The 133894-nt window shown below is 42.4% G+C and overlaps 3 protein-coding genes across 11 annotated transcripts; all 3 read right to left on the minus strand.

The window, feature by feature from the left end:
* Positions 1–5157: 5157 nt before the first annotated feature.
* On the minus strand, positions 5158–72673 carry arhgap12b (Rho GTPase activating protein 12b). Of its 9 annotated transcripts, none has more exons than XM_030398521.1 (19): positions 72508–72673; positions 65870–66628; positions 20821–21093; positions 19420–19560; positions 19165–19245; positions 18529–18651; positions 15653–15727; positions 15225–15286; positions 15046–15127; positions 14772–14894; positions 12476–12580; positions 12279–12377; positions 11937–12039; positions 10945–11064; positions 10738–10836; positions 8583–8660; positions 8229–8363; positions 7989–8094; positions 5158–6862 (listed from the first exon to the last, which is right to left on the minus strand). In XM_030398521.1, the coding sequence occupies exons 2-19, from the start codon at positions 66539–66541 to the stop codon at positions 6688–6690; spliced, it is 2652 nt and encodes an 883-aa protein (XP_030254381.1). In that variant the 5' UTR covers positions 66542–66628; positions 72508–72673; the 3' UTR covers positions 5158–6687. The 9 variants fall into 9 exon arrangements, with proteins under 9 accessions (XP_030254381.1, XP_030254382.1, XP_030254380.1 ...); XM_030398522.1 differs by having other exon boundaries at positions 12476–12577; positions 65870–66633; XM_030398520.1 differs by having other exon boundaries at positions 65870–66633.
* A 414-nt stretch (positions 72674–73087) lies between these two features.
* Positions 73088–93244, minus strand: LOC115569595 (kinesin-1 heavy chain-like). Its single transcript, XM_030397586.1, has 26 exons — positions 92968–93244; positions 89981–90068; positions 89804–89877; positions 89602–89706; positions 89472–89520; positions 89323–89378; positions 88764–88851; positions 87885–88009; positions 87368–87472; positions 86672–86817; positions 85701–85849; positions 84535–84734; positions 83557–83625; positions 83044–83250; positions 82806–82949; positions 80417–80605; positions 80100–80217; positions 79322–79377; positions 79129–79238; positions 78946–79047; positions 78801–78861; positions 77653–77724; positions 76976–77074; positions 76619–76832; positions 75607–75715; positions 73088–75466 (listed from the first exon to the last, which is right to left on the minus strand). The coding sequence occupies exons 1-26, from the start codon at positions 93091–93093 to the stop codon at positions 75460–75462; spliced, it is 2868 nt and encodes a 955-aa protein (XP_030253446.1). The 5' UTR covers positions 93094–93244; the 3' UTR covers positions 73088–75459.
* A 6238-nt stretch (positions 93245–99482) lies between these two features.
* Positions 99483–132913, minus strand: gfod1 (glucose-fructose oxidoreductase domain containing 1). Its single transcript, XM_030398443.1, has 3 exons — positions 132083–132913; positions 104653–104846; positions 99483–104362 (listed from the first exon to the last, which is right to left on the minus strand). The coding sequence occupies exons 1-3, from the start codon at positions 132333–132335 to the stop codon at positions 103622–103624; spliced, it is 1188 nt and encodes a 395-aa protein (XP_030254303.1). The 5' UTR covers positions 132336–132913; the 3' UTR covers positions 99483–103621.
* Positions 132914–133894: the final 981 nt, after the last annotated feature.

Raw genomic sequence — 133894 nt, forward strand, 5'->3', positions numbered from 1 at the left:
GGTATAAAAGCAACAAGGAAGAGATCTCATTCTGGCAAATAAAAGTTGAGGCCTTGAGCTGGCTGATGAAGGAGTGAGGGGAAGGTGGGAGGCAAGGTTTGCATGTTGGGAGGAGCAGCAGGGTGATGAAGAGGTGTGTGGGTGCCCTCCTGGCTCGCCTCAATTTACTCATCCGATCTGGGGGCAGCGACGAGAAAGAAAGAGAGAGCGGATGCTGAGACCCCTGGGGAGAGATTAGTGCTGACAGCACAACAAAGAAGAATTATGCCAGAGGCCCGCAGCTCTTCGACAAATTCAAATGTAATGTATGGCTTTAACTGCGCCAAGGAGGATCAACATAATATATGATCGACCCACTTTGCGGTGCGCTCTGTTGGCAGTGATGTAAAAGCGATTTATGCCCGTAAAAATGTGCAGGCTAATTAAGTAAGACGTTGGCACGGGAGCAAATCCAATGAGCTTATGAGAGAGCTGGCAAACTAGTGCGGCCTTCCCTCTGAAGGTCTACCTGCAGAGAGAGAGAGAGAGAGAGAGAGAGAGAGAGAGAGAGAGAGAGAGAGGAGAGGGAGAGGGAGAGGGAGAGAGAGAGAAAACTTCTACTTCAAATCAGAACTGCTCATGATGGAGAAGTCTCTGATCAGATGTGGGCGTCCACGCGTGAGGCTGTTGATCCTTTAATTAAATTCTTGTTTGTGATTTGTTTAGGGTCCCCCCGAACCCCCCCTCCCCCCGGCGGCGGCGGGGACCCGGGGCCTCTGTAATTACGCAGGGCCTTTTCTCCAATCAGACAGCTGTGTTGAAAAGGCTGTGGATGAAATGTCCTGATTACAGACTCGGTGGAGAAGGCTGCACTGGGGGAATACATGCGCTGTTAGCACATTCTGGAGCCAACAGTGTTAATGAGACAGAGAGGAAAAAAAAAAACAGACCACCACCCCCTTTTTTCACATTAATCAGAGCGCCTAGTTCTTCCTGTCTCACTGTCAGTTCTTATCATGACCAACCTCGGCCTCACATCTCCATCCTGGCTGGGAGATCATTTTCACTTGCTGTTCTTATTTCCCCCGAAACAGGAAAACCTCTGTTTTCGCAGTCCCATCCATCAGTGTTAATCAAAAGAAATACACGGAGAACTTTCTGACTGTAATCATCACCTCACGGCCCCCGAAAAACAAGAACACGCCACCAACACATAATCCAGGGTCTCTGAGGGGAAGAGTGTGTTGGTGCAGAGGGAGGAGGGGCAGTCAGCCGGCTCAGCCCATCTCTCTAATGAGCTGCTGAATAGGCTGTGTCACAGACCTACAGAGGCTAACTGCCTGCTCAGGCCCAGGGTACTCCACTTCATGGAGAAGGCAGACAGTATATTTGATGTTAATATTCCAGCGTGGAAGAAGATGTTAGAACCACCGGTTGACAGAGCTGAAGAAGACAAAGTGTTTTTCTCTCTGAGCAGCAGTAGGAGTGCTGCTGGGATGACTGAAGTCCCCCGTCCACCTCTGCATACCCGCAGCACGGCCCTATTGTCTTTGTGTTCTCACTCTCTATCTACAGTTAATTTCCCCAGACCCCCATAGCAGCCGCCGCAGGTAGACCTCAGAGAGGTGTAACATGGGGCCTCATCTCAATTCTCCTGCACGCCTTCCTTTTCTAACAGCCAGCCCGCTTCCATCCTCAATGTCAAATCTTTAGCAGGTGAAGAGAAGACTAGCCATCTCAGAATACAGAGGTGTGTGTCTGCTGAAACAGCCGCTGTAACCGTCCACGGGTAAATAAATAGATATTCTGTAGAAGGGCCATTATCTGTCATACAGTCTTGCCTTGTATTTATTGCGTACTTAATGGACTTGATTGCATTACTGAAGGTAAGGAGGGAAAAAAAAAAATCCATTGCCAGCGAGAAGGTGCTTTCAGCATCCTGCAATTACCTTATGTAAATCCTGGCCTGGAATGTTGATCCACTGCTATTTAAAATGCATTGAATTTCCATGGAAAATGATCCACTCCTGCCGCCTGCAGCTCGTTAATAACAACGATGAGCCGTCCTGACATTTGGAATACTTACACGCTTACTTAGCATTGCCATGCATGCGAGAACACAGCCGAGTCCACTGCACGCTGCAGCTATGACAGCACATTTGGAAAACGGATGGCTTTGAATTAAAGCGCGCCAGCAAATGAGTTATTTCTGCGACTGGAACCAGTTCTTCTTCTCTTGCATGATGTTTTGCTGTAAGTGCTCATGGAACCTTTGATCGTGCAGGCAGTGCAGGGCGCTGAAGCAGCCTCAGTCCCCTGATTATTACCATTATATTAACATGTACACAGTTCACTGTACCATTCATTTGCAGCGCTCAGTGTTTTGAAGAATTTAAAGGGCCACTCCACTCATTTTTGCAGGGCTATCTCAGATCAGGGCTTGGAGTTCTAATGAAAAGATGCTATAGATGCATTATGGGAATAGTAGGACTCTTTTTTTCAAATATAACTCCACAAATCTCGGTGCTACTTCACCCATTATGACTAATATTGTAATCTGTCTCTTATGAATCCGTAATTTCCACCGCTACGTCTCTTTGTCAAAGCAAAACACCTCTGCCTTGTGTTGTGTTATGTGGGCAGGGCAGGGCAGGGCAGGGCGGGGCAGGGAGGCAGAGCTGATGCCCTCTGGAGGAATCAATACTCTGACATACAACATATTCTGCTGCTGCTGGATGAACGGACCCTTTCTTAGATTGCTGAAATGTTTTGGTGGCTCTTGAAAATCCAGCATGTGATGGATCATGAGACACAGCACACACAGACAACACAGCGAGTCACAACAGCTCTGCTGAGCCACAAGGGTCTTCTGTAAATAAGGCTCCCGCACCGGCTTCCCAAAGGTTGATGGGACATCAGTCCTGATAAGTGAATGGGGAGCCAAGGCGGGGGCCCAGTTGCCATTGGAGACTGCAAACAGAAGGTCAGTCAGCTGTCACAACATCGCACTAAGAGTGGAAAAAAACTGGCGGCGGAAGTCAAAACTGCATTTGAATTGTGATACTTTCAAAGCGTCCTCTAAAATACTCTTTCTACACTTTAACGGTTTTATAATCACAAACATACGCAGCCGTTTGTTCCCTGCACTCGGGGTAAAAAGCAGCGGGTAGAGCGGAGGGGTGTTGACCCCAGAGTGGAGAAAACTCCCAACCACTTTGTTCCTCATGCAGCCACTTTGCCGACAGTCCACCTGCAAATGAAGCAGGGGGGGAGAACACTAAAGACCCATAAATCTTTTATGCTCCATAATGGCTTGTTCGCATTACCTGCCCACACCTCAGCCTCCGAGGAGAAGTCCAGGCCAGCAGTGAGCAGATCGGGCCTGAAAACCACTGCAAGCATATGGAGCACTTCAAACACTCAAAGCCTCCCCGGGCCTGAGCTGTGGTCGCACCCATGAATTATAGAAATGATCTAATTGTTTTCTCATTTGGAAATACTGGGACCCTCCTCTCTGCGTCTCCGTTTTAACGGCCTGCGGTTTCCAACGGGGGCACATGATTCAGTGCTACCTACCTCCGACACGTTTGTCCAATCCAAGGTGGTCCGCTCTGTCAAAACAGAGCCAGACCCGAGGTGTAAGTTAAACCTGTTGCAGTAAATTAACACGTAGGCAAGGACAGAGGGGAGAGGGTTCGATTTGGCGTCAAAGGAGGAATGGTGGTGATCTGAGGAGGGAGGAGGGCACATGTGGTGGTACATACGGATTAAAACAGATGAGGGGATTGGAAGAAAACATCTGTTCTAGTTCCTCAGAGAATCCACGGAAGCCCGTTGCTGTGAGGAAAAGTTTGGAATGACAGAAGGGAAATGTGAAGAGAATTCTTAGTTAATGTCTTGACTAACTCTGAATATCTTAAACTTTGTATGACTCATGTTTAACACTTGTGAGGTATCAAGCCAGAGAAAGAAGACAAATCAAACTGAGACAATAAATAAACATTTTGAAGAGATCTTGCAAGCAAAATGTGATCATGCAGAAGGGTAAAAGAAGTGTGCTGTATGTGCTATACTGGTAAGAGTTGTTTGAAAGTTTTGGCAAACACTGCCCGAGTCTTCGGTTTACCTTTTTTTTGACTGACGTATACCAACTTCTGCCACCTGGTGGTATACATAGGTATTTTCTCTAACACAGTTGCAGAAAGTACAAGCTAGTCGGCCTTCACATGTAGTCCTTGTGGTGCTTTCGGTGGCTGAGACACAGGTGACATGAGTCAACGCAGCAGTTGGGCTGGACGCTGCTCGTCCTTCGATGATGGCCTGCTGTATCTGGGCTGACAGCGACCCGGCACCAGGACAAAAAGTTAACAGGTAATGTTTCTGCACAGATGTGTTCAGTTTGTGAAGATGCAACGTAAAGACACACAGGTTGCTTAAAAAACAAAATGTTGATTTCCACTTAAATCGGGAACATTCTGACTATATTTCACAATCAGGAATTAGTATCTCATACATTTAACTGAACCAGTTATTTTTACCTGATGAAAAGAAGTTTACTTTTATCTTTCCTAACTTAAAATACATTTTTTCCCCCCTTTTTTTGGTAGAGATGGTCTTCTGTACATTTTAGCCACCACTGCACAAAAACCCCAACCTGCAGTAGAAACACAGGGAACGTGGAAGCTTTCGCTCAGTGGTGCCCGCAGCAAGCAGCTTTGCTTAGCACTCGGTCTTGCCGTGTGCCTCTTAATCAAAACTGGCACCATGGCAATTACCTAATTAGACATCAATTAATCCACACCCTTCAGGTCCGCAGCCAAGTTTGACCTGAGGAGTAACGACAAAAAATGCCTTCAAATAACGGGAGAAATCGGATTAATTGAAGCCAAGTGGCAGAGGTTGTGCTGCATTTGAGAAATCTGCGGAAATGTACTGCAGTTCATTTCATAATTAACAGGTAGGGATATAATTGATTGAGACATGAAAGCTTAATCACTGAATTCAATAACCAGGATATCAGCTGAGTAGATTAATTCAATTCTGTAATTAAAGCAGAGGGAAAGGTGAAGCATTATAGCTGATTGAAGGTTAAACAGCAGACTCACCTTTCTCCCTCCGTCATACGCTACGAATAATTAACTCCACCTTTCTGACAAAGAAGACACACTTTACAGCCTCAACTTTTAGTTTGTCTTTTTTATTAGACAGAGCAATTTCACAAACAGCAGTTAGCCTGAAAATTACATTCAAAATGTGCAGCTGACCATGCGCAAACACTCCAGATACACCTTCAAACAAAAGTCACAGTCCGTCATATGTCTGTTTTTCCACTAGCTTTGTATTTTCATGTTTTAATTCAAATTTACAAAATCCAAAAAAAATCAAAATCATCTTCACTAGTTCACCACCAAAGCATACATACCTGTCACTATTACACATTTTTAAACAACTAGTTTCGGTCACTGTACATATGCTCTGAAAGGTTTTAAAGGCTCTTCTTTGCATTCTAACACCAGGACGCTCCCACACATCAACCTCTGAAATGTACTCGGTACCGTTTCCCTTCTTTCTCTGGACACTTTTTAATATTAGCTTAGTTGAAGAGAAGGGTCATCAAGCCGACAGTCGGAGACAGTTCATGTAAAAATCAGTAACATTACAGTTCTTAGAAATCCACTTTGTTTTCCAGTAAAACCAGGACCTCGGTGGCATTTCCTGCCACTGAAGAAACCAACACTGAAGTCCACAGAGGAGCACAGACGATGACCCCCGGCAGCTTAATGCATACTTTACCAAAGCACGTAAGACTATACGACACACAGTTTGTACAAAGTGGCAAGACGAGGATGCTTCTGCTCAGGTTTTATTCCATTTAGGTTAATTCACACATGTGCACGCTCGCACACACACACACACGCACACACACACACACACAGGGTCAGTCCTCCATCATTCAAGTCACAAGACACTCTTGTCACAGGGTTAATGCTTAACACTGGTTGATAGGGGGAGGTGGGGATGGTGTGTGGGGGTTAGGGTAATGTTGATGGGGTTGGGGGATGTTACTAGGGGGAGGTTGGGGACACAATCTGTAACTCCAGTTCATCCAAGTGCCAAAAGACAGTCTGTTAACATAACACTGATTAGTTTTTTCCACCTTGTCCAACAACACACATGGCTGATACATCACACACGAAGCTCCAAGACACAGAGAAGGTATCCAGATCCAGTTTGGATTCAGCTCACTCCTTCAGAGAGGGGATGAGGCTGCTGGTTTGGCTTATAATGCCGCGCGGTTCCCCTCCGCGATCCGCCAAGGTTCGGTCGCCTTCCACCAGCTCCGCTTTGAAGTTTGAAATACTGGCCACAGGGATCCAGTGTATGTGAAAACACCTGAATACTCAAATCCACCAAACCACAAGGACGTCAGCACGTCATCACGGCACCACGGCACCACTCTTAAACACTGTCCATAGTCCGGCCTGCTTCTCGCAGCAGGAATGGCTGAAATGCGAGTGAAATCTTTACACCTTTTTTTTGAAATTCATATCCAAAACTTCTGTAAGTGCAACTGTTTTGTAAACTGTCCTGTCAATGAATGTCTTTTTTGTTCCTCCAACTGCTTGGTCCACAGCAATGTTCAGCTCAGTTAAAAGAAAAGAGGAGGAAAAGGAAAAGAAGCCAGCATCCTCTTCTGAGTGGGGGCCTCTACCTGCCGAAGATGCTTTCGTACTCGAGCAGTATGAGCTCCACTATCTGGTTCTGGTAGACCATGTGGACCGCGATGTTGCCCGTCTCGGTCTCGGGCCGCAGCAGCGTGGGTCCGAACACGATGGCCACGCTCTGGGTGGTCATGCGGTTGGCCTCTCCGTGTTCAATCACCCTGAAGGCGGAGAAAAGTAGAACACGAGGACATTTAAACATGGTGTGTGTCAGAAATGGCTTCAGGTAAGCGAGGATTTGTTTGACAACCTTTGGTTTTAGTGCAGCTTCAGGGTTTCATCTAGAAAAACAAAATTACGATCTTTACACACATCCTTAGGGCTCGAGACCAAGCGCTGAGGCGAGCCTCGCGACACACACTCCGTAGCAGTGCTGAACGCTCCAGGCTAGAGCATAATAGCCTTTTTAAATAGAATCTACATCCTTGCATGCAGATGCACAAAACAATAACATATTCATGGAAGGGAGAAAAAAAAAAAGAAGATTAAATCCGCCCGCTGATATACGTAGACCCATACACTGAATGTCACGCTATAAATTCCCTCAAGAAACACCACTTCATAGGTACTGAATTACAGCATACACAGCACCATATAAATGCAAATTGGAAACCTAGGCAAATGTCATTGTGAACATATGATATTGCCACAGGCTCCAGTGGGCTGAGGATACAAGGTAAACCTGGTAGCAGTTTGTGTTTGCCCACAGGTTGATCAGTGTGACGGAAGGTAAACAATCAGAGCCTGGAACTACTTGAGCCAATGCCGGGTTCAAGAGTTGTCTAGTCCATCTTAAGAAAGTTAACTATTTATGTAAATCGTCATTTTTCGAGTCGAAGTCGAAGTCAAACATTTGCTGGTTCCAGCCTCTTAAATATGAGGATTCACTACCTGTTCTCCTCATTTATGATAATAATCAAAGAGTTGTTGGGTTTTGATGTGTTTGCTGGACAAAATAATGCATGAATACGTTTTATCACTGGTTGTTCTAAATTTGGACACTAATGCTTTCTTGTTTATTGTAAATGTATGTCAGTTCAAAATATCGGTCTCTGTGATTACTAATAATCGTTATCAGTATCGACACTGAAAGATAATATTGGTAGATCCCAAAATGTAAATCCTGATGAAGGCCGGGACATCTCTGCAGCACTGCGCCACTCCACAGTACATATTTGACTTTAAACAAAAACATTGCACCTTCTTGTGATTTGGGATTTCACACTTTAATCTATAATCTGAATTAAATAAAAACTGGTGAGTGGGCTGTTTTTGGTCGTGGCTTACCTGCGCAGGTGTTTGAAGAGGACCTGCATTGTGTCGTGGTTGGGTTTTGGCAACTTCTTGATTAAGTCTTTGATTGAATTCAGGCGCTGCTTGTAGTCTGAACATTCTGAAGCAGAGACACAGATGGCCAGTCAGTAAATGCACTTGTGCACAGCACCATCTTGTGGCCAACAAGAGATAAAACAATGTTTTGTCAATGCCTAGTCATAGTGGATCTGAACAGTAGAGTGAGTTACTCACTGATTGCGTTTACAAAGTCATTGAAGGATCCGTATGTGAAGAGAGGCTCAGGAAGTTCCCTAAAGAACATCTTGAGGGCTCCGGTGGTGACGTGGATGTCCTCCCACTTACTGTCATCCAGCTCCACCTTCTCATCTGATGGGGGAGGATGGAGAGAGGCAGTGATGGAGACAAGGGATCACTACAGCACAATCAACATAATGCGTGTATGTGTGTGTTTGTGTAGAGAGTGTGTGTTCTGTGTGCTGAGAGCTCACTACATGTCCCACAAAATGTCCAACTGTACCATCCCATATAATGCACTAATGTTTCAGGCCTGTTAGTGGTCGGGCAGTGGAGCAGCAGGGGTCCTACCATGATTCACAGCAAAGCGGAGTTTCTGGATCACCGCCAGGTTCCCGCTCACTCTGTATAAGCCGTCCACATCGAGACCTGTAGCAGGAGGATGAGAGGAGGGAAAACTGTGGGTCTGACACGCCGAGCTCACCTCAGACTAACAGCACCAACAAAAGTTGTCTGATCAAACATTTGGCATGTTCTTGCACCACCTTGTGGTTTCTGTTAAAGAGATGCAGTTGAACACAGACACTACAGCTTACAGTCTTATTTTTTTTTTTTTAAATATGGATTGATATGATGTCTGAATATATTTTTAAAAAAGGGGGAGAGGTGGAAATTAAGAAGAAACCGTTCTAGTGAAATCACAGTATCATGGCCCGTGCTGGGCGACATTTCATAGACAACAAAACATGTTTGGAGCAAAACAAAGTTGCAGCATTCTCCTAAACCACTGCAGAAGCTGGGGACTTGTCTTAAAATGAAACGAAACAACTATAAAATTTAATAAGATAAAAAAATTAATAAAATGGGTCAATCCAGCTCATACAGCGTAATCCAAGTCTCCTTAAGACCCAAGAAAGCAATTTGACAAGACGTTATTTACACCTTTTATTAAGCAGAAAGTGTTAAGCACCCTGTCTGAGGTGGGTGCACAAGCTTGACCGCACGTTGAGGGTGTAAAAAATGTCAATTTGGGATGTAGGGACTTGATTAGGCTGGATGAACTGTACGGAGCAATTCTATTTACTTATTTTATTTTAGGTTGTTTTTGCATTTTAAAACAAGTCCCCATCTACTCCAGTTGTGTATGTGAATGCTGCAATGTTGTTTCCCTGTGAAGCTCCAGAACTGTTTTGTGGACTACGAAACTTCACCTGACTTTCCATCAGCATGAGGGGAGGACATAATGACTGAATTTCCATTATTAAGTGAACTTGCTCTTTAAAGAACAAAGAGCTTGCAAAGCTCGGCTAATACGAGGTTTCACTTCCTTTAAATTCTTCACGATAAAAGCACCCTGTTATTTTGCTATCCAAAACATTTTATTGCAAAGCAGCAGAATCAGGAAATGTTGGGTTTTCACCAGCAGTAACTCAACACCAGTCCTGAAACTGAACATGAAACTGTAAAATACAGCAGATGTCTGACAGGACATAAAGGGTAGCAGGAGAGAAACCACACTTCAAATTTTAGAGATGCAGTCAGAATTACTGAGCCAAACACACACAGCCTTTTACATACAGTATGTCTCCGTCTCTGGTCTCCTGCACAGTTGTGAGTTAAGTTTGTTATGAAAACAGGTCCACCTCTGCGTGGCTAAAAGTATCACTGAACAGGCTCCACTGTGATTCAATACAGGGCAGTCTACAGTTGGTGATGCCAGACGGATATATATCGTCATGGATACTGATTAACAGCCATCCACTGAGGGAACTGTAGTTTAAAGCTCTGGGAAAAGTTAGTGGTAAAAAAAGAGTATTTGTCTAACCTCAAAATTTGAAGTTCTGTTTTTGGACCTTTGATGTGAACAGATGTAAACTGAGCTGAAAATGATGCAACGAAATGGATTCCAAATGGATTCACTTGTGGCTTATGTCACAGAGAACAGATGTCTGAATGAATCGCTGCTTCTTTAAACTCAAGTGTTTTTACTGAATCATCATAAATCAGTAGTTTAGCGCCGAGGGTCTCCTCACTAGTGACTACACATGGCAGTGCAGACTCGGCTTTGTCACACAGCGCAGAACAGATTCAAACCTTATTGAAAAGAAAAACAGAAAAAATAGGATGTGATGAGCGTTGCAGCTGGGTGTCTGCTTATGAACACTGCTTCTACATCTGGATGTGTCGTAAGAAACAAACAACCAGCTACAAAGTGAGTGACTCACTCACAATGTTGTAAATGAGCTGATTAAAGAATATGGTCTAGATCTGCTCAAACTGAAAAGTGTCATGAGATAACTTTGGTTGTGAAATGGTGCTATACAAATAAAAATGGATTTGATCAGTTAATCGAGTGACAGGTTGATTGATTGATTGATTCACCATGATGTCTCCCGAGTCATGAGCTGTGATGCATCAAACAAAATGATTCAGCAAAGTGTCATTTCCCTCTCTAAGACAGACCCGGAGACGAGAGCAGATGAAATGATAGCTCTGGCGCTCGTACCTGTGTTCTCCACATGGTCGATGCACATTTTGACAAAGTTGGGGACTGATGTGTTCTCCCGCTGGCACAGACTGGTCAGACTGCAGCCAAACACCTGATCTGTGATCACAAACACACAAAAGGTTTCCAACTGTCTGCTATAACATTCAAAGAGTGGCAGATGATCCAAAATGTAGCGAGTTCCTGTTCTGTATTCTGTCTTTATACCTTTGATGTAGCCCTTGTCTCGGACAGCCTGATAGGTGGGTCGACGGATCAGAAACTTCTTGAGCTTCATCCTGGTTTTCTTCTGGTCTGATGAGTCCATACTCACAGAAGTCTTCATGGCTGAGGAAGACAGGCAGGGTATGAGTGTATTTCTTGGAGACACTGATACAGGTTTTACACCAAAATTAACATTATATGCAAGTGTTTTTAAACACGAGTTGTTAGATTTTCTCGTGTGTCGGGTTGGTCATCGCGAATTCGCCAGAAACCAGGGAACAGTAGAGAGCGAAAATCTGCACGTCCAACTGGTTGTTGTGTTTCCATCACAACCACACAGATCTGGAGCCAATAAACAGCTGGGACTACTGCAGAGGACATTGACCTGACAGTGAATGGCGACAGTGCTCATTCAAATGAAAGGCACAAGCCAGATGTTACTGTGAAAGGGGTATTCAAATAATACATAATAGTTTTATTACTGGAGCAAATGTGTAACAACACAGACGCAATGACGACAAAACATAAATGTAGATGGTGGGCAAATATGTAGACGATTAACAATTATAATTACTGTAACCAGTGATGATATGTGATGAAATGTGAGAATCCAGGAGTAGAGATTATTGAGATTAAAGGTAATTTATGCGCAGTTACAGTGTGTGTGAGGTTGTTTTTACATTTTTATGAGAGTCAGTGACATAATGGATGTGCAGTGATGGCATCCTGGTCATGCTGGTTTGGTAGGTGTGGGTATGGAGAGAGATGTACAGTACGAGTGGCAGAAAGAGGTAAGAGAAATTTAAATAAATAAATAAAAGGAGGGGGGTAATGTAAAAGTGATTTTAAATCACGTTACTCCTAAAAATGTAGAGATAATAGTATAATAATTCTATGATCATCGGTTTTCTCCCACAGCGACACAACCAAAATCCCAGCAGCCCTGCAGGCGGCCCGGTCAACACATGCGTGTGTTGTGCGTCTGTTTGTCTCACCTCTGTTTTTCTTGGAGTCCCTGTGTTCTTTCTCCTTGTCCTGTTTCTCAGCTCCAGGAGACTCAGGCATGTCTTCCTCAATGGCCTCGTCTGATTCCCAGGCCTGGAGAGGACACAGATACAGATCAGACTGAAGTTAGTTTAGGCTTATTTCACTCTTAAGACCAAATCTTTCCAACCAAGCTTGTGGGAAAAGCCTAGAATGGACCGCAGCCCGGCCCTATTCATCTATTTCTGCTCCTGAATAGAGTTTTCACTCTGGTTTGGATTGGACAAATGAAGCCGGGGGAAGATGAAGCTTTGGACATCTCATGATTTTGCTAATGAAAGATGCCTCCTCACATGTGTGTTGATGGTCTCTGTGAGGGCCCGGTACCAGTCGTTGATGACACTGTCGATCTCAGACTGGATCAGTAGCTCTGTGCCTTGACGAGTCTTCAGCTGAGGGAGGAAAGGTCCACATTACTTTTTACCAAAACACCATATTCAAAGTGACGAGGTAAAGTGAAAGCCGACAGCAGCTCTGCCGTATCTGATACCTCGATGACATGTTTCTTGCTCGACTTGTCCTTGGAGGCCCAGTCCACTGAGCCGCCTCGCAGATCAACAGTGAACTCGGGCTTTGACTGGTTGCTGCCAAACTTCTGAAATCAAGGAAACAGTATGAGACGCCACCTCTGACACAAAGATGATATAACAGGGACAGGCTGCGGGTTTAGGAGGATTTTCATGATCAAAAACAAGAAATGAGAATAAGTAATTAATGTCAAAATGTTAGAGAACTGCTCCGGATATGAAACCAAATCTACTTCACTGCTATTGTGAATCTTATTTTGCAGCTCTTTGTGTACACACACATCTTTAGTATGGTGTTACCAGAAAAGCAGAAACACTGTTAGTTGTTATTTATATCATGTGCATATTAATGAACACACAGTGCGTTTGGTTAGTCAAGAACCTAAAATTCAAGTCACTCAATAGCTTTCAAGCTCTTTTCACTTCTTTAACTTTGTGCTTTCGGGGTTGTAGCTGGATCGTTAACATTGCGATAAACATTGATAAATCTTTACAACCCTAAATAAAATTGTTGTGACGCTTCGGCTTGAACTTAAACCCCGCTATTATGAGTAAATGAACATCTAAGTGTAGTTGGGAGTTCTGTCTTTACACCAGTCTCCTGATATTCTTCCAGGTTATCACGCAGAGCAGCAGTATTTGTTGTATGTCCTTCCTTATCTATGCCTCTCCTGTCAGCCTGCTCTGCTTTTCTAATCTATTCTGATCTAGGCATAACACAACTCATATTTTACATGTTGTCTTGCTAAATCTAGAAAATAAATCCAACTGAAATTCTACTTTACAACCTGACTAAGGCTGAGCTGAATTTAATCTTTCCATCCAACTTAAAGCTGCATCAACTGATTCATTTGCTTATTACTGACATATATTATCACCTTATAAAGATTGTAATGATGAACATGTTAGTCAACTGTGTATCTATACATACAGCAGACAAAGAGAACATTAGAATTTTGTTAGACTCATGTTTGTGTCCACCAGGTTTCCGTGATGCGGTAATTAGCACCTCCACCAAGAAAGTTGTTTGTTTTTGCCTGTGACTCATTGGTGTTTCTTTGTCAGCAGGATTACACAAAAACTACTAATGGATGTCCATGAAACGTTGATGGCAGAGGTGTTTTTCTTTCCATCACTTCCTTTACCATTGTGAGATAGGGCTTTTTCCACATTTTATCAACATTTGTCAGTTTCTCTTTCTCGGGGAATAATAAATGCACCCTGATGAAAAATCTGGTGTATTTAGGTGGCTGGTATCCATGAGTAAGTAAAGTTTGATGTAGATCCTAGATCTGGTGATTGGCAGTTTTAAATGTAAGATTTAAGGTCATCGAGCTTGAAACTGAATTAGGCTTGATTGAATTAAATGAGGACTGTTGGGCCTCATGGAGATATACACTCTACCATGTGCCATTCCAGGTTTTACCTGGAAAAATCTGTTAGACTCCATATTTGAATCTGTTTGCTCATACTGTCCACTGAAAATAATGACCTTTGAGCAACATCTGAACAGTGGAGTGAGTGATTCTGGAAAAGATGTTGAATCTCATAGGTCGTCAAATACAGACACTTTGGGTTGGTAATGCACAGCACTGTGAACTGTTTTTAATCTCATTAAACAAGTTCATGTTAATTGAGCTTGTTCGTGTTCTCATTCGCATCATTATTTTGTATTGATCTTTTTAATTATCTGTGTTTACTATGACTGTAAGACTGATGTTAATACACACTGGCAACTCTGTATGACAGTATATGCAGTCATAGCATTAAAGCCAGTTGAACCTATTTTTCCACTAGCACTTTTGGCCGTGCCGAGTCAAACTGACAGTGCCCACCTGATAAATCCAGTCCAGCATTCTATCTCTTTCAGCTCTATATAGGCCTCAACCAGCTCATGAAAAAAATATCTGACTCTTAATCTTCAAAACGCTCCACTGTACTTGCTCGCTGGTGTAAAATGGGTTTATCAGAGCTCTTTTTGGCTGAAAGCAGCACAAGCCTGCTGCTGGTGCTGCGGCAAACAACACTGATGAGGGATGTGGTGGGACTGAACCATAGCAGTGACTTCTGGGACCGTAAACCAAAACGATGAGCCAAAAAATTCTAAACCACTTTGTACATCTGAAAGATACTGATTAGTGCAGATCAATCAAACTTCACACACACACATAAAAACACTCCCTGACAGCTAAAGCAGGAGTAAATGAAAGAATGCAGGACAGGCAGCAGCAACACATGCAGAGAGAAAGAGGGACATACAGCGGCAGCCTGCACAGGCCTACAGTTCACATAGGAGACAGCAGGACGGGGCTTGACTGAGTGCTTCCAGTTGCTAAGGAGAGTGAAGAGCAGCTCGGGGATGGAGCCACTGCGGTAGTAAGACTTCAGGAAGGAAAGGAGGGGAGGGGAGAGGAATGACAGGTAGCAATGAAGACAGGTGACTATGCAGAAATAAAGGAGAAAGAAATAACACGGAGATGAATGGAATGCTACAGAAAGAACACAAGCCTCCTGTACTTGATGGGATACGTACCCAGCTGGTGCTGCCACCCTGACCTTTTGCAAAGAGCAGGGAGGAGCCCTGCAGCACGGTCCATGAGGAGGTCCAGTTCTTCCTGTTGTCACAGTCAAACAAAGACATTATCGGTCTGGCGTCAAACAACTCTCTCAAAAGCTTATCAGTGTTTGAGCCATACTTGTTAAGATTCCTACCTGACTTTCTTTCCATTCTCTGTGATTTTGGTGACATTGAGGACTCCACATTTTTCTGAAGGCTGAGGAGGAAGGCACAGATAAGAACCTGCTCGGACACACCCACACACACACGCACACACTGAGGCTTGAGAAAGCAAATGGGACAATGCTGTAGGCTGGAAGTGGCTGTGCTTCTTGATGTTATGCTCGTATATCACCAGCAGGGGATGCCCTAACACTGCTGTTCTGCTGGTAGAAGAATGTTTAGTCCTGCTGTTAGATGTAATGCAGTTAGATGTAGGATCTGGCATGCAGCTGATGAGAGAAACCGAATGCAATGTACAGATGGGAGAGTTTAGAGGATGTTAAAAATGTTTGTATGTTGATGCAGTTAAAGCAGGATGATGGTAAGTGTGATGCGATGCCGTGCAAGCTGGGATACTAACTGTCGCGGGGTGCTTAGGAGATGAAGGGCAGGAGTCAGAGTCTGGGGAGCTCTGCTTGGGCACCGGAGCACACTCCTACCAACAAGAGGCACAACATGATGAGTCGATAAAAACTAACAGCAAAACTACAAGGACATGGAGAGAGTGAGTCTGAGGTTAGTGAGAAGAAGAAAGCAGATCAGCAACCTGAAGACGTTAAGTTTGTTGGATGTTAGTGTCAGTCATCAGAAAGTAAAGATGAAGTTATGATTTAGTTTGCAAACAACATGCTTCTGAGCCTCAAAGGAAAAGTGTTAATTCAACGCTAAGAAGACTCATTAAGATAATGTGCTTCCTCCCTGTTTATCCAATCCATGATAAGAACAAATCAGACACTTTGATTGACATGGCTTTGATCATCGTATTGCCACAGCTGGCTAATGAAAACACATAGACAGTGAATCAAACGGATCATGTTGATTGGAGAGGGGGCTGGAGAGGAGAGGCTCTGTGTGGTACCAACTTTATTACGGTAAAGAGGGAGACGAAATCTCCTCTTGGGCGAGTCGGAAGTGAAGCGCCAGAGTTTAAAAGAAAACTGCAACAAAACCACCACAGAGTTAGCCTGCAATGTATATTCCTCAGTCTCAAAATGTTTTTCAAATGCACTGCGTGTATCAATTTTACAGGTTCAATAGAAGATATTGATGAAATACAACGAAGAGTACCCACATCAAGTATGACAGTTAAGTTTGTATGGTGACATGTATTTGACGGATTTCTTAAATTAAATGTCAGGTTATCGACTGTTAGGCTGGAGATATACTTGCTTTTAATAATGCCTGTGCATGTAACTAACACCACAGAGCATTGAACACTATTTTGTCTTGCTCTAAGGATGGATGGAGAAAACACAGGCAAAATCTGAAGTGTACCCATGTGTTTAAATCCAAAATGTAAACCCAAGCATCCAGGCAGCTCATTCTGATTATCCCTGACCGGACCACCTCAGCCATGTGTTACTGTAGCAGAGATACAGGATAGTAGTGTTGCACAGTAAACCGATACTAGAAAGGTACAGCGGTACTTTTTCACGCTTTATTCGAATCGGTACTTTATGACCTTTGTGCGACAGCGGGGCAGCGTGTCTGTGTGCAGCTTCTCTCTGCTTCCTCACTGTCTGCAGACAGAGTGGGCGTGGTTTCACAGTGACAGACAGTCGCAGAGCAGAGCGAGACAGACGTGTTGGCTCTCTTGGTCATTATGGATTTAAAGCATCGTTTACAGACGGGTTTTGCGGTGTCCGTGGGCTTGCCCTCACTGTCAGCAAAGTGAGCGAAATATTTCCATATTTCGCTCCGTGCATCTGTAGTTTGCAGGCTAATAATCCAGGGTTTGAAATTCAGGTTATTTAATAATCTCTGAGAGCAAACAAGACAAATGACCAAAACAAGAAAACACTTGTCTTCTTGGATACAGAAGCTATAAAGCTCAGCAGCTTTTACAAAATATATTTTTTTATTTTGACTTTTGAAGTGTTTAAATTAATAAAAAGAAATAAATCATTTGAAGTGCCACATTCTGTCATTTGATATTTTATTCCATAACTTTTGATGGTGTTCTAGTTTTCCGCCGTGGTATCGTTTCAGTATCGGTATCGAGATATTTTAGGCAGGTATGGTACCGTAGTCATAATTTTGGTATCGTGACAGTGCTACAGGATAGTATGTCTACTGTGGTAAGTGAGGGAGGAGCACCAAGACTTTTGGTAGCTGTGTTTTGGTTGTTATGCGTTACAAAATCTTGAGTTCACTCCTTAATATTCGTAGCCTTATATCAACTGCAGTTGTTCTTGAACGCTTACTTTTATACACTGTTTTGCTACATTGGAGGATTTCAGTTAGACACATGTTTACCTCTGTGTAGATTAATGCTGTGCAACATAAGAAATGATGAAGTCTGGCCATGGATAATCTACTCTACACAAGATTCTTCAAATAAATGCAGTTATGTTTTCATTTTGAGCAAATACAAGATTCTGTTATTATCGTTTTACAACACGAGTTTGCATAACAAAAACTAAGTAGTTGCAGTCCCTATATGCTACTATTAAAACAGAAATGAAAAAATGTATCTAGTGACTGGGTCAGATAATCAATGATCATTTATTATTTGAGTGTGGAGGATGAATTGAGACATCTGTCATCTGAAATGACATATCACAGGGCGCAAACACATTAGGCTTGTTTGCATTATGGGAAATGTAGGATCCAGGGTTTACCTGAGCTTGGATCATGCTAGGGACCTGAAGTCCAAATATCTCGGCTTCTGTAGATTCAATTTTGACCATTCTGTTTATCTCCCATAAGTCCCACAACTTTATAGTGTGGGGGAGTGTAATACTAAACTAAAGCTTTTACTCCAGTATGACTTTTGGATACTAATTCCAACACCGATTCTAAAAAAACTAGAGCACTCTTTTAAAACAACACATCTACTGTAATGGATTACCCTGCACTGAAGAAGTTAGGCTACAGCCTGAATCTGATCAGAAACCAGCTGAACTCCATTCAAAACTAAAACTTTAAGTTGGTATTCACTGTCTGACATTTAAAACAGAGGTCATAAAACCCAGTTTTCACCTGAAAAACAAACCACCCTTTGCAAAGATTTCAAAATAAAAGAGACAGATTAAGCCGTCGTAAGCCTTTTCCTCTTTGGAGTTGAGAGCATCATTAGAACTGTGAGATTAAACTCACTGCCAATAAGACAAGTAAACGAAGGACCAAATAAAAAGCCTGCCAGAAAACCTGCAGCAGTAAGAGTGCATATGTCCAACCCAATCAGACCCACAGTCTGCGTAACCGTGAGTTTTTGCCGTCTTCGTTGCGTCTTACCTTGTCATTGAGGTCTAAGACGTAGGTGCTGTGTCTCCACTTGGTGAGGACGATAGGATCCTGCTGCTTCCTCTCCAGACTGCGACTCTTGGGAACTTCTCCTGACTGAGGGGAGATATTGTACTGCAGAGACAGACAGGAGAGTTGAAGCTTAGACATTGAAGAGTTATCTTAGCACAGTGTCTCCCCTCTCTTCTCCCCTACCTCTCCTTTTACCCTCCACAGCACCATTGGACAGAGGGACTTATCCTTACAGTCCAGCCATGGTCCTAAACAGTCCCCAGTAAAGTTAGCTGAATATGTCCATGTCCGTACGACTGTCTGTTCACCCTGAGAATGGACTGCTTGTGTCTGATCAGCTCTCCAGATTAAAAGGTAAGGAGCCAGTAATAGTCCGTCACCAAGGGTTCAACACAAACTTGGCTCCTGTGTGAGCCGTCACTTATCCACTTACATTGACAGGAACAGTCTTAAGTATACAACCAGGGGGAGGAGTAGTCACGCAGAAGTGTGTTACTGGGTGATGTAATGTGTAAAGATTTCTATTTTCAAGAGAAAGAGATTACTTTAAATGTGGTGCGACTGATGTAACAGAGAAAAGCACACACACAGCCAGTGTTTAGAGGATAATCTTACCCTGGGGAGCTCCCATTCTGACCTGGATCCATCAGCACTGTAGTAGTAGGGTCGGCCTTGTTCATCCACATGTTTTATCCACTGCGGACACAAAGACTAGTCAGCCTCCACGGAGCGGTAAAACAACAACATTTGATGTAGGTGTCAAGATAAAAGAAGACAACGAGCTTAAGCTCTTCCTCCAAATGGTCAAAGGCATGTCCCTGGACGACTGTGATCATTCTATAAGCTTCACGGTAAATCAATGGACTGCACCTTCTCCTGTGTGTATTCAGAGACGTAGAGTGTGTGTCCATGTTCATCCAGCTCCTCGGACCAGCCTCTCGGTGGTGACCCATACTGGCTGTCAGACTGACTCGAGTGGGTGCTGTGACAGTTGTCCTCTGAGGACAGCGGCTGTGGAGGACAGAAGAAGAGAAAGGGAGCTTAATAACACAAGTTTTATGAAGTCAATGGAGACATTTACCTTCTACTGTACTTGCGTTTTCATAACTTATGCTCCTTTAGAAGCTACTAGGCAGTTCAGCATGAATCAGTGACTTATAGCTGTCCCACCTGTTTTATTAAGGTTCTATGAACTCTGTAGTCTGCAGGTAATTCCATTATGCTGATCACTACAACTGAACTACCTCCTTCTTGCCCCACACTGACACACTGACTGGGGAGGAGAAGGAGGAGAGACATCCACGTGTTTTTGGCAGAATCTGATATCACACACCAGTGTTGTCCCTGGCATACATATTCAGTATTGCTACAGGACCATTTGGGAGAAGTGTATTCAAACACTGCTTATTCCTGTTAAATCACTGTAGATTTTTCTGAGATTAATGTGGCCAAAACAGTAGCCGACTAGGCATTAGAATTACGTCACTATATGTTCTAACTACCTACATCTGGATGGGCAGAAACTAAGATTTTGGAGACGATGAGGCAAGCCCCCATGGTCTTTGGAATGGAATTTGGAGTATTCCGATGAGTTTGTGTATTGAGTATTTTATCCATATTTAGAGAAAAAAGTTGCATTGATAATTTAGTGATGGAAAAGAAAGACAAAACAGCAGGTGACAATATCTTAATACAAGTAAAATTAACCAGGAGGACTTTGTGAAGAGCAGTCACGTTTCCCCACCTCTTTATAGTATTTTTCTGTAGCTAAGCAACCAGCCACAGTGTATACAATCTGCCTTCCATTCACACCGTCACACACTTTCCCGGTGTATGTGATATGGGTTTCAAGTGTGTTGGTATGGACAAAGATTATTTCTGAAATTGTGCCAAATTGAAATAACCAAACCACCACATGGGGGCAGTGTTGGATAGCATAAAGCAGAAATGCACAACCTGACTGGAAACCTTCACATTCCCCCATCACTGACCACCACAGCATTTTAAAAGTCCTTTGAGGTTCACCACATCGTCACCACGGACTGCTAGAGAGTCCATCACACTGTTAAGCTGACACTTTTCCTCACATACAAGTTAAATATCTGAGTCCTGCGTTTAGGCATGTGATCGCACCTGCTGTGGGGGTTTGTGGAGTGGAAAAGTCGCTTTTGTTGCAGTTGTATGTTTGTTTCGCTCACGTCTCCCACTTTTAAACAGTCACAGTCACGTACTGTCACAACTAGATCTTCAGCTGGCTTTAGCAGCCCTCACCTCACTCTCCGCTGTGCCCTGGCTGTCTCCTCGGATGCTGCTTGTGCTGCCACCCGCGTCCCTGGTGCGCGGTGGCTTCCAGGTGCGCTCTCCGGTGGCACGGTTGTAGTAGAAGTGCCTGCCGCTCAGATCTTTGTGGGTCTCCCAGTCGCCCAGGATGTGTAGAGGAGAGCCGGAGGGGACAGGCGGCAGGCTGGACTGAGAGATTTTCAGTTCCTGTAGGTTGGTGTAGACTGGCGAGTCGGACCGACCCTGACCTGTAGGGGATGTTGTCTGGAAGAAGAAAGAAGAAAACAGGAGAGGAGGTCACAACATGCACGATTCTGTATGATTTATCTATGACCTATACATTCTACTTTTTCTGAGATTTCCTAATGCCTTTTTCAAGGCTCCATAACCAGAAGGCACCCTGAGATGCCTCCAGAGTCTGCAGACATCTAAGTATCTGTAAGAATGTTGGTCCTGTCCAGTACAGAAACCAGCATCACATCCTGGATTGAAATGCAACAATCCCAACTGTTAAAAGTTAAACTCACAAACATGCACATTTAGCTGCAAAAAGGAGACCTTCGTTACATAAACCTGGCTTCTCTTTCTCAGGGCATGAAGGTGAGGCACCGAGTTCTGATGCTCCCTGACAGACCGCATGGCAGGATGCAGCTGCTGATAAAAATCAGATACACATGTGGCTCGCAGATACTTAAAAACCCTATCAGTTCAATTCTAATCAGGTCATTGAACCGGATGGACTCGGAACAGTTAAGTAATCATTTATCTGTCTACTCAGAGACAAATTCTATGAACATAAAGGGCTACTGGTATTAGCATGCACGCTTTACTTATGTAATACTTTTCAAAACAGAAGACCAAGAGAGTTACAGGAAATAGAAAAGAGAGAGAGGGAGACAGAAGAGACAGATAACTTAATACATGAAAGGCAATTAATTGTAGAACACTAAAAAGCTATAAACACAAGAGAAAGCTAAATACGAAAATAGAATTTGAGTCTCTTTGTGACTACTTTTAGATTTCAGCTTCGACCTTTGAAAAGATAGAAATCTGTTTTTATGAAATTAAGCTCCCTTCAAACGTCAGAGGCCAAAGAGAAACTAAACGTTTGGAGTATAGAATGGCTTGATCATGTTTTTCTAGTATGTCAAGAGGAGAGCTTTAAAATAAATCCTCAAGGTGAAAGGAACCAATGGAGAGAAGTTTCATTTGGATTTCAGAGTGATATATGCCGAGTCTTTTTCTCAAAACCTTCTGCAGAGCTGTGAACTTAGGATGTGCACAATGAGTCGACAAGAGGAACAAACATGTCTAAAACAGCTAGTTGGTGCCAGAAATAGAAGTTAGCTAAACCTGTTTGTTTATTAACATACACATACTAATTACTTATTGACGTAATGTGCACTGAAATGTTATATCTTTCTAGTCAAGTCAGCCCCATTTAAAAGGCAATTTGGTTTTGGAGAATGTAATTAGCAATTACAAATGGATCTTACATGCAACATTTTGAGGGACAATGTTTAAGTTCATTCATTAAATTGCGCAAAATTTGTGGTTTCTTTTTTCAACTTGTCAACTAGCGTAAGTTTTACATTTTGTTTAAACGTCAGGGAAATTGGTTGTTAGGAACATCCATATACTGGACCAGCTTAAGCTGAGCAACAGAACATTTAGGCAGATATTAAAGTGTTAGCAGAGATTCAAACTGAAAACAACCCAGCATCAACACAGCACGATGAACAGTGACACAATTAAATGTGGGAAGTAAGTTTAGGAGCAGAAGTGACATATAATGCATTCAAAGCCTCATCAGGTACCAAAACACTGCACAACAGTTCATTATATACACAGACAAGGTTTGACAACTTGTAACCATTTTATCTTTCATCACATCTACTGGGAGGTAAACGACAACAAAACATGGGTTCGCAGGATTTGGATTAGCCAATGCAGTAACTTACGGGAGGATGTTGTATTAAATCTAGGGCTGTCAAACGATTCATTTTTTTTAATCGCAATCGATCGCATTTTGTCCATAGTCAACTCGTGATTAATCGCAAATTAATCGCAATTTTTAGGGCACATTTTTTTTGCAAATGATAATTGAGACTCGACGTACTCATTTCATGTCCACAGTACGTGCAGATAACTTCTGTCCTATCAACCGAACCATCTGGCAGTGAAAGTGAATTTGCTGTTCATAAGTCCTTTCTCCATTTCCTTTCGCTTTTTTTTTCCCGAACCGCCAACTCGGCTTCTTCTTCTTCTGATTCCCTTTCTTATTCTTCTGCCACCCTCTGGATCAAGACTACAGGTGCCATCCACAGCCGTAAATCATACAATGCGCTTTTCTTTTTTTTTTTTAATACCAAGCGTTAATCGCGCGTTGAAAAAATGAACGGCGTTAAGAGGATGTTGCGTTAACATGTTATTAATGCGTTAACTCTGACAGCCCTAATTAAAACACAAAGTAGAGAGGGCAAAGCAAAAATGTTCAGCTGGATGACCCTGTGTTGGCACCATCAATGCCAATGAATGAAGTAACGTTACTGTCAGTGTGAACATGTCTTAATAAAAGCACATGAGCAGCATGACTTTTTTTTTTGAATCATCAGGCTGAATATGACATTTCATTTGGAGTTCAAGTTTTATGTTGGAATCAGATTATACTGCATCCATACATTATTTATGGTAATCTTGTTGCTACACTAATAAATAAGAGGACAATAGTGTGCATTTCCTTGTCATGTTGAAACAGAAGTGCCACATGTGAGCAGAGAGCACATTCATGTTGCAGGGACAGAAGCTGTCATTTTTTTCTGATGGAACATTCAATCTTTCCTATTGCATAACAAAGACTGGTTAAAATGAAGAAGAGAAGAGTGTGGAAACAAGAAGAAGTGGTAGGGTTGATAAGACACAGCTGGCCTTCTAAGCAAAGGGCTGCTGTTGATAAAGTGCATGAGTAGCACTGTTTCAGTAGCATCAGAGTCCTGAACAACTATTAGACGAAAAGCTTTGTGGAAAGACTGTATTGGAGTTGATAGACATCTGGTTGACAATTCAAAATATACTTGAATGCAAATTTCTTTTGTAAATTAATTTTTGAAAACTAACCACAGTCCACAAACACATTAAACTTCATCACAAATGCTGCCCTGCAGGGTCAGCACAGAAACACTTCAAAGACAGAGCTTTAAAAATTCGGCAGCACCCGAGGGTCACTGCACAAAAGCCACAAAGCTATGTTTGGTGGCTACAGCGCAGATAATTTAATGCTCTTCTAAAAGCTTCTGAAAAATATTTTCGGGTTTTGGAGCGGAGGTTCTGAGACTGATGCCAGCCTCGTGTCTCTCTGGAGGAGATCCAGCACCAGACATTCTGTAAAACACAGAGCAGATAAATGCCCGAGCAGAAAATAATGTAATACCAGCGGCTGTGCAAGCACCACACCTCTACCCCCAGTTTGTTACAGGTGAGGAATGTGCACATCGGTCAGAGGATTTGAACTGTTTTCAGGACACAGATGGGATTTCCTGCCGGTCTTGGAATAACAGGAATATTTTTCACATAAATTATCATTTAATATCCTGAACTCACGTGGCAGCAGAGGAAAGGTTTCAGCAGTGTCCTGCTGTTTTCAGTTAGATTTGCCCGCTGCTTCTCAGTTTCAGTCCAACACACAGCAAGTGCTCGAGGATGGAGGCCAAGCACTGAGAGATGACGGTTTGGCTGAACTCTTCTCAGACTCATCAGTCACAACCAGAATGGAGCCAGTGTGCTGCAGCTTTAATTGGGATTTTTAGGGAATAATGTGGTAATGGTGGAGTCTAAATGCAGATGATTGAGTGTGTCCTGAGAGTGAGGCTGGGGTCAAATCTATTCAGATTCCACTCAGCCCAGACAAACCAAACTGCATATGGTAATTAGAAAGCTTTAATGTCAATTCTGACAGAAGTTAAACCAAAACATTTTACTGCGGCCTCCACTTTCACGCAGAAAGTAATTTTAACAATCATTTTAGACAGACGAGAGTGTTCACGTGGGCATATCGCTGCACAGAGGAACACAGGCCCACTGTTGACATTCATACTGCACATTTCATCATTTAACCTTGGTTTATTGCCTCTACTGGCAGCGTGCGTTGAACTGGACTTAAAGAAGTAGGTAACAGTTAGAACTGCACCATCATAAAGTTCAACTTAACAATGTGTCGCTTTGGCTCTGATGAAGCGACATCCCACAACACTATCTGACTGGATAAATGTCAAAGTAATAACCTATCAACAGGAATAATCTGAATCGGCAAAGTAACCAGTAACTTAAGTTATCAAATAGCCGTAGTGGAGTAAAAATTGCCACCTTTCCTCTGCTGCTGTGTGTGTTCAGGATATTAAATAATCAGTTATGTGAAAAATATTCCTGTTATTCCAGGACCGGCAGTAAGCCCCATCTGTGTCCTGAAAACCGTTCAATCACGCAACTCATTATGGCTTCATTATGCTCACTGAAGTTATACTTTGGATTCCACAAGGCTCGTTTATTAGTCGCAGAAGTCGTTAAACAGCTGTTTCTTTCTTAATATGTGTAGAATGTATAGAATGATACATTTTCACAAGCAAACTCCCACACACTGTCTACTATCTACTTACAGAATTACTAATATTAGACATCAGCCGGGGAAAAAAACATATCAGTCGACCCCTAGCTACACCAATTACTTTGAAGACTCTTTATTTGCAATCACAAATGAAAGAAAAGCAGCAAATCCCCCTTTTTAATAAGCTGGAACAATCAAATGTTGGACATTTAGCCTGAAAAACAACTGAAACCATTAATTGATCAAATAGTTGGTTTCAATTGAATAACCAATTCAATCAATTAATCATTGTTGCTCTATCGAATACTTTAGTTTATAACTTAATCCCTGCAGAACTAATGACATTACCCTCAGCCCCAGCTGTATTTAATATTAAGTGTGAAATTAGCAAATGACAGCATGTCAGTGATAAACCATGCAAAAAGACATAATCAATACATCACTGAGCTCTTGCACTGCACCTTTAAATATCTCTTGAGAAAGAAAGGCGAATGACTAACTGCTCACTTGAAACTGAGCAACAACCTCAAAATAGCAGTGATGTCAAGAGACAATGGGTGCCCTCTTTTGCAAAAATGGACTGTTTTGTATCAGACAGAAGAGCCTTATGCAATGTGCACCATATGCCCAGACAGAAGTCCAACACATGCCTGGAATAGCAGAAGACAGCACAGGCACTTTTCTACAGTAAATGTTTCATTGAACCCAACATCAAGTGCTTTACTGGCAAACTGCAGGCAGATAGAAACTGCTATTTTCCGACAGGGAAACGTTTGTTAGGACCTTATTAAAGCTACCTGGGATTCAACTGAACAGTTTAAACAGAACAAAGCTGGCAATGGCTGCCAGCAGCTGATGGAAAATCATCCAACTGGAAATGGAGGAACAGGACAGCAGGAAATTCATTGTTATAGGACATGAAATCCATCTGCGGGCAGAGCAGACATCCCCTCTCTTCTATAATAATCTAAGAGCACAAGGATACCCCCACACGCTAAAGATATCACAGCTAAGACATATTCAAGACAAACAAAGCCACATATTTTCTGTCCATTGTGTCTCATTTCAGGTCACCTTGTGTCCGGGGCTGCACACAAACACCTCGTCATCATCCTCGCTGGCTCTCCTGTAACCTCTGAATACACTGAATGCACGACGCATGATGATGTGCTGCGACCATCAACGGTGACGGGACACACACTCACCTCCCTCCAACACACAAACACACAAACACACAAAATGCCCTTTTATCCGTTCTGTCTGTGTAATGGTCCGGTTGAGGGTAGGAGTGAATCTGATACTGACTCTGAAGAGGCAAAAGGGGAACAGGATCTCTCTACCCCACAAACACCAAGCACAACACACATCTAACACAACAGGAAATGAAATGTTGCAGCTTCCTCTATCAATGTGGTTCTGTGGGTTTGAGTCAAACACAGACACAGACAGAGGTCTTGCGGACAGCAAACCTGCAGTTTGGAATGTTTCACCAAACATTTAACCTTACCACTATGCTCCATACACCAGGGCAGAGAGTGTGTTAAAGGAAAGATAACACCACTCATCACCACTGTGCAAGCATGTCGTCCTGCTCTCGTCTTTCACCTGAACAAACAAAACACTAAGGAGATGTTCCACTGAGAAACAGGACTTTAGCAAAGTTATTGCTTATTTGGAAGAGCAAATAAAAGGATGAAGATGGAGAGGAACGTAACAGAAAGTAAAATAACCCTGATAGGCAGAGAGGTGAGAGATTAAGAAGTGATGAGGTAAATTAATGCTTTGCAAGCAGCATACTAGCATCAGTTAAGTATCAACGACAACAATTTCCTCAACATTTTGCAACGTGTGTTGTAATGCAACTAAGCTCTTTCATCATAACAGTCGATGTCTTTTGTCTCAAACAAACATTATTTCTGTTTTTTTGGTTGTTAAGTGTTATGTTTTTTTCTCTATAATCACTAGAAGCTGCGTACAGAAGTTTCAGAGGTCTTTCATTTCTAAATACGCTTAAATTCACACATTGCATGGATCATCACAGGCCAGGGCAGGAAGGCTCTGCAACGGGTGATTAAAACCACCCAGGTCATCACTGGTACCATCTACAGAGCATCAGTGACATCTGCGAAAGTTCACATTAAAATACAGTTGGGTTGTCGAGGTCAACACACTATATGAATGTGAATCAAATACACTTCTTACAGATAAAGTTATGTTATTTCTTTTCTCTTACACTGAACGCTTGCTGCTTAAATCCACACGAGAGCTGAACAATCCAACCAGTGTGATTAGTTATGTTATTAATTTGTTTCAAATATTTTCAGGCTTCAACAAATCCGATTACAGTATTTTTGTTTTTGGATGCTGTGTTACCATATACCATTTACCATAAGCTAAGAAGCTGAGGTTCGATATCACTTACTAACGCAGATAACAACAACCAGCAATGAATGAACTCACTCATCTATTACATATTTATATATGAGGTCCTTCCCACAATGTACCTGCAGACCTCTAGTTAACCCTACAGTTTAGGGGAGAGTCGTATATATGAGGGCTGGATGTAGTGACGGATATAGGCAGGGGAGAGAGAAGTGCTGTTGAATGCGGAAGGGTCTGACTGCACAGCCGTGATAAATGAGTTTCAGTATAGCATGAGGTACAGTATAGAATCCCGAAAAACTGCATTAGAATACATTATGCAGCCTGCAGAGTGTGTAGGCACGCCCAACATGGAAATATGTGATTAATTCAGCTCAGAGGTCTAATGGAGTATGTGAAGGCAGAGGGGAACCAACCAATACAGTCTCACCGAAGAGACACACACAGCAAAAGCAAAAGAGCTGATGAGAATTGGCTCACTAATGAAGCCCGATGAGATTATGCTCTGCAGCGTGAACGCAGCTTACTGTAGCCCTCGTATTTATCACCAGGTTGGGAATACTACTCGGTGTTTCCCCCTTCCTCCCCCTTCTCCACTCTACCCAGCGTCCTGTCCCACTGTGCTTGTTCAATCATTTGAAAATGCCTGCGCCTCGCACCATAAATTATTCTGCTCGTAAAAGAAGTGCAGATCAGGGTGAGGGCAGCGGGGCTGTGGAGTTGTAGTTATAACCCAAATCCACTAGGTGTCTCCCTCGGGTTGGAAGGGAGGAAGGGGAGCAGGGTAGCTGGTGAGTGGGTGGGTGTCTCCATCAAATGAATCTGGCCATGAGGTGAGTTGCTTGAGAGGGAGGGCTTTCTCTTGGTACACACATGGTGTGCAGCATCTCCATGCTGCACTTTGAGACATTGTTACTATCTGTGCAGCAGTTTTCCCAGAGACGCAGCCCATGCATCCACACGGCAGCAGCTCAAATGCTCCATCCTTTCTGTTATCTTGAACAGGGCTGTGATGTAATTCAGTCATCTTGCTGCAGCTGATTCAGAAACTGCAGCTGATTCACAATAATGCTGCTGCTGCAGCAGCCAGCATCCTGACTGACAAAGGAGATAGACAACATTACATCCGTTTTGCAGTTCATACTGGTGTATAACAGAAAAGAAAATCTTTATGATTGGACTGTATATAAATAACTAGATGGCAAAGCCCCAACACGTATCACTTATCTGCTGCGGCCGTATTAAAACGACAAACCTCTCAAGGGTTCAGTATGCCTTAAGAGCCTACATCATAGACTCTTCCAGGCTACGTCCCAGAACTTACTCTATGCACTTCATGTCTTGGCATGTCTTTGTAGTCCCTTTCTGATTGGAATGACAAAATAACAGCGTATGTTTGGACCATCTCCCCTAAAATCATTGGTGATTCAGTTGATCGGGGACATAAAAACAAAAGCGGCTGTGTGTAGACTGTAAAAGAGGTTGAGAGGGAATATTTTTGAGAGCTTCCCTTAAAAAACAATAGTCATATGAGACTCCTAGACAATATACTTCATCACATTTTATATACCAGCTTATTAGCTCTGTCCATCTTAAAGAAATAGACTAAAACAATCCCTCATCAGTATTATGTTCACCTTCACCTCTTAAATGATTCAGGTGCCTAATGACTTGGAACTACTATGCATGTCTTTATTAGGGTGTCAAAATTCTCGAAATCCATCATTTGATTTGACCTGCAGTTTAAAGGTCACAATTCGATTTGATCTGTTTATTCTTTTCTCAGCACTGATGGCTATGCATTGATAGATTCGCATCAGAATTTGTGAAGATCAACAGATGACTGGTTTCACGACCAACTGTGATTTACATTTTCAAATGCTGCTGTGAAAATATTGTGGTATTTCACCACAGCAGTTCTACTTTATCCTGATGGGGTTTTTTTTTTTGCAGGTTAGGGTCAGACAAGTTCCAATAATATTTACCAGAAATGAAGTTTCCAGAGTTTAAGAAAGAATTCCACCCTTCAGTGATTCAACAAATCTCTGACAATGTTATCAGTTCTGTTCAGTACAGTTTTTAAATCAAATTATTGACACCCCTAGCCTATATGTCAACATTTATTTTCTGTTTCTTCATAATAATTTGTCTTATATGATGTGAACATTAAACTTTGTTTACTGTCCTCTTCGATTGTTGTCTTTTTTGGCCTTTGTATGGCCTTATTGAGAGAGAGAGGGGGGTGACATGCAGCAAAGGGCCCCAGGCTGGGACTCAAACCTGGGGCCGCTGCAGCGAGGACAAAGCCTCTGCACGTGGGACGCCCACTCTACCAACTGAGCTAACGTACTTCCTCTTTAAGGCTTAAATGTTTGTACAGCACATTGAGTTGTACTTAATAAACAACATGCAAAAGAAAAGTGGAAGCATTTGTCAGACCTGAACAGACACAGATCTAAGTGTCACGACACCCGTGGCGACATAATCACATCAGTAAGGCTTAAATATTGGCTCTGCGCTGCATTTAAAAAGGTCTTTCCTTCTTCCGTCACAGATGGCATCGATGTTACACCTCAGCGCGTGTGTTCTCCCTAACTACGTTACGTAATGTGATTGTGTAATTGAATTAGATGGAAGCAGGTTAAAGGAAGTGTGGTGGGGTGGTGGGGAGCGGCGGCATGGTGACTGACTGAACTGCATCTGTGACCATGGCGACACCTAACCAATCAGGCGGTCATGCAGAGGAGTGTTTGAAGATGGACCGTGGGGTTAAGAGGGGAGGAGGGGAAGCACAGCACCTTTGAGCCAATGCATCAATCCACTCTGCTCCCTCTGTTCTTTTGTCCTCAGTCCTCTCATCTATGTCCGCTGACCTCCTCCATTTCTCTCTTCCGTTTCCCCTCTCGGCGAACACTCCCTGGCCTTTTACTCTGCTGCATCCTCTGATAATCGTGCACCAAACCTCTTCGGCCATTCTCTGCCTCTCTCGGTGCCAACGCCCCTCTCCAGCCCCTCCCCCCTCCCCCCTCTGCTCCAGGAGGTATGATGCTGATCATGATGGTTGTGTCCATATGACCAGATTAACCTACATTTCCACCTCACTGGGTGTCAGACCACGTTCGCCCACTCCCCCATCATCACATTTGTGGCATTTGACAAGCCGACCCCCCTCCCCTTTCCTCTTCCTGAGCAGAGACTGACAGAAATGTTATGTTAATATGAACACAAGAGCAGATGCTTACAATCACACACTTTCCTAGGCAACCAGTTCCAGTTCTCTACTGTAGTCCAGCGAGGCATGGTGAACGAGGATTGAATACTTGAGTCTGGGTTGAAAAAAAAAAATTTAATGGAATGCGAATATTGACTTTATTCACACATACACAGGTCAGCAAAACATGAGCAGGGTTTCTGAGTGGAAGCACAAGAAAATCAAGAGAAACCATAAGATGAAAGTGAGTCGGCATCTTTTCACTCGTCAGGATGACGACAGCTACTTTCATTTCACGGATCAGAAGACTCGGCAGCGCTCACAACCTGACAGAGACGAGAGCAATTAACCTTTTGGTCCCGAGCTGATAGCGCTCAGCTAAAATGTCAGTTTGTGTCTGTGGAAATACACCCCGCTTCTGATAAAACTCTAGTAGCTCAACAGACGCAATGTCTATAACTGGTCTGATAGACACCGCTGCTGCTTGGAAACTGCAGACAAAGGAGCTTCAAGGCTGCAGAAAAGGGCGCTTCACCAGATTAGAGCACAAAATGGTACAATCATGTAGAAAACAAGCTGTAATTGACAGCTCATCTAAAGGTTTTATGTTGAGATGATCCGTTTTACATAATTGCAGATCTACAAAACACAGAAGATTGGTCAAGCAGCATCTATGCTGTTTTCATGTCTTCTGTGTGAGCAGCAGAACTGTGTAGCACACTGCCTCTCCAATCATATTCTCCTCCTGAAATGTTAATAAGGAGGATGGGGGAAGCCTCCAGCTCCCCTCCCTCATGCACAGTCTCATGACGCTGTCATTAGCCAAGAACCAGTCTGCAGTATTGGGCCACAGATTTTGCAGTATGAGTGTGCCAGTAAATGAGCTTAACTAGAGCGAGGGAATCAAACAATTCATATCTGGGACAACACGTCCATGGTTATTTTATAGGCGACCGATGGATCACAGGGTTTTTGGATTCTAGTGGGGACTAAGGTTCGAGTCGGAGCGTGAAAGAAAACACAGATGAGCCAGAATCAGCCAGACATCTCCTTTTGAGTCCAGTTCCTCTCATTCAAGCATATGGACACATTCCTCGAGTGTTGAAGAATGTGTGTGTGTGTCTGTGTAGCTCAACTATCATCAGATCTGTGCAGCACAAGAGCATACAGCTGCTGGTGTGTGTGTGTGTGTGTGTGTGTTTGTGTGTGAGGATGCACAGTTGCATGACACACAATTGGAGACCATGTTTTTGCACATGCTGCTTACTGTCAGTGTGCATGATATGATTTCTGTAACAGGCTGCTTTGTCCCAGTTGCCCTGGCGTGTTTTCTCCTCGTCTCTCTGTAGTCGTCAGATCTGTTCATCTGGGCACAAACAGCTTCTTTTGCATAGTCACAGTCCAAAGTCTGCCTGTCTGAATGCAAGCTGTCCTAAAAAGTGAACAATTTTTCTACTTTTACGTTTACTTTCTATGTTAAGACATTGTTAAGAACCTGTGAGGTTCTCAGTTGCTCTTACAGTCGAGGCAAACTTCATCTGTGGAAGAAAACTGAATGCAGAATGCACACGACTTCATGTTGAGTGCCCCTGTCTGAGACCACAACATTACACTTTACAAATAGTACATTCCTGGGGCGCACAGAGGACCAAAATGGGTCAAGAATATTAAATAAATATTATTATACTTATTACAGCACTTTTTACCCTCTACCAGTGACATTTTGTTGCCAACATTTAGTAATGGAACTTATGATGAAATGCTCTTGATTGATGATGCTCACTATATTTTTCTTTTGTTATGACCTTTGACAAAACATATTACAGCAGTAGCATATAGAGCTGAATTCAAGCTCTAGACAGTACATACAGATTACATGTGTGTCTGCACATGTGTCCATATTAGTCCATCATGAGTGAACAACAGTCTCATCTTATGGCCTCATCTTATAGCCAGGCTTGCCACAAAGTCAGAATATCCAATTGAGAGAGAGCAAAAGTCCAGTGTATTTATTATTCGTTGAGATGGTGTTGGGATGGTGTAATTTATTAGAGTTAATAGAGTAACTTCAGTATATCACACAGTACGCCATCTTTTTAAATGTAGCAATCATGTTCTTTTTCTCTATTTTTCCATTACGTATTCTGAATATGGTCTTAAATGTCTAATATGAAAAATCTGAATAATGTTAAAAATCCACACCTTTATGAGGGACAATCATCAGTAACTGGGGGTCACTGTCAATAATCCAATCTAACTACCCATGCTGCTGTCATTGTCGGCCGCACCTGTCCCCACAGCAATGACGGTCCCTCTAGATGGTGAAACACACCAATAGGTTGCCAAATTCATCAAGAGGCGGACTCACAGGGCTAGATGCGAGCTAGGCACTTATATGCTAGCTAGCTGGGCCAACAATACTCCATTGCAAAAGCTTTTGGGGCTTCTCTCTATTTTCTCTACTGGTCTGTTTACTTCCCCTTGGCAGTTTGTTCACCACTGTACACCACTTTGTTAAATACAAAGTTACTGAACTAAGAAAATAAAGCCCTCAAAGCTAACAAGATCGCGAATGGTCAATTTGCAAACTCGCTTAGCTCGTTCACATCATTTATTCAAAAGACGTTGGTACCATGTGATTTGTGACTGCTATTTGTGGAGCAGTTTTTACTCCATCAGGAGGTTAATGGAGAGTGGATGGTGAAGACAGCAATCGGGGCTCTGCAGCTCTTCATCCCCTCAAAATGCAATTGCTCAACAATGTGGTGGGTCAACCAGCCAAAGATTTGCCTAGATTTACTTCAAACATGTGTGACTTCACAGCAATTCTATAGGAATTAACTGAATTTGCCCCAAAATCTCACCATTTTAAATGCTGGTGTGACCAGGCTTTTTTCCATCTCAGAGGAAGGAGTGTGAGCAAGCAAAGGGGCTGGATGTGCACATAATGCAGAGACTCCTGCATTTCTCTCTTCCAGAGGGGTCAGAGGCCACAGATCCACACAGCAGGTGTGACATCCGAAACCCCCAGCAGTCCCCCGCCTCTTTCTTCACTCTCTGCTAAAACCTGAACTCAGATGCGCCACTTCCTTAAAAGCTGCACAACCGTCTCAAGCCAGCGTCTGTGCTCAGCGATCAAAGTGTGAGACAGACGGCCAGACTTGTGGGACGGGATGACAGAGCAGCACTGCAATCTGTTACCCACACAACCATCCAATAAAAAAAAAAGGAAGAACAGGATGTGATGGATTCTGCGTATACTCCTGAGAGGGCAGACTAAACAGGAAACGGCCCGGTAAATGAATTCTGGCTGCAGAAGTCAAACGACCTGCCAGCGTCGTGACAGCATCAATTTGTTCTGTTTAGTCGCAGACAGGTTTGGGGGAGAAACATATCGACAACGCGCTGAAGTAAAATTCAATTTCTTTAATGGAACAGGCATTGCCAAATCTCTCTCTTATTACTCATTTCGAGTGGTCTTTGCCGTACAAAGACTATGTGTGTTCAAAGTCGCTGCCATCGGGTTTTCTTCCACTGCAGGGCCAAAACAAACAGAGGCTCTGCTCTGTGCTGACACCAATAAAAATGACACGTTACATTCTCACACAAGGGATAAAAACTGGGTTAATGAGTGCCAATGCAGACAGTTTTTGACAAAACTACAGAAAAATTATCTTCAGGATGTGAAAAGAGCAACATCCAGGCTACAAGTGCGTCTGACACATTTATGGCTGGTACCTGATCCATCTACCAGTCCCTCTGGATTTTAACACAACAGCAGACAGCGCTGCTTTAATTTTAAGAATGATTTTGCTAATACAACAATTATTTCTCTATATGTCTCTCCTGGTTGCAGGGAGCACAGAGCTGAAGCAGAGACTTTGCAGCGTTCCTCTGTAGCTGATAGCTAAGCCCCCAGTTAATGACTAATCCTGCCCTCATGCATTCAGCGTGATTGGTTCAAGCTAATTACACTAGCAACCTTCTGTGGGCACTGAATGGCTGGTTAGATGGGCTGAGGCAGGGGTAAAAGCGGCGTGAGCCTGTAGAGTTGAGGCCATCAAAGTTCACTTCAAATGATGAAAACGGATTTCAATTCAATTATGTCCAACATTTGATGGTTTCAAGCATCTTAAATGTGAGAATTTGCTGTTATTCTCTTTTACATTATAGTTGAGTTAACATTTCAAGGGTTTGGACAATAGCCGGACAGCAATCTGAAGATACTGAAATGGACTGAAGCAAACTGTGACGGAATTTTAACCATTTTCGGACAGTATCTAGACTTAATTATTAAATAATGAATCACATAATCTAAAGATTAATAGATCAAATAATGATAAAAAAATTAAATCAATAAATAAACACGCTAGTTGGAGCTATACTTCATGGATCTACAAAGTTCCAACAATCACATTTTGGCTTGGAATTGAGTTAGACTCATGATGAAATCCTAAATACATGTCTGTTGTGTTCCCTCTGTAGTATTTATCCATGCTAAATAACCCGCTCTCCTGATCTCAGGCTTATGTTTCTCCAAAAGTTGAGTCGGCTCCACTTTTCCACAGCAGCCAGCTGCATTGTTTTGCAGCCCCCCTGTGGCCAGCACCAGCACAGCCAAAAAGCCCTGGCCTCATTAAAATTATGGGAAAACCTGCGTTTTCGCCACAATGCCGGATCCAATGTCAATATAATAAAACACATTGTTTAGGTGCGGCTCTAATACTGTGTGATGACAGAAAAATATCTATAATTTCTTCTTGGTGTGGTGAAAGACATCATGGCATCATCAGCTTTCACTGCATGCATAGTAGAGTGTCAGAGTTTCTCTCACAGAAGTATACATGAGTCAACACATATGCAGCATTTTACTGGTTGCTAATTTGGTTGGAAAGTCCTGTTAGCTCTCTGTATCATTTCTCAAAAGCAACAGGGGAATAGCAACACTGGAGACAGGTCTCCATACACAAGACAAAAATGGTCTCAGACGTGTCAACTGACACTTCAAACCAATTCCTGTTTTTTCAACCTTTGTTGGTAGAACGTTACTCCACATCTTTTTGTACCTGACTGAAAATGTACGCAGGCATCATAAAAGAACATAATCACTTTGTGACAGCGCATTATACTAGAAATCAGCTCATATTAGACAAACCTCCAGTAGCTCTCCCTCTCTGTGTTTAGAAGTGCTCTGGAAGGGAGCTGGCTGTGGTTTAGTCAGTTATTAATATTCCCTAAAATATTCCTGCTAATCTGTTCTGTTTGTGGGGAAACAGATAGAGATCTGCAGAGGATTTCTGAGAGCCGGAGGAGGCCAGAAAAGAAAAGGGGGGATATACAACAGAAACTATCACTCTCCTTTGAAATGGAATGATAACATCTGGAAAAATATTAAAAGCAAAACCTTCAAAATAAGGGAGTTAACAGAATACGGAAAACTTCTTGGAATACAGCAACGATTGTTCAGTCTTTGAAGTGAAATTGGACAGGAAAAATAAAGGAAGGATCAGAGTACGGCAGTACATGGCCAAAATTAAATGGACACCCAAACATTACATGTGTGGTGATGGTGACTGTTGAAGTAATCTGCTGCTGCAGTAGCCTCTGATCGTCAGATTTTCTGGATTTCCAGCAGATTTTTGAACCTTGCTGTAGGGATTTGCTTCAGCTGAGGTACAAGAGCATTAGTGAGGTCCAACACTAATGTTGGGCAACAAGGCCTGGCTCAGAGACAGCTGTTCCAGTTCATGCCAAAGTTCTTGGAAAGGTGCACACCAGCTCATCCAAAGCAAAATGGGGAAACGTTTTATTCTTGGATCTGACTGTGCGCCAGGCCATCGTCATGCTTCAAGCCACAACCATTAAGTGACTGACTGATTAGTCAGTTGACTGACTGGTTGTTTTGAGGAATTTCTTAAGAAGAAATACCTAAATTATTTTGGCTCAAACTTCTTTTTTTTTATTATTGGCCAGTTTTCTTGGACTTCGATGATTGAAAATCTGTTGGTTATCGGGATAACGGACACTTATTTCTTATAGACAAGATCATTTGGCAGAAACAATGATAATGAAAATAAATAGTTGCAGCTCTAGTCATGGTGAAAGAGGAAAGGGTCAACAACAAACTGTGGTCAAGAAGAAAACTATTCTAAAAGTCACTGCATGCTGTAGTACTAAGATTCCCCTTCATCACACAGTGTATATTTGCCAGTGCACTGGACAATGATTGCCAGTCAACTCTGGAACCATATTCCACATATCAGACTTCCAAAGACTTTCCTTGCTAACTAGAACAAGATTTCAATTATTCTAGCTGCAGACTGTCATTGCTGTCTAACAGTTAATTTGGGGATGTGCATCATGAATTGTGTTTTATTTGTAGCAGACCGGACCAGCACACGAATGAAAAGTCATTTCTGTGGCACATCAAAGACAGAACATTCACATTCTTGTACAAACTCTCGCTTTGAGACAACAGAATTTATGCACGCAAACACATCCCATTTTACACATGTGTTACACAAACAAACACACATTCTCCACGTGCCTAATAAAACCATGAAAAGTACATCAGCCTCAATATGTAAAGGAACAAAGAGCCCTCAGAACGTCCTGTTTCAGTGGATTAGGTTTCAAGAGAAGCAGATTACATGAAGTAGTGAAGTTTCTGTGTTGGACTGATTAATTAATGACTGATGTGCACATGTTGCTAATTTCATTACACATCATGTAGGCTGCCTGTGCGTGTGTGTGTGTCTGTGTGCCTTTATCATCTGCAGCAACTTGAGATAAAATCTGTCACGTTTCTATGAACCCTGAGCAGCGGAAAATAAAATAAAAAGCGTCATGCAATCCTACTGCCAGTATGATTACATGGCATGTTAAACTAATAACCTGGTATCAGTTTGAAATCTTGAGTTTATTTAAGTTTAAAAATGCAAATAAATCAATCAAAATGAGTACACTTCCAACCTCATCTCAGGATCCAGAAATGTTCCCACTGCAGACGTCAACACATCAAGCTAGGATTGTGACAAAAGCAGATCAAGTGACAGGCGTCACAGCACAAATACCAAATATATCAAAGAGTCATCTGCAGCAGAGCAGAGATATCAAAATGTTAGATAACAGGGACGCCCCAGTAACATTTATTCACTGCTCCTCACAGGTTACTAAAGCCTACATCCCTGCTGATAGCAAACTGATTACATGCGTGCCTTCTACAGAACAATACAGACACCAGACTATCAGCTGGGAGACAAAGAAGAATTTAGTCATATTGAGCCACACCAGAGGAAGTGCCGTGCTACTAAGGATGGGACAATACATGATTTTATCACAGATCCCAATAAAGACATTTTTGGGATTAAAAAAAAAAGAAATTAAAAAAATCACAATAAATTGAAGTGGATATCCAGATAATTGTACACATCCGTTAATAATAATAATAATAACCATTAATAATTCCCCAGCCTGGGTTCATTAAAGTAATTCTGTCTATCTATCTACATCCACACTTGAATGATTTGAAAAAGCTGACTCACTCGCTGCTGCACAGTGCTATGTTGGACTCCTGATTTATTTTGTAATTGGTATTCTGTGATGCAATAAAAAAAATATTTCCCCACAAAATCTAAGGTTAAAGTGATTAAGTGAAATTTTAAGAGATAGAGAATATTCAGATGAACAGGATTGTATTGTGAATTGTGTTTTATGTTGGACAGGGTAATCGTGACCTGTTTTTTTTTTGTTTTTTTTCATATTGTTCCATGCATACTTATTGCCATCTGAGAGGTCAGAGTCAACTGGTAGAGACTGTGTCTTGCTCAAGGACACTTTGGCCGAGTATGCTATTGTTGGCATTAAGGCATCAATATCAACCTTAAAGCACTCACAAACTAAACCAAGGTCTCATGCACGTGCCTTATGTATCTCATGATGATACCATGCCTTATATTTGAGAGGTGTGATATTTACCAAATTGTTCAAAGGCTGGCTGTATACCTTGTTAAAAAAAAAATGGTATACAGTTTTTTATGTGCACTGCTGAATATGAGGCTTGAAGAGTATATCTCTAATAGACAGCCTACAGTAGCCTAGTTTAGTGTATAGATGTCTAAACTGAAGTAAGGTAAGAAAAAGACCAGATTAAATTTGAGGCATCAGATAGCAAAGTCTATATATTGTGTGGCTGCCAGGAATGGATACACTGTTCTGGGAAAGTCTTAAGCACCTGTTATGAACAAGGATTTGCTACACTAGCGCCCTATAGATAATCATGCCTGGGTCTTAAAGGGTATGAACCATGACACCATGGTAAGGAGTCACAAATACAATTTAAATTTCTTCATCTTCATCTTCCATTGTGTCACAATTTGATGGCACAATCTTGTCTCTCAGCCAAGACTTCTACTGAAACCTTTATGGCAAAGTGGAGAAAAGGGCACAACAAATCTAATCAACAATCCAGGTTACTGGAGGCAATGGATGCAAGTCACTCATTATTTTACTTATTGCATCCAGTCAAACCCAATCAGTCAAAAAAAGGCCACATTTTTTAGCATGTTTACATGTTAACTGACATTAGAACAAGAAAAAGGAGTCTACCAAAAAACAGCAGTCTTAATGGTGTCATCAGTATCTAGGACTGCATCCTACTGAGGTTTGACTGATTCACTTTAATTATCTTGACTAATTTCAGGCGTTGCCGATGGGCTCCGGTGGTCAATAGACAAATTAAAATGAACAGAATGGGAATGGGTGACTGCTATCGACCCATACAGCGTAGTTCTGTATTGAACAATACAGTAATGGTTTGTTGTCGCGGTGGGATATGGATATCACAGGGAACCTCACAAATGGGTTACACTGTTACTGTGATAGTTGTGTAGAACTACCACAGTAACAGTGTAACCCGTTTCATTAGGTTGCATTACACTTATATAGGCATTTTCACAGCAGACATTTTGACTTGTCATGGTAAGAAAAGCACATGTGTTCTCTATTGCTATTAGTTTCATCTGTGCTTTTCCTGCTATGACAAGTCCTAATGTCTGCTGTGAAAAATGCCTGAAACGGAAGCAGCTGAATAAAATCAATCATCTATACCTGTGCTTTACCTGCTGTGACATATGTGAAAATGTCTTTCATGAAAAAGTCCTAGACTGTGCCTCTAATCACTCCCTATGTGCTACATGATGCACGACCCTGTGACATGCCCTTAAAATTGTCCAGACTGGAACGAAAATAGTGTATGTATTATACATGACTTTCTGTGAACAATCACACAATGCAAGGTTTTAAAATGACCATTTTCCCTTTTCAACTAACTAAATGGAATAGAGTCATCATTAATGTTATAACTTACACCTTTGCTTTCCCTCATGTGGAATGGTCTAATGTGAAATAGGTCATCTGCAAGATAGTCATCAATTATAAGGTATTATAAGAACACTGTATCTGATATACAAAACATACTTGTAGGAATTATTATCTACACAGATGTTGAATTTTTGCATAGTTTTTGGACAATACTGTCATGAGAATTTATCAAGTTCAGTAAAACAAGGGTGTCTTTACGCACCAGTATCACAAGACAACATGCTAAAGACCTCGGTGCCAAATAATCAGTCCATCTATCTATTAGTGTGTTCTGATCAACAATAAAATGATCAATCTTTTTTTAACTACATTCACAAACATGCCAACTTCTTCGAGGAGTTGCTTCTATTATTTGTCATGTATGGGTTAGGCTTTTTTAGATCAAAAAAGGAAGTAGATGATAGTTTGAAACTTTTTGATTTTATGACATTTTCTTGTCAAAAGAATTAACTAATAGAAGAGGTAAGGCCGATTAATGAGGGATAAACATAATTGTTAGCTGCAGCCCTTGTAATAGATGTTAATGTATTATTGCCATATTGATTGAAAAACACAACAAGCTGGCATAAAATAAAATAAAATCTCAATTACAAAGCAGTCAAGTTAAGGAAATGCTTCATTGTTTTTTCCAGGTGAAATTACCCTTTAAACTAGGCCCTGATTTATCTGAATCCTAACTTCCCCACAGATTTGGGGGTTGACAGTCATGACGGAGTAGACCCAGAGGGCCTGGTGGCAGTCGGCCTGAGGTCTATTGATGCTGTGCCACATGAAGTGCAGAGACAGCGTGGGACACAAGGGCTCTTGGTACAGAGAAAAACAATGGCCAGTCAGCCTTCAGTTACTACAGCTGAGCAGCTGACAATGACTGGACGAGAGAGAAAGAAATGAAAGGGGGGTTAAAGAGAGGTGTGAGGAGTCACAGAGGTTATTTGGCCCTTGCAGGAGGGAAAGAGCCGGCCAAAATGCTGTGACACAGAGTTCCAGACAGAACTGGACCGGAGCAACAGAGAATAATAAGCCAAAGTAGGTAGATCAGACAGCTGTGGTTACGGTGGAGAATTGGGGGTGGAGAGGGTAAAGCCAACATGGCTTAACAATCTCTGTCTTTTCTCAGTCTTTACTGTCCTGTGAGGAGGGCAGCTGTGTCAGAACTGAGCAGAAGAGGGCCTTTAACCTGTTCAATACTGAAGAAAAGCTTTAATCACGAATACAATCACCTTTGTGCATGGACGTGAACGCACAAATGCAACCTCAAGGCACTGTCACATCTCACAATATCAGCTGTGTTCACTGACAGACTCTGTTCTCATCAGCAGGCCATTCAAGTTGAACTGCATTTGCCCTGCAGTTACGTGAAGGTCAGAGGCACTTTTTATTCTTTCTCTGGATCAGGTATTGACTCCTTTTGATGCTGAAAGTGGACACTGAAAACAGCCACTAAACTCTCCTCAGTTATGTAACACAAAACCTTAACAATAGACAAGCAAGTGCCCCTAGAAGGAACTGAAACAGCAAGCATGTGGCTAGGAAGAATGACTGTTAAGGTAATGTAGCAGGGAAACAAGAATCTTAACCTAACTATCAGTTCATACAGCTTTTTAAGCATGTATATTATGCGTTTTTAGGCAAATATATGTATTATATAATACATATATAATTTATATATAAGAATCTTAACTTAGTGCTTAGGAACCATCAGACTTCATACAGATTTGTATATATATTTCAGTGATTTGACACACAGTTAATTGTTAAACAATAAAAATTCAGTCAAATGTTTTGTGGACTACGAAACTTCAGCCGACTTTCTATCAGGAGGATATAATGACTGGATTTCAGTTTTGGGTGCTGTTCCTCTAGGCATTTTTCAAATTTGGAAGACTTTGTACAAACCCTTAACCGTACAGAATCAATTTACTTTGATCATTTTCACCTGATAACTACGAAACAGTAATAATCCAACAGAATACACAGTTAGACCAGAAACTCAGTGGGTCTTGGTTCTTGTAATGGTTTGACTGCAGCACTGCACTGACAAACTAACACCTGCTCTACTTTCCTCTCAGCCAAGTAGCCTAAGCCTTAACGCCGCCCGTCACATTAATTCATCCTGCTTTTAGTGGAGAACAAAAGCTACTCACAATGTAGTGTGGGCTCCTCAGGTATGAATACATGTTCCAAAAGAAGAGAGGCGGGTCCAGTCGGGGCTGCAAGGTCCCGAGCAGGTATGTGAATGTGGCTAGCTACTGTTAACAACCTCGCTGCATCCAGACTGTCGTCACACAGAACAGAGGAGGCCTCAGCGGCTGATTAAAGGATCTTAAGAGATCTATTTAGGGCCGTGGTGCTCGCCTTAAATAGGAGTGCTCATTAGCCGAATGACCTGAGCCTCTCAGAGACACAGGCAGAGAGAGGGACGGAGCAAGGAGGAGTGACAGAAAATACAGAGCAGATGAAGGAACATAAAGAGAATGAGACAGTGGATTGCTTGACGGGTGGCCGTGCTCAAAGTTCAGCCAACATGTCATTAAAGGTCAGAGGCTGTGAACCCGGGGTCGTTAAGTCTGTGGTTCACACGATCCAGTTACACATGCTCCTTAAACTGGTCTGCCTGATACATCAATATTGAATCATTACCCTGATATAAGGGTAGATATTGTCTTAAAGAGGTCATATTCCGCTTTTTGGGTTTCTGCCTTTCCTTTATTATGCTGTGTAGCATTTTAGTGCATGTAAAAGGTCTGCAGAGTCTAAAAGCCTTATGTCCACACAAAATGGACTTACTCTTTCCCACAGAAAACACTGATCCTGGTCTGGAGTCCATCCTTTACTTCCGTAACTTATGTGCGTCACTATGTAACAGTAATTATGAAAATGACAGTATGTAAACCTACTGTGCCAAATACAAGTATGTATCCGAATATTATCATACATTAAATTAGCATACTAAGACCTCTTTAATATGTTAGACCCTGCCACCTTTGAGTATTCCGGTTTAAAGGCTGCAATACAGTAAAGTGAGTTTTTGAACTTAACAGACTGTTCTACTTGCTTTTACCCACTCATTATATCCACCTTACGGATGATTCACAAAATAATAACACAATGAAATTTGTGATAAAGTATCATTTGTCATCCCTAAAGTATTGTCTCAACATTGATACCGAGGTATTTGGTCAAAATCATTGTGTTATAAGTTGTTGTTGCCCAGCCCTCGCATTTATGAGGTGCTTTTGATTTTCAAATTCAAATTCAAATTCAAATTCAGTATTAACAAGATCATTCAGAGTGGTCCTGTCCATGGATGAATGTGGTTTTAATGTGGCTTATTTCCCTGTCGTTGACATTCTATTCAGAGAATACTATCAGCTTCTAGGTTGCAGATACATAATGTGTCTTCTTTTCTCCAGTACAGTTTCTACAACTACTGTAAATGTAGTTGTGGAATATGTCTTTCTGTCAGAAACAGAGCCTGCCAAGCGCTGAATATTCACATAATTTCCATTTGGTGAGTAAATCTTGTACGACTCTACACCATAGTGACAGTTTGTACTGAAAGTCAATTCAATAAAAAAAACTGCTGTAGTCGTGTTTTGGTGTCATTTATCTCCATAGATTTATCTCTGCTTCTCTCTTCTGCTGTCTGTCTTTAGCATCGCTTTCAGTGCTGAAAAAAAAAAGTTAATGTCACGAGTCAAGCTGAATCGCGGTTTTAGAGAATGATGACACCTCTACTAAAAATATTATATTATTTCACAGATATATCACCCAGTCCTACCTGCATGAAACAGAGAAATAAGCCAAAAACAACTTGGAGGTCTAATCTTAATAGGGTCTGAGAAACACAAAAACAGCGCAACAAAGAGCAATTTGAGGCTCAATTATACACAGCAAATAACATCCAAAAGGTTGCACTCATCAAACTGCCAAAATCTGCTGTCATTTGTCCCCTTTGTCGGGTGTTGGAAGAAGAATATGGAGATTAGAATTTGGAGTTGTGGTAAGTCTGCCACCAGCTGTGTGTGAAAACAAAGTGATCACAGCTGATCCCAATGCCTCTGTCAATGGTTTCCTCCCAGCCTGTCAATGGAAAGGTCAGCCAAACTAGATGAGGATGATGACAGATTAGTGCAATTATCTACCTCGTTAGTTGAGCAGCAGATTGGTGGGAGGAGCTAGCTGTCATGGGAACGTCACAGTTCTATTGTGATGAGCCAGGTATGAGAGGCTCAGTGAGAGTGTTGTGTGTGATAAAATTACTAAGGCACTGCTCCAACAAGAGCATGCACCTTTAAGACTTGTTTAGGAATGTGAAAAAAAGGGTTTTGAAATGAATGATTGTGATTGCAAATAGTTGGCTAATCATATTTTCAGGAAATTTACATGGAAGTTAAGCTCAGGAATTTTGGAAATCTTGCAGAAATTTCAATAATAACATTGTACAGTTAACAGTGAACATGCTTGGGGTGAAAATAAAAAAAACAATATGAAATGTTTTAGGTAAAACTACGCCCATTTAAATACACAATGTAATTTCTGCCATTAGGGGGTCTCTCTATGAAAATAAAGAGGGGGGCAGAGCAGGGGCGTCGCTAGGAGTGCAAAACATCTGGGGCTTTAGCCCCGTGCAGTGTTGCCTCAGTTACCTTGAAAAAGTAATCTGATTACTGATTACTGATTACTCCTTAAAACACATTCGACGCTTGATAGTACTTTGTCGCCAGCACAGAGTGTACTACAAACCTTAATATTCTCATCTTTAGCCGAGAGGAACTCAAAATAATGACTTTAATTCCAGCTAGAAAACGCATCTCTCCCCTCCCTCCATTGTTGTTTGTGTTTGAGTCGCTGCGTGGTGTTACACGAGAGTTGTACTCCTGCTGAAAACGTGACTTGTCACAAACGTGACATCACTCCCCTAGACAAGAAGAAAGAAAAAATATATATTTTTACTAAGGAAAATGACAAAAATAATGATAAGAAACTTTAATCTGATAACTGGTCTGGAAATCTAAACGTGTTAGATTACTCGTTACTGAAAAAAGTGGTCAAATACCAACATCACTGCTCGCAGAAAGAGTCTTTTTTTTAACAGGGTTCGGGGGAATTTCGAAAATTGGGCTGTTTAAAGATGCAATTTCAACATAGTTTGAGAAGGAAAGGAAGGCCAATCGTCGGGATCCTCATCGTCATACCTTAATCACAAATAAAGCTTATTTTCCCTCACTAGGCTGAGTAATGTTTACGTTACAGATATTATAGCCTGTAATAAGACCTGCGCTGTGTGCATAGGCTATTAGAGCAGGTAGAACATTCCCTTATTATTATAATTTATTGGCTTCATTGTCTATCTGCATCAGGCCTACAGTAGGTATTAAGAGAAAAACACTGTCAATTAATATCGTCGATAAACCCACAAACGTAACAAAAATCTGCAGCATTTAATGTAATAAACCCACAAATGCAATACATTTTCCACAAGAGCCGCACATGTAATTACTATTACGTTTGCAGGGATTTGTTTGTGGGGACGTGAAAATCTTTATTGTAATAACTTCCCACAAATGTAATAATACAATGAATAATGGTCGTGGTGGTTGTTGTTTGTTTGTTTGCCCATACACCTACTGATACTACTGACCGTGGGTGCAAATTCCAGCTGTTGACTCCGCTATCACACAACGGATCCCCCATGACCAAAGTGTCAGTTGGACTTCAGAAGAGCTGGAATTCAACACTACTAGAACTGCTGTAAGCTGTCTGTTGGACCGCTAGATTTAAACTCTACAATCTGTCATGTAAATTCCCAACTGAGTGATGATTGCATTCATTGTGTCATAACATTTTTTTAAAAAACGAAATAACGAAATAACGTAATTTAATTATAATTAAACATATTAAAATGTACGCTTTGGTGTTATTTCGCTTTTGCGGAGATAGTGTTCATTGTTCCTGTTATCTTAAAAGAAAAAACAATAGGGAAACATTTGTATTTCTGTACTGTGCCATGTAATTTGTCCCTAATTTAAAAAATTTAAACGAAAAAATGTGTACACAAAGTACACAACTGAACAGGATGTCCTAAAAAAATCTTTAGACATTCTAACCTAAAATGTGTACATACTATATCTTTAATTGAATTGCAACCATGTACTGCATTCAGCAGATCACTCTTTCATTGCATGCACAGACCATTTGTTGGCATCCCATTAAACAAGAAGTATGCAGAGTACGTTCTCCCATTACATATAAAGGCCCAACAACTGCAATACTACTGCACTGTCTGGGCAAAAGACTACAACTTGATTTAATTTTTTGAGTGAATATTTCATGTACGTTGAATGAACTTGTGCTAGTTGTTGCAACAGCAACTAGTTGTTACCAAATGAGATACAGCTTGAGTATGAGTATGCTAATTGAGAAGTTGGAATTAACCTTTTTCTACTAATTTCTTTTAAATGAGTCAACTACTTTTTTTTTTAACTTTACTGAATTGTTTATTTCTTTCATTTGTATGAGAAGGGATTTGATTTTGATGCCTGCTTCTGAAAGGGTAAAAAAAAAAAACCTCTATGTGTACATTTTATTCACATTATTTACAATAAACTCCTGCCCTAAAGCCTTAAATAATAGTGATTTTCCATATCAATGTCATGTTTGGATTTATAGAATCATAACAAATTGCGAAAATGACACTACAGCAACAAAAAAATCCCCAAAAAGCTAAATCCATGATGGGTCAAGTATTGGCAGAACCAGTCTACGACCAAAACTGGCTTACCAAAGTATGCTGATACATCGGGGCACCTGCTTCAAATCAAAAATGAATCCCTGATTATAGCTTCTGGATGGCAAGTAATGAAGCAATTCAGCACTACAATTATGGATGAGTCACTGTGTAAACTATCAAGGCGCAAAGAAATAATTTGTGCTGTTGAACTGTGCTGCACCCACATGGGAAAACACATCTTATCATCATCATCCTGCCTCGACAGGCGACTCCGCTATCATTCGGTACCAGAACACTAAACATGATGGAAAAGCTAAGTTAACTTCACGTTTAAAATCAAGGCCTAATCTTTTATTAGCTTCATATCTGCACATTAGTTTCTGCTCTTCACAGAATGCCCCGTAGCAGAGACAAAGACGAGTGTGTCTGCATGAGCTCAAACAGATGATGACTCATTACTGGTAAGAACAGAGAGGGAACACCTTGGTGCCGCTGCGCACTCTGGTTGTGGCGCATCAGGGTATTAACCCCAGTGAATCAGGTTAATTGAAAATCAAACACGCAGCAAAGAGTGCTTTTATCTGACAATGCCTTTTCAGCTGCAAAATAAGGAAAAGCATGGTACACTGTGGTGTGAGTCAGTGTGCAGCTGACACTTTGTCACTGTGTGATTGTGTTTGAATCATGCATATGTATAAGTGTTCTCAAGTACTGATTTCTTATGCTCCAAATTTAATGATCCCCCTCTTCAGCATGTGACCCAGATAAGCACCACCCTGCCACCCTAGAGCTTCATGTGGCATAAATTCCACACATCTCTCCCTCTTTCCTCCTCTGCTGCCACACTCCCACATAATCCTTTAACTCTTTGCAGAGTGGTATAGGGTGCATTTGCAAGTGGTATAAGGGTATGTGTGTGCAGATGTGTACATTAACAGGTGACCAGAAGCTAAATTGTTCAGGTCATCCGTCAGTATCACAAGCCCCATTCATACTGCCTTTCAAGGTGGGAACCTTGCACCGATATTATGCCTTGCCGTCTGTGCTAAAGTTAAAAAGGTGGGATTGGGAGACAGTTTAATTCCACCGCTGATAAGCCAGCAGACATAGTAACAGGGCAGCAACAGAAGCGAGACGCATATATGTGAATGAATGTAAATGCAGACTAGGGCTGGGTATCACCAGGTACCTCGCGATACGATACTATCACGATATTTTGCCCACGATAACGATAATATCACGATACAGCGATTCTGCGATAATCGATATATTGCAAGGAATTTCATCCACAATACATCACGATATCTGTGTCACTGAAGAAATTCAGAATTTATTGACTGCACTGAATCCATTTCACAGGAATTACAAAACATTGTCAATCAGTTTCACATGAATGACAGCCAAGTAAACAAAGAGTATATTGCACAGTGTCTCTTCTTAACACACACACTGACTACAACTATCATTAAATATCTATATGTGTGGGTTTCAGAGCTACTTAAACCATTTCTTTTAATGTTATTTGGTTGTATACCTATGTTTGAATAAAGATAAAGCTGTCCTCCGAAGAGGGGTGGTGGGGCAAAAAAAAAAAATAAAAAATATATATTTTTTTTTTTACATTTTTAAATATCGATATTTGGCACCAGTGTATCGATAACGTACCTCAAGACGAAATATCGCGATATATCGTAGTATCGATATTTTGGCACACCCCTAATGCAGACAGCGCAGAATGGGAGTGTGTCCGTCTGATTGGGTTCACAGTCTGACAAATTAAAGAGAAATGTCCCACACTTCAACCCAAAAAGTAACATTACAAGACCAAGCACCAGTACTGTGGTAGCAGGTCAGGTCTTCAGCATCTTATAGGAGTGGAAAAGTCATTCCGACTCCTCACATTTCTGCCCCGGTACTGAGAGCTCGGCAGTTCCTGAAGTTTAATGGCAATGATTATGTGCTATGATTTCAAACTAGAATTTGTACTTGTCATGTCTTAGTAACTGTCTCTGACAACCTATATAGAAGAAAATCACAGTGACGGTCAGCACTCCCGACCGAGACTTCAGTGAACTTTCTCCCGGAAAACAGCATCTGTGCAAGCAGGTGAAAAGCCAGACAGGGTTCACTATTGACTGATGGTGATTGGTCAAGCTAGAAAGGTCACAGGGTCCGCCACGTATAAACAAACAAAAATAGTATCAATTGTGTTGTCTTTTAAGGTCAGTTTGTTTATTCAGTTTATTCAGTCATGAATACAAAGAGAGTTTGTTTATTTAGCTTGTTTAGTCAGAAAAAAATCTGTCAAAGAAGATCTTTGTCTTCTGATTAACATTCATCCCCTTGCAGCAACACTGAATATTTAAATTTAAAAAAAGGGTGTAACAAATAATTTGGCCTCTTTGGGCTACTGGAGACTTAGACAAGCTGTATGAAGCCATCTTATCAGTTTCAGTTTTCTGAATGTTTTTATGAGGATCCAGAAATGGGGGTGAGGAGATCATTTTCACAGAGACTCCGCATTATCTGTACAGCGCAGGGTCGCCAATTCTCCGCCTTTGTTTGTTCACACTGAACCAAGCAACGTAAAGCCGCACCAGTGTGTCATTTAACACAGCACGCCGGTGCTGCAGATCCAAAAGAGGTGTGATGGTACACGTCATGATGTTGACGTCTGTGTGTTTTTTTCAACGCGTTTCTCCCAGTGTCGACCTGAATATCTAATCATGTATCCGCCGAGTGTTTATAATCATTTGGATGCTGTTATAATGTGGCGTGAATGAGATCCTGACCCGCCATGCATCCTGGAAAGTGAAAAACATTACGTTCTTTACTCTAAATTACATAATTAAACAATCACCATCAATAAACAGTTGACGCTGTCTGACTCTCACTAGCAGGGAGGGAGGCTGTTTTCTAGGGGAACATTCACTGAAGTCTCGGGCAGGAGCGGTGATTTTTATTGTTATGCTCTAAATCAAGCAACATAATCACCGCCATTCAACCGCGGGAATTGCCGGGGACAGACACTGTTTTACAGGCAGAAATTAAGTGTTGGTAGAATGGACAGGATGACATTTTTTCACTTGGATGGATGCTGTATTTTTATCCTCATAGAAGTTGCCAAAGACACTACCAGTTACATCATAACTGTTGTTTCGTCCTGTATCATTGCTTTGTGGGTGAAAGTGCGGGACATTTCTCTTTTATTTGATGAGTGAAGGATCTGTTTAGCTGTCAGACTGTGAACACCATCAGACCGACACATCCCTGATCTGCGCCTCCAGCTTTTCCATTCACACAGACGCCGGCCCGCCTCTGCTGATACCATCTCCAGAGGCGCACCAGAGCTGCAGCAGAACTGCCCCCTCTGCGCATCTGTAACATTCACACAGATGGCGATGCGGAGAATCGGCGCATGATTCCCACACTGAAAGGGCTGTGTGAATGGGGCTAGGAGAGACTGACAGCAGGGATGTCCCACAGTGGGGAAAACACATCTACAATGAGGAAATGGAATTACCTGAGCAGATAGAGAGAGAACCGAAAGCACAGTGGGTGGTTTGGACAACTCATTCTATTCCTCTGCCTCAGGCACCTCACAGCAAGATACTTCAAGGAACAGCAACAACCGAATGTTTACAGCAAAACTGGTCTCTTTTCTGATAGTCCTCAGGAAAGAATAATACAACAAACATACAGAGGATTTGCTGGCAGAACAAATCATGGAGGGGGGTGATAGTGCTGCCAAAGGGCATGCAATAATTAAATGAAGGTTATAAATTAAATGGTATAAGACAATGGGGGCAGAACTGGCTTGTATGATCAATGTGTCTGCCTGAATCCCAATATATATATATATATATATATATATCTGACTGATTGTTTCAGCCAATAAAAATTATCTACAGATTAAAGTGAAACTCTCGGCAAAAAGCAACCGAGGCTTTATTTGTGATTGTATATGAGTCAAACCTTCATGTAAAAGCATAATTACGATGAAAGAGGCACTTGAAAGATTTACCGCTAAAATCGCTATTTTTGAAACACTAAGAAGGCTCGACACAAAATGAAACTTTGCTCGTAGTATCACCAGGGTCTCTACACATTAACACAAGCATTGAGAACATTGTTTGTGTACACAGAGTTTAAAAGAAGGTTTTTGAACAACTCACATTAGCAGCTGCAACTCCGGCGCGCCGCCGTCATGGCAGACAAAAAGTGTCGATTCCTCGAGTGTGACCTGACACGAAGGCTTGAGGAGCGGTCCATTATTACTCTCCTGCCTGTTAGGTCGCACTCGGGGATCGAAAAGTGCCTCTTTCGTCGTAATGATGCTTTTACACCAAGGTTTGACTTATATACAATCAAAAATAAAGCCTAGGTTGCTTTTTGGCGAGAGTTTCACTTTAATAGATAATGTAAATAAATTGTACCATTAACCCACCACTTATACACAACTGATTTGGCAAAAAGGCCATTTTCCTGTAGTGGCATGTGGGACCCTTTCCACTGGCACTTTTGGCCACACCGAATCCAACCGAGCCAGGCAGACTGTTTACAGCTGCTCCTCTGACCACAATACAAGCCACGTGTGTAATCAGTTAAAGACACACCTTCAAACAGTGAGTATCAGGTAAGACTACCAAACATGTATTGACTACAGGTTCTAAAACATAAAGATAAACTTGCTTTCCTCTGTTATCAAACTGAATACATCAAGTTATTCAGCTGTTCCTCAGATTAAATAGCGACTGTTTTGGACAAACTGTGATGGGCATTTGTCATTTTAGATAAATGAATAATAATGACTCAGGTCTTGTGGTGAAAAGGCCAGGAAACATGCCACGAAATTAAAAGGGCATATTTAAATCTCCAGCCCATCAACTCATTGGCCCACATGCCATGACTCAGGGTGTTTGAGTGTGTATGCGTAGAAGCTGGGGGTGGAGAAGCAGTGACAGACAGATCCATTGTGTCCCAGTTCCATGGGTCATGGGTCACTCGGCTCACTACCCACAGACTGCCAAGTTAGCCAGCGCTCCCCTCTCAATCCCCCATTCCTCTCTATACCCATCCAGAGAAAAGTTCCAGTAGCAGACCAGCCACTGTAAAGCCATTGTTGTTTACAGTCCCTGCCAGAGAGAGGGCTGCCTTGTCATCTATACTGCCTGGTCACATGCTTGGGGTCTTTAGAGAAATGAATTGCAACATCAGCTGGCCACTGGTCTGCATGTCACACTGAAAACATGACCAAATACTGAACTCTAGACAGGCTGCCCCCTCTTGACTTACACTTCAACATATTCTTGGCGATCTAACAACCACCTGCTGTTGTGTGATACCTGCTGCAAGAAGCACTTGATCTCAGTGATCCCGGTACCTTAAATTTGGGTAAAGAACAAACAACTTATTGGCTTATGAAACAAAATGCAAAACATTGAATGCTTCAAGTTTACTTGATAAACACACACAAGATCCAGGTAAATAACGAGGCTGTAAAGTATCAGCCCAGAACCAACTGTCCTATTCCCAGACTTGAATATCTCCAAGTGGACCGCCTTGTTCCTCTTCGGCCTCTGAGTGACCCATAAAAGGGTCTTGGTTGGGTAATTGATTGTAAGAGAGCTGCTTGTGTAGAAAGCAATTCAATTTCCACCGGGCATGTCTTGCCACATTAGCCAGAATGGCACTATTGTTTTGCTCAACCACCAATGGCACGCAAAGGCAACTCTGTCCGCCAAATTGTCCATGGCCCACTAAGAGAATGTGCACCGAGCTGGGCAGGAACTGGGGCACTCGGTAACTTTGAGCCAGGAGGTGTGCTCTCCTGCTGAGTGTGGCTGACAGAGATCTGTAGCAACGGTGTCGTTGGGTTGGATGGGAGCAGCAGACAGGGTCAGTGGGTTTGTTTCAGAGTAACAAAGGGGGACACTGGATCAGGGTCAAATGATGCCTAGAGATGGTTCGGAGGAGCTGGGATGAGACCTGTTCCCATTTCCTGTTCAGGACAATGAACTGAAAGTGCGTTCAGTGTATGAACTCTGGATTTTATAAGTTTGACAATGGCCAAAACAAGAATATGCTGAATAGAAAAACTGTTGGAGGGAGTTGTTCAGAGGAGGAGTTTAGGGAACTGAGAATAAGAGAACATTTTAGAGAACCAATGACAAAATCTGTTGCTCCAATCAATTCACTTTCTGATTCTGGGAACATTTTGCTTGGCTTGGCAACTACGCCTACTGCTCAGGACACATTGAAACCTGGATTTACAATGGGGTAAAATAATTATGGCAACAGCAGCTAGTTTGCACTCTAGTAAATTAATTCTAACGTCAACATTCCCTGCATATTACTACTTTGATAGGATATGTAATGGTTCCTTTCAATTACTTATTAATTTAAGGGACAGAGAATGCTTAACTTATCCATAGCACCACAACCCAAAAGTGGTGGCTAAAGTGGCTGCCACCTCATTGAATAATATCACCACAGCTGCCATCACCCACTCAAGTCAAATCAATAGGAGCTCAAGAGCCAAGGACTGGCTGGTAGATCAGCGACAAACTTCTCTACTGGCCACCCAAAGGGGGTCGTGGCTCGGGCCACTGAGCAGCATATTAATCATAATTATTATTACTGGCCTTTCTATAAACACCAGTGAGGAGAAGGAATTTGTGAATTCTGTAACAATGAAGACATAGTACTTAGCAGAGAACACCCACTTGATCCCCACAAATAGTCTGAGAGAACCATAGCATGGCACACTCAGTGCTGGACAGGACAGTTGTGTTTTTAATCACAATCAGGGTCAACATCAATAGCACAGAACAAATACAAACATTGTTCAACAAGATTAGAAATGTCTGATCATGTTGGTGTAGGATGAACAACACTTTGGGTTGGGGGACGCAGAGGGTTTAACCCAGGAATGTACTGTACACAACCCCTTAATCCAGATATGTAAGAAGATTGCATTTTAATGTGTGTGTGTGTGTGTGTGTGTGTTGTGTGTGTGTGTGCGTGCGTGTAGGGGGCGGTCTGTCCGGGCTTGGTCTGACCTGTAAGCCCCTCTGTCTCACAGTTTCTGGACGAAGCTTACCCAGTGAAGCCAGAAACACTTTTAAGTTGATTTTTGTGGTTTAACCCATAACAACTTTCCAGTAGCAGTTTTCATCCCACAAAAAACATACACACGCTTTGTTGCTTCAAACACATGCACAGGCTTATTCAATGATACATCCAAAAAAAAAGCCTCTCATATTGAGAGTAACACAGAGGGAAGTCAAATCTACCTTACTCACACAACTAACATTTGCCATCAATAGAGTTGCAACTAAGAAGCAGCCAATCTTCACACTGATGGTATTGTTTGTTTATGCAGGTCATACAGAGGGATTAGTATTAAACTACCAGTTTCATAACCTGTTCAAAGTACCTTAATTATGTGTGAACCCACACACATATAATACTTCCAACCTGGGTCTCATGACCATCAAAATAGTCAGCCTGCACTTACTGATAGGAACATGGATGCACTTATTGTAAGGAAATTAAGGTGTAAACAAGTTTAATTTTTTAGGCCTGTCTGAGCAGATGGTTAGCAGTACTGGGGTCAAATGAGCTCAGTTGTCTGGTAACCCTTCAGTGTCGTAAAATTAGCAGAATGTATTTAGGCTATGTAACCATCAGTAGTAGTCGACAACTGCTCCCCCACAGAAACAAAACGGATATATAGTGCAAGAATAACGAAGCAGACTTAGACAATAAGATAATTTCAATGCCATAAAGTAATTGTGTTGTACTGGTAAGCATTATCTCTTTAAACACTTTCTTACATTTTCATGTAGATCAAATCATGAGTGCCTTTCTGAAAGCTGGTTACATCCAAGATTAATCAGAGACCAGTCACATGCTGAAAAGACGTAATTTAGAGGATATCCTCATTAATACACCCCCATGACTTTGACACAATTTAATCTGTGTCAACTAGGAGTGTCACAAATTCTATTTCAAAACAAACAACGATGGAAATGAGCCTTCAATTTCGAGCCGTCAACTGAAATCAAATGCTGTATCGATGATCCCCTGTGCACCCAGCCACATCGACAGGAGGACACAGCTAGCCTACTGTTAGACACTTACTGTGCGCAGGAAGATGAACAAATTGCAAATTGCTAGTGACGTTAAATAAACAGTATAGCTCAAAATCATTCACAGCCGCAAAGGATATGTGGACCCACAGGCCAGTTTGTGTTCAAAGGCACTTCTTAAAAATGTGAATGACAGTTGCCAGGGCTTAAAAGTCTAAATCTAACAATAGCATAGCCTTCAGTGCTGACAACATTTTTAAAATTGAAAGCTGAATCGAATCGTTACCCTTAAAATGGAAAGTCAAATGGAGAATCAAGACACAACTAATATCAACACATAGTCACTATTGAAGTCTGTATGATTTATTTTTCATAATATGGTCCAATTTCTGATTCACTTCAAAAGAATTTGAGAGGGGAACTTAAGCATCATGTCAACAGAAAGAGGTGCACAAGGTCGGAAGACGGCATTGGCACTCACACTCCCATAAACGCACATACACACACACAAAGACTCAGTTTGTTTTGCTTCTAAAGCTCGGATAGTGTTGAACTGACAGCGGTCCACGACAAAATCAGAGAAAAAACAGTTAGCACACTTTGAAAGGGAGACAGAAATATGAAACTGAGGTACAGGAATATGGAAGGTTTTGGGGCATTACTGTTGACTGAAGTAGACATTAATGATTCTGTATGTTTATGACTCAAACTTTACAAACCCTCTTTGATGTTTTATGCATAATCAACAAGCAGTCAATCAACTATACAAGAGGGGTTCAAACCAGCCAATGCTGTTGTGGAGCCAACCGAGCATGAAGGGAACACTGAGACATCCGTTACCGCTGGCATATCCATTTCATTAATGGACAGTGGGAGTGCCTCTCTGCCGATCAAATGCAAGGGCACTGAAAGGCTGCTGGCCTTGTGAGTCTCTTCTGTGAACACTGATCAGCCTCCTAGTGTCTCTGCTTTACCTGGGAGCTATTTCTGACCAGCTTTGAGGAAGTGCACAGAGACATGTACTGTATTCCCCCAAAAGGCAAAACTCTGTTGGCAAGCTCCCTGCTGTGCCCGAGCCCATCTGAGTGCAATTATAGGATGTGTATTAATGCTGTGTTAAAATTGGATTTGCTGTTTGAAATGACTGTTTGGGTGCAGTCACAAAGCTGGCAGAAGGATCCAGACTGATCCACAGTGGTGTAGTGTGCATCCTTTCTGTGTCCCCTTTGTTTGTCACCACAGTATCTCTGTTCAGTGACAGCTGCTAGTGGAAAGTTCTGAGGACAAAAACACAGAGTTTCTAGAAAGTAAATTCAGTGGTCAAAATCACAAGGCTGTTACAGGACTTTAGGAACAGCCAACCCCAGCTGTGAGTGTACAAAAGACGTACAAAACTAGAACTAAACGACGGTAACTCATCTACACTTTCCCATAAGCCTGTACGCTCCAAGCAGACAACCAGAGCTGCTACCTGATGGCAGACCAATTCTAATATCCTTTTCACGGTAAATGACCTCTGGCGAGACAGACACGAGCTGAACCATTTGGGCGCTGATCGATTCACAGCTCATCCTTTGTCTCTTTGGCAGCCACACCAGGTAATTAGCAATAGAAGTGGCATATGACAGAGACAATACGTTCCCCTTGATACCCAAAGACGCCCACGCTCATATGCTTCCACCGGTACTCGCACATGCCAGCAGCAGCTGTACCTCTCCTGAGGGAAGCAGTGAGAGCACAGAAACACTGGATTGTGCACAAATATTGTCTTTGATCTGCAGAAATGTGCTGTACTGTTGCACAAAAATCACTGAGAGATACAAGCTGTTATCCAAAAAGACAGAAGGCGACAGGTCAAAGAGCAGCCAAAGCTTATGAACAGAGGCAAGTGTTAAAGAGGAAGGCGGGAGAATAGAAAAGATACACTTCTGTTACGCAACAGATCAGAGTTTTCCTAATGCTGAATTCAGTAACTGTTCGATTTATTACGTGACTATTTATTGATAGCCAGCTGCACAGGATTCCCTCTTATGTGATACATAACATCCCAAATCACATTACTCGCATTCAGTTCTTGAATAGACAATATGATAAGCATTTCAACAGGAGTTTTCATCTTTTGTATCATGAATTTCAGTCAGTCTCCATGCAGGCGAAACACCAGTGTGGGCGAGAAACAAGGTAAGGGAAATAAAAACACAAAAACGAGCACTGTGGGGAAGGACGGCGCTCTACTTCAGCACTTTGCTGACTCTGATCCCTCAAGGTGGAATCGGAGGTAAAAGGAAAAATCGGAAACAGGGCACACCACACAGAAAGCACCACGTAAAACAGCCGGGGCCAAAAACGCTTTTATACCCAGAAAGCGATATCTAAATGGATTCACCATCATCGTGCCAGAAGCCAGATGCAAATAACACAGACAACTTTGGAAGAGATACTTAGGAAAACAGTTCCCCAGACCGTGATCGCTGTCCTCAGAGGGCTGAATGTAAGCATAGCTCGACCTGTCCACTCATCCAAAGCAAGAGGCCGCTGGGGGGGAAATGACTAGCAGCTGTTTAAAAGGCTCTGGACACAGCCAGCTTCGGTTATGCAACTCTGAGAGCCCAGTGCCCAGAACATCATCACTCGTATGCAAACACAGACCTCTGTGGATAACACAGCAGAATGCGGTCAAGTTACTTGCTAAATAAATCCCACACAAAAACACCCACACGTGCCGAATACCATATCAAACCAATACCGGCACACAAAACAGTTGGTGCCGTCAGTCTGAATGTTTCAAGTCGAAATGTAACAGGTAGAAGGGGCTGAGAAAGAAATTACGCTGGAAGCCAAAAATGTCCCAGAGAGCCAACCTCCCCTCCGATCTGGGGAGGTTTCTGGCTGAGAGAAAGAGAGGGAAGGAGAGCAAACAGGTAAATAAATCACCATGCTTTCAAGAGCTAGCCAGCTAGTTTACCTTCTCTGGGTACATGCTGTCCCAGTCCACCAAGATATTGTGGTGAGCCAGGCCCAGAGAGGGGGGCAGTGAGCGACAGGAGAGGGACGGAATGAACCGCGACGAGCCGTGGCGTGAGGAGAAGAAGAGGGGAAGAGCAGGACCGAGCAAATTGAATAGGTGACGTATCCTCATCATCCGCTCCACCAAAAAATGCCACGCTGCATCACAGGCTGACAGGCAGAGCAGCTTTATAGACACTGGAGTGGAAAAAAACTACAACCACTACTGCGTAGACAGAGGAGAGACAGGAAGCCTTGAATCTCCACTCTGTCACTGTGCGTTTGTCAGTGACAAGAGCAGTCCTGCACTTAAGTCTATTGTAAACCAGTTCCCCAACAATCAAATTCTTAAAGTTTACATTTATAACCTCACTTTGGTAGAAGTTTCGCATGACTTCAAAATTGATGTTTAATGTTACATCACATATGTCTTGTTTTATATCTCACCTATACAACAGTATCGGGTCCAAGAACGGCAAAGAAGTTGATTTGTAGGTATTTTAGAGTTTGTTAACGTTGATGACCCATTCTGTACTCGGAGCATATACTAATTTGCATCCAGTAAAAATAAAAAATAAAGGTAATATTTTTTGCCAATTACTGTTTAAACTGGCCTCATGGATTACTGTATGCAACTTTCGCTCATTTGGGTGAATTGGCTCATATTTATGTAGGAATTATTTTTGCTGTCATTTGGCCGCCCTGCCTCAAGCAGAATAGATAGCTATTGTTGCTAAAGTAACTGCTAACTAGTGCTAACCAGCAGCCTCCCACAAGACCTGGGCCATAAGCAGCCTTCCAAGAACAACAAGACGGATGATGTAAGGAGTTTTCTGATGGACCTAATAACCTAGCATTGTTGCTAAAGTGATCACCAACTGTAAGCGGTCCTATGTGCTGACTCACCCCCATGGTGCCAGGAGCCGAGCCCGGCATGAAAACCAGCTCAGTACTGTATTCCCCTTTGTCAAACGAACCTCCATCACAAGGAGCTGAGCATCTCATTATATAAATCTATCCTGTCACACGAAACTTGATGGTACCATTCTCTCAGTGGTCAGCACTGTTTATAATTGGTTATAGGGGCAAATATTGCTTGTCAATATGTGAAAGCGCTGCATACATTCATTTAAAGGTTCCGTGTGGAGATTTTGACCTCCAACAGCATAGAGCATATAGAGCTGTTTATCTATTAATTGGGACCCTCTTGTTTTATCTTGTGAAGATGAAAATGGGCACAAGTGGGGACACGTTGTCACATCATTCCACTGATCAAGAAGGGCGTAATGCACGAAAAAGCACTTGGTAGGTTTGCTTTTCATTAGTTTCATTTCAGATGAATCGCATTAACTAACACAGTTTGAAGTGGGAGTTAGAATAAAGAACTGAAACAGCACTGACAATGTGCAATGTGTCCTGTCTGGTGCAGTATTAAGTAGCTGCTGCCCCAGCTTCAACAGCATTGGCATGACACTATAAAAGAAAGATCTTTTTCAAAAATGGGTTTCCACTGTGTGCCAAGAATAAAATACAGAGGTAAGCACTGAATATTTTATTACGTTTTGTTGGCATCACTGACTGCTTCCATCCAAAATTGCTGGTCTGAGAAATCTATGCCTTAGACCTAAAAACAAACAATGACAATAATGGAATATAAGTAAGCCACTGCATCCTTCTCATCTTTAGCCCACACTTCATGGAAAGACTTAAAAAAGGTTAAATCCTGAGCTGTACACAACACAACTGTGTCAACGTCAGCTCTTGTGGTCGTCTTGAAGGCTCAGCCCCGGGGGGCTTGAGGATTTAATCCTCTTGTTATGTCACAGAGGCCTGTGTCAGGATGGATGTGGGGAATAAAAAAGGTGGTCACAGGTTGGACAGCAGTACAAACGCTCCGAGTTTCCTCACCACTGTCCTCCCCTTCACTGAGACCACAAGTGACAACAATGCTCAGTGTTAAGAGCGATGGCAGAGACGGGTGAACAGAGGGGAATGCGAGGCTAGTAGAAGTAGAAGTGGAAGCAAAAGAGACAGAGTGAATGAGAAAAGTAGAAGAGAAACTAGAATGTCCAGACAGAGGAAAGAGAAGAGAAATACAAAAACGCAGGCAGGCGGATAAGCAGACAGACACATAGAGAGCTGAAGACTCGCATGAACACAGCGGATGCACTATTTGCTCAGGTTTAATATTAGATTACGAAAAAGGTCCAGTGCTTCACTTTTGAGGCAAAAGAAGACCTTCAGTGACTTAGCTTCCTTGTTGCCTCACTGTATGTGAGTGTGTGCGTGTAGGCACGGAGACAGGAATGTCAAGTATGCACTGGAAAACAAGCAGGGGCCTCCTTTTCAGCCCGTCCAGGAGTAAGACTCTCGGCAGAGCTCCAGATTACAGGGCACAACAGGCAGGAGATGGTTACACTTTACAGCACTGCTCGCACTTACATTTGGTGGTATATAGGAGAACATTATGCATTGAGGGCATGCACTTTATTATACTTACTTCAAAAGATTTCAGTTTATTTGCAAATTGGCTATAAAGAGTGCTCTGCAGCAAATTTTAGACACCGCAGGCAAAGAATCTACTTAGCACAACGTGTAATTAGCAGGTTATGTGGCGTTGGGAGGTATAGATCTGTACAGTAAACTGAAGAGAGACAGAACCTCTAATCAGCCACCACACTGTCTTTTATATGAACAATACACACATTCTGCTTCACGTGGGAGAATACTCGCGTCACTGGGCAATAATGATCCAATTCAGTGCACCAAGACAGCAGCAGTAAACCGATCAAACCTTTCTAGGAGTGAAAACATTTTTAAGGTGCACTTTAGGTGTCCCGTCCACCCACACATAGCAGTCTATTTCAAAGCACTGCTAAGCCCCTGATACACATTGTCAGCCCTTTGCTGTGTTGCACAAGTCAGCAAACATAGAAGTTAGTAGAACCAAGCAAAGAACGCATGTGTGCATGTCGGAAGACACAACAGTGCACGATGAACAATCCACCTACATTTGAGAACATCCCAATGGATGCTCAAGACATTCAGGAAATCCAGTTTTGATACTCTCCACCATCTTTCATGGTGGCCTTATAATGTTGCTCTTTCAAGGCATTCATCTCAATGCAGCAGCCATTCAGAGGTTTACGCCTAACGGGCTTCACCTAATCTCTCTAAAAAAAACATATCTGTCTGGCCTCCTGTCCCCAGGTCTGTGCCATCCTATGAGGACCCTTTCAGGGTGTACTTTGTCCATGTCTCGCTACACTCACAAACCCCGCCCTCCCTCCTCCTACTCCTTCAGGCATCGCCAGCTAGCAAGGAAGACCACACAGCAGGCTGAAGGCAGACAGACTCTGGCCTAGACTCAGCTGTTTCCTTTAGTTCTTAAACCCTCTGAGAATCCGTCCGGATACAATTACCAGCCTGTTACGTCACTGACTATAGGCATCCTTAAAAGTGGATTCTCGAAAAGATTTCTGTGAAATAAGACTGATCGGCTTGTAACCTCAGGGAATTACCGATTGTATTATTAACATGAAGAGCTGCATGGTACAGACTACAAGGAGTTCTTAACAGCTAAATGTGTTGGAACTATGAACGACATAGCAAGCCCATCAGTGGTTGGTATCTTGTTTGGAGTGTGATTGTGTGAAACAGTATAAAAAGCGGAGGCGTGGGGGCCTCTCAAGGTCTTTTTAATCAGACAGTGAGTGAGCGCAGGGCAGCCCGCTGGCTCCACAGTGCACAACCACAGACACAAACACATCCAGGGCCACCGCATCTTCCCCTCAGTGACACATCTCAGAGAAGGAAAAGAACAATCTGGCCTCTCACACAATCCTACTGAGCAGCCTCTATTCGCCCATTGTGCTTTGGAAAGAAAAGGAGTTTCCCAGTCCCGTTCTTAAAAAGACGCGAGTCAAATTAGTCCAAAATAATCCAAGTCAAAATAACTTACAAGACTCTGTGTGTGGTCGTGTTTTTCTGCAGAATTTTAAAATAGGCAAAATGGCCGTGTCTTAAAAACTGAAAAGCTGTAAAGAAACCCAATATGTTTATGTGAAAAACAGGCGTTTCAATCCTACGATCTGCCACATTCTTTAAAGAAAACAAACAACCCATCCCACTGCCAGATTCCTGAGAAGTGCAGAAAAGAGGTTTATTTTGCCAATCCCTTAAGAGCATAGGAGCTGTGCTATTAGAGAAGAGGGGAGCACTTTGTGACTAAAGAGGATTCAGGAGGAGGCTGGCTTTGTTACCACAAACCCCACCAGCCCCTCGTGGTGGTGAGGAGGCTGGGAGTGAACTATCGAGGTCTGCTGCTGCCACAGCACCAGAGATAAGCAAATTACATATGGAAAGCATGGAGGGACATGGAGGCGTTAATCGTCACCCCGAGATCAAATCTAATCAATTAGGGGTGGCCAGCTGGCACTCACGGGAAGGCATGTCAGTGACAAATCCATCTTACAGATCCATTCATCCAGCAGCTCTCGCTCTCCTTTACAGGGCGTACGCCTTAGGGTGAAGGATCTACAAATTGTTTGTGGAGGGGAGACTGAAGGTGAACTCTTTTGTTGGTTGAATAACAGAAAAATGGATAGTAAGTAAAAGAGCAACTAGACAGCATCTTTTTTTTTTTTTTTTACATATCAAGTTTGGTTTACTTGTCTCAAGGAGTCCTACATTCCTCTTAAAAACACTTGTATGATGTATAAGGTGAGGTACACTGATGAAAATGATGCTCCCGGCAGAGCCACCTCTTTTTATTGTCAGGGGACATCATCAGTGTTATTTGACCAGGGTGTTGAGACTACAATCTTAGCGAAGAAAAAGCAAAATAAGTTCAACAGAGTTAGTTAACATAAGTCAGTAAAGAAGGGCTGAATAATTAATCAAAACAAAACGTGTCTTAACATATTAGGGCTGGGCGAGATGGCCTTAGAATAATGCCCTGATATTTTTGGGATAAATTGTGACACACGCTATACATCTCAATACCTATAAAATCTCCTCAAAAGCCCCTCAAAACTGGTAGATGACAAAATCAAATATCATTATATTTTTGACCAAATACATTGATATCCATACTGTGACAATATTAGTAATGATGACTATTGGTACCATTTTTTTAAAAAAGAAATCATCAGAATTGCGAATATAATCACCAAATGGGTATGGACACTATCATGACAAGTGGATCAGTCGGGTGAGTTCAGAAAATGACATAATTTTACTACATTTATGTCACAATACAACAATCTAAGATCATATATAGTCTCATATCACGATTAACAATAAAACACTGATATGTTGCCCAGCCCTACATCTAACATGATCACCATCTGCCACATGGAAACGTTAGATTTGCACACAGCTGAAGAAACAAAAGGAGTGCATCCTAACCCTTAGCACCCCACTCCTCCATAGTTCCTGCATTGTGTTGATCTAACTGTGCTTCATTACAGGAAGCAAGGCTTGGGATTTATACTGGCTGAGAATGACTCCTGTCAACTTCACATTCAACTCTGGTCAAGAGTAGAGAGTGATATAGCAGTGAGCTGAAAAGAGCCGTGCTTAATGCAACGGTGTAGTTTTGCTCTGCCTTCCTTTGCATCACTGCACTTTTCCCTCAAGGTTTCCACTTACAGGAAAATTGTTTCACTGTAATGTGACAGATGTTCACAAGCTTATTTTTCCAATTGCAAAATGTCCAACTCAGAGCCCATTATATATTGTTCAAATGACGATTTGTCTATACAGCTATGTTCGAAAGACATTCCTTACTCAAACATTGGTGTCAACTTCAAAAATGTGTCATTATTCAGGATCTGGTGAGCCCTAATAACTCTCGGAAATTTGCACAACACAGCATTGTCACAAAACAATCCTCTCTCTCTCTCCAGCAGGTCGAGTTTGTGTGCAGCCGAGGAATGACAGGAAGCAGTGGAAGTAGGAGAGTTAAAAGAATTGCAAGGGTCATTCACTAGCCTGGCAACAGGCAGAACAGGACAAACTAATACAACACTGCAAAAGGCACAAAGAGTGAGGGAGCGGGCTTCACCTGCCCCGGCGACCACAGACAGCGATGAGTCCCGTCTGCTGTCTGTTTCTTATCCTCCCCTTCAGCACAACTGTAGGCTGACAAAAAAAACACTCCAAAGAGCTGCCCATGCAAATGTAAATGCCTGAGAGTGAAATGTGTGTTTATTTTCACCCGTGTGATCTGACAAGCATGAAATTAATTCAGAAAGGTTGGTGCAGGCAGGCAGCAACATAGGAAACAACCCTTTTCTCGCCCTGATAGGGGCTTTTGAGGTATGTCAATTCCGACCCACAGACCATTTAAGCTGTCCTCCGCGTGGGGCTCTGAAGCTGTAAAGTGTCTGCCATGCTTCCATTCTCACTTGCCTTTCCTTGACATGGCCCATCACACATGGCAGTCACACCCACACACGCTTTCGCTCACCCAGTGGTCCCCACGGCGGGGCGACTGGGGGCAACAGACTGATCCGCCGTAGATATGACCTAGTTTCTATTCAAGCCTGTCTCTCTTTGTTCACTGGTAGAGGATGCTGCTGCAGCCTGTGGAACAAAGAACACAAGCAGCACTTGGAGCCTTCAAACAAGCTGACCCTGCCTAGATACAGCCACCCCAAAATGGCTCCTTCGTTTTCTGCTTTGATCCACCTCAGCTGCAGACGGGGGAGGATAAGCCCCAGTTCCTGCCGTCTTCCACCTATTCTCCTGGCTCAAAAGGATGAATAATATCATGGAGGTGGGAGGAGGCCTGAGTTATCAATCTTGGGACTGCAGGGATGGGGGGAGGGGAAAGTTATCTAATTTATTTGTCTGGGGCACCAGGAAGTTTGGATCCATTCACAGGGCTTACTTTACATTGATACCAAATCCACTGCAGAGATTAGCTGCCTCACAGGCATTCGTTTTGGGCGTAATAACGCATTAATACACATCTCTGTTGTACAAACACGTTTAAAAGCATAAGTAACAGCAGTGCTACCAAACTACACCACCAAGCACTTGTGTTTGGCTTTTCTTTGTATTAAATGGACCTGAAGACTCTCAATTACAGAACCCTTCATTAACAGTGGAGCTGTGAACACACCATTTAGTATTTAATGACCCTTCTGCAACAGCCCCCTCCCCAGAAAATGCCCATCTGCACAATCCACACAAATCACACTTCACGGCCAACAGTAGAGGAATTTAATAAGCACCAGCAACTGCTGCCGTTTTCGTCAAATCTGGCAAATGAGGCACAACATATTTTGAGGTCAAGTGTTTTAGGTCTGATGAATGAATTCGGCTCTGCAAGAGACAGCCGGGGAAGAACATGCAATCTGTGTACGGGCAATATCGCAGAATCTGATGGGAGCAAGGGTGGTTATCTTGCAGCCATCCCCAGAGAACAGAATCAGCACAGGGTGGGAAATAAACCAGGGAGAATGGAAGAAAGGGATCAAAAAGGGACAACCGAGGTTACAGTGAAGGACAAACCCAGTGGTGCTCTTGAGAGTCACTCCTCAGTTTCCTGTAACAACCCAAAAAAGGACAAAAGCAAAACTCGAAGGTGCATCACATTTTTTACAAAGATTAAAGAAGCGACTTACCTGCATGTGTTCCGTTGAGCTGCTGCTCAGCTCGTCCCCAGACTCGGAGTCATTGAGGAGCTTGTTCAGCCCCTCCGCTGGCATGTCACTCGGTGGGAAGGTCTTGTCACTGTCTGGACTTTTATTGAGGCTGTTCCCCACTTTGAGCGGAGGTGAATCTGCCCGTGTCCTTGGCAACGTGGAATTGTTGGTGTGGTGATGGTTGTTGTTGTTGTGAAGAAGTACCAGTTCGGCTACCACCTTGCAGTGATGGGGACTTCCCAAATTCTGATTAGCATCCTTGAGCAGAGCTGGCGGTGTGACAGAGGATGGCGATGGGGTGGAGGAAGGCGACGGGCGCCCAAAGCTCGACATCTCCGGCTGGGATCTGTTGAGGTTTTCATTGGATGCGCGGCAGATATCCAGAACAGTGGGCTTAGCCCTTACTGCGGGCTTCTGCGGAGGCATGAGTGCCCGACGCACCTCCCTTACATACTGCGCTGGCACGTAAAAGGCCTTTGTGCCCTCCTCCTTCTTCACCTGCCACCAGTCCTCATTGGTCTTCCTCACCAGCATGTACCACTCTCCCTGGCGGATCGTCACCATCTTGTCTTTGGCCTTGTACTCATAGTCGTACTCCACCTCAATGTAGACCTGGCCCGGGGCGATGGGCAGCCCCTCTCTGTCAGCCATGACTGCCGAAACACGTACTTGAACTCTGACCTCAGCTGCTCAGCGACCCAGGCCTAGAGGGCTCCTCATGTCTGACCGGAGAAACTGCTGCGCTGCAGGAGATAAGAAACACAGGGAGGGGGTTTTTTTTCCTTTCAGTTAAATGTCACAAGCTAATTTTGAGGCACAAGCCCAAAGGCAACAAACACTCACCAAACCACGTAAACATACTCGCATTTCTTGCACAAACCACAAACCCCGTCAACCCCAACGCTATTACTCACCTGATTACCACCAACCACAAAGTACTACCACTTTAACACACTCACAGTATGACATGAGCTACTTCCAGACAGACGTACTGTATTGGTCAGTCAAGTAAGGAACACCACATGAAAGCTCCTCCCTCTAATCAACAAAAACCACAGTAGATAGTCAACTCTGATTGCTCCGGTACGTGATATCACTGCCAAGGATAGACAGCCTGGTAACCTGATCACCCTCTGCGGCGCTGAAGGTGGCGACAACATGACCCCACGTGCTGATCCTGCAATGCGATTCAGTGACTACAATGACTCCCCGGAGCTCACGTTCCCTCAGAGACTGCATCCAAAAATAAAGTGTGTGTCTTTTTAAAGATTCTGCAGTTTGGCATCAGTACGCATTAGCACAGTTACAAGGCAGAGTCCGAAACCTTTAAAGAGCTGAGGGCGAGCTTCTCGATTTATCACACACAGCATGCGAGTAAGAGGACAGCTGGGCCCTCACCACTCCTGCAGGGTTTGTTTTGGGACGAGGGCCTGTCATTGATCCGTCTGTCAGAGAGTCTCCCTTCATCTGTAAACTTAAATAAATACCTGGGCACTCCCTCAGCAGAGGAGCTGCCACCGAGCCACAGCTCCCCGCATATCAAATTCTTCCTCCCTGAAATAGTATCCGCTTTGGACAGACATCCTGGAAGTGCAGGCGGTAAAAGCAGGTGCTTTTAGTGAGGCGTGAGAACACGCCGCTGAGTCTATAAAGAGGGCCGTGCTTATGTAAAGGAATATGAACACACATTCTAAAGCTCAGACTGACAGCTATGCACCAAGAATAGATTTATGCTGAGAGCCGTCTGGGCCAAAGTGCAAGCCCATGTGAGATGAGCAACCTATTCATAACTGGCATAAATTGTTTCTCTTTTATCCATTTCAACTCTGTAAAACACACACACACACACACACACACACAATATTACATCATCATCAGGCCGTGGCTCTTAGTGCACATGCCTGACAGCAGCCCAGTACGGGCCTGTCCCGGTACACGCTGCAGCCATGATGTCAACGTCCAAGCCATCATGAATGACTGTCTCTCAAGGAACAGTCACTGTCTGTTTTAATCAGTGTGTGCATTGCAAAGAGTGTTGAGAAACGGTCACAAATCCTCATGCAACCCCATATTGACACAATCTACAGTTCACACCTTCCCCAGAGGTGCCAGGGAGTCAGGAGTCTGACAGAGCTTCAAGTCACGCACATGATAACACAGTCGGTGCGTTTACATGACACTCGAGAAAACCGAATTGTTAGATTAGTCCGACTATGATGGATTTTTAAGATGCATGTATACACCTTAGTCTGATCCGGACGGGATCGGATTTGTCATAGATTAAAACACCTCTATTATTCGATTAATAGTTGCATTACTTGTGCATGTATACGTTCCATCAGATCGGATTTTGTGTTCTGTGCAGGTCCGAGATTTTTTTCCCGGGGCCGTGAGCCGGAAGTAGAAGGACGGCGGCGGCGGGTTGTTGTTGCTGGTGACGTAAAGAGGTCAGCCGGAGGTGGCTCTATTACCACTAGTTGAAACGGGTACTGCACCACCTATTGTACCGGGGTATGACATGCTTCGGCCGATAATTAGATTTTCTCACCGGCATGTATACTGGGACAATTGCAGTTGTCTGATTGAGCAGCATAGTCGAACTATGGCTGTAATCCGACTAAACTGGACATGTAAACTTACTGGCTATCAGCGATGCTTAACGACAGCCAACGTCCTAACCTCCTTACAGTGAGTTCACAGTGATGCTGCACACTTTCTGCAGGGAGATTTGGCCCTTGTCCCTCCAGGAAGTTAGTATATTGTGATTACAAACATTTAAGCAAATTCAATCAGTTCTTAACAACCTGGAAATTGTAACAAATTAGCACAGCCAGGGCTGCACAATATATTGTCTCAGCATCGACATCGCAGTGTACGCACAGACGTGCAGTGTCAAGTATAGACATTTTTTGTGAAGATTGAAACATTTGATAAATAAACAATGTTCAAAATAACATTCTTCTTTACAGTTGTGAAGATAAAGACATGTAACATAAACATCTTGCTTATTAGTCATCTTCATCTTATTAGTGCTAAAGGCCACGCAAGGCAATTATCTGACATTCTGCCCAAAAGCAAATACAAAATGGCAAGTGACCGATATTTTTTTTCAATGTCAATACAGACACAAAATAATAGCAATGGAGGAGACCAATAGAATGTAATGACCAGTGATGGAATGTGAGTCATGTGAGTACCATCAATGCAAGTACTGTGCTTAAATACTAGGTTGGGGTACTTTACGTGAGTATTTCCATTTTCAGCTACTTTATACTTCAGATACTTTAGTTATTTATCTTATAACTTTAGTTGCTAGTTACTTTGCAGATTCAGATTATTAAATGCCATTACTTGTGATGGGTAACCAGTTAGATAGTGTAGTAGACAGGACATTGAATGAGACCATTGAGCATTACTACAGACACAAAGAGAGTGGATAATGCATCAGAACTAGGGGTGGTGAAAAAAATAGATTATTGATTAATCACGATTATAATATTTAAGATTATGATTTGATTATTACATTTCCAAAAATCGATAAAAAAATATATATATATATATATTTTTTTTTAAATAGTAATACAAACCGGAGTCCTCCTCTTACTGGCTTCTGCTACATGGTCCACAGTCTGGAGCCAAGATATGTTATTCCATCCTGGAGCTTTTTCACACTTAAATCGATTCCAAATCTTTACAAGGAGACAAACCTTTCCGTGCAAGTGTCCCTCAACTCTGCTCACAGGGTAGCAATAACCTGCGATGCCTGGACATCCAGAGCTACAGTCTCATATGTGACCGTTACAGCTCATTATGTCAGCAGTTAATGGAAGCTAATGTCCTACGTACTTCAGGCGAAAGCTATGGATGATAGCCACACAAGCGCAGATATGTGTGAGTTTCTCAAAGCAATGGCAGACGAGTGGGGAATAGAAACCAGAACCAAAGCAACACATTTTAAATCAATGTATTTAATTGACAGTGGGACACAGAGAACACCACTAAAGACAACATCAGCCTTAATAATCGGTCAGGCCAACAATCGGTCTATCCATTGTGGAAAACACAGGAAATGCATCGACTGACTTACTCTAGCTGAAACATGAGTCTGAGTGCAGACAATACACATCACACTGACAGAGGCTGGTGCATCCAGGTCCTTTAGGCTACAACAATCCCCCTATAAAGCTAGAAAGATCTTGAAGGGACTGTTTAGCAATGTGTACTGCATTGTATGATAGACATATTCAGGGACCTGAATAATATGACGGACAAAACCTCGAAGTGACATGATGGTGCCAGACTACGAGAATGTCCCGCTGTTAGTTTGTCCAAAGATAACTTTGTCTGCTGGATTACAAGCTTCTGTTCTCTTCATACCGCTCGCATCTGAAGTTGGAGACACTTATTCAAAAGAGTAAGGCACCCAAACATACAACAGTATAACCAAAACCTTGTTCCAGGCAGCAATAAATAGTTGATAAAATGACATCTTAAGAATCTAACTCTAACTGTCTTGCTGCAGGCAAATCAAAAGAGAAACCTTAAAAACCAGACAGGAGCTGGCAGGAGATGGAGCATGACATCGCTCACCTATGCAGAAGCCCACAACTGAGTCACCACGACAAAAACTTACTGTTACACTGACTCAGGCACAATACAGCAGAAATTTACAACTCCACCTACCCCCCCCCCCCGCTCTCAACCGCTGCGGTGTCTCAGAGCTCTGGCAGAGGGCCCGAGAGAGTGAATTTCACTACAAATAAATCACAGTCACAGTGTGGTTTCAGAGCAAAGTGAGGTCTCAGAGGAGTGCGTTAGCCAACTTCTTCCTCCGTGAAAACCCAAGGGATGCAGCTCGTGTTTAAAAACTGGTTGACACAACTCAACACGGCAGCCACTTAAACACTACTGTCCATCTGTCGGTGTCGTTTCTTCGTTTTGGGAATTATTCAGGTGAGATCTAAGCTGACATGAACAATATGTGTTATGAATTTGCTTTGATCCGGTTCGACTTTATGTCCTCACATGTTCACGGTACCAGACAGCAGCCACACATTATTCGGCCCTCAACAGAACTATTAGATGGCCAATACATTTTTCATTACTTTAACTGATCGAAGTACGCTTTGTTGGTTTTGAGCCGGGCTCCGGGGTACGACTACTTTGGTCACACGTGCGCACAGAATTTGGTCAGGTGTTACTAAACATTTTCATTGGTTGCACTGGTGCATCTGAAGTTTACTTGGTCTGAATCTGGCCTATACTTTATAGCTTTACCACAAAGTTTAAACTCAATGAATGCTTTGTTTTGTTTTTTGATAACAGCCTAATGATATTTTAGGTTTATTTATTTGAGTTTCTCCAGCACTTTAAATAGCACACTGTAACTTTAAGAACAACCGACTGGGGTTACTGCAATTCCTTGTTGCGTGTGCTGTGATTTAAATAAGAAAAAAATGACCGTTACTGCAAAGTAAATATAACTCCATTTGTATCTGTAGGCATATGTAAATCTACAGAAAAACTTCAGTTAAACAGATGTGATGCCAGATGTGGTTCCTTCAGGAAAAATCTCACTTGTGACTATTCCCATTGCAAAGGTCATCTAAAAAATGTCTGTGCTCCTTGCCAACATGGGTATGTCTGTACTGCAATGCCAGTGTGATCTAGTTCAAAAAACACCTGTATAAACTGCATTATGGCAACGAATTATAACATAGCATTCAAAACTAGCTGCCAGTTAAGGTTAATGAGTGGCAGATAATCAAGCCACTGCACTGGCTCAGAGATCACGACCTGTGCTTTTGTCTGCATACATCTGCAGACCAGCCTCTGTAGCAGCAAAACACCCTGAGACTCGGACTGCCTTTGTCCCTGTGCTTCATTCAAAACAGATGTGGCCGAGCATCATCCACTCCAACATGTGCTGCTGCATTTCACTCCATCTATGCGGCTTCTTCCCTGCATATTGGTTCATGCACGCTATGAAAACAGGGTTCTGTTGTCATTAGGCAGTGTAGAAGCCCTGCAAACAAACACCGTGGGTGGATAAATTGTTGGGGCTGAGCGACCAGAGCATGCCCGGGGCGGGAGGCGGCGGTGAGGGGGGCCATAGGTGGGGGGCAGGGCCCCTTGTAGCCCCACACAGACTGCAGAAATACAACACAAAGGAGTTTAATCCATGTGCATTAATAACAAAGGATCCGGACTCGACATCACCAAGGATTCCCAGGAGCGAGAGAAGGGCAGGGACGTGCCTGCCGGAGAAAGCCCCCCTGAACGGGGACAAGCAGCCCAAACACACCGCGACAAAACAAGATGAACCTATAGGTGTGTGTCATACCGGCTGATGCTATCACGTGGAATTTTTTGATTACCCGCCTCTTAAAATACCCATAACGTCCTGAAATGACCGCATTTCGATTCATTACCGATGGGAGACATTTGAGTGACAATTTCCAGAAGCTTCGTGTGTGGACAAAAGCACTGCAGGTTCACTGACACAAACCCTCCGATCCTCAACAGCGTGCATAGCAACAAAGTAACTCCGACAGAAGCCAATAGCCTCTCGCTGACCAGGCGACGAGCAGCGCCAAGCAAAACGGACACATACTAACCTCGAATAACTCCAGTGGTGTCTCCGTTTCGTGCGTAGACCGTGGAGATAGTGAGCAGGAACTTTTCCCACCTATTTTGGTGACGGCGGCTCCGACTGCGAGTCCGCAGCAGACCTCCACTCAGTCGGTCTGTTCGCAATCCCCCGCCTCTCCACACTCTGTCAAACTGTGTGCGCTTCAACGCGCCATATCCGGCCACAACCTTCAAAGTAAAGCTTTAGTCCAAGAACGTGGTTCATTGTTTGTAGGGTCTCATTAATTTCTCTTTTTTTGGATGACACTTCTTCACACTTCTCCCGTATATGATTTGATTTGATTTGATTTGATTTGGGGGAACATGATGCCTTTATCAATATGTGTGGTGGAGGCTGTTGATACCAGTGATTAAAATTCTTGAATTCAAAGAAATTATGAAAAGGTCCAAAGAAATGCACATCAAATCACAAGTTCACAACCAAGTAAAAATGCACCACAAGAATTGCTATAGCCCCAAATACACAGGCAAACATACACACATACTGATTTTTTCTCCAAACATGGGTGCCATTTAATGGTGTCTAGTTTATTAAAATGAATTTTAAAACTTTGGTATGGAGATCTTTCCTAAAAAAAAATACTGAATGCAAGCCTACTGTCATGCAGTATTGTAAATGGTGCAATACATTGTTTAATGTTCATGTAACCACTGTTGAATCCAATTTCCCATGCCCCTACAAGTCGTTTTATTTTGAAGGCAAATTTGACAGAGATCCGTGTGTAGTCAGAGTGCTTCCGTTCAACTTGACTTGCTTGTGGTCTTTAATCCAGCAGACGCTGGTCTGTCGCTCCCACCCCACCAGTCTGTCACCGCTGATAGACGGCGTCCAGAGCCCCGCGGCCGGCCCGTAAAAGCCGTTCTGTCCGGTGCCTCTCAAACAGGGGCATGCGGACACCGGGGGGAGCTCCTCATTTAAAACTGTTGCTAATTCACTTTTATTCAGGTCCCTGAAAGTCATTGCAGTTATGGCCAAAGAATAACTATTTCAAAATAGAATTTCACTTAAAGCCATGATCTAAATTTGCACACATATGAACATGTGAAGATGAAAATGCCCCCTCTCTCCTTTCTGGCAATCACAGCAGGGAGTCTCGCCATGTGAGGAGGATCATGAATGATTTACTGCCTGGATGATCCAGGAACACAGCAAGTCCTCCATGGAGAACACTCTGACTGTGGAAGAGTAAAATTAGCCTGAGCCAACCAGGCTAATATCTCCTTAATTAGACAGAATAATGTATGAACATGGTCCACACAGTCATTTAATCACATCATTGCTCATTGTTTGTTTGCATATTTGTGCAAAAGCACACCCTTTTGGTGCAGACAGGGAAGTGACAGAAATGTGGATTTCTGTGACTTCCAGCATTGTTTGCTGAAATCTAACGACTGATAAATATATGTCGATATGAAAAGATGAAAATTAAACACAGAGCTCATTATTATCTTACACTCTGATCAGGATATAGGGAACTAAAACATTTTTATTTAAAATAGTAATGTTTAATTTGTGGTTTCCCAGCTTTTTATTTATTTTCAAAAACCTTTGACCCATTTTAAAAAGAAACTCAAACTTTTGTTTAGGATCCAGCATTTACTTGGGACGATACCTCAAATAACATTAAAACAGGCTGTGTGACTCAAATCCTCTCACTGTAAGCAAATAAATAAACTACAGTAAGGTTTCCAATTTAAATTTAATATCTCTGGATTATCTCTATAGCATTTGAAAGAGGTGCTTTTTAGCAAAAAGCTCACGAGTGACAAAAAACAAGTTTCGCATTCAGAAGTTGAAGTAAATCTTCCATTAGAAGCTTTAACTTTACTTACTTTACAAAGAGTGCTAGTATGGCACCTGCCACAGAGCGAACAGACTTTAGAGTGTTACAGAGTAAGTGATCATCAACTTTTCTGCTGTAAATTCCAGCATTTCCAGCTCAGTCTGGATACATTAACAGGAAACATAACAGATGTCTTGGCAGACAAATTAAACATGAGTGAGCGCTTGCCTGGAGAAATAAATCAGGAATAAATACAATTTGTCTCTACCTACTCCCAGTGCCTTTTTTTTTTTACCCTGAGCCAAAGACAAGAGTGTAATTCTGGTGTTAAAGCTGGGGTTGGTAAATTATTCTATTTATTTATTGATATATTTTTTGTAGTAAATCATTTAACATACCGACAGCAATCATAGATCAAAAAGAAAAAAAATCCAGAGTCTGTGGCTGTTGCAGGCGTCTAATAAAGCCCATTCAGCAAAGTTGGAATAGTCAGATAGCCATGACAAGCTGTCCTGCACTCACAGTACACTGAGTCTGCTGTTCAGCAGCTAGCTCACTGAGTAGCAGAGTGACCAGCACGGCATCAACAGATCTGTTTAGCGGCTAACAAGACACCTACTGGGTAGCCCTTTGGATTGAGGTCTGTTTGTGACGTTAATTTGTATATACATAACAGAGTTGTTGATTATGTTCATTAGACTGGAAAAGCTAATAGACCTTGTTGAATTTAGCAAACTAGCCGCACACAGATATCCCCCAGCTAGCCAGGGAGAGCTCCAGGACAGTCTGTGTGTGGAGGCTGCTGTAGGAGGGGCTCTGCAGGGAGGGGGCGGGGATTCTTCCAGTTGGAGACGTTCAAATTTTAGCCTGCTCTTGCTATTTTTTCTTCAGTGTTGTCAACCCCAGCTTTAATGGTTTTAACAACATGATGTGTTTCTTATTTAGGAAGACGGTAATGTGATTAAGTATGTTTTAGGCTTGCAGGATTGCACAGTACAGGCTATACTTAAATACAATATATACACATTTTGAAAGAATGGTCCCACTGGATTCAGGTAAAAGTTCAGTTCTTTGGACTAAAAGCATCTGTGGACCTGGGGCTTTGGCTTCTGGCTGAGTGACTGTGCCCCATCCTCAGGAGCTGTAGAAGGAAACAGAAGAGAGAAGAGGAATGAAACAGACTATCCGCTTGTGTTAGCGTGGTATCTGTTTAGATGTCAGACCTGGATGAGGACATACAAAGACAAAACAGACTGTGAAGATTGTGTATTCTTTGCTTGCCTGCTGTTGCCTCCTCCTATGATGCTGGCAGGCAGGTTGTTCTGGATGAGGTTGGATCTGATGATGCTGGGAGAGGCTCCCGGCAGCTGGCCTGGTCTGATGGGCTTGGCTGGGTTGGACGCAGACAAATGACATGGGTCATATACAGAGAGCAGGTTGACAGAGCACATCCTTCATATCATACATACAGTTGTCATTTCTTCATTAAAATTCAGAGGAATAGTTTGGGTATTAAGAAAATACGCTTATTGACTTCTTTTTGAGAGTTAGCGGGGAGGTTGATACCATCCAGATCAGATCTAACAGCACCAGGGGGCCAGTTAGTTAGTTAACCCAGCTTATCATAAAGAATCTAAACAGAAAACACTCATTACATATTAGATTTCCTTACACACACACACATTTGCATCGTCTTGTTGTTCGCCAAGAAACAGTTAAGGGTTTTTTTACATATAAAGGACTGTCTGTAAAATCTTTGCATAACGAGTTCACACAATGCTGATTAAGCCTATCACTGCCAGGTAAATCTCTCTGTATTTCCCAGTACACTGGATAGTTTCATTGTGAAGCCTTTCCCTGTGCTGGTAACTATGCAGAGCAAACAGCAGTATGGCAGACAGGGCTCGGGCAGTTACCATCACTGGCAGCAGGGGGTGACAAAAGTTTGGCCACTTCGTTTCTGCCTCAGCTCTGTCTGTGTTTTTGCAACTACAGCTGGGGGGGCGTGGTTAAGTCCAGTGGCCGTATAGTAACCTTATGGAAGTGCAGATGACATCACAGTATCTATATAGCACCTTCTTTCTTTCAGCTCCTCTTCTACAGTACACAACCTTTAATATAAGATTTCATGCTTGTATACTATTTGGTTTTGACAAAACCTAGACAGTTCAGTTTCTCTCTTTTTGGACTTTGCAATTTTCAGAATATTGGTTTGCATTATTCTTCAACACACATTATTTTTGTTCCAGTGCATGAAACAGAGTCAGACATATGCATGTCTGTGTCCACCTACCTATCTGCGCCGAGGGTCTCCGGCCCATGTTTTTGGGCCTGGCAGCGTCCTTAATGCGCTCCATCTCCTGCTCGTAGCGGCTTCGGTCTCGAGCTGCGTTCTCTTTTGCCTCCCTCAGAGCTGACTCCAAGGCTTTGACCCGCTCAACGGTTGCCCGCAGGCGCTTCTCCATTTTAGGAATCTCACCACGAAGGTCGGCGTTGTCCCGTAGCAGCTACATAAGGGAACGCAGAGAGAGGAGGAGAGGGAGAGGACACAGACAACATGTAGCCTTTCAGCACAAAATCAGGTGTAAGTCACTTTTGTAAAAATCAATTCGGGCGGGAAGCGCTGTGGTACGTTTCTACAGGGTTTCACCTGCTTGTGAACTTTGGTGAGCTGCTCCAGGTTGTTCTCCAGGAAGCAGATCTTCTGTTTCTGGGCATTACTTCCTTCTGAGTCGTCCATCTGAGCATTCTGCTCAAGCACAACACATAGTTATATTAACTCACTGTTTTCGCTCACGTTTTTAGCCCTGCCTTCATTTATACATTTACCTTTGTACAGTTGATTTGTAACATTCACTTCTCATGACTGTAGCCAAAAACCCCCTGAGCTAAAGCATTACATGTGTGTCTAAATGAAATGATAAGTAGGAGACTTGTGATGGTGCAACACATGGCACAGTCTGTGTCTTCCAGGAAAGCCTGCTATTCCTTTGTCTATCTCACCAAGCTTGAGCCTGAGGGCTTGAGCTGCACGCCAGGATCAGGGCGCAGGTCCCTAATTTACAGCTGCTACCTTTGAAGAATCGGTTGGCCTACTTATTGCAGACACTTCTTGTTGTGTTCCCTGGATTCATAAAAATTTCATCACAGTGCAAATTAAATGGAGTGCAGGTGGCGCATGAGCGAAATATGGATCTGCTTTTCTCATTGCAGGTAAGCGGCCTTGTCGGGTGATATTTCACAAAATTGGAGGTTATATCACACACAGAACCAGATCACAGGATGAGGATTGCAGTGATAATGTCCAACACTGCCGAGTCTTTTCACCTTTTTGATTCTAGTGGCCAGGTCTTGGACAAAAAGCCTCCGGAGGTTGTGGAGTGTCTGCAGCTCTCGGGCCTGTGTGAAGTCAAAGAAACCCAGCTTAGAAACAACAGTTCACAGACCATTAGTGAAGATTGTTAGACGCATTAAGTAACTGTTAATAAATGCCAATTATTGTATATACCTCATGTTAGAAGCAAATACATAAACTATTAAATCTTGCATATTGTATAGTTCAAATAAAGACCATAAAGTCCATCTTAGTTCATGCGTGTCACTGTATAAACTAATGTTTAAAGCGTCTCTTCAAAGTATTAAATACTCTATAAATACCTTAGTTAACATAAAGACCAGTTATGATTGTTGACACATTAGTAAACTGCCAATTAACTGATAGTTGATGTTTATTGCTGTATCAACTACTGTTAAAAGTATCCATATAATTTGTTATACAATTACCATAACATAACGTAACATGAAGAACACAAAGTCAGTGTTTTTAAATGTTCTTACTGACAGTTTTGCGTGGGGTTGCAGGATAATGTAAAAAATATATATATATATATATATATATATATCAAATTTTCTGACAGATCCTGTGATTGTGATATGGTTCACAATGAAGGGGAATTATCAATTTTTGCAACGCTACAGTTCTTCATTGTCATGTTACCTTTACCTTTATCAAAAAAAATTGCAGCTTCTTGCAATTTGAATATTGCGCTTGGCCATATTGCAATTGCAATTCTATTCTGAATAATTGTGCAGTCCTGGTTTTCAGTATATTTTATTAGTTAGAAATAATAATAGTAAAGGAGTAGAAATACCATCTATGTAAAATATTCTTAGAATAAGTGTGTAATACAGATTAGGGACACATCTTCAATCCTGGAGTTGAATATTTTGTATGTGTCATGTCATCGTCTGTAACCGCTTTATCCCTTTTTCAAGGGGTCGCAGGGTTTTGTTGCTGGGGCCAATCATAGCTGTCTCCTGGCGAAGGCAGGGTACACCCTGGACCAGCTCATCGCAGGGCCCTCAGGAGCAATTTGGGGTTCAGTATCAGCTACAGTCGCCCCCCATTGTTGATATGTAAAAATCAATTAAAATCTTTTGTATTTTGGTTGAATTTGGACGTGCCAGTAACTGACCACAGTCTCCTCCAGTCCCTTCAGGTCCTGTCTGGCCTGTTCCCGTCTGTCCTGCTGCACCCTGCAGAACGTAAAAAATCGATGTTACTTTGTGCAAATGGCACAACGGGAAAGGGCTGCAGTGGATTACACGTAGAGACATTACGTGAGCTCTTGCAGTTGGCGGCTCTTCTCCTGGTCGACAGCCTTGAGCTTCTCGTGCTCCACCCTCAGCCTTTCCTGCTCCAGCATGATCTTCTGGTTTAGACTACAAATGTCAGTAACAGCATCAGTACTGAACTATTAGTCCCATTTAGAAAGAGAGGTGCATGCTGATATTGCGTCTTACTCCTGCAGCTCTGTGAGCAGTTTCTCCTTGTTGTCCAACTCATCTCTCAGGCTGCTGATCTGTTTCTGATGGATCTCTCTGTGAGACTGGATCTGCCTCTCCACAGCATCCTGCAGAGACACAAGCTACAAGGTGGAGTCAAAATATCGATTTGGAGAGCGCACTGGTAAGGGGCAGCTCGGCGGTACTGTACCTTGACTTCATTGGCAGATTGGATCTCGCTGTCCTTTTCCATGGTGTTGACTCTCTCTGGAAGTAGACGTATACATATTATTTTTTGTTATTTTTCCTTTGGTTAGACACGGCAGCACAGTGGTTATCGCTATGTATAACATATCAGAGAAAATACACTGATAAAATACTTTAAACAGATCGAATAAAATTATAGATATCATAATTGTTTGATATTATACACACTACTAAAAATCAGTTTAGATTATTGGTATATTTTTTAGTGTTTCACTTGATTATTTACTCTGTGAGATATCTGAATGTCTATTGTGTGTATTGTACATGTATAATGTGACACATTTCATTTGACTGATGATATTCTCATATCCATTTACATGCATATGTGAAACCATATCCCAATAGCTCAAACTAGTTTTGAGCAGTGTATGATGTTGATAACAATTTCAATAGAAATATGGATCATTTAAAAAAAAAGAAAAAAGAAAGTTGTGTGACCATTTACCAATAACGGATTTTTTCTTTTTTGTGTGTCTTTTCTGGAGTATTTCTCATGTCATTCTGTTCTGTAAGCCCTTGGAAAACAAACTAAATTAAAACTCTGAACAGGTCTGGTTCCGGAAACCACCAGTTTAACATCTAGTGATGGCTCAGTTAGGATGAGTTCATTTAAGCTCAGTTTTCAATGAAATATAATGACTTAAAAGTGCTCTAGAGAGGACACTGAAAGGGTTAATGCCTGAGTTGTTCTGTTACAGCGCAGTAAACTGTTCTGTGCTCACCTTGGGCCTTGATCCGGACTATTTCCTCATTGAGATTGTCCAAAGTTTCCTCCAGGTGTCTTTTCTTCTGCTCTACATTCTGGAGGGAGTCTGTCAGGGACTTGATCTTGGCTTCATGCTGGACAACAATGGGGGAAAAAAAAAACGTGAACAATTATAAACTGTCACCTGTGACACAAACCCAGAACAAACACTGTTAAACATCCATAAAAACCACCAGCTTGCTGTTTGACTGGTAACCACATGATGCCGTTTTAATTAAGGGCCTCATTTGTCGCTATGGTGACAGTATCCATGCTGGCAGAAGCAGCAGTTACCTGGGAGATGCGGAACTGGCAAGCAGTCAGCTCCACCTCCATCTCCTCTCTCCTCTTGGTGCTCTCAGCCTGGGTGCTCTCCAGCTGTTTGCTGCGCTTCACCATCGTCTTCACCTCTGACTTCATCTTACTGATGTAGAGACGGGCCACAGTGAACTCTTCATCTATGAGACCAGTGCTTTCTTGTTGCTGAGAGGTCAAAAAAACAGTAATCAGCCGTGGAAGATGGGCCTCCGGTTTTGTCTTCTGTTTATCTACGTTTGTAGATTAAAGGATGAGTTCACCACAAAATGAGAATTCAGTTTACACCTTTTTTTAAACCCTAAATCTTCACTGTAGCTGCTAAGCTAAAAACATGAGTGCACACTGAAGTGGGTGCACAAGCTCCACTGCACCTTCAGGCTCTAAATAATATCTTTTCATTTTCATGTTTTATTTCAGTTATTTATTTTTATTTATAATTTTTAAACAATTCCCCTAACTACTTCACTTGTTTAGGAGAATGCTGCAGCTCTGTTTTGCTGTGAAGCTCCAGAAATGTTTTGTGGACTACGAACATGCCTGACTTTCCATCAGCACGGGGGGAAGGAGATACTAAATGAATTTTCATTTTTGGGTGATGAAGTGCTTCAGTTGATCACTTGATTACTCTTTAAACCGTACGGAAATGATAAAAATGCCCTAGGTGACATCTTTGAATGGTTTGGTTTAACCAAAAGGTGACAAAAAATTTTTTTATGAAAACTGATCAAAGCAGAAAATCCTCACATTGGTGAAACTGGAACCATTAATAAACGATCAGTTATCAACATTGTTTTACATTTTTTGTCGATTGACAAATTCATAACTGATGGACCGTTTTTGCGTTAGAGGCAACATAGATGATCACAGACAATCTCTGAGATTTGCAGGGCAAAAAATGGCAACACAAAAAATAAGGGAGGATTACTAGAGTAAGTCCAGTTAAGGGTACGGTTAACTTTCCTCTAGGAGCGTCAGTGTTGTAAGGCTATTACAATTACAAAGTGCAGTTATTGTACATTTTCGACAAGAGATACTTGACATATCTCTTCTGGCGAGGCACAGAGTTTAAAATAGGCCTGCCAGGAATTTAACCCTTCAGCTACACTAGAAACTAAAGCCTGCGCAAAATGAAACTGCTGTCATACTGCTTCTGAACACAGCACTGCAAACAAGTGTCAGCATACTCACTTCACCATGAAGTGGGCCCATAATAACACTATACAGATAGGCCTGCCGGATAACGAGACACTCACTCCATACTTGCATGATCACATTCCTCTGTTACACTAAAACCTTGATCCAACTGTAGATCGACAGAAATGTGTGAACAGACAGCTGTAGGGAATTGCGAAAAGCATTTTCACAGTTGACTTACATCTTTTCAGACTTAAAGGAAAAGTCCAAACACGATCTCCTCGCCCCATGCTTGTGAAGTTGCCCACAAAACATTTTTGAAGCAAACACAGCAAAACTGTGTTGCAGCTTTCTCTTTTTTCTCTCTTTTAAAACAACTGGTATGAAAACCAAATCTATATAATGGGTCCATACAGATCATCAAGCATAATCCAAGTCTCCAGGAGCCCCATGATCCCAAATTGATTTGAAAAGAGATTACTTACGCTCTTGCCGCGGTCGAGCTTGTGCACCCATTTTAGGCACTTTCAGTTTAGAAGCTACAGTTAAGATTTCAGCTTTAAACAGGTTGTATAACATGATTTTTCCACATCATTTTGGTATCTCGGGGCTTTAAAAAAAAAAAAGTACTTCAGTCGTTTAGGAGAACGCTGCGACTGTGTTTCACTGTGAAGCGCCAGAAATGTTTGGTGGGCTACAAAACATCACCTGAGTTTCCATCAGCATGGCGGAGAGGCCTTTGTGACTGAACTTATCCTTCAACGATGACTAAATGAGTTAAACGATTCATTGTGGAATTGTAAATCATTTGACTCATCAGTCAATCCAAAGTAAATGTGTCAGCAACTGTTTTCCTCACATTAATTAAATGAATATGAGTCAGGGTTTGTTAAGCAAATTAGTAGAACTTTTAACCTTAACGCATGCACTTAACAAAATAAAGGACAATTGAATTATTTGTTTTGATACTTGGTGATGATACATTTATGCGATTTTGACACGAGAGGAACATGATGCAAACAAACACAAAGGAATACAAAGCATGTGGCCCAAAGGACGCATGCAATGGCAGCAAATGTGTCGGCTACTATAGAAGTATAATGTCGCTAATACCAGTGTGTCATTTTGGGTTGAACAGGCTGCTGTTGCTCCGACAGATGTCAATTCATTCTTTCTCTCTATTTTGTTTCTCAATTTGAACAATCAATACGTCACCACCAGGACTGGTAACCTTTATGTCGTTGCTTCCCACAGCGATTCCAATCTCGGCCAGGTCTTTGAGTAATGACGACATCATCTCAGTGACCCTCTTCTTCTGGTGGTTGGTCATCTCCTTCAGCTTCTGGAGTTCAGTGTCAATGGAGGCCAAGGAGCTCTGGTCGCAGATGACAACATAAACAACACACACCTTACAAAGTGATCACGCAATGCTCAGTGTCATCGTTGTCAGTGGGGTCAGGTAACAGTACCGATTTCTCATTCAGCTCTTCGCTGAGAGCCTCAAACTCTCTTGCTCTGTCCTCAACTTCCTGACTCTTCTGGTCGTAGTTGACGGCCAGTTCCTCAAGCGCCTGCAGCACCTCCTTCACCTCCTCCTTGGAGGCTTCGTTCTCTGCCAGCAGCCGGTTTAGCTCCGTTTGCAGGGTGTCGTGATCTTGGCGGGAGGAGGATAAGAGCTAGAGAGTGATGATGAAGAGGGTGAAATGAGAGTCAAGCCTGAAATCCATAACAGGATTTTAAAAAAAAACATGACGACACAGTTAAAACAACCTAATGTGTGCAAACTATAAGGTTGCAGTGCGGCCTGCTGAGGGTGAGTTACAGTCTGACCTCTCCTGCAGGGCTACTAATGGTCTGCTATCAGCTGTCAGATTGGGTTTGTGCTAACAGGGATGGCTGGAGGGCTGAGAAGCAGTGGGGGAGTTCAGAGGGGGGAGGGCAGGGAGAGGAGGAAGGGGGGGGGGGGGGGGGGGCTGTATCACCTCCTCCTGGTCCATCATCTGTTGCTCCAGCTTCTCCACCAGCTGAGACTGCTGGTTAATCTCATCGTCCTGGATGAAAGGGAGGACGGCGAAGAGGAGAGAGGGAGAGAGAAATGATCACAGCGATCAGAAGCACTACTGAACAGAAGCCAGTCACGCCACCTGTTGACCAACAGGAGTACTACACTTTAGCAGGACTGAGCCTGCTAAAGTGCAGTACACCTGTTGGTCCTGCGGCTGCATCTCGTTATGGCAAAATACTGTATGAACACAACAGATAGAAGCAGAGTTAATGTTAGCAATATTAACAATTTTTCAATTTCATCAAATTCACATATTGTATAGTAGTCAACTTTAACATGACTGTATCATTTAAAGGTAGCACTTGATTATAATCCTCATTAACAAATGGTAAAGTTACGGTTTATTAAACTTAAGTTAATATTAATATTCACCATCTATAAACCAGTTATTAATCACATGTCTGAAGTTGCTGCTGTTGTGCTGCTTTGTAAATAGTTAATAAATACTATGTAGTTCATCTATAAAATGATGTGCATGCCTTTATAAAATTGCAACCGATGTTCATCAACCCTTACAATTGTTTATTCAGTTAACAATGAAATAACTGTGAGCGAGTGTTTAATGAACTGTAAATGTTCTGCTTAAGTTTGAACGTCCCTGGACTACTGAAATCCTTTTTTTCCCCCTTCTTTTATTTTGTCGTTATTTTACTAAGCCAAGACTAAAGTCATCAGGCTCAAGATCCGGTCTGACTTGAGATCACACCTCTGATTCACTGATTCTTTTAAGTGCCTGTAGGCTGAGCTTGTGCATGTTTCCACCATATGGCAAATAACCACATCTTAGTTGAGAGGACCTACATACATACATACATACATTCAGTGGACAAATATGGATAAATACGGTCACTTTGCTTTCGGTAAACCCAAAACTATGTAGTGGTTCTGTTCTTACCTTATCATCCAGCTCTTTGTAGAGTTTGGCAAGTTCCGCCTCGTACTTCACTTTCTCTGCGTCTGTCATCTTGACCCCGGGCAGGCTGCTCAGGGCAGGTTGTGTCGGTGTCTTATCATTGTTGAGTGCACTGTCCAGAGCCTTGACCTCTTCTTTGGCCTTTTCTTTATCGAACTGTTCCTCTGCTGGCACACTCTCTCCTGCAGAGGGCAGCAGAGAGGGACATCAGCTCCAGTCCCCGCACGTATCAGCGTTGGTTGTTCAATCAAAACTCTGTTTTAAAACCGAGACCTGCGACAACTCTGTAGTTCTTAGGTGAGCATAAATAAGACATGATCATGCACGTGTTTTGCAGAGAACAACTTTGCTAATATGGAAACAAAGGATTATTTCTTTGGGCGTGTCCTTTCCAAACCCAAAATAGGACCAGTGAATGATTCAGCTCAAACAAACTAGGATAAGGTACTCTGTAGCTTAGTTTTCAGGAAAGGAGAGGAAATCTCAAAAAGACTTTTGTAAGCAATTACAGAGATGTGTGTTCTTTCATACATTTCCAGATAAGCAGTTGGCAATTTGTTGTCAGAGAATGTTACAGATCCAAGATGGCACTGGCAGATCGGCAGGATTCAGAGAAAATGAAAAAAAACAAATTGAAAGAGGTTATAGAAAATGACCTCAAGCGAAGGTTCAGAACATCATAATCACTAGGGTTCACTGCCATGTAAAATATTAGCTCAGATCTGAGCGGGTATGTTTGTTCAACACATTCCCTGTGCTGTCTAAAAGTGGCACATCGCATTACCACTTTTAACATTAGCCACAGTCTCAGGTATGAGTCACACTGCCCCTGGAAAGAATGAACATGTAAGAGTCCATTCTTGCTTAAAAGCTCTGTTTTCCCTTTCTGTCGTGTCGCCTCTCGCCTGTGTGTATCTGCCTTATGATTCACGCGATACACAGATTTGACTGGCTGAGTAGCTTCACAATGAGCAACTGTGTTGTTTTTTGGCTGCTTCCACCCCAGAGCTTTGAGAAGCTTTGCCGGCTAAAAGGTGGAGAGAGATTTTGCTAACAAGGGGGGGGGTTTCCTCCCCACCTCAGCCTACTGCGGATCATTTCATGGTCCCTACAAGTTCACCCGCCTTACTGGACAGTGTATTCCTCACCACTCCTCCACCGGTTGAGCTCGGTCTCGAGCCAGGTGACAGTGTTTTTCAGCGTCTTGTTCTTCTCCTTCTCTTTCTCCCACTTGCTCTTCCACTGCTCTGCGGTGAGCTCCACGTTCAAACACACTGTGTTCTTGACCGTCTTTGCCCTGGTGAGACAGCAAGGTGTGAATAATGCGGCAATCTCCATTGAATATCACCAGCTCGACTACTTTCAGACTGGTCTGACTGTAAGGCAGACTGACCAGCTGTTGCTTTTTCCTTAACGGGCTCATTCAGTTCACTGTGCATGAGGTTCCTCAGCCCTTGTGTATGCTCTCTACTTTGTAAAAAGCTCTTTACGCTCATACTGCAGACAACCATGTGTTTTCTCGCCAGAAAGGAGCTTTTCCAGGAATAGTTCAACATCTTGGGAATCTTTGCTTTATGGCGAGAGTTAGATGCAAATCCATCCCACTCTCATGTCTGTGTGCTAAATACGAAGCTACAGCCTGCAGAATGTTATCTTAGCGTCGTCAAATATGGCAGAAAGCCTAGCTCGTCTTTAAAATGCACAGTGAGTTTTATCCTCATCTGTGAAGGTGGTGTGACCATTCCCTGGGACTCGCTGTTGGGCAAACAAACATATGATCCTTCACTGGCTTCCCACAGGAACAGACAGGGCTGATTATTGCGCACACAGCAGCAGCCTCAACTCCAATTGTATCTGTTACCACCGCATTAGAAATGTAAAGCCTGACAGGCAGTATACACTGCAGTTGTACTTCTATAGGATACTAACACAGGGATAAACTCAGTTCATCAACAGGCTTTTTAGCACCACAGTGACATCTGGCCCTGGTGTTGTCTTACATAAAATATTCACATGATTTCCATGCTGTGTGGTAAACAGATTGTATCTGTATTTCTGTGTGTGTGTGTGTGTGTGTGTGTGTGTGTGTGTGTGTGTGCGTGTGTGTGTGTTTGTGTACCTCTGTCCAAACTGCAGAGTGGTCCTGGTCTCAGCATCATTGAAAGAGGAGGGCGAGCAGCAGATGACCATGGTGGTCCGACAGTTCCCTCCCAGAGAGTCCTGCAGGATCCTGGTCATCTTACTGTCTCTGTACGGTACATAGCTCTGACAGAGGACACAGGTTCAAATCCCCAATACAATACACATCATTTATCAACAACACTGAGTGCTTCCAAGTGTAATTTTAGGTATACTGTGTCATTCAAGTATGGCATAGTGCAATCATTTCAAGTTAACAATCAGATCACACATTATTATGAGTTTAGTCATAATGATGAGAAATTCTTAGAAAAGACAGAACAAAAATAAAAATTTTGACTATTTATCTCTTTAGAAAAAAATGATAGAATTCTGACATGGTTCTTAGAATTGCTAGAAAAGATAAAGAATCTGAGGAAAAGACGAAGAAGCCCAACAAAAGGACAGAAATCTGAGAAAGAAAGAAGAAGAAAGAATCACAGAAAACGTCTGACTTGGATCCTGAGGATTCTGAGAAAATAGTCAGAATTCAAATACACGCACACAGTGGCTCTAACCCTCTTCAGCTTCCACCTTTGTGGGAATCCTGAGTGAGAATTTGAATCAGCAGTCATTAAGGACAGCCACGATGGAAGCACGGCACCAATCCATCCCCTCAGAACTGTGACTAACTCACCGAGCCCTCTGCCAGAGCTGAAATGACGATTCCCAGTGAAGACAGGGACTTGTTGATCATCTTGGCTTCATCCAGCACTGTGCCCTCTGCTCCTGTTTTACCCACCTTTGAAACACACCAACGCAGGAGAGTTCTGTTAATGACAGCAGAACCGGGCTGTTTCATCAAAAACACTGTGACAGGATTGCTCTGCAAAACATGTTAATGTTTCTGCTGGAGCTTAGTGTTATCCTTGGTTTATTAAAATGTCATACTGCGGGACAGATTACTGTAGCGCCCCCTGCTGGAAGATGCAGCAGCAGATGGTGATCAAAGTTTCCTCACATGAATCGTTTCAACACAGGAAAGCAAAGTGTGCCTTCAGGATCAACAGGCGTGAGGTTAAAAGATCAGACAATGGCAATGTCTAGTCCCAAATGTGACTCTAGGAAAGATGCAGAACAGAACCTGGGAAGCCTCAGAGGCAAAGAGATGGAGAAAGAGACATGTGGAGGAGGAGTGTGAGGTGGAAACATACTTTCTCACTCCCGGCCAGATCAACCAGGTAGAGCTTGCCGGTCAGTTTGTGTCCAGTTTGAGTGTTTTCCTGCTTGATGTTAATGAGGAAGATGCTGTGACTCCTGGAGCTGTGCTCGTTCATGTCTGACACACACACACACACACACACACACACACACACACACACACACACACACACATACACACCAACAACACAAGTCAGGAGAAGTTTCCTAGTCCAAAAAACATTTCTGCAGCTTCACAGCAAAACAGCATGGCGGCATTCTCTGAAACAACTGGAGAAACTGGGGACTTTATTTAAAATGTAAAAGGCACCAAAAAAGCCCCCCGTGGAATGGTTCTTTACAGCAAGTCAGAACAAATGGGATCCCAAACTGATGAAAATATGTTGTTTACACCCCCAGCATGCACAATCAGGCTTGCGCAGCCTCTTCATGCGGGGGGGCCGGCTAATGCTTTTAGCCTAGCAGCTACAGTGAAGATTTCAGCTTAAGAAAGGATGTAAATAATGTCTTTTCAAATCTATTTGGGTCCCCATCGGCTGTAGTTGTTTAGGAGAATGGTTTAGTTTTGTTTAGGTGAAATGTTCCTTGAGATAAATTCTTGCGATGGCCCAGAACTGCAAGTTACTACACACTTGACACTTTTAACTTCAATATTAACAAGGATCAGACACTATACCAAATACTATGATTAATCTCAGATTTACCACTGTTTAAGCAAGGTAGGAATACTTTTTGACATCACTTATTTGGTTGTGTGGGGACGCACAGACACAGTGTCTTGGCTGATGGGAGTCTTGCTGCAGTCAGGAGACTCAGTGAGGTTGAACCCATGAGGCCCAGCCACACTGAAGGCGCTCAGTGTATGAACTCACTTGTGACAGCCACGCTTCGGTTGTTTTTCCCGTCCTCTATGGCTTCCATGACCTCGTTAGGACTGCACACAAAACGCTCTGTACACCCCTGGGGACACACACAATCACAAGGAAACGTTGTGTCTAACAGCCCCGCAGCAGGCCGGCTTCACAGAGAGACAATTATCAGCTGAGGAGACCGTGACATACAGTATCAGACTGATGCTTTCACGGGGGAAATTTTGAAGAAAGAGTTATGTTATTACTTCATTTTCTCAGAAGCGTTTCAGTCCGCTATCTAATCAATTAAAACTTGTGTATGACACATATGTATTGTAAGAACAGTATAACAGAGAAAACACCCCACTCCATTCAACACAATGGCTGTGTGAGTCTGTGTTGAACAGGTTACATTTAGTACACCATCATCTCATCCTGCAGATCACAGTGGCACCATTGTTGCGATGATATTCTCTTGCGTATCCATATCTAATGCATTATAACCAGCTGTCACAAACATGTGACTGTGTGATTGTTGAACTCATCTCGGCTAAAAGTTAAAGTGAAAATAAAGTCTCACCTTGACATAAGGCACCCTGTTTTTGTCCTCGTGTACTGACAGGTTGGTCTTTGTGACTGCGGAGGAGAAAGGAAACACACATCATGCCTGAATAAAGCTCCTTGTCCTCATCAGGGTCTGAATGATGCCGATAAGAGACCGAAACGTACCATCCAGCAAGTCTTTGATTTTGTCCAAATAGACTTCAAAATACGAAACCTGCAAAGCAAAGCTTCCAGTGAGACTGTCTGATGTGTTCACGCTGACGTTTGAATGCACCTGGTCGAGGCGTTAACATACTTTGATATGAAACTCCAGGTTCTGATCCATGGAATAAATGTAGTTGAAGATGTCTTGAACAATCCTGGGGATGACTCCCATCAACTCTGGGTCATGAAGGTTCCCCTTTAATAGACAAGTAAATGAGTAACTATTAACAAGACAGAATGGAACGCCAGATTTTTGAACTCGTTATTCTTTTGTAATTATGTCTTTATATTACCTCCATGGTGTGTGTTTTGCCAGAGGATGTCTGTCCATAGGCAAATATTGTCCCATTGTAGCCCTCCAGGACATCTGTGTACATCAAGACAAAGAAAACACACTGTTTGCACCTCAGTTCAGGCTCATATTCCCAGGTGTAGCTGAGACTACATCTAAATTCTACTGAACACCTTACCCCTGACAATCTTCTGAGCCACAGCATTGTAGAATTGTTCCTGAGTTGTGTTGGACTGGAACACACGGTCAAAGTAGTATGGTTTACCCTGTGAAGAAGAGGTGAGCACCACGGCAACATTAGTTTCCACGTCACCACACAGCAAAAGGCCCACACGACTCGTATGCGCTCACTTTGGCAATCCATGTGCACTGATCAATAAAGTGCAAGTGTTCTGTCTGCACGCATTCATGTGAACAATTACACTTTCAAAATGGATCTCTGACCCTCGAAGAGTAATGTTACAGTAGTATGCTATAACCTATAACACAGTATCTACGAAATAAATGCAGGGATTAATACTTGTGTCATGTATAAACAATGTGCTGTCTGATTCAAGTCCTATTTGATTGTTAATGTACAATTCAAATGTGTGGACAAGTCGAGTCGAGTCAATTCACTAACTTTATGATTACTCTTATCTGTTTACAATGATTCCATAAATTTCACTAGTGGCCACAAGGGCTGCTATTCAGCAATTAGCATCACATTACAGTAATGCAGAATATCAGATCTAAGAAAGGCCTCGCACAAACTCCTGACAGCAAAATGAGCTCCAGTCATCTGTACAATAACAAACCAGAGTCTGATGAAGCAGCAGGCACCATACAAGCATGGAGGAAGTGACATCATCAGGCTTCTGTGCACCTCCGAATCTGTTTCCTGGCACTGCAGCAACCTGCAGTCCCAGTTAATGCTATTGGCTCAGAAGCAGTGGTTTGCATGTTGCTGCGATCAGATTCAAGAGACAGATGATGTTCTGATTCTTTTTTTAAAAAAAAGATTGGGCAACTTTAACAAAATAGTATAAAAAGCGGTTTATGTCTGAGTTCTGGTCCTGGACACGATCTGCACTGGATGGAGGAGTTTTCCACTTGAAGCAACTGACTGAGTTGACTATACCTCTGAACAAAGCAGCCATTCTTTGTTTTCATTTTCAATAGTCATGAGAACCAGGGGCTATAGTTTGCCATGAAATGTATATTGTCTACTGATCCAAATGATCACCAGGAAAAGTCTGTTCAACACCTACCACACGGAATAACTAACTTGGCCTACAATCAAACAGATTATATATAAGTATATAACAAATAAATGTCACAGCACAGATGGGTGCCAAATGGATGATGAAAACAACATTAGGACTTTGGTAAGGAGTTGTTCCACCATAGACCCCAAGAACGTATTCAGTGTCATACACTCCTCCAAAAGATGCACCCTCAGCAGGTGTTTTGATGATGGTGGTGGACAGTGCTGTTTAACATGTCACTCCAATATCCCCCACAAGTGTAGGCAGATGAATTACACAATTTCATAAACCATTTATTTAGACCTCGTGCCCTATATGAAACATTTTGTATTTGTTATTTTAACTTGCCTATATTGTGTCACTGGTGTCTCGCTAGCTATCCACTCATTACTCTATGAAGTCTTTCAGTTAGAGGGCTATGTACAGTGGCCATTTTGTAACATTTCATCATTTCATCTTGTCAGAAAGCTCATCTTTGTTGGGATGGAGCTTTAGGTTTCGTTTCATTAAGCTCAGCTCAAAGTCAGCATCAAATGTCCTTTTTTCCTAACATAGCACAGCAACATGTCAGCATGCTAGCAGCAGCATGACCCCGTACAGAAACTTGCGCAGGTTAACATTAACCTAAGTGCAGTTGAAGACGAAACTGAAAAGGTAGATGAACTGGATCAAATTTAGTTTAGACGACCAACTGCGAGCTTGACTGATTCAAGTCAAGACTGGTTCAAACTGAGAAATGTCTGACAACATACAGCTGTTCTTGGAAAAGTGACACTGGGATGTCTTCTGTCTTCTCTCTGGAAAACTTTGTGCATACAAGTGGAAAAGGCAACCAGATAGGATAGATTACCAAAATCAAATGTTGAATGAATGAATGAATTAATCTGTAGTTATCAGACCACAAATAAAACACAAATTAAGCTGTAGAAACAATAGATGCCACAGGGGCATTTCTGGGGGCCCGGCCTCACTGTTAACTGTACAGAACACAACTTTATAACTTTATTCACTGATTTGGTTGGAACTAGATTATATTTCATTGAGAAAATAACTCAGAGATAGACAGAGTTTACTGATGGACACACAGCTCGAGGCTACTTGTTGCTGCTTAGCTGCTTAGCTCAGTTAGCTGTGTAGCTAGCAGCCCTTTCAGTTTATCTGCTCGGACTCGGAACATCAGTTGAGTGTTGGTGTCTACACCTCAAGCAAAGGAGCTTTGGACCACTCAGAGAAGGAGGTTCCCAATTCTGGGGTGAAGGGACCGAGCAGGGAGAGTCATCATATCAGACTGCTAAATGCACAGCTAACTGAGCTAACTAACTAATAGCAGCAAACAGCACAGTTAGCAGCAGTTAGCTGTAACTATAAAAACAAGTATCTGTTCAGGACATCAGAGGGAAAACCACAAATTATTTTCCCCATAAAATCTGATCCGGATCAGGTCTCAGGTCTCAGGTTCTGCCTAGTCCCACCCGAGTATGTGTGAATGGTTAGTACTTCTGAGCTGCCATGAGCTTTATATTACAGCCCTCTCACTTGCACAATGCGGAAGAAATGCAGAAAGTAATGCAAAAGGAAAATATGGGGAAAATTAAAAACTGGACAGTAAATGACTCGGGCAAACAATACAAACAGGCTAAATAAAATAAAAAAATCAATGTGTCATATTTCTTTATGTCTTTTTGTTTTTGGCAGCTTCAGTCCTCCATACAGCTCAAGGTGCTGGCACTTACTGTAAACGGACTTTTGTCACCATTTGGTGTCGTGACGAATAGACATTGTTAAAGTTAGAAATGAGGACATTATTGATCCACCTTGTACTTAATACAGTCAGGCAAACATATCTTACAATAGATTAAGGCCACTACATGAGAAGTGGAACAAGTGGAGGGAAGAAAAAAAAAAAAAAAACACTCACAGAAATCGATACACAGTCATCTCCTTGAAACTTCGGGATGTACTTGTCTCCCCGGGCCACCTCCGATCTGTTGAGCGGCCTGAAACGGCACACCACCTTGATGCAGGTCTCCGCTGCGTCCGTCATGTCCGCCGCTGTGGATGGATGGAGCGCTGCGTCCTACAGTCCAACAGTCCGCCGGCTGCAGGGGAGAGGAGCAGGCCGCGCCCCTCACACGGAGCTTTCAGCTGACACAGGAATCCTCGCACCTGAGCCTGACTGTTACTCAGCACCTCAACTTCAGATGAGGGTGAATCAGACCGGACCAGCTTTGTCTCCAAAATCCAATAAAAAAAAAAATCTTATCTTTAAATAGATTTGCTATAGATTTGTTAAATATTAATTTGCACTATTTATTTATTTTTATTTTTTTTTCAACAACAAATGATTTTGATGAAAACACAGTTAGTCTATTGAAGAATACTCGCGGACATCACGTCAGCTGCAACACAAAAATAAAAATAAAAGATGAGGTAGAACTTGAGGGGAAGGACAGTCACAAGGGTCTACTTTGATCCTCGGAATAAATAAAATGCTGCTGCGATCAGGGCGGGACTAAAGTATGGTTCAGAGCACGTCTCATGTGAACAGTCACATGGGGCTTCAGGATCTGAGAAACAGTGTGAGAGTTTATTACTGATGACTGCAGACTTGCTTTTTACTTGAACAGATTTAAGCGCCGTTTTAACAGCAAATCATTTTATTTTTTTTTTAACCTTGATTCTGTTGGTTGGTTAAATCAGTGAGAACCATTTCTGAGCATCAGTGATATCAGTGAGGTGAGGACCCCAAAAGACACCCACCCAGCCACCCAGTCTGTTCAGATTCAGAAGTACCTCTAGACTGCAGAGCAGCTTCATTCCACAGACTGTGAGACTCTATGACAGACTCTTCATGATGATGATGATGCCCTGACGCCTCAAACTGTTCACCTGCTGCACCTCGGTCCCACAGCAGCAGCCATTGAAAGTTGTCAGGTTATGGAAGAAGAACACACAGTTGCTCATTACAGAATGAGTGTGCTGAAGACAGGCACAGGGTGTGTCTGAAGATGGTTTTGGCTAGACGGATACAATCAGACAGCTTCTTAGAAAAGACAACTACAGATGTGGTTGAATTGTATCAGTGTTGTGGATTTTGAGGAGAAAACCTGGCTCCAAGCTAACAACACACAGAGTTACACTTCAAGGGGCACTGTGTAGTCAAACTCAGACAACGACACATTCTAATATAATATCATATTCCATATTTTATATAGATACTATATTATATTTTAATGTGCTTATTATACTTTCTTTTCTTTTATTAATATTTACAATATTAACAAGGTTATAATACAAACAAGAAGTATGTCTTTTTCCATAACTGAATAAACAAGCTGTTCTCAGAGGAAAATGTGGTCCCAGAACATTGTTTGAAACTAGAAAGGTGGCAGGGTCCGCCACTATAAACACAGTCAAACAGTATGAAGTTGTGCTGTCCTTTAAGGTCAGTTCATTCAGTCACTGGAACAAAGAGAGTTTGTTTGTTTAGCCTGTGAAGATCTTTCTCTTTTCATGAACATTTCTTCAAACAAAACTACAGAGTGCAAACCTAACAGAGAGAGCAACGAGAGGCTGATGAGGCTGTCAGTCATCACCAAGGAGACAGCTGATAGGCCTTCTCTACAGTTATGCTGTCTGTGGCACCACCAAGTGGATGACTACCAACTCTCAATGACAAAAACTGAAAATGGCAGCCTTTATTTTTCATAAAGAAATATTATGTGGCATGCAGAGGTAGAGTGAAACACCTTTTCTGCTGTCGGGTAGTTTAGCTGAGTGCTTTCCATCCTCGGGTGGGGTTGTGCTTTTGTAGAAGGAAACAGGAAGTTTCCAAACTCCTAGGACACAGCAGTTAATTCCTCTCTGTGAGTCCGGCAAGTCAAGCACCCTATTTTCATTCTATTGTAATCCCGATGTGCTGTCACAGGGTCATCTCCTTCCAGTGATGCAACATACTTGGGGGTGTGGCCAACATAGCACATCTGTCTTTTCAAACTGCCAACAATATCAGCAAATACATTTTATGGCAGCATGGGAGGGAAATTTCCGATATGTTGTTTCTGTTCTTCACAAGTCTCTTCTTCACTGTATCACACTAGAATGTTAGAAGTGTATAGTAGTTTTTAGTCTTTCATAATATACATTCTGACCCAATCTGATCTGTTGTAGGGGACGGCTGGACTGCTTTTTCTCATGTTCATCCTTTTTTCAATGCTTTAGGAATCTGAGCATTGAGAGAGACAGAAGAGGTTCAGTCAGACATCGAGCTGTCAGGAGAATACTGAACTCAAGAACACATGATACAGATGTCATAATCTAAAAAAATGTTTCTTCACACTCCATTGGTCATTTTAGTTATTTTTTTTGGACTGTTTTCAACTACAATTTCTACATATCGTACCTTTAAAATGGACTGAACTGAATGATTACGTAGAAAATTACGTATGTTTTATATTTGTTTCCAATATACCGAATGACCCAATGTCCTCTACAGTGGACATACTGAGGACTAGTGACCGGAAGGTCGCTGGTTCGAATCCCTGGCTCCCCAGGGCGGGACTGAGTTACAGACCGAAGCATCCTTGAGCAAGATGCTGAACCCCAACACTGCTCCTGATGTGCAGTTGGCACCTTCGTGGCAGCCACTGCCATCAGTAATGCGATAAGCTGGCGACTCATTCAGGGAGTACCCTGGCCTTCGCCTATAGAGTCACTGGATTTGGCCCCGGTACCCCCGCTGGACATACTATAACACATTTATAAATCGCATTTTTGTAAATAAAAATCATTGTGATACGTTTTATGCGTATCAATTATTTAAATCATGTGTAGAAATTGAAACATAAAAACATTTGTTCTTTCAGGTCTCAGGATCCTCACTAGCACCAAGACCCAAATGACTTGTTCCGCACCTTTTTGCATAAAAAAAACCACACATCATAATAATCTCCTACATTGAATAGTTTGTACAACATTTCCTTGACGCAAAGAGTGAAAATAAATAATTTAGAGTGGAAAAAAGTGAAAACAAATCAGTTGTCGCAGTTTTAAAACATCAATTATGCTTCTTTGGCGCTTCATGCACATACTTTTATTTCATTTTTTAATGAACTTAGTTAATTAAAGTTACCCCGCAGTACTGTGTCACATTTAGCTGCTTCCTGAAATAGTGTTCCCACCCTAAAAGGCTAAATTGCTCTTATTTTTCAGTAGAAACATACCATAAAATGATACAAAGTTTAAAAATCTAAATATTCATACATTTGAGGGTGTGAGCCTGACAATATCCAGCAGAAGGTGCAGTATCTACAGTAGCCAGCAGGGGGCAGCAGGCGCTTTCAATGACTTGTGTGCAGTCAAGGAGGAGCTGCAGGACTCCTGTATATCCTCAAATAAATATACAAAATATATGACTAACGCATTGAGACATAACATATCAGATCAACAATATAGCAAACAAAACAAGGTTTTTTCTGTATCGTTTAGTTTTCTTTCGTCTTACACAGTCAAAAAACCCACAATGTAGAAAGGAGACAGACACTTAAACAAGTCAATACGGATGTTCTTTTTTTTTATTCCATAGAAACCACAGCATTAGACAAGTGCTGAAGCCGTAAACCATGTTGCGGACACACACACACACACTCAAACACACACACTTTTTTTTCTCTCACTCTCACACACACCCTCACTCACACACACACACACATTCAGTCAGTCAATGCTGACCACTGGTGCAGGGAGATGGGACGGTAAAACACTGAGTCAGGACTAACACAGTCAATCAGAAAAAAAAGAAGAAGGGACGAGAGGGCTCATTGAACACGAGTGCACCATCACACTTAACAGCACGCAGAGGATGGCCTTTTTATTTCTGCGACGTCGGCTGACCTCCTTAAAATGGCATATTGTCCTTAACGGATAGAAAATATAAATTATTCCTACAGTAAATACATTCTCTAGATTAAGAGCCATAAATATGCGTTTGAGAGCTCAAATTACAGTATGTACAGAGGTCCATGCGTCCACAATATACATACATGACAATAAATATTGGATATAATCACATTACAGAATCAAGATGGTTATTTGTTTGAGCAAGTTAAGGGTACAGCAAGACATGGCAGGAGTCAGCATTCATAAACCAGCTGAGGGCAGGCATTCACAACATATGTCTGTCTGTTATTTTTTATTTTGTTTTTATTAAAGGGGATGCTGTCCTGGCTCCTACAGAAAGAGAAGAGAAGAGAAGAGAAGAGAAGAGAAGAGAAGAGAAGAGAAGAGAAGAGAAGAGAAGAGAAGAGAAGAGAAAGGAAAGGATTTAAGGGGGAAGAAGCACCAGTGAGTTTATACTCCAGGCTTCAACCTGACTCACGATAGAAAGAAAAAGAGATAAAGAGGGAGACGGAGACGGAGAGAAAAAAGGAAAAAAACGATTTCAAGAATTACCCTGCAACAGAAAAAACTGTTACCTTTGTCACAGCCCCAACAGGAGTTCACTATTTGGAGAAAGACTGGGCAGAGATGGGGGGATTATTTGAGAAAGAATGAGGTGAGTGAGTGAGGGTAGTGTGTTACTGTGCGAGTGAAAATGAAAGACAGCATAGAAGAGAGAGAGAGAGACAGAGAGAGAGACAGAGAGAGAAACATGGCAGGACAGGACCTAGTTTTGGCAACGTGGCTTCCAATTGCTAAGTAACGGTCTCCGAAAGCAGAAGAGTGGCTCTTTGTGTTGTCTTTGGGGTTGTTTGTCTCTCAAATTAAGAACTGTCACCTCCTCCACCTCCACCTACACCCTTTTCTCCTTCAGTATGGGAATACCTTTCCTGCAGTTTGTGAATGCTGGCACAGAAAGAACACGCAATTCATAGTCACGACTGTCGGCGGACATGGCAGTCAAGAGTGCAAAGCTGGCACTGGATGGCCCCCTGTCTTATTTTCCTGCAACGTCTTTTTCTGAAGCACGCCAGACGGTTTGTCCTTAACAGGCCCACAAGCAGAGAGCTGAATGATAAGAGTATCTACACCAACAAGTCCGTCAAACACGGCAGTTGTTAAATAGGAAACACGAGGGAACAAGCTCCGCCGAGCATTAGTCTGATCGTTCAACATCTCTTTAAGAAAGATCAAATAAAAAACACTCAAGTGATTCAGCATTTGAAAGAAACCATAAGCAAATGAGTCAAGTGAACATTTGAATGCTGATTTTTGAAAATGTATGAAATGCTTGTGCTCTACTGTATCAGCTCATAAAATTCCACTCATTAAATATTCAGTGCTTCAGAACTCAGACAGATCTGTTTCAGAGTGCTGCCCAGTGGAACTCATGCTCATAGATGAGTAACCTACACACAGCTGGGGTGGATGTCACTGAAAGGCCTTTGCAAGATGTCTCACTAATAAACAGTAAGGTTGCGATGTATGAATATTCTCCCTGCTTCACCGTCACAGAATCGTAATGACACCAAAACGCTAAATTAAGAGGGACTTTTGTTCCAGTGTTTTGCCAGGTCTGCACACTGGCTTAAATGAAAAGCCTTCTGGTCCTCTGATGTTCTAAATGTGAAGCAGATGCTAATGACACATTCAGCACAGTGCATAGGCAGCTGGCTGACGATGTGTCTGCTGAGCTGTTTGCGTCTCCATGGAGCAGGCTGGGTGTGCGTGGACAATGGATAAACCTCCAGCTAGCATCACCACACAAACTGAGAGTAAATCCACCTTTCAGACACGTGAAAGAGCTCTAGAAGTTGAAGCTAATGTTGAGTCACAGCTGTTTTTTTTCCGAATATCTCTCACCCTGGGACAGTAATGTAGTTAATTCAATCTCAGCACGAGACCCAGGCTGATTTAAGTGGACTGGATCCTCGCACACAGTCCTGGGTAATGAAACCACGACAGCCAAGTTGCCGTGTTCAGAAAACAGACGGTGGATTAGGGGACAAAAGGGAAGAAATGAGAAAATAATTTGAAAAGGAATAGATTTAAAGCTGAGTTTAGTTTCTCTAAATTTGACTCCTGTTGTGTTTCTTCGGGGGCTAACTAAAAACTATTTAAGACCATCAAACACATCCTTTGCTTTTACCCTGCAGAATTCTCCTCGTGGACCATGATAACAGCACTGGCGAAACAAGTATGCAGAACAATGACACATGTCACGGCTGCATCTTTATTCAGCTACTTCTCCAAATACAAAAACAAACCTTATTTCACATGTTGGTAAATTCTCAATAATTTCCAACTGTCTTGGAAGTTAAGGAAAGAACAATGGAATATGTTACTAAAAATAAAGAAGGGGAATAGTTGGCTAAGTTGGATTGTGGGTAATGTAGGCACAGGGTTTTGAAAAGCACTCACATAACACTGGTGGGACACATTATGGAAAGGTTAAAAACAAATGAACAAAACTGATAGAGCAGAACAGAGATATCGCTTTTTTTAATCACACATTTTTCTTTTTTTTTTTTCAAAACTAGGTGCCAACATTACCTGCAATGCAACGTAGCTACTGAGTGGTATCACTGCAGGCATATAATCAGATTCCATGCAGCCTCCTCCGGAGACACAAAAGACTTTCCACTACTTTTTTCACATACTGTAAGCAGCAGCACTCCCCAAGACCTGTAAACATAATGTGTAAAATTTGTGGAGTTACCCTTTAACAACGTATGGGTTGAAAAGGAACAGTTCTGTCAAGGGCATTTCTCTAAAAATCAATATAAACCCAGCTTAGCTAATTATATTGAATGACAGTTTCACAACTTTGTTTTTGAACTAAATCCCGTGATGCTTTCCAGGACACATCCAATATATGGTTACCCGCAATTAAAGATTTACAAATGACAACGGCACGAAATGGATCCTGGTGGTGAATCTACCATAAACAAATCATTTTGTAACCTGTAAATCATAACGATCTGAACTTTCTTCAATGGAGTCAAGGACTTCAACCATTGGACTGAACCATTCTCAGAGTTTGGGGGAGAATTGTCTTTCTTGTTGAGAATTTCTACTCAGATTTACTCTCTTTGATCACTGGTATCCATGTTTCCATTCTAGTCTCTCACCAAAGATTCCCTGTGCACATTTATCTGTGGACTCAACAGGACTCAACAGCTAAGGCTATTACAGCACAGAGTCATAAAAGGTGGCAGCCAGTTGGGTACCAGTGATTACATGTTGAGAGTTTCAACATTTCTAAGTGTGAAATCAGTGGCTATTCTTTAAGAGGACAATTTCCATCTGGAATGTCTTTAATGAGACCTCCAGATATTTCCAGCCCTGTTTGTTGTGACCAAAGCCAGTCTTTTCCTAACCCTAGCCAAATGGTTTTTGTGCCTAAACCTGACCAAAGCACAGCATTGTCACAACGTAAAATAGAAGACTGAACCTAAAGAAACATAAAGTTGCAGCAGCATATCTGTGGTTTTGCCGAAACATACATTGCCAACATTTATTCTTGAGACTGGGCATCCTTGCCTACACCTAAATTCAAGTATAAATTATGACATTAATTCAGGACCACTTGTTGACAAATCTCAGCTTAATGATGCTGTTTTGAATTCCAGCGAACACCTTGTGCAGGTTTAAATCAGGCAACTGTTATCAGACAAAAGGGGGAAAGTCTATTTGGGATTTGATAAGGCGCTTGGTGCACAAGGGGCAATAATCTAACTCGAGCAATCTTACAGTGATAGCTTATCAGTGTTGGACTCAGAGCTTTTTCAGGCATTTTAGTTAAAGAGGGTGCTTTTCTTCTAAAAATGTGTAACTTCTAAGCGTTACCCAGTCCTGTGCAGCAGATTGCACCACAGCACGAACTGTAATGTGTCCTGACATCAAAAAGACATGGAGTGACAATCCAAACACTAAACAATAAAAAGGAGTTAGACAGTATTACTACTGATACTTTGAGCCGTGACCAGTTCATTTTTCCTATCATTGTTTGCACTGGATGACAGCGAGGTTATGTTGGATCCTGACTGTGTTGATTTATGATCCATCTTGAGAGCCAACATAAAGCTTTTCGTCACAGCGTTAAGAGAAGAGCATTTTGGTCAGTAATTCATAGAAGGGGAACTATAAAAAAGCTGATCGCTCCAAGGCCCCAGTCGCCTGTAAATCTCCTAAACACACTGCAGGTCAGTCCACAAAACTTTGACAGCATAAACAGAGAATAAATACCTCAACACTCATCAAAACATGTCCCAGTTGCTTGGTTTTTTTACAAATAAAATACATACAGTACTTGTTCACCTCTTTAGACAACCGCATATTGTTGTTTTATAATATTTTCATATGTACATTTTCAGTAGTCGTTACATAGATAGTATTTCAGCACAGCTTAAGAACTTGAAACCACGCAGGGGAACAGAGATGCATCAAAAAAATCAATCTTTTGGCTTGTAGGTCAGTTGTTTTACCTGTGTTGAGTGACATCACACCTGTATTTGCAAATCATTTCTGATGGTTTGTTTTAGCGCTCTTATGTGATTGCTATATAGTAAAACACAATGAGTAGTTGGAGTTCTGAAGGCCAGCTGCACTCATAATGCATGTAAGTTATGCCCTAAAGGATAAGGGTGGTAATATTTTATATTTTTCTTCGCAGAGCATCAAATGTGGATTAGTCAGCAGCTGAAAACAGTTTCTGATAAATATGCGTAAACTGAAATGACAGATGTTTTGGGGGAAAATAGTCTTTAAAAAACAAAACAAATGAAACATATATATTTGTTACCTGTTCTTAAGGCTAATATGGTAGTCATGTTTCTGGCCAGCTTATGAATGAAAGTCTAATATTAATTCTCTTTTAGTTCTGTCTTTTCACAAGAAATGCTTTACAACATTTGGCCATCTGTTCAAGTTCAATTTTCTTTTTCTTTTAGCTCTGTTTTTCCTTAGGTGACCCTTTTAGCTTCTAATGCTCCGTGATGCATACCGGCTAATCTTTCATCTTGCGTGTACTGTCAGCGTACCAGGCCGTTTCTGCTGAAAAAAGCTGCAAACGAGGTGAGACTGAACCAAAACAACAAGGCTGATGTCCATAAAAAGCTGAAAGATGTTTAAACGTCACATAGAGTTAAAGGAAACTGCAGAGTCAGGCGATAATACTTTGTGGGTTGATTGCTTTTATCAACGCCATTCACCATTCAGCTTTAAAGACTGACATCTTCAATAAGAATCAATGATGATCGATGCTGAGTGCCACAGTTGCGTTGTCAGCAGTGCTTATGGATGGATTTATTTTGTTGGTTTTGGTCTTTTCCTTGCATTTGCTGAAACTAAGAAAAACAACATAACACCAGCATCCAACCAACATTCAACACCTCTAACAGAAACATAAAGAAATGCTAATCTTAATTGGCTGCAAGTTCCCAGTCTAACTGTAGGCGTCAAAGCGATGTGAAGGATTGCACCTGCATTTCACTGCTTTAGAAAGCATGCTAAATGCTCAATCACAGTAGCTTGATGCAAGCGTGACCCGTTGCATTGCAGTAAGATAATACCAAAACATTGTTCAACAGACTGCATTTATATCCATACTTAAGGATCAGTACAGATACGTTCACAGCACACAGTATATTCTGTGTATTTCATGGCCATGCTTCATAAAAAAAAAAAAAAAAAAAAAAAGCATTCAATAAATAAGAACATTAAGGTATCACTGTACTGGCCTCTCATGCAGGACTTGCAGCCTGATGCAAAGGCTACTGCAACTGCATAAAGGCATATCATAGTGTGTTTTAACCCTTTACTCCAGGCTGGAAGATACAGTATATTGCATACATAAACCAGAAGGCGAACGCCTCTGAAAGCCCACCAGCCAAACTATTGATTTCTTCTTTCTCATGTTTCACACATACAAAGGAAGCCTAGAGAACAGACAGACGCTGAGGCTATCGAGCGCGTTGCTTTTTTTTTTTTTTTTTTTTTTTTTTAAACATTCACTTGGCAAACTAACATGTACTTCAGACTTGAGCAACAATACAGCGGCGCAGCTTGAACTGAGAAGATCGTTCTTCCTTGGCTGTCCTTGTTTGGACCCACAGTGTAAGGTGTCTTCCAGACCAAGTCACGTAGAAGAGAAGCTGAGATGAGAGGTGCAATACCATTAAGGTCAAGCAGAACACAGTAGCATTAGTTTCACTCTCTGATCGGCCTCCACTGTAGGACTATATCTCGTCTTCCTGTCGGATGATTCAGTTTGACTCACAAGTGAATCTCCCTGGAAGGACTTAATCCTTCTGTCTGAAGGGGAACACAGGAAAGGCTTCCATATAAATAAAGGTTTGATTATTGATCACATTGCTTTTCCTCTAATGCAGAGGCAGAGTATCAGGAAACCATAACCTCTCTGCATCATAGTGATGTAACCTCTCTGTCTGTAACAGTAACAATACAGATTTGACAGTGTTAAAACAAACCCTCATTGAATGTAAGAACTAAACCCAGTAGCAGTATGAACAAAGTCTCAACAACAACAACAAAGCTTTTGTGGCGCCACCTCCAGGTTTGAAGGTAACACTGACGTTCAGCCATTTTAAAGGGGTCAGCACTTCACCCGGATGCTAACAGTAGAGTGACATCCTACTCCGCCGCATGGCCTCGCTGATTAAATAGGCTGGGCTGATCTCTGGTTCCTCCGTCATCACCGCAATGTTCTGCCACTCTCCGCACTGATTGGATTTCTTGATGGTATCCACCACACAAAGAGCATAAAGACAGTCCTCGAAGGTAGCAGCCATAGTCAGAGGCCTCCCGTCCCACGTCCTCCTGTCGTCTTGGTCTTGAAAGGCCTGCCGCACAGCCTGGATCATGCGGATCGTTCCTGTGAGATACGGGGACGGTATGTCACTGAAGGCCTTCTCTGGTAAAGAAGCCTTCTCAAGAGGTGTGGTGTCTTTGAGCAGGAGTTCAGGGCCTCCGCCACTTCCTCCACCCCCGCTGTTCTTCTGTCCGTACAGGTCTGTCCCCATGACCGTTAACCTTCCAACCGTCCCCACAACAATCACCTCCTGCCGAAACTCTCCCGGCACGTTGAAGTTGAGTGTGACAGTGCAGCAGGCGCCTCCCTCCAGCACCATCTGGAACGTGCAGAAGTCGTCACTGGTGATCTGGCGGATGCCCCGGATGTGATCCGTTTGTTTGACGAAGGTCTTGAGAAAGCCGTGGACCTTCGCCGCACGCTGACCAGTCAAAAACGTCAGCAGGTCGATGATGTAACTGCCCACCGAATGCAGACCACCTCCTCCCATCAGGTCATCGCAGCTCCAGTTGTATTTCTTCCCCAGGAGACTACCACTATGGACCTTTAGGGCAGAGAGGAGAAATTGTGACAATATTTGTTTTTGATGACGTTTTCCACCGTTTGTCACTTGAATGTGACCAGGACAACTAAGAGCAAGGACATTAACAGTTGTGGTATATTTATCTGGGATCAAATCGTGTTAGAAAGTATCCAATGCAGCTAAAGTGTCTTTGAGCAAGACACTGATTTCTTGCCAGCTGTAACATTAACATTGCTGTCGTTATTATAACTGGTAAAAGCACCTGAAAGATCGCCGTTTTAAAAGACAAGCATTAATAGTTTTTATCATACCTGGGCCTCACAGACCAGAAGCTCCCCGATGTAGCCTTCCTCTAACAACTCCTTCATCCGAACAAAGGCCGGCAAGAAACGAAGCACATTTCCCATGATGCTCAGCAACTTGGGGTAGTACTGGGCTGCTGACATCATTCTGAAGGCATCCAGGGGCGTTGCTGTCCGGTCGCAGATGACATTCTTTCCAATACCTTATAAAAGAGAGCAGAGACAGTTGGGAATGAGCCAAGTGAGCTCTGCTGTTGTGCTGGACAGTTTGAAGGGTCAGACAGTTCTTGTTTTCTCTTTACTGTCGATGTAAAGATAGAGAGAGCAGTTAGGAAACAACAGAGGATGAGAGAAAGTGACCGTGTCTTTTGGATGCTGTTGCTACCCTGCTAAAATGAGCAGATTAATGTGAACATTCAAGATTGTTTCCAGAATCAAATCACAGAACCATAAAACAATAACCAGAATGCTAAATCATCCAAGGAAACGATCTGGATCCCCGAAAGCAATTCAGAAGGGCTTTAATGTTGGCCCGATGGAAGCTCAAAAGACAAACACAGAAGGTGCAGGAATGATGGAGGAGGAGAGAAAGACTTTGTAGTCACAGGACGAAACCTTATCAAAATGACATTCATCACATTAAAGGTCCACTGGTGCCAGCGGCAACCAAAACCAACAGCGAGAAGACAGACAGTGATGCGAGGAGAGACAGACAGAAACACTTTATGGTGTTCCTTTTCACTGGACAGTGGACTGGGAGGAGACAGACGGGAGCCAGTGAACGACACGCAGGAGAGATCATTTACTGGATCTGAACCCGACCCTCAAATGTCTGTTCCCGAGTATTTGATCATTTTCATTTTTGATCAATCTGTTGATTATTTATTAACAGATCGTTCATCCAAGTTTTAGATTCTCATTAACAGAAAATACCCATCATAGTTTTCTAATTTCAGCCATTTTAAAAATTTCCGAAAGGAAGGATGTAATGCAAAATGCAAATTCATGGTAATATCACAGCGGCAGCTTCATTACTGCCTCTGCACCTCTGGAATATGAGCATACTCACTGCAAGTATGAGCTATGCTTAAAGTGAGCGGCTCCTGTGTCCTCAAGTGACACAGGCTAAATGCTAAAATACAATATAATAGTAGCACAAGAAGATAAGACACATCAAGTCAGTAGCTAACGTTAGCCTAGTTCTGTTTGATACCTGTCCACTTAGTGGGAGAGCTGGAATGCTTCCCATTGAAAGAAGGAAAGCGGTTATGCACCTGCATTATCAGGAGTAGTATGATAACCAGACATGCATTTGCCAGATCAACATCTAAGGCTTGATCCTGGAAGTCTTTCACATGTTAAAACTGCAGAAGAGAACCCTAGTCACTCTCACGGGAAGGGGCAGCTATGAGCTCATTCCACGATCAAAAACAAAGTTGGACTATCCACACAAAGGTGATATTCATGCTTTATCTGACCTTTCTTCACAGTATATGCTCTGTTTCATGAGGTAGAAGCTGTCAAGGACCATAGGTGAGAAGACTAGATCATTTCTACAAATATAGATGTTATAGTTATTATGCCTATCACTGGGTCGGATTCGGACTTATCCGGGTTGGTTCTGAGGATGAATTGAGTCTCACAGCCTGAAGAGGGAACTGCTCTGTAGTGTGGTGGTACAGCACTTAAAGGTTTAGTTTGTTTAACCATCATCATATCAAAGTTATGAATCTTACATAGCCACACATAGACACAGTTCCTTGTTCCTGCAAGCAGCTGAGAGTAATTGGTTGTGTTGCCTCTTTCTTTCACTTGCTTGCAAAAAAAGCTAGCCTTATCAAAATCTTGGTGTTCATACTGCTAATGTCCGCAGGTGCCGCCAAAATCAGCACAAAATATAAGTTCCTTGTACCCGCTTTAGCTTCCCCATCTCTGATAAACAATCTGTCATTAGCCACCATGAGCTACTGGCCATTACAAATCAATAAGGCTGTGGCAGGAAAAAAGGTGTATTTTATAGCTTCTAAATGACCCTTTTCACTTGTATGATGAAGAATGTGTTATTTGTTTGGAATGTTAGTAATGTAAGTCAAGTCTGAAAACACAGGACTGAAAGATATTGGTTTGCAAAACCTCACAGCTGTTAAGGCAGTTACTACATCTGAAAGATTTATTTCGACCACTTTGAACACTGTTAGCTCACAGTGTCATTGAATTGCTTAAGTCACACATGATCAGCAGGGATTCAGACAAAAAGTATATGTACACACGGTCTAGGCTGGGGCATTACTCAACACACACGTTCACCGAAACCCTGGAGAGTGAAAAGCGACATGCTCCCTCCCTCCCAGTCCTGGCTGAGGGTTGTGGGTGGAAGGGCTGATTTGGAAGTGAAACTTCCCATGCTAATCTGCCATTAGCTTCCATCGGACAGGCCAGGAAATTAATCCTTCTGACCCAGTTCTGAGGAGCGCCGTGGGAGTCCCCACCCACACTCAACCCCTGCCGACGTGCAAAGTCAAGCAACAACAGTGCACCACCGTCCCCTTCTTTTTGGCAGATCCATCCACAGACAGATATTGGAAGGCTGCTTTGTCCAGGGTAAGGCCCTTCTGGGTAAATGCTAAATGCTGATGATTTTTTTTATGGCACTCATATTGAGTTTGGTGTCTTTATAGAACAATAGCTAGGCTAGCTATTAAAATGCCCAAAGGAAGATTTTACTCAGTTTCACCCACAGCTTTTCTCCTCATGATTTTGGCCAAAATACATTCACACAAGTCTCTTCAGCAAGGTCCGCAATCAGAATTGAGATGAAAGAACTTGTCCTTTGTCAACTTAACAGGGATGAAAACAGCTCCTGCTCAATCAACAATGACCTTCTGCTCCGCACGTGCAAAGCTCTGAAAGGCTGAGTCTGGCTTAGACAGGTGAGCCTGTTGAGTCATCAGAGCTGGTGAGCCACAGCCTCCTTCTGACGGCGAGAGGATGCATTGTGTCCATGTGCTCACCTGATTATGGATGCGCATTACCAACAGCTACTGCAGTAAACCAACATTTGGGAAAGAGACTGACATTGGAGTAAAGTGACATCTGATGAAGCAGACAACAGAGAGGGAACAGTACAATAAAACAAAGGGGGAAGGAGAGGAGAGTCAACAGAGACTGGTGAAAAATAAAATAGAGCATCATGAAAGGAAGAGGGAAAAAGAGGAAACATCTTTTTGTGAAAAATGGAGCTAGACCATCTGTCAATTGAACAATTCATGCAGGCATAAAGACAGAATGTGTTTGTGTGTTGTCTGGTCTTCCCACAACCTTTTCTCTCAACACACTAGCTGTTCCCATGAGATAATGCTTGATGCAAATGACAAACTGATAGTTCCCAAAGCCCCAAAAAGACAAAAAGTGATATGATAACATGTCTACGCTCTATGTCATGATTACAACAGCGAGGATGTGAGTCGGAACCTTCAAGTCTGAAGCCATGGTTCTCCGGGAGTTCGGTTGAGGGTAAAATAAAATACAGGTGGTTGTGGTCGATCAGGTCATGAGCCATGGGGAGTGACTGAAACGAGACTGATGAATGAAACTTTGCATATGATATTCCTGGATACTGTTGCCAGGAAATATATGGGACTTGAACTAGATGTTGTTGCAACACAATATGACGTCAGCATGTCACAAAGTCTTTGCCTTTATTAAGATTAGGAGGTAAGTTTTCCACCAACGAGCATCCAGAGCAGCAGGAATGACCCTTAACACATTGTATTTTGACCAGCGTTAACAGATACAGCTACACTGTAAGAGTCTGACACTGAGGGCAAGGGTTAGTGCCACAGTAACTCTGTGATAGCCAGGGTGAGGTGAAGCCCAACTCACAGGTAAAGCTCCTGGTCCTGGGGGAGAGCAGTAATGGAGCAGAAAAAACCTCCAGCACAGCAGCTCAGTCCCCCAACATCAATAATGCACATGCATGCCATATCTATCTAACCCACAGCCTGTAAAGACAGAGGGAGAAAGAGAAAGAGAGAGACATATACCATAGAAGAGGTGAAGGACAACAGCCATCCTATAAATATTATGCAAGTACCGCAGCAGAATTATATGTCGCAAGGAGCAATGGATGAAAGCGAACAGGTGGAACCAGACCACAGCTCATGTACATCGCTCTGCCTTCTAATATTAGTGCTTCTCTCAGCAGCAATGGTGGCAGCCTGCTTGCCTTCAGGTGCCTTTGGATGCCTTTGATGTGCAGACTACTGACATCCTGTCAGAGAGCATCGGCTAACCTCACAGAGTGAAATCACATCCTGTTGTCTCGCAGACCTGAGGCCTAAAACCAACCCAAGTGCAATTGCTAGCTGTGTGCTATCACAAACAGCAGGGCCCTTTTTCCTTAGAGAGTGATGCACGAACACACACTAACCAGCAGGGGAACATCGTCAACACCTCATTTCTCATCACTACTTAATCATTTGATAGCAGATATTCTGCTCATGATCACCTGCTGAAAAACACAGAAATGAATTCCCTAATCTTGTTAAGGAGAGAGGAGAGTAAGAGGGGGAGAGATGTTATGATTAATTGGATGGAAAAGGTGACGTGCTGAATATTCATTAAGTGAGCTGTGTGCAGCGTTTAAACATCATTACAGTGAGGATCAGACAGCGCACAGCAACTTTAAACAGATGAGACCACTGCCAAGATTAGCAGCCTTTTATACCGATGCAACAAGGTCTGATAAATCAGGAAGTCGGCTCAATGGTTTACAACATACAAGACATGCAGAGGGCGCTGTTCCTCCAGTGAAAGCTGATTTTGATATGAAAGATCTGTTACAGGGCCTTAATTTTATTCTTGCTTTTTAAAACAAGCAAGGCATTTTTGCTTGGGTCGGGGTCACAGGTAGAAAAGTTCAGTTTCTTAATTTACTGTTATAATAATTTATTACCTACTAAAACTAACAGCTTCAGAATCATGATGATGGTACTGTGTCTTGTAACAGGGTGAATGGCGTCTCTGTCACTTGTTTCTGCACTATGTAACTTCAGTGAGAGGGGAGGATCACAGCGTTACATACGTTCCACAACTAACTTTGTTATGACGTCATGACTTTGACTTGTCTAAAAAAAATGTATGCAATTTTCAACATAATGTATCTTTAATAAAATTTCATTTTGACAAACCCCAGGACAGTGAACAGAATGTGCAGTGACTCTCAGGGAAGCTGGGAGAGTCATTTCTTATGGTGACTGGGCTAGCACTGCTGATGACGGTTTATCGGTACATGCAATGAATGAATTATAATGTGGGCATATAAATAGCAGTGTTTTTCAAGAGTAAAGATGGCTGCTTTGACATTGTTGGAGAGCCTTGCTGATACAACACAAACTATGAAACTGTATTTCACCCTTGATGCAAGTGCATCCATTAATGGTTAATTGTAAGAGGGACAATCTGGTTCAATTTACAATAAAACATGGTGTAACAAATCAGACAAAAACAAAATCTGATGCATATTTTATTCATGTGTACACACGTTTCAGTCATGACCCATGCATCTGGCCCAAGTGCTGATGACAGCACGACAAAATTATTTTTCCTCCTCCTCTCCTTCATGCTTTCTCACTTATTGCAAGTTATATGACAATGATATATTGAGCTAGGGCTGCATGATATCTCAATCGGCTCAAAATCTCCTTCATTACTGCTATAACTGGGCAACAAAACCAAATGTCACAAGACTTTTGGCCAAAAACTTCCAAGATGATATTGAAACAATATTGTAAGATTGACTATTGTTACTTTGACACAATATTAGATTTTTGACCAATAATCATTATTAAAGTGGATATAAAGACTATGTGGGTAAAGACAAGTATTAGAGAACAGTCTGGTAAGTCCAGGAAATGACATTACTTTACTGTACTGAAACCTGTCAAACCAGGAAAAAGGCAACGCTTATGCCATGTGACGATGTCAAAAATCTATGACCATTTATAGTCTCATGTCACAATAACACTGTTATATCATGTCCAGCCCTATGCTGATATTTGGAAAAGTAATTCTGACAAGCATGTTATTACTGATGATCAATGTGAACTAAACCAAAGTGATCAATCTATCTATAATCTATATATACTGTGTGTCCTTTAAGAAATATGTGTGTCTAATTTTACCATTGTTATCATTTGGTTAAGACAACAGGATGAACTGGTTACACTTCACTTAAAAAATTCAAATAATAAAACTAAAAACAGGTACAGAGAAGGAACTGAGACAGGGAGGCAGAGAGACACGCAGAGACAAAGAGAGAGAGAGAGAAAGAGAGAGAGAGAGAGAGAGGGAGAGAGAGAGAGAGAGAGAGAGAGAGCAGCTGCATCATTACAACTGAAGGCCAACTCTCTTCAATCCAACGCTCCTCTCGGCTCGCTGCCACACACATCATCTGGGCTTTGCTGCATGGCTCCAGTGTATTCTACTGAACACCAAAATTTATAGCAACACACGTGTGTGTGTGTGTGTGTGTGTGTGTGTGTGTGTGTGTGTGTGTGTGTGTACATATGTGTGTGTGTGTGTAGGTAGGTGGGTGTGTAGCCATCACTGCATGATATCTTGAGCGTTCACACCTACAGTGACAGTTCACAGCAGTAGTGTGAGGCTAAGGAAGGAAAGGCTGGAAGTGGCCACTGTGCAGGAAGGTCAGGCTGGGTGTGAGTGAGGGCAAGGCTGACAGATTGCTTCTTGGCAAAGCTAACTTGAGAAGCATGCAATTATTACTCTTCGTTTACTGTTGTACTTTTCATCACAGCAGGATGGAAACATCCTCTGGTTACTGTGACACAGTACACCTCATGTGATCCAGTGGAACCAGCTGGAAATCAGTCCAGAGGAAGATCAGGTGGATTAGGAAGGATGCTGCATGCTACCTTGTGACGACCTTCACAACAGACCCTCCACATAAGGATGCACGACAGAGAGAAAGCCAGTGAAACCGGTCGGGACAAACAGCCATCTGCCATGCTGTGTCACGCCGTGCCGTGCACGTGCTCCTGCACGGCGGCGGCTGGGGGGAGGTGGTAGTCAGGGAGGGCCTTTTCAAATTCCTACGTATTGATAACAGTCTTTTGAGGAAACACTGTCAACACGAAGTTCATGATTTTCATGCAGTATTGAGTATCATGTAGTGTTTTTTAATGACAGGTTGTCTACAGGTTCCCTTGACTCAAAGATATCAGTGAGTGCCTTTGTTGAGTTTAACACTTCAATGATTAATGTAGTTAAACTACCATAAACTCTCTTACCTTTTTTAGTCCAAAATACATCAACAACTCCATTAGCCCCTGAACTAGTCTGTTGCTCACTTGGCACAGGGGAACTGAACACTATCATTATGACACACACGAGTTTGCCACGTGTTAGTACCCGCCTGTCAAGCCAGCATTTGTTATTGCTAGCAAGCTGATTGATTCTTTAGTGACCAGCTTGCTAATAGTGTTAGCAATACAACTGCCTAGCCTAGCAGACCCTAGTCTTGCGCAACGAGTCCACAGGCAGAGTGTGTGTGGGCAGACAGGTATGTACTGTAGGTAGACAGACAGGTATTCTCTCCAGTTATTTCATAGGGCCAGAATGAAATGATTGAACGGGCTTATTACAGGCCTGCAGCAGCCACAGATACGAGATTTTCTCCTTGTATTCATCAGAACATTTGATTAATTGATTGCTGCAGGGATGTTAGCATAACAAAAAAAAATGCTTCCGGAATAACCTTACAGCTGTAGCTTTAACATGAGCCAGTTGAAAACTGAAAGCAAGTCAGTGGACTTTTGACCTAAATCATTTTTAAAAAAATCATGCAAACTCTCAAGTTGCGGTGCAGAGATAAGTATACATTCAAAACAAATGTGTACAGAAATGTCCCCACAGGTTCTAAGAAGCCCCGTGGTTACAAAGAAAGAGCCTAATGGTGCATTCAGTCACTCAACAGCTGGGATGTGTGCATGATGACACAAGTGTCTAATACAGTGTGTGGCAGCGTTGTGATCAGACAAAAGGAAGCAGGTTGGCCTGAAATATCACACAGCAGCCTCCATCACCGAAGCACTGGAAAAGTAATTAGCTTGGTCTGTTGTACCTGTGGAGATGACACACACAGACACAAATACACCGCTAGGGAGTAATCAAGTGAAGCATTCACCAATGTTCAAAGACGGACTACTAGCTCATCTTTGCAGAAACAGGCCTGCGTTGTGTGGTCTGCTCAATAACAAAAACTAGTGTCAACAGAGGGTTCAATATAAAAACTGGTTTTAATATAAAGCAAAGGTCAGGATTTCTTGTACATGTTAGAGGAGAAAAACATTGGGTATAACCTTGTAAAAAAGCTGTGCATGGACATCAGCAGAATGCAGTAGACACATGGAGAGACAGGATCATCTTTCTGTTGATTATCCCAAATCAAATTTGGCTTAAAGCAATTACAAGGAGAGGAGGGTTGTAAGAGAGAACCACACATGGACAACTATTCATTCGTCAGTGTAGAGTTCTCATGTGAAAGTAAATCCAAGAAAACAACCCTCCTGCTCGGTAATTTGTCCTTATTGTGTAACTAGCATGCGTTCCCAGTCTGAAATTAACATGTAAATAGCAACTTTGATACTGGTGATGGATGACCTCGGTGGTGTTTGTCTTTCTCCTGCAGCTGAAGCAAAAGCAGAGGCACAACCCTCTGCTGTCATGTAGGAACACATAAAGTCAACGTAGAGGACTGGAGTTTGTCATCTGCTGCCCAGTTTAATAAGATTTAACGGGTTTTTATGTGTGTTTCAATGAAGTTATGAGACAGACAGTCGGTCTGCTCAGTCTGGTGGGGAGATGTTGGTGACAGCAGTGTGAAGCAGTATATCGTCATGCATTACAAAATCAAAATGAAATCACGTTTATTCATCTCTTCTTTGTAGTAAAAAAAATAACGTCAACGTGGTTTTTGAATGTAGGTTACCTTTTAAACCTGTAACTGTTTTACATTTGTCCGTTAAAAGCTTCAGCGTGGATATCTGGACCTCCGGACTTGCAGCTGAAGCTAACACCTAGGCTAAAGTTTACGTTAGCAAGGCCAGTTAAGTTTGCAGAGTATATACTAACGTAATACCTCAGGACATACTAACTCCCAACCACATGAGTCAGTCGACATACTGCTGAAGATAAATCGATAAGCTCATGAAGTTAACCAACTTAATTAACTTAACGAGTTGGAAAATACTGTGCAGAGCTAACAACTGCATAATTAAGTTTAATGGAAGTGAGTCGGATATTAAAACATTGTCAGTTGACAGTCATGAACCAGCAGTTAGTTTACTATAATGTCATTTTTAAATGCCACAAGGAAATTAGAATACTGATTAATTTATAGTATACCACAGTGTTACATCTTGATAAATGACAGCTGAGCTGGTCAATTTTACTATAGAAAACTAGCGGAGGTTACATTTTCTCTGACTAATTTAACAAAACACTGGGTGGATGTCAACAACGGGGAACTACATATTTCCTGTATACATAAGATAAGTTTGAGACTCGTGATTTTGAGGTACAAACTTTGTTCTATCATAACACAATCTAGACTACAAATAAAGGCAACTGTGGAAGATGATTAAGGCCACTAAAGAAAAAAGGATGTTTTTTTTGAGAAAGTTAAACTACACCAAACAAATGACTGAAAGTTAAACTACACCAAACAAATGACTGATATTATTTTGACTACAACAAAGAGATGACTAAATGTGATGCCAGTTGGATTTTGATAAATGATTGATGCACAGTTCAATTAAGTCCATTAGCATGTCTGTACATCAGAATTCTTCAGAAAAAAACAAAACATTTTTTCACAGTGGCCAATAATTTCTACAAATAGTCCAGCCCTGCAGATGTGACAGATGGGTTTGATGGTATTGTTTGTTTCCAGTCTTTGACAAAAACAGTCTACTAAATTAACTCCATCTAACACACTGGTTGGAATGGTAAAGCAGCAGCAGGTTAGGGTCTGTATTGTGTGTGTTGCAGCTTCAGGTCCATTAGCACACAGCTAAACTATGAATGATGACACGCATTAGTCTCACTCAGCCGGCTTTCCCGTTCAGCTAATGCCCTTAAGTTGCAAAGGAGTTCAGCATTCCTAAATGTGTTTAAGTGGTGCCATTAACCCCTGAACCAGAGGGGTGGCTGGCTGGCTACTATGGAGATGAATAGTAACCAAAGGAGTGTCTTCTGCCAACATGGCTCCTAATGTGTGCACTGAAAGCACATTAATGATGGACGTGCACTCAGAAGGCTGCTACGTCAGCACAGACTCTTGGCAAATAATAGTTTACTGCATTTAGGTTAGAGACCAAACATGATGTTTAAATCTCAAAAACCCACTGACCCTTCTAACATTAGTGACAGTGCTGTGGACGGGCTGCAGTAGTGTTTTTTTAAATGTATTTATTTTTACAGTTGCCAGAATGAAATGTTAGCAGAGGATACATGCAAATTTGTACAGGTCATAAGTGCCATATTGAAATTTCTATAAAACATGTGATTGTGTTCAGATTGCATGTTTATTAGGCTACATTTATGTCTGGGGGTGGAGGGGATGGTGGTGGAGTTACATATGGGCAATAAGGCTGACTAGCCAGTGACCACAGCTCACGACTATGTTTCAACATTTGTAAGTGTGACACTGCTAAATATTTTTAAGGAGAGCTCGGGACATTTTCCAAGCCAAGTTTGCACAGACAAAAAACTGGTGTTTTCAACGAGGCATCAGGACATCTCCAGCTGGCTTTGTGGCAACAAAACCAGGTACTTCAAGCCAATGCAAGATATTTTTCTAACCCTAACCGAGTGATTTGTGCTCCTAAACCTAACCATGCTATAAGTACAGCATTGCTACAACATAGAACATTTAACCTTAAGAAACATTAGATTGCAGTGTATGCATGTATTATATCTGTGGTTTGCAGAAATGTACATTGCCAACATTTATTCTGGCGATTGGGTTGTTATTATAATGTCATGTAGACTGTGAAAATGTGTTTTTGAAAACGGATTTTAGAGGGACATTTACCCACATTACAAAAATACCTTTTTTAATCCAATAGTTTTTATAAAGGAGGGAAAAACACTTTTTATTCTGTAAAACCTGACTATTACTGCTGCTGCTATTAAAACATGCAAACGTGAGCGTGTATGTGTGTGATCAGCCCTCCACCTGCACACACTGTTACTCCCCAGGGTCTAATTAACTGCTAGGCTGAACTGCTACCCCTGCATTATAATCACCCGGACACACACACACACACACACACACACACAGACACACCCTAATCAGCAACTTCCCCTCACAGCTCTAATGGTAACACACACACAACCGAGACAAATAAAACATGGCTGCCAAAGACAGCGCTGTCTGCCTCCTCACAAAGACTCGTTTCAGAGCCTCCCTTGGCCATTTGCATTTTTCCTATCAGAACAGCCGTTATTTGTCTCTGTCAGGTAAAGGTCAAGCAAAAGTAATGCTATCTGGACACACTCCTTTTTTTGTTCCCGTAATTGCATAATTAAGGTGATTCAAAGGGCAGTTCAGCTCGTTTACATACTAATGATTGGTTGAGGTGGGTTCTTACTGCTTTGCAAATTTTACTCATGCTTACTCCTGTTGATGTGTCCCAATTCATTAATTACAGAAGAAGAATAAATGTCAGACCTTTACAAGCTGCTTTGATGGGGGGGGGGATTGCAATGTGTGAGCAGTTTGCCCATAGACTGCTGACATGTCTGAGGATAGCTGTGGTGAACACCTACTAAAGACTGCCAGCAGTCATCAATAATACATATGTAAGTGATTCTTTGTCCCATAGTAACAGTGCTGTGACTGCTCCTTGCGTTCTGGCGACAGAGTTTGGCCACAGCAGGTTACTAAAGGAGCAGTAGGGGAGGGTAGTACATAATAGATGGCTGGATATTGCACCAACAAATACTATCAGACAAGAGAGGTAAAAGATGTTGTGAATTGTTCTAATACACAGACCAGACACAGCATCATATTCAATGTAAGTAACGAAGGTTGTTGCAGCTGTATCTCAGGAGGTGGAGCAGGTCATCAGCTGATCAGGAGGAACCAAACTGTTCCTCCTGTGCCTCCACATTCCTTCATCTTCTCAATGATCTCTTTTGGATCGTCGTTCAAATGCAAGAAAGGAGGAGAGGGTGCCCGACCAGACACACACACAGACTTTTGGGAAAAGTCAGGCTCTGACAAACACGAGGTGAGCTCGACCCCTCTTTTCTGGTGGCTTCTGTCGGGGGCCATGAAGGGCATCTTTGTGTCGGACGAGGCTGCCGATGAGTGAATGAAGGGAGATGGCGGGAGGAAGCTCTGAATGCTAATGTGCAGCGGAGAACTAATAGTTACTGGCCACTTAAAAATGCCCCCTTTTTTCCACACACACAGCTGTGAGCACTAATGCACATCTACACACTGCTCGTGCAAGGAGCACATGACCCGCTGCACGTGATTGTTATTCAGCCGGCTACTAAGCTTATTACTGTCGTACTGTGTGCTGACGGAAAGCCAATGAAGAGGAAGAAAGAGGAGCTCTGCCTTCAACGTTCAAGATTCAGGTCGCGACATGCAGACAGGAGATTTAGCGTGATGAGAAGACCCTCAAGAACCAACAGTGATGAAATGGGGGGGGGGGGAGTTTGTACCATGAGCCGACACTGTAATAAAAGACACCAAGTGCTCATTAATAACCATTAATGTCCTGAGGCGCACGGGCAGCCGAGTGACCTCAGGCACAAACTAATGGATAGAGACATCTTCACTGAATCACATTCACTGCAGGGCGGAGATGCTCCCTCTGAACAGCTGTGTGCCAGTGAGACTCCACTATTATTCAACTCACTGTCAGGCCGCTCTGGTGGAGAGACACAGATGAACGTCCCTTTTTTATTCGGTAAAAAGAGAGCAGGGGAGGAGAGTACACTCACTGATGCTTGGTTGAATGTGGATTGTTTCCATGGTGATGACGCTCGCACCCCCCCCCCACTCTCTGTCTGTCACCGGGGTCAAGAGAGAAAGAGAAGAGGAGCTGGAGGAATGATAAGATTGAGGGAAATGGAGGACAGATTGAATTTAGTGAGAAGATAATATCAGTATAGGAGGAGAGCCCAGATACTGAAGACCTGTGGATTATATTGCACCTGCTCGTACATCTATAACAGTTTGTGTGTCCCAGTCCATCTTAAGTGTTTGAACAGGAAGTCATAAGAAAGACAGAGAGAGAGAGAGAGAGAGATTTGCCTATTCTATGTTGTCACCTGTCATTTCTAGACTTACTTGACTTACTATTTTCAGTTTTTTATTATCATTTTCAGTTTTCAGTCACAGTTTGGTTAGGATAAGGAAAAAAAAAAAAAAAAAAACTTACTTCAACTATTCCAACAGACACCTGAGGAGCAAATCTCCACTCTGTAAACTTACAAAGAGCAGGTGCAAGCAGTTCCTGGTCAGTTTACAAGAGACGCAATTTTTCACATACATCATTCTGACTATCACATACTGTTAAATCTATTATTGGGGGGTTTTGATATCAGAGCCAAGGGAGTTAAATGTTTCCTGCTTCTTTAAACAATCTTTGTTAGAAACTCTGTCCATTTACAACGTGACTCCTGAGACCTGACACGTAACCGTCTGAAGGGCCTGCAGTCTGACGCTCTGAATCACTAACATGAGATCAACAATGATGTAACCTAAATCAACCAAGATGACGTCTGCCGACTATTGACACATTCCTGCCCTTTGAGACAGCGTGCCAAGTTGAAATACTGCCTTTCATAGTGTTTTTGGGGTCATTTGTTACTGACACAATTGGATTTGGCTGCCTGTCTCCTGGCTGCTTTGGAGGATATAACTCTTTGGCTGGCAAACAGCAGACAGGGGACTGATACAATGATCCATTTATATGTGGCTCTGCTGGGGTGTGAGATAAACAAGATGAACAATGACTGGGCAGTGAACAATTACAAACGCACCTGGAAACATATCTAGACTCCAGGTAGACAGCGTGCAGGTCAGTCAGTGTCGGGGTGCTCTCTGAAGAACAAGCCTGATATTAGTTCAGTTGTCGGAATAAAGTTGTGACATGGAGTGCAACCTGCTTCACTGTAGACCTGTCAAAGTGTCTTCAGAGATCCATACTTGCAAATCCATCACTGAAGCATACACTATTATACATCTGCCATACAAATACACTAGAGTTACAGTTCCCTGTGTGGATTTGAACCTTGTATGCAAAATCGCCCATTTGCATCTGACCATGTTGATCTAATCCTGACATTTATTATCATACCTCAACAGAGTCCAACGGATCCCGGTCTAATGAACTGACCTCAATTTAATTTCCAGGCTTCTCAATTTTAATCCATGCATCTATTTGGAGTAATTGTTGTTGTAATTGTAACTGTAAAGACTGAGGAACTGGCTGAAAGGCTAGTTGAGTCAGTGGAAAACTGCAGGAACAAACTCAGCCCTATGCTACAGTATGAGCATGTCATGCATGAGAGGTCAAGCTGGTCACACTGCTGTGGCCAAAAATAATAAGGATGGAAAGCGAAATTAGGCTTTCTGTAACGTGAACCTGTGACCAAGATGATATTCAATAAATGGAGAGACGAGAGAGAAGGATGGGTGTCTCTCTGTGGGAACACAAGCTGCTCAATCCATCTTTCCATCCCTCCATCTCTGACTTGGACGGCAAATGATATCTCTCTTAAACAGGAGTTCAGAAAGAAAGAAAATGATGAGGGATACATTTCTGCCTGCTGTCGACAGGAAGTGATTGAGAAGAATACCGCATTTCCCCAGAAACCTTAACATTTCCACGTACCACACACACACACAACAGGAAGCGAGACACACTTCACTGCGGTGTACCAAAATATCACTTCCTGTTGCAGCTGCTTGACTGTAAAACTGTTTTATGCCTTAATCTGCATGTTCAAACCTTGTCAAATCATTTATTCTTTCTTCCTATATAAAGCGTGTTTGTCATCATTCCCATCCTCTCCTACGAAGCATTCATATCTGAAGTAAAAAGCCCAAAACACAGTGTAATAGCAGTGTCAGTGTCAGAAGAAGAACAAGGCCTCTCGATCAGAGGTCCTAACTGTCAGCAGCGTCCCCTCCCTGCTCTCAGGTCTGCAGCTGCTTCATGTCCTCTGTCCCTGATGGCCAATTAAGAAACACAGACAGGCCTATTCCTGAACACGGGCACATAAAGGACCTCTGAACAAGCCCATAATGGCACAGCCTCACCTCGGGAATACACAGGATAAACTCTGAGGGCAGAAAATAAAGAGCCTAAATAAAGTTCATGACACAGTGCGCCAGTGAGCGACGCAATACAGTAAAACGATCAGAGAAGGACACTTCAGCACACGTTAGTGGACTCACGGCACTGTGTTTGCGAAATACTTCTCAAGTGATTTCTCAACACCACAGCTGATCACGCAGGTAGCTTTGTTTTGGCTTGCCACAGTTAGCCCTGTCAGCTACAGACACACACACACACACACACACACACATACACACACACACACACACACACACACACACACACACACACACACACATACACACACACACAGTAGGTGGGTGTGCTCTAACACTCTCATCAGTGAAGTATTTTAAGGCGGAAAAGCATTAAGCACATAAGTTAATGCAGCTGCAGGTCATAACATGATATAATAGCTACACTGATGAAGAACGGAGGCAGCATAGCTGACCAAAACTACTACTGCCTCAATCTATCAGACTGGAACATTTGATTTGTCTCTGATAAAAGCAATGATTTCTATCAGTCTCTGTTTAATTCGTCACCAATCTGTGTATCGATAGTGTTGTACGCCTGTGTGCAGTTGCTGTTCTTGAGCTACGCTGGTTTTTTTGCTAAATATTATCTTTGTCATAGTGAGGTTAACCTTTGACCTTTTGAAGACAAAACATCAGCACATTATCATTTCGTTCGATTCCACCTCTGTGTAATATGGTGTCTCATATGAACCATTAGAGCTGAAGCTCACTTCTCTCACTGAATAAAAGCGAGTGGAAGAATGGGGCAGAAGAGGGGCAGACAGACTGTTCAGCTGTTCAGATTTTATTCAGTTGGTTGAGATGTGAAATTGAGCTAACAAAAAAGAAGAAAAAGGGAAACTCAAGGTTTTTTTTCCCAGAACATTAAGCACTTTATTTCAAAGTTGCAGTATGGTGAAGAGATGTTATTGTGAAGAGAAAGCTCTTCATTGGCTGATTTGTTTTTTTCTGACAGACAAACTCAATCAACAAACTGACCTTAACGGACAACACAGCAACCAGTGTGCACCTCTGCTCATGGAGACTGTTATCCTGCCATGCTGTTCTGTTTCCTGCTGGGCTCAGAAAAGCCTGTGGATCCCAAAAGAGGTTTATCTCTGAATCATTCATCGGTTTAAAGAGGATCATTTAAGACCTAAAGCTATTTACACATTTCTTATATTCAAAAGTGTTCGGAGATCATTTCTATAATAGAATAAAAAACATGTTGTTTATTAAGAGTGAGAAAATACACTATAAAGGTGCACTTTGTAATTTGGGGGAAGAGATTTAATCACAAGAGAAAGAAAACTAAATACACTCTCTATGTTTTCATGGCTGAACAAACACACTGACCTTAAAAGACAACACAAGTTCCACAATTTGACTGTTTATATGTGGCGGACCCCGCCACCTGTTTAACCTCAAACAGTGTTCAGGGGGACTTTATTTAAAAAACAAGTATTTCTGAGATTGTGTAATTAGTTTGGGGGTTTTAATTTCTTCTCCAAAACTACATAATGCTCCTTGAAGAGGCATTTTTTTTTCAAACGCTCTCTGTTGTGTAGCCTGTTTGATATTAAAATGAGAGAGAACATTTATGAATTGAGCCTGTGTGAAAACTGACAGTGTTAAACAAAATAAATATGGAATTGTACTTTATTTGTCAGTCAGTTATTGACAACATACAGACGTTAATACTAGGCTACTTCAGCCTACTGCATCTGGCACTGAATCGTAATGTAAGTTACACATTATGAGGTTTAAGGACTTTTCTCTAACTGGACCCCTTTGAATTTTAATTGAACATCCCTGGCCTAGAGGTTTAAGACACAGATATGTCACTGCAACATCCCCAGTTCATGTCTTGCTGGGGTCCTTTCATGTGTGTCATGCTTTGTCTCTCCCCCTACATTTCCTTTCACGTCACTCCTGCCCAATTTTAAGGGAAAAGTAGAAAGAGAAAAAGCTTGCAACAGTTTACAGATTTGACCCAAGGACCAAAAAGCAGACTCTGTGCTGAAATGTAATAACAGAAAAAAAAAATAAAAATCCTCATTAAGACTCCAGTCTAATAATGCAGAATTGTTCCTCGTCGGAAAGCCTGCGTCCAATCCCATTCTTCAGATTTATTGGAATTATTCCACATCAAAAGCTTAACCTCTCTCTAGCCCCTGGATTTAATAATACAATGTGATTCCTCAGCCAAAGCCTGCACACCAAGTTCACCGCCACACAGCAGTTCCTTATGGGTCCATGAGAAGAAAAGCATCACTTTGAACGGGCGGGGATGGGGAGGTCCTCTGCTTTCCCTGTTTTCTTCAGGAATGCTCACTTGTCAGCGCAGCGTGTCGGCGGGCTGAAAGAGCCTCCCCCATCCAGCCATTCATCTGTCACACAAAGGCAACTTCACAGGAAGACAAGCTTTCTCTCTGCCATTCTTCCTCACTGCTCCTCGTCGTCTCTCCATCCCTTCCTCTCTGCCGCACACTCATTCACACACACACACACACTCCCAGGCTGTCATTAGCATACTAATGGACGCACAGGAGAGCGTGAATGTGACCAAGTGAGAAACTTGGGGTGAAAAAAAAAAACAAGTGTCGACATTGAGAAAGTAAGGCTTTGGAACGGTAGCGCAGCTCTCTATCCGCAGCATTCTCCTGGTTGACTCTGAGTCTGAAGCGGTTGCTGATGAGTCTGGATAAACCTGCTCAACACAGCTCGACCCCAAGGCCTTAATCCATCAGACTGATGAATACAAGGGAAGTCACGCTGAAGCAGATTTCATTGATTTCACCTGTTCTTTCTGGTCTGGAAAGTTGTTTCAAGCCTTGTTGCTTTAACACTTTTTTTTTTTTTATTCATTTGTATTTCGTTTCTCAGGCTTTAAGTTAATGCACGTAGAGTTGACAACATTGATTGTGTGCTTGATATGTGAACACTTAAAAAAGGGTATAAATAGCCTCTCTATTATTTGCATATCTTTCATGCTATAATACATTTTTTTATATCTGAATGTATAACTGCTATCTAGTAGCATGCATTTCTAAAATGTATTTTCATAGACATACTGTATTGTCGGTATGTCTCAATGTCTCATAACATTGTCCTCCAGAGTCAATAAATTCTTTGGTTCAGTCATAGTTGCAATATCTGATATGGCACTAAAGATTGTTTGTAATATCATTTAGGCTATGTTCTGAAGGTTACAAAGACTACCAGCTCGCTATCCTCAGCAGCCGTTGCTTAGCCCTTCCCCCCATAAACGTTACGCTTTTACTCGTTGTTCCTCAGCGGTGATTCAAATCAGTGACCTCAAACTTCCGCTGACATCTGACAGCCTGGTCATTTGCTGTCACCCAGCTGAATCCGTGAAATAGACCCAGCTGATATAATCTAAATAAATGATATAACAATAGGACAACTGGCTAAAGTCTGTCCTTTCAGTAATGTGGAAGAAAGACAGCAAACACTGCAAACGCTGAGTGTGTGAGGAGGCGACAATGACTCAGCAGGTGTTGAAAAAATGCGAACGCAAATAACAACAGTGGGAATCAAGGTAAAAGTTAGCAGGCTAGGCTAACCAGCTTAGACTTTTCGAGAACAAGCTAGTAAGCCTAGGTTGCTACCTGAAACTTTCTTAGAAGATTACAAATCCGCGGTGTCTTCCCAGAACCAGCTCTGTGCTGGCTTGGGTCAAAAAGCTGAAAAACCTGCGCAGGCTGCTGTTTAAAGTACTTGTATTCTATTTTGAAAAATGGAAAGTAAAAAGTGGGGAGGATTCAACCCAAATTTTCAATTTCAAAAACTATTAATGTTGCTTTGTTTTAATGTACACTGTATAACATTCTTTAAAAGATTTAATAGCGATACAAAATATCTGAAATCAGAAAAATCTACTTTCTTAATCTCTCACCCTTTTCTGGGATTGTCATCACGAATCAGCCGAAAAACATTTTGGGTCTGCTGTCCCTTTAAAAAGTTGAGTGGGCCGCCAGAGAGCTCATCACCAATTGAAAGTGCAGTTGCATAAGAGCATCAGTGGTGGGAACATGTATTTATGATGACGCCTGCTTGCCCTTTGCAGTCAGGTTATAAATAGCTCGTTGCCATTGCACGGTCCTTCAGAGCAGGTGTCCGAGAGCCCATCGCAGTGCTGATGAACCATCGCTACCACTCAGCGCTAACAATAAAACAATCCTGTGCAGATGTCATTTGGTGTTTACTCTCATCTGGAACATGAGACACCTTCATAAATCAGGAGCACTTGCTAGATACACATAATCGCAGGGTAACTAAATCATTCAAAACACCTGATCCTGCTCACTGCTGGGTTTTAAAGCCTAAATGGTTCCTGGTCATGTTTCTCTCACTGTCATCATGTATTTATTTCTGCTGCTGAGTATTATAAAAAAAGGCAAATTCCTCCAAATAACACCTAAAAGAGGAGAAAATCAGCTGCACTCTCACTTTTTGCTATTATTGTTTATTGCAGTATTACTGTCCTTTGGTCGCTATGATGAAGACATTTCCCTGTTTGCGGGACAAATAAAGGAATTCTGATTCCGATTCTGATTCTGGTTCTGATTTACACTTTCATTCAATATCAATGCAACAGTTCCAGGGATGGTCCGCCCTATGTGGACATGTGACAGCTCATCACATGAGGTTTTAATCAGGGAGGAGGTAAAGCTCTGGGTGTAATAACCTCGTTTAAAGTTTCCATGACAGCAGAGCTGTGAGAAAGGTATGCCATTAATCAACCTCAGAGCATTTGACATCTTAATTCATTTTCTCAGCGTCAGCTAATCAAAACTGGCATCACATTCAATATGTTTTTTGTCTTTTGTTGTTAATGATCAAGTCAGTGACAAAGTAGGACGGAAGACATCCTGTTGTGTTACAGACAGTCATGAGACAACCCGAAGAAACACTTTTGTCATAACAAAATCTGTTAGCATGGCTATAAACTGGCCTTTCTCTTACTGATTATGATTATCTATACATCTAGACACAGAGTAGCATGAGCAATCATTTGGAGTCATGTCTTTGGCGTCTTAATGAATGTTAGTCCAACATACACGTATATATACACACATCTGAACTCTGTTCTGGAAGAACATATTTGACACTTCCACCTATAAATGCTCCACTATCTGTTAGCTCAGCTAGTCGCTAACTTTGTTTGTCAGTTGTTTAGCGCAAGGCAGATAACTTTCAGCTGCCTGCTGCACCAGAGAGGCTGACGGCAGGTGAGAGCGGTGGGAATTGACCAAAACAGTGAAGTTATGGCTTTAAAACCAAAACAGCTAAACACGTTAAAATGCTATGCAAAGCTGATGGCAGCCACACAGTCACGTGATTCCTCACTATGGCTGACCCCTTTCATGTTACACAAAGTCATCTGACCTCTTGTCCATATAAACAAAGAGTACGTGGGTAATTACCCAGACTTGCCGTCTACTATACTATTACCGTGTGAGATGAGCATCAGATGCTATTCTTAGAAGGCACAGTCTGGTCTAGTCGGCAGGGATGACCAGGCGTCTGACAGCACCTGCTATGAGAGCAGACAGCTTCTATCACGAGACAGATCGGATTCATTTTGGATATAGCCTACATTAAAAAGGTTCGAGGAGGCCGTGTTTTACTGTGTATGTGTCGGGATAAATGAACTGACACAACTATATCATTAAACCAACGGACTCATTATGAGAAATCCGTCCAACTGTTCTGTTGCAAACAGCCCACCGATGTCAAGTCAGTTCCCTCTTCATTAGTCACGTAGAATCAGTCATTATTGCAATATGTAGTGCTGCTTGACCTCTTCGGCTCCCTCCAATACTTTTTTTACTTTATGTAATAACAGAATTTGTTCTGTTTCACAATCACACTTATCGTGGAACAAAGTGATGAAGGGGAATTTACAAAAACGTCATGAGGTGATGTTAAAGGCTATAAAAGGACACACTTCCATGCCTGTTGCTCATCACTATAAAACAGCCACACTGGGCTGAGCTGAAGGGCCCCTCTCCCACCACTTCCTCCTCCCATCGTCAAAACAGAACTGCACAAAGGGACAAAAAGTGCACCTGAAAGTCTCCCTCGTGTAACGTTTTCGCTCTGCTCTCAGATTCCCTCTCAGTTATCTGGCCCACATACACAAACTGCTGCAGTTTCAACAACACACTGCAGGGACATGATGAAAACGTACCAACACTAGAATGGCACTTAATAGAGCGCATACCTCCGCCAAGGTCTAAAAGTCAACTTTTGTACTCATTCATAGAAACCAGCGGTTACCAGATGTTAAAGAAAGTCAGGAAACAAATCCCTACAGTCTTCTGATCCTTTAGCAAGAAATGTAGGGGTGTTGTTTTAGGTGTCACTATGTCCAGGGACTTTATAAATCATGTATTCAACTGTGAACATAATCATCATCAGAATAACAAATAAATAGTCATTAGTAATAGCCATAAACAGACGAGCTATCTTCATGACAATGGGATGAAAATGACAACAAATCAAACTGGATGTACTGTAAGATAATAAACAGAAACTATACTGCAAACCTTTTAAGATAACAAACTGGGGCATCGGCCTTCTTATGTCTCATATTTTTTTCGATTTACATGCCGATGGTTTATTTTTACAAACCTTGACCTGAAGAAGAAACTACACCTCCGAAAACAATAAAGAGCTATTGCTTTAAGAGACTGTAAAATGTAGATAAAAGTGATTCTACTGCAACACTTTACGACTGAGAAATAATCTACCGCACCAAAATGTATTTCATATAGTCTCTGACACACACATGCCAGTTTGAACTCCCCCAGGCTACAGTATATTGGAAATGCAAATGTATTCTCTGGGATGTGAAAAAAAAAACACACCAAAGAAGCTTCAGTCTCCTCGGGTTTAGGAAATCAGACTTTCACAAGCCGGTGGCCAAGAAATGCTTTAGGCTCACACAAGTCTGTCTTTGAAAGCAGAACGGTGTGTGTGTGGGTGTGTGTGTGTGTGTGTGTGTGTGTGTGTGTGTGTGTTTGTGTGTGTGTGTGTAAGACAGACAGCATAGCATGAGGTTTCCTGCCGCGGCCGCCCTCCCTACACACTACGAAAGCCTGAGTGACATCAGACGCCTTAGGAATGCCGCGGTAGTAAGGAAGAGAAAGGAGACAATAAAAAAAAGGAAAAGAAGTGGAAGGAGAGATGAGGCTCGACCAGACGGACCAGTTTGAAGAGATGACAATGGGTTCTCAGGATTCAGGGGATCGGCCTGCTCTGGTAAAACCTGAACAACACGTGCAGCATCTTGTTGACTTGGATCAGTGTTTTTCCATTTTCCTCACCACTCTAAGTCCCTTTAGTTAATGTAAGCATTTAATCTATACACATCCAACCGGGGCCATCTGACCTTCCTTTAGTCAGTTCATGACTAGTTTATGCCATTCACACAACACATTTTGAATTAATAAATGAATGGTAACCCTTTTGCTATAGTTGCTGGTACAATACAGGGTCAGTCCCAATTACCTGACACAGTTGCATGGAGGTTCTGTTTAAAATCAACATGGACTGAAAGAAAAATCAAGACAAAAAGTAACACACCTAAACTACAGCCTTCAAAGCCAAAGTTCACATTCCTCTGTCGAAGAAGTCTGATCACACTTATCTACTCAGCTCATGAGGTACAGTAAGCAGTCGGCCAGCCACAGGCAGATTACTATCAGCTCACACACCCTGACAGAAGAGGAAGTGAGTTTTACCCCGTCACACGGCAGGCTGCTCTGGTCAATGACCAGTCACTGGTTGCGTAAGACTTTATTGGCGATGTCATGCATTTACGTGACGCAATGCGGTCAAACTTTGACAGGAGTATTGTGGGGATAACTTGAGTGGTCATCTCAGGTGATAGTGTCACAGATCCATTTAATTTCACCAACACTGACATCATGTGATTTTCTCTACAGTTAGTTACGCTGTAACTGAGAGGACTGAGACTGACACAGAGGTTTTAACAACACCTCTTTGTTAGGATCTCCTCAAAGGCTGATGCAGAAAATAATGTAACATTGTCACTGTCCTGTGGAAACCATGCATCTCAAAAAGATCAACTATTTAAATAGGCTATTCATTAGCTCAGTGAGATGTGATATTTTTTTCTTTCATACAAGACAAAAAAATGTGGATGTTTATTTTTGGGCTTTGTTTTCAGTAGGTTCAGTCAAATTAGCATTGACACTAGGGCTGGGTATCACCAGGTACCTCGCGATACGATACTATCACGATATTGTGCCCACGATAACGATAATATCACAATACTGCGATTCTGCGATAATCGACATATTGCAAGAAATTTCATCCACGATACATCACGATATCTGTGTCACTGAAGAAATTCAGAATTTATTGACTGCACTGAATCCATTTCAAAGGAATTACAAAACATTGTCAATCAATTTCACAGGAATGACAGCCAAGTAAACAAAGAGTATATTGCACAGTGTCTCTTCTTAACACACACACTGACTACAGCTATCATTAAATATCTATATGTGTGGGTTTCAGAGCTACTTAAACCATTTTTTAAATTTGATTGGGTTGTATACCTATGTTTGAATAAAGATAAAGCTGTCCCCCGAAGAGGGGTGGTGGTGGTGGGCCCAAAAAAAAATAAATAAATAAATAAATAAATAAATAATTTTTTTTTTTTACATTTTTAAATATCGATATTTGGCACCAGTGTATCGATAACGTACCTAAAGATGAAATATCGCGATATATCGTAGTATCGATATTTTGGCACACCCCTAATTGACACTATTACTTACAGTAGGAAAACCCATATATATCCAGCATTTCTCCACTGCTACTTATCTGAACAGCTCTGAACGTGCACTGGCCAGTTTTCAGTCACTCTAACTGTCTCATGTTATGTTCAGGTGTCACAGCTGGCTCAGCTTGGTTGGAGGCGTATCCTCCACAGTCGTAGCTGCTATTAAATAAAGTAAAGACCTTCATCACATCAATCTGCAAACCGATTTTGCGTGTTTTTTAAATATAGCCAAAGAAATATGTGGATAGTCTGGCTTGTCCTGATCACTGAACCCAGGTTCAACATAATTTGCAAACACCGTTTTAAGCAAATAGGACTGGACCCAGACTTGGCTGGGTGACTGTGGCTGAGGAGGAAGAGAGGTGGGTGGGAAGAAACACGCAGCACTCGCACAATGAAGCCGTTAGGAAACGAGCCGAGAGGAAGGAGAGAAAAGAATGGCCATTGACAAGTTTGCAGTGGCTGGTGTGCAGGTTGAGTCAAGTTCACTGGGACATGATTCTGGCCCAGGATCAGCTGGCTTGAGCAGCTTTCATACAGGGCTACATTTGGACTAGACAAGAATTTTGTGCAGACGGTGGATGAAGAAAGAGGTTCATTAACTAATCAACAGGAAGGAAAACTCAGCGCGTGTTTGCATGTAGCTTATGATTCATCGCATGCAAATACAGTATATTTACCTCAGTGTAGTCATGGTGTGAACAAACACTGTCTACCGTATTCAGGCCTCTGTCTCTCTTTTAGCTCCTGCTCCCACTTCACAGGATTTACTGAAGCCAACTATCAAACAAGGCGACAGTGTGAGAATGAATTGAGCCACAGAGGCCGTATGTTGATGCTGGGATGCTGAGGTAGAAGCTAAACCTTTCCATTCAGTGCCACCGACTGCTTTGTGGACCCTTCTTCAACCACACCAGCATGTGAAACGCACACAATTCAATCAGATAATAGCCTACGGTCATACGCGACCCTTTTAATTTCAATTCAACGTGCCGATCGTGTTATCACGATCATGCCGCTCGAAAAAGTCTGCTGACACACCATGACATTCAGCTCAAGTCAAACAGAGCTTGCTAATACCTATGAAATCATATCAGCCAGTCACAAGACCGACTGCACAAAAGTCCCCCTGCAGCCTCCACACAGATCTGTCTCCGTCTCTGTCCCTCACACACACTCACAGTCGGTGACAATCGTCTTGCCGCTCCACGACAGCGTGACAAGCGATGTATCTTGTTTGGATGTCAAACAAAACTACAGCCAATAACTGTGTGAATGTAATAACCCCAGTGTGCGGTTAATACAACGTAGTAACGACAGCTCTTCCTACAACGGGATCTGAGTGAAAATGTCATGTACGTGCCCATTTTGACAGACGCTGTGGCTGCAAATGTGAATCCATCACTGAGCTTCAGTGTTAGTCCTCGACCTGGGAACAGCAGGTTTGACAAAGGTCACAAGGTCAACTTTTAAAGACGCTATAATGGAACTTCTGCCACGAGGGGTTTCTCTATCAAAACACAATGAGATGTTTGCCAAGTGTCGCTTGGGTGGACCGAGGAGCAGACGTGCTTCTCAGCTGCTTAGAGCTGCTGGCTCTGGGGGAAAGAGCCGGCTGCAGAGCCAGACCTTCTGGAGGAATAAACACCCAGAGTCATGTAAGACGCTGCTGTGATCCAGAGCTGTGAACAGGCAGGGGGACAGCTCAGAGATTAAGTCTTAACTTTTGGGATTAAGAAGTAGATTCATCTTCACTCCTGTTCACCAACCTGACTGCAGCAGTGAGGCGACCTCTCTCGTCAACCTAATGAACCGCTGCCCCGAATCAACTTGTGTATTTCTCTGGTTTGAACGTTGTTGGAAACATTAATGATCACGCGAGTACACGACTTAATAATCTCAATCACAAAGGTCTCACACGTGTACACATTTTAATGGAGAATTCTTAGATATTAGATTTTTAAAAGCACGGAGTGAATGACAGATTCCGCGCACGCCGCTGCATGAGAAGACACGAGTCTGGGGGGCCTCGTTCAGGATGCAACACTGAGTCTGTTAGCTCTACCGCCAGCTCTTCCGTGTTCAAATGCTTGAATAATTAGTCAAAGAATAAATAACTTATCAATGACAGCACCATCGATAAGTAACTGATTGCAGCCCTGGTGTACTCCCCCTGCTAAATCTCTAGTAGCTCAGCTCAGATACTGTTTCCAGATATAAACCAGTTCCCCGTGGAGACCAAGCATCTTTGGACCTATTTGTTTTTCAGTCACAAACCTGACCTATTAAAGCGCACTGCCAGCTGGGCTCTGCTGCCAAACTGTGGGGGTAAATAACGCCTGTGCGGGGTGCAGCTCAGCGGTCCTTGCCACCATTCTTTCACAGCAGCTCCTGAACACCATCCCCAAAATAAGCTGCGTTGCTGCAGATTTAAAACTAGAACAGCCTCTCTTTGTGTGTCCGCAGTCAGGCCTCTTCTCTCAGGCTTCTGTTTCACTAACGCAGGTTAAGTCTAGTGTTTGACTGGGGACGTGATTTTAAGGGGAAGTCCCCAAATACTCGGATTTAACCCATGGGCAGTCCTGCTGTAGCTTTGTTGCCTCACACTGAAGACAATCAGGCCTCCAGTAATACAATACATCCCCCTGCACAGAGGCAGAGAGCGCAGTGGTTACAGAGAACTGCTGTGGCTTGATGCATTATGTGTGAGGACCGTGTCACTGCAAGACTAACTGTGATGCTACACTGCAACTCAATCCTGTCAGAGAAGATCACAAGGTCGAGCGAATGATCAGTTCCCGCCCTATACTTTACAACTAGCTGCCGCACAGACTGCTGCACCTGACGAGTCCAGGGGGGCCTTGCTCAAGAGCACTCAGACTGAAATGCTGACTCCACCTAGAGCAGCAGCGGCCTCACATCAGGCAGACAGGAGGGCAGCTTCATGGGTAAGATGTAGCCAGGGAACACATGTGATGCTCCTGGTGACATCTATCTGCTCTCCTCTACAGCCACACATACTACCGCAACCTCACAGCGGTACAATAAAGTTGACTTGTGAAGGTGCCGGTGGCCCGGTGGCCTGTCTGTCAGCTCGCCCCCCTGTGATCAGCCCCCACCGCAGCAGGGCCGCAGCATCCATCCATCCCTCCGCCCAGCAGCAGCAGCAGCACAGCAGCAGCAGCAGCAGGACTCACCCAGTGTTTTGACTGCGATCTGCCGCGTCAGAGGCGGCGGCAGGTTGATGCAGACCAGATCCACGTCCTGGTGCAGCAGCACGTCGTCGATCCGGTTGGTGTAAAACGGTACGTTCATCTCCTTGGCCAGCTCCTCCGCCTCCTCCTGCGTCCGGCCCCACAGCGCTTTGACGGCGAAGCCCTCGTTCTTCAGCAGCGGGATGATCACCCTAGCGGTCAGGCTGGTGCCGAACACGCCAACCCCTGGAAGCATGGCTCGGGTTTATTAGTCTGATGAGGATCTCTCTGTGTTCACTTTGTTCTCACAGCTCCGGGTGAAGCCAGACCTGCTGCAGCTGCAGCGGCGGCGGATCTGGAGTAAAGCGGCGGCCGGGACTGTCAGGTTGGCCATCCACCTGCAGTCAAACACCCGCTGCGCTGCATTCTGCCGTCGCTCCGGCACCGCGATCGGACACGTACTGTCGTTATTCTCCACCAAATATAATCCAGAGATAGATGGGGACCGAGCCAGGCTGCCTCAGCGTTAGAGAGGACAATTCAAGTGCACCATTCCGGTCTTCACCTCGTCTCCGCCTGACGGCAAACAGCGCACTGACTGCGCCAAGCAGTGAAGGGCATGTCAGCTCGTCCTCAGGTCTGTTGTTCCCCCTCCAGCAGGAGCCTCCCGTCAGACACAGCAACAACAGAGAGGCAGAGAGGAGCGGTGTCTGCCGGCATGCTGACACAAACACCGCCGTCGCCTTCAGTCCGCTCCCCGGAGGATCAGCAGCAGCAGCAGCAGCAGCGGAGGCGGAGGGCTGATCTGCTCAAGGCAGATATGATGTTTCAGCTTAGAGCCGCGCGTCAAGTCACAGACAATAACCGGAAGCACTACTGCTGTAGAACTTTCAGAATAAAACCCTCATACGCCCGCATTATATTTAGCACCATTGTGAGCTCTGAGGGGCATAAAACATAGGCTACATACCTAAACAAATGTAAAACTCCCTGATACATCAACGAGTAGTATTTATGTATGTATGTATGTATGTATGTATGTATCTATTTATGTATTTATTAATGTATTTGTTTGTTTGTTTGTTTATATTCTGTTTTCATGAAATCTACTCAAAGCCAGTAATTGTGTTTAAATGACATATAGGGACACCATGAAACACAAAGTGACCTCTACTTTTACATGTCAGAATCATATTATCATAAGAGGATAGTTAATATTCTATGATATGACAACAAAGTCGTTTCTTTAGGATAATAGGGAAATATATATATATATTTTTTTTATCAATATATGTACTATTCCTGTATTGATTTACTGATGATAAGTAAAGAGAGCCCTGCACCCAGCAAAGCCCTGGACCTTCTGAACACTGCAGGACAGTGAGCCTCAGTTTGAGCTGCATCAGGGCGCTTTGACCCTCCATGTTATATTTATATGTCTAGTTCTTCATCTTCTTCTTCTTCTCCTACTGCCTTTCTTCTCCTCCCTCATCTCATTCACCCCGTTCATCCTCTCCCTCCACTCTAGATTATTATTACTATTATTAACACAATAATAACAATAAAATAGATACTATTATAATAATAAAACATATCATTATTATTGTTATTATTATTGTTATTGTTGTTGTTGTTGTTGTAAATCATTATCATTATTATTATTGCTGTTGTTGTTGTTGTTGTAACTCAAGTTTTACAGACGCTGGTTACACTTTTATTTCTAGGCAACCCTGGTTGACTTCCGGTCTGCTGCTGTCTCTCTGTGTGTCACTTGATGCAGCTTCCGTCCGCTCTCCTCCCCGGTTTAACCCTTCA

The sequence above is a fragment of the Sparus aurata genome, chromosome 19 (assembly GCF_900880675.1).
Source record: "Sparus aurata chromosome 19, fSpaAur1.1, whole genome shotgun sequence".
Taxonomy (NCBI): Eukaryota; Metazoa; Chordata; class Actinopteri; order Spariformes; family Sparidae; genus Sparus; species Sparus aurata.

What these genes read in the sequence shown, in the direction of transcription:
- arhgap12b (XM_030398521.1), bottom strand. Translation starts at nt 66,541, where the DNA reads ATGGCTGACAGAGAGGGGCTGCCCATCGCCCCGGGCCAGGTCTACATT. An exon ending in GGACTCCAAGAAAAACAGAG is followed by an intron (nt 11,065 to 11,936) that starts GTGAGACAAACA and finishes TGTCTTCCTCAG; the next exon opens with CCATGAAGACTTCTGTGAGT. An exon ending in CGACCATGTGGAGAACACAG is followed by an intron (nt 8,661 to 10,737) that starts GTACGAGCGCCA and finishes CTCCTGCTACAG; the next exon opens with GTCTCGATGTGGACGGCTTA.
- LOC115569595 (XM_030397586.1), bottom strand. Translation starts at nt 93,093, where the DNA reads ATGACGGACGCAGCGGAGACCTGCATCAAGGTGGTGTGCCGTTTCAGG. An exon ending in ATGACTGTGTATCGATTTCT is followed by an intron (nt 90,069 to 92,967) that starts GTGAGTGTTTTT and finishes TCTTCTTCACAG; the next exon opens with GGTAAACCATACTACTTTGA. An exon ending in GCAAAACACACACCATGGAG is followed by an intron (nt 89,707 to 89,803) that starts GTAATATAAAGA and finishes TGTCTATTAAAG; the next exon opens with GGGAACCTTCATGACCCAGA.
- gfod1 (XM_030398443.1), bottom strand. Translation starts at nt 132,335, where the DNA reads ATGCTTCCAGGGGTTGGCGTGTTCGGCACCAGCCTGACCGCTAGGGTG. An exon ending in GATCGCAGTCAAAACACTGG is followed by an intron (nt 104,847 to 132,082) that starts GTGAGTCCTGCT and finishes CTCTTTTATAAG; the next exon opens with GTATTGGAAAGAATGTCATC. An exon ending in TTCTGGTCTGTGAGGCCCAG is followed by an intron (nt 104,363 to 104,652) that starts GTATGATAAAAA and finishes TCTGCCCTAAAG; the next exon opens with GTCCATAGTGGTAGTCTCCT.